Raw genomic sequence first — 121,729 nt, 5'->3', positions numbered from 1 at the left:
CTCAAGAGAAGGCACCAAATTATCCCCCTAAGGCTGATTCTCCTCTGCCATTTAGTCATTAGCTTTGCGCACCTGAATCGTAAAAGGAAACCTTCATGTTCCTAATAGAGCTGAGCAAAGTTTCACAAAACACTCCATGGATAACAAAAAAACTCTTGGATGTGAAACTGTCAACTCAAAACTGGCCCCAGGAAAGATAAAAAGACACTCTCTATAAGGTCAAAGAACAGAGGTGCTGCATTCCCTTAGACAGCAAGACCACTCTCTATTTATATATATTTTTATATACTTATATATACAAAATCATAGCATTGGCGTTTTCTAGGACTGGGCTCATTGTGCACGCTGCTGGTAGGATGGGACTGAGGAAAAATATCTTTCACCTTGAGCTCGCTGGGAAACTTGCAGGGTGAACAACATCTGGCCACGCTCAGTTCTTTCTGGGCAGCACAGCCAGAGATGAAAGAGCAGCTTTCAGATCTCTCATATTTTGCTTGGACTTCCATATCTAGGAAAGCAAACCCAGGTCCTCCAGACAAGCCTGTTCCCTCTCTGTCACCATTCAGTCACCTCACACAAGTCCAGACAAAACCGTGCAAGTCCAGTTCCCATTACCCAGTCACAGCTGCTCTCTGTGACAGTAGCTCTGTGATGGTTCCTGGTGCCAAATCCCCAGGGATAACTACAGACCAGAAAGCCTTCAGGAGACTAGAGAGCCTCAGTGGGGTGGTCAGAGGCATCCTGGTCTAGACAGTCCTATTCTACAAAAGACAAAGCTATAGGAAAACGTCGGCCCTGCCCTATTAGATTTAAAGCCCAGCCCAGCTGTGAGTTCCCAGGCAAACTCAGCAAATATTTCTTCTTCAGCACATCTGACTGATGCAAGCTCTAAGGTTGTCTCTGCTCCTGGCTTGTGGCTGAGAGACAGAGGCGCTTTTCAGAAGCCTTCAGCATGTGATCTACAAGAAGGGAAGAAATAAAAGACTTTGGTTTATTAGTTTGTTATTTTCCAATCCCAGCTATTACAGGACAGGCGCTATGTTTATGATGGATTCATTCAGAGAACATTTTCTCCCTGCCCACGTAACTGTGCTTCAGACTGAAGCCAAAGCTGTATGGGGGGTTATAAAAGCTGCAGACATTTTTCAGTACTGTATACAACTCAGTGCTTTAAAAGTGGTTACAAGGGGATGAGCCAGCAATGGGCAGCTGGCTTGACCTGTAGGAAACTACATCCATTTCCTCACTGTCCCACCATGTTCTCCTACTGCTTCAGCAAACCCCATATTGCAAGGTACAACCGTGAGAAGGGGACAGAAAATTCAGAAGCATTCACACAGTCTGCCATTTACTCTTCCAACAAGCAACTTCTGTGCTCTTGGAAGGGTTTATTTTAGCCTCAGCCTGAATAAAATGTGGCATTACACCCTGACCATGTCTGAGCAGCATCACTGACACATGCCAGGTTTCCATGGACCACTGTTGCCATTTCACCTGCAGTTCAAAGCGCGTCGGCCTCATGTCTAATACACATGTATAGTTCAAATCACTGTGCCCACAGGGACCAATTTATTTTTCCATCACCTGTAGCTTCCTTCAAGTTTCTGCAAGAAGAAGCTGGCAGCTTCTAACAAGGAGTGTTATGAATAGCATGGTAATGCCTTTCTTCGTCCCTCTTAAATTTCTCATTTCATCTTGTGAAGGCAAACCCTGGTTTCTGCAAAGTCCCTAAAACAACCTACATTGATTATAATGGGATCCACAGTTGGACTGCATGTATTTTATCTCCAGTTTTGCAGACTGATTGCCCACCACTGCTGTCTTCTTACATTTCGATATTCATCCGCCTGTCCTGGAGGTTGTTCTGGCAGCTGGAGGTTGTGACAGTCCTGACACAATACACAGGAGAGGTCCCTTCAGTACAAAAGTTTCCTTTTGTTCATGTTCTTACATGAGTTATGGCTTTTTCCTTGTCCCTATGTGTATTGTCATCCTCCCTCTCTCATTAGGAGCTGAGCATTCAGACAACTGCCAAATGGCAGGGGGAATGTCTGGTGCACAGAATAGGATCTGGTATCTTTGGGTGATTTGTCATTTGTATTCTGTGTTACAGAGGCTTGTAAAAACAGGCCAAAATATTAATTTATTACTTTGGTCAATTGGCATATAATTTGAAAGCACAGTAATTCTGAATTCACATCTGATTCTATATGTTGTTGGTGTGTAAGGAATAATACAACTCATTGAAAAATGGCGAGGCTTCACATCAACAATCAAAGCTGCAAATTCCACTAAGATGGATCAAGTCACATCTACCGAGGATCTCTTATGTATTCAGACACCTTTGTGAATGCTATGACAAACTTCGTCTGTTTTCTTCAACTAAAAACAAGAGCCAAGCGAGTTTCATTGGTATGGATAATTCTAACATTTCTGTTACTCAAATTTATAACAACCAATGTGTATTTCACACCAGGTTTTAGAAGGACTGATGCTGCTGCTCAGCTTTGCTGTCAAAGAGAAACTGAGGTCACCTTACAGATGAAACAAAGCCATTATGGACCAGGACACACTATATACATGTTGCTCCACCATGCTGTATCAAAAATCACAACTTTCTAGAGGAACACAGGTTTGTTCGCATGTATTTAATACTTCTTTGTCGCAAATGTATCACAACGGGTTTCTTATTGCTAACACAGCTCCTCACGGGATTTATCTAAGTGCACTGGGTACAAACCCTCTGATAAGTCTTGGAAGCAGCCAGCAGCACATCTAGTGCTATCAGCAACGCGTTATGAAAGGAATGTCATGGCAAAGCGCTGCCGAGTCACAAGACAAAAACCACCCTGGGGTTTACAGCAGGGTAGGAAATACCACATTAAAATAAAAGCATGACAAGGGAAGAGTGCACACTTTGGGGTGGAAAAAAAATCCGAACCACCTCTAAGCTCCCGGTTCCTTTGTCATCGAGTCAGTACATTACAGAGAAGATCTGTTCAGAGTGAAAGGCTTTTTGGGAAGCTTTATCTTGGCCTTTAGCAGACAGAACTGACAACCCTGAAGTGGCAAAAACCACTTGCCAAATGCCACGTTCAGCGAACAAAGGAACACAACACCATGCACGGAACAGCAAACTATCAGCTCCCAGGGGGAAGTGTCATTTTCACATCCAGTTTGCTACACCAGAGTGGGAGAGAAGCTCCAACTGTTCTGAATTCATGTGTCAAGTCAATCACAGGAACAGATAATATTGGAGTTATATAAAATTTCGGAAGGAACCCCCACCCACCACCTGTAACACTCACTCGCCACTGTCAGAACAGCTCTGTAACTGAAGACAGCACTCAAGAGAAGTCATCCTCACAGCTTTCTGCACAGCAGATGATGGGATCATTACAATTTCATTTTACATATGAGCTGAGGCAGAGAATAAGTGTTTATTTTTGTTCCTATCAGAACAGTATCTCAAAGTCTCCAATGGACTCTGACTGTGAGTGCTAGTTGCTTGGTTTAAGTTTAAAAAAATTGCATCTGATCTTAGAAACTTCAATTTTCAACAGACTCAGCAGGATCTGCATGGAAGGAAGGAAGTATTAGCAGTCTGCCCTACAGATTGCTTCAGCCTTCAGCAAAGCCTTGCTGTCCCCCCTAAGGAAATCACACCAGATCTGTTTCCTCCGAGCACCTGAACCCAGACCCTCCAAATGGAGTGATTTTTGTTCTTGTACACAGATAGTATCGGTGTCAGAGCTGGGAAGGGGACCGTCTCAGGCGTTCTGCTGGGTGCTACAATGCAACAAGCATATTCCTGCCTGCACCTAATCCAGCCGAACAACATTAACAAGATTTTGGGCGTGCACTGAGGAGCTGAGTCTCTCCAATTTAGGACCTTGCACTGGGGTAATTTCTGAGCCCAGGCAGCAAAACGTAACGCGGGTGGTGCCTAAGAGTGGTGACACCAGATTCCGACCTGTGGTCAGAGCAGAAACTCGGGGCTTCCTGATGCTGTAGCCTCACCCCTCGATCCTCCCCACAGCCTCCCGTCTTCCTTTTGTGCAATCAGCGCTAAAATCCACAGACTGGAGTTGTACGCTCTGCTGTGCCGCAGTACAGCACGGAGGAATCGCACCTGCCCTGATTTCCCCATCCACCATTACCCAAATTAAAGCGCCGCCAGCCCTGTCCTTTTTCACAACCACTGTGTGAGAGCAAAGGGAGAAAACCACAAGGGAACAGATGCTGCGGTTTGAAGAGAGAGAAAAAGATAGCATTGCTCTCTGAAAGCATCCAGAAATGTTTCTATTCAATTCATTCAGGCCTACGCGAGATCAGGGAGAGCACAGGACTACTGTGAGGAAAATCTAGGTCACATATGATCACAGCAGCACAGCTGCCATCATCTCAATGGCCATGTGAAACGAGGACTGCAGCAAGGACCTCGCTTTGCTGAAGAGGGCTTTTTTTTTTCTTTCAGTCCAGTTTTACAATTTCCCCTCATTAAGGTGTATTTTCCGGCAGGACTGTGAGTACATTGGGTCTTCAATTGGGGTGAAGGATTTAGCTATAAATCCCAAAGATGATTCAGTAAGTGGAATCTCTGTAGGATCGTTTAAATAGTTTATAGGCTGCCAAGCAGGATTTTAACCTTCTAGCAGTGACAGGAACAGTGTCACTTTCCCGTTCTTTTGAATGCCAACACATTTCTTAGTCCTCTTTGTTTCATACCTGTTATGGAAAGATATTTCCATTTTCATTAAGGAAACAGGAATCTTATGCTGTATTAATGCACCTGTGAAAACTTCTTGAAGTTCTCTTCCAGCGCTCTCTTTTCGTTAAATACACAGGTCAGACCCTGCAGTCCTTTCCCACCCTTCAAACAGAAAAGCTAAAATGAAAGAAAATAACTAGGGCAACGTAGCCCCAAACCATTACCTTGTTTTCTTCATATTTAAACAGACCCTCTGTCACCCTCCCTTCTCCCCTTTTCTACACCTGAATAAAACCAGGAAGGATCTAAAGCCCAAATACTGAACACTCCTGCAATTCAGGGGATTAGAGGGAAAGGACAAATGTTCGTGGGTGCCATGAAGTTCAGCCAAGCATCCTGGAGCGGCGTTCATTACGGAGCGCTGCCAAAACCCTGCGCAGGCAGCTGGAGCGGGAGCAGCTGCGCGGCTGGGGAGTGGGAGGATGCGAAACACAGCACAAGTCAGGAAAATAACGCACAGGGGGATCCTCTGGGTGGAAGCAAGGAGGTTATAGATAAAGCGCTAATAAGGATTTGTTCCCCAAAACAAGCAGCCCAGAGAGCAGAGCAACAGGAAATCAAATCACCGACCTGCAAAGCGACTGACTCACGCCTATTGTTAGACCTGGCTCTTTGTCCCCCCAGGTTTTCTGAGCCCCACGATGCTGCAGCCCCTTTCCGAGCCCTGGGACCAGCACAACTGCTGCCAAGCTCTGGGGAAAAGCAGTGACACTTGGGGCTTAGGGCAAGGACTCCTGTGAGTCATGGCAGTTAATTACATACCTTTGTGTGTGTTGAACAGGCAGTTCAGTTTAATGCACGGCAGTTACAAGAGCAAGGAGTTATCTCAGCACCTTAGGTAATATACCTATTGGCAGGGACTAGAAGTAGTAACGTCCCTGATGGAGTATTTAAAAAAATCTGATCTTGTGTGCCAGCTGACCCTGGCAGCACGGCCCCTCTGCCCATGTGGAAGTTCGGGGGGGTGCCAGTGACCCCTTGGAGGTGGCATTGCCCTCTCCGAGATTTGGGGGACTGGATGAAACAAACTATTACGCTGTTCCAGGGACTCTTATGCTCAGGTTTTGCAAGGAGCTGAGGAGCGCTGCACCGGTGCGTGAGCTGGTTTGAATTCAGAATTCTAATCAGATGAACTAAGTAACTTTCAATCTAATTAGGAGAACAGTAGGGTTTGTTCTTAATCCACAACCATTTAATCTTCCGACTCATTAGTTGTGCACAGGCTCTATGAATATGTATATCTGGAAGGAAAAAAAATGCTTTGACCTTGATGAGAATGATAACACATATATAAAGTAGGTGTGCACTCACCTTTCATCACACTCGCTTTATTATGTAGATTCAACAATTCCTATTGCTCTGAATCAGGCTATCCGGAGTTATTGGCAATCCCACAGCCAATTAGGCATCAGAGTCCTGATGAACCATGGAACCTGTAATGATTAGCACAGTATCTACAGGCAGGCTGCCTCCTACCAATTTGCATGCAAATAAAAATGTTTCTGTTTTAGAAAGCTGTACTAGGCAATATAACTAGCGCAGCAATGACTGGATTGAGGAAGAGGAGAAATGCGCTCGAAGAAAAAAGATCCAGATAGGATTTTGCTTAGGATCTTGAATATACTGTTTCAATACATCAGTGTTGCTCTTGCAGTCACTTATGAAAAACTATTCATACAATTTTTTGAATAATTTCATTTTATATACAAAAATATCAGCCACACTACTTCTAGTGTAGAATGAAGATCTCTAACATTAGGGAACATGAAATTGTTCCATACCCCTCAGAAAAATAAACTCATGGGCAAATTCTCTGATTTTCCTCTGATTTCCTGATTTATAGTTTATTTCTCCTTTTATTGAAATTAATGGGGGACCTTCCTTTGACTGCAACAGAAGGAGGATGCAGAAACTGTCTTCCTTAGGTCTGTTTTGCTCCTCTTGCATTCAGCTACAAAAAACTCCCAAAATTGCCCTTAACACCTGTCCACGTTCTGCAATGGTAGTTGCGTAACTCCTACTGAAGTCAAAGGGAATTAGGTCCAAGTACCTGAAGCATTTTGGGCACTACACCTGGAAAATATTTCAATACGAAACATTTGTGAAGAACAGACACTGGTTGATGCTAGAGACAACCCTAAAGATCAGGAGCTAGAAAAAAATATCTGACTCAGGTATTTAAGTAGGAGTTATGTCGCTGTTGCTGAAAATCTCCCTCTGAGAGCCCTAACAAAGCTGGGGAAGGAATCAGAAAAACTGTTTCCTGTTCTCTTGCTCACTTGGGTTTTCATCCTAGAGGAGACCAAACTGTCCCATGAGAGTGGTCCAGAGGCAGGATATGGCAAAAACTAAAGAACATGGGAAGGGAAGGGACCCTAAACCCCAGTCAGACAAGAAAGATCACAAGAGGGACCCCAAATCCCAAGAAGGACCAGGTCAGGGGACTGCAACCAACTGGTGCTCACAACAGCTGTGAGAACGAGAAGAAAAATGTGCATCTCTGCCACGTGAAGAACCAGACAAATCCAGATAAATGGGGAATGCAAGGCAAAGAAGTCAGGTGAGCCTTTAGACTGACAGGTAGAAGAAAAACTTGCATTTTCTTCTGCTGTTCAGCCGTTCTGCTTCTAGGCATTTTCTGCCTCCATTCTTGCTTAGTTAAAAAGCCTCCACGGACCAAATATTCAACACACGCCACCAGCTCATGACACGAGATGCTGCAGAAGTGACTTCTTCCCTCGGCACTGCAGCAAACGCCAGCAGAGCAGAGGGATCTCCCACTGCAGGGACAGCGTTGCCCTTATGTGAACCAGCATCTACACGTGCAAAGCCCTCACCCCAAGTGGGGGAGACCTTTTAACTTGACTCTGCCAGCATCAAGGGGATTAAGGGTACCATTTAACTCTGTCCAACTTCTCAGCTAACAGTATCCTTGCACGCACCTCCACTGCTCTTTTGCAGTGCTGGGCAAGTTCACTTGAGCCAGCTCTTAAGGCTTTTATCTTTAAAGCCAATGGAGATAAAAAGTTTAGCAGGTCATAGAGATGCAACCTAAAGCTGCCCCTCTATAGTAACAGCCTCCAGCTGCACAAGGGAACAGTAATAGCCAGGGCCCAATAAGGTCCAGTCCTTCCACTGCGGGATCACACCCAGTGCTGGCCTTGTTGAGCTCGACCTGCCACATCTCCAGCAGAGCAGGGTTTGTCCACCCAGCAGCACCCCAAAACCCCGGCTTCTGTAGAGAAATTGCTCACAATCATCTGTTTCCAAAGGATGGCCTGTGCTGGGGTGAAATGAAACAAGTCCAGTTGTTGCGTTTCTTTCTCCCTGTGGAACAGACTCAGGCCAAAGAAATTTAACCGCTACTCAGCTGTTTTCTGCTGACATCGCTTGCATTCCTCTCTCTTCTCAAATAGCATTTGGAACACCCTGCCAGATAATGCAATCCGATATATGCCCTGATGATAGAGGGTGGAGGGGACAAAAGTACATTGGCTAATATTTTTCCATTACAAATCTAAACGGCCCAATCTACTGTTTAATCTGCAATACGAACAGCAGTTTCTCAAGGCTGGGTTACTGACTTGGGGCCAACACTTGTACCTGAAACCTTTATATGAAGATTACTTTTAAGACATTGTAATAAAATTACTATCCATTTACTATCCATAGTTTTCCAAGCTATAGTTTTTGAAACCACCCAATGAATTCTAAGCCCCAGACTCTTGGATCTCAAGACCAGCTTTATTCTGCTTAAAGCCTTTCAGCTGGCAGCCAGTCACAGTACCAAGGTCCTTATTCAACCCCGACGAGATTTTCCTTCCCAGGTGCCTCTGAGATCCTTCAGTATTGAAACGGATGGTTTGCCTTTCATGAACCCAGGTCCCAGTGGCTGCCACCAACAGAGGAAAAAGCCGGCATTTACCACACAAGGGTTTTCCTATCCTAATGGCAGGAAATACCACAAATGCCAGGATGAAATAAAAATCCACAGCCCCTCCAAATGCCACATGAATTAGCAAGGTAAGGGCTCAGAATTTCTGGTATTTAGATGTCAATGCTCCTCTGTGTGTTTGGAAATTCAGGGGTTTATTACTGCCTCTCATCCACAAATATAAATTTGCTTATTTTTTGCCTCCTGAACATGGCAGCAGTGCTCTCAGAATTACTGTATTTCAAACATACACAACAGGGATGATCGCATCAGGAAAAGAAGAAAATACTGTTTTGGCTGTGGGCCTGCTCTGCAAAAGAGGGAGAAAAAAAAGTCCTTTTCTTTCTGCTGGGACGGAACCACAATGGGACACTCAGCTCCATTTACTTTACTTTACCCTGCGCTTCTCTCCCAGGGCTGGGAGAGCTGAAACACCATGAGAAATGTTACTCCACCGTCAGCTGGCCCGAGGACAAGGACGACAGATCTCTCTGAGGAAAGACGGGTCCCAAGGGGCTCACAACTACGAAGTATTTCAGCTGCCCTGCTGTAAAAGCTTTGCTCTCCCCACAACCACGGCTGTGGCTGCTGGAGCACAGCCCCGCGAGCTGCACAGACACAGGAGGGATGGAGGAAGGACGGGCTCCCGGACGGACAGACAGCCCCTTTCATTGCTCACAGCCAGGTATTATTGGCTATTTGTCCAGCTGTCTGTCCTAGGAGATGGAGGCTGATCCCTGGTGCAAGCACTGGGAGCATAAATGTCCTCAGGCTGAACAAAGCTGCGTTAATCTTAGACCACAGCAAGCGTCCACTTTTTATATTTCTTGAAGATTTATCACCTGATCTAAACTATACTATCACCAATGTAATTTATTCTGTGATCGCCTCTCACTCAGGGTGTGCAGGAGCCAAATATCACAGGAGTGTGACAGAATGTGCCAGCGATGAGTCCCTAGTCCACCCTGCCCCTTTACTGCTGAGCTAACCAGGCATTGCTTCATTCCAAGCGGTCACTAAAACATCTCTTTGTAAGGGATTTCCAGAATATATTTATCCTGAGGTGTTCTCCAGTCCTTCACCTCCGCAGGGACATTCTTCAGGATAGCAAATATTCAGTTCTCTCTATGCCTTACAGACAGGAGGCGAGTTAGTTGGCTTGGGTTTTCTATAAATAAATCAGCTTTTAGAGGAGATGAAAGAAAAACATGACAGAATTTGGTCCTTCTCATTCAAAGGACCTTATCTAGCAGCAGAGGGAGTGAGGAGGGCAGATTCACCTTCAACATGATAATCTCTTGCTAGCTCTCCTTACAGTATTCCCAGCTTCTGCCCTTCGCTGGATGCTGAGCATGAATGTGGGAATGAATCACTGCTGATCTTGGCAAAATACCAGTCTCCCTCCCTTTGCTCCAGCTTGGAATAATCCCAATTTTCCAAATGGCTTCAGTGAATCCAGGATTTAAGTTCAGCTATTAAAAAGTAGTGAGAACCCATAAATCACAGGCTTCAAATCAACGAGCTCTTTGATGCATTTAAAACAATTACCGGGAAATATATGATCTTCCTAAAAATAACTATTTACGTGAACACCAGGAGAGAAACTACTGTCAGAAGATAATACAGGGACAATCTCATCTCTACCCCTCGATTGCAAGGACAGGCATGAGGACTATCCTCTTTACTCTTCTTGCTGCTCACAGCTGTATTAGAATTGATAATATGCTGAAATGACACATGCTTATAATGATGTTGGATCAGTATAAAAATTATGCAGTAAATTAATGTATGCAGTAAATTAATGAATGCCTGCTTTCAAGTCCAAGAGGCTGGAGATCACCAGCCTATAGGAGGTAATTTTTTCACCCATCATATTGCTCACAAAATTGCTTTTATTACTGGTGACAATTCACTCCTGCCACTGGTATGGACATTGGAGTGCCAGGAAGAGACAGAGCTACTCTAGAAACAGGTCAAAAAAGAAAGCAGATCAGTTCACTTTGCAGTCCACACCTTGCTGGAATTTTTTACCAACACAACTCTTCCAGTTTGCAACAGAGAATGTTGCTCTGTCAAGGGAACATGCAGTTTTCAGCCTTTGCTGATGATGTTTTCAGGTTTCCACTATTGCTGTTGGTACGTCACTAGAGCATGATAGTTTGTGTAGAGCACGGATGCGGTTCTCGTAGCAGCATGAACGGGAGTTACCGTCTCTGCTGCACATGTGGTGACAAAATATGACTTGTACTAATTAAGTTTTAGAGGCAAGAACAAGCTTTAAACTGGTGTCTCACAAATGCCCTACTGAATAGGTTAGAGCACACCTACCCAAACTGTTCTCTGACTCTACCATCTGACCTGAGTGAGAAGAGATCAGGAAACCGCACACCAGAAGTACATTAGCTCCAGGCCGCAGGAAGCACCTGTGCTGCTGTGGCACCACATGCCTACTAATAAAACATCTGCAAAGGCAACAGAAACACATAACCTCTCTGCTGTCACCAGTTCTTTTGCAATGAGACAGGACCAACACACAGCTCCTGTCATTAAACTCAACAAACCTGCAACTCAGCCATGAATGCTCTAAAAACTAACCTGTTGGTGGGGATGTATGATGCAGCAGGGCTGGTCTGGGGAACCTGCAGAGCAAATCCATGCTGTCCTGTGGCTTCTCCAGTATGCAGATCCATGCAGAAAGAAATATACTGCTATGTGGATGCTGGGACCACTGAGACAGGCTCTTTCCTGCAATGGTTGGAACAGGCTGCACAGGAAGAGGGAGCTCTTCCACTGTCCCCTGCAGAAACACAACCACAAGGACATTCCTGAGCTTTGTCCTCTCCTTCCCAATCTCTTGTCTCTGCTCTGTCTTTGCTCTCTATCCCTTCACCTTCTTTTGTTGTTACTTGCATCAATCCTTCCCCAAGAAAGGGCATGTTGCTCATGAGTTCACAGTGCTGGAATCCAGCAATTTGCACTTCTGAGCCTCCCTTATCGCCCCTTCCCAAGGCTGTGCTTGCTCTATGGTCCGGCTGGCAAGAAGCTACCAGGGAAAACACAGATTTACCCTGGGGGATGGCATCCTGCTCCAAATAAACACAAAGCCGGGAAGTAGGATTTACTGGATGGAGCACTGAAAACATTTGGTTTTGGCTTCCTTAGGCATCTAACTTTTGACTGCACACTCTGTCTGCACAAGATTAGTGTTATTGGTACAACCCTCTTTGGAAATCTCTAAAAGAGATTCAGCCACTGCAGCATGATGAGGGAAGATGTCTTGATTTAAGAACACAGGCACTACTAGAAAGGGAAAAAAAATAAAAGGGTCCCTCACTGTTCTGACATATCAAAAGGAGACTAATGAACCACCAGTTCATAGAACGACCCTGCTCTTCATTTCAGAGCCAGGCTGGCCTTTTGTGTTAAGGACACTGAATAACAAGAGCAAGAACAAACAGAAAGAACCCTTTCCCCCAGCCCAAAGTAAATTTTGAAATGAAATAATTTAAAAACGACACCCTTCTGCCCTACTTTAAGGTCCACATAAGAACAGATGAAAAGTTTTGTTCCATTGGCAAAACTGAATCAAGGCTTTTGATCCTCAAAGATCTCTTAATCGCTTTGCACATCAGTTCTTTTCATTATTTCAAACATACTTGAAGACAGCTACTTTTTTTCCTCTCTTTTTTTTTTTCTTTTTTTAAAAAAACTTTTCTGTGTTTGGGCCATTTCACAGCCAACTGCGGCAGCATGGCAGATAGCCGTTGGTTCTTTATCCACTGTAAGCTTCAACATAGATACACGTTAATCTGCATTAGTAAAGACTAAAAAACCACGAACCTTGCCCCCAAATGTGCTAACCCACAATATCCACCTCTTCACCCTTCTGGTGCTTAAGGAGAGTTCCAAGGAAGATTATATGCTCCAGGTTAAAAAAGGAAAGTAGCTGTTGGTGGGATGATCGGTGTTTTTTTCTAAAAAACTTGATTCAGAATTGGAATCTCCATTGCATCAAACTGAACTTAAATCTTGTCTCTCCAATTCTAATAAGTCAAAACTAGCACCAAATCACCAATTCTTAAAAAAAAACAGGGATAGAATTTGCAATTAACATGACCACCTTAGCATCCCTGTAAGTGAGATGAGTGCTTAACTGGACTCAGTTTTCCAACAAATACATCCAGTGTCCTTCAGTTTTTTTATTGAAGTCTTGCTCCTGCTTTTTGGCTGACTGACCAACGAGAAGGGCAGAAACACTTTCAGAAATGAAGACCGTTCTTTGTCTGTGCAAGACTTCACAACGAGCAGGCTCCCAAAAATTAGAATACAAATTATAGACAGAAGAGATGAGAGGTGGAGTCAGAGTGAGCCGGCACACAAGCTATCAAGGCGGATGGATAACATCAAAACCAGGCTCCACCTGGAAAGCTGCATGTAGGCAGCAGAACAACAGTTTAATGTGTTCGGAGCCCGAGGCACTGTTTTGCAAGTGGGTGGATGCTTTTTGAGCCAGCTTCATCTACCCAAAGAGTGTCAAAGCCATTGTAAAGTGCCTTGTTAAATTCTGGTCACAGCAAAATCCCAAGCTGAGCAGAGCTCATTCAGCCCAGGCAACACAACAAGCCTGAGACCCATGGCAGTCTGAGAGGACACTGCCTCCGTGTGATCTGAGCTATCCGTCAGGCTCCTCCATGTTTCCTTGCTGTTAACAAGAGGAAAGACAGCCTTTCTGGTAGGTGTCAAAAGATCTGACTTGAACTCCTGCCTCTGCATGTAGCTGTCAAGCGGTCCAGCCTCTCTGAGCCTCCCCTGCCTTGCCTACTCTCTTTTTCCTGCATTTATCCCCTAAAGGCAGGAGAAGTCTCTGTCTGTAAATAGATAGCGTACCTAGCACCACACTGCACTGTTATTTGGGCTTTGAGATTCAGCCACAGTAAAACAACATTCAGACCCTGGTCATTTATTCCACTGTACCAGATGAGTCAGATGAAGCACAGCTGAGCCCACAGCAGCCATGGCTGCCCCGCAGACCGCTTCATCGGCGTCAAACAGAGATGAAAAAACCCAGAGCCCCGTCTGACAAGTGTCCTCCCTGCAGGCTTGTGGGGATCTCGCAGGCAAAGAGCGCTCCCCACACCGAGCTCACGCAGACCTCACAGCCTGTACACGTCCCCACAGCCACAGGAGAAAGCAGACCTGGGAAGATGAGCTTTCTCCTCATCAATTTGCAGGAGCAAAACACTGCCCAACACAACAAGCGTGCTTTCCAGCAGCACAGAGCTCGACAAGAGAGGACTAAAAGGAAACGAGGGTTTCTGGCCATCTCCTGACCAGCTTTCCATAACAGAAATGCCAGACATGGGCTGGCTGGGAGCATGTGGTCAGAGAGAACTGCTCCTCAGAGCCTCCCTGAAGATGCGGTGTCCTCACCTACATGGTCACAGGGGTTACTCGCTGTAGGTGGCTGCCGCTTTGCAACACCTTCCTGCAGCTCAATCCCGTATCTGCCACAAGCCAGAGCCGAGCTCTGCGCTTCACAAGGATTTCTATGTATTGTACCTACTAGTGTCTGCTGCTCGCAGAGTAATTACCAGCCCTGCCCTTCCCAGCGCACATTGTAACATTAAACCTTATTTTACTTGGCAGCCAGATCTCACTTCTCAAGCAGCTATGAGAAAAAGACCCCTCAACTGATGCAAATAAACATGGTTTTATTTTTAATTTGTAAATTAAAACAAACAACTTGTGTTCCAGGCTGTGCAGTCCACATTCATCTCAATAAAACCCCACACAGTGCAAAGGAGACCTTCTGGCCCATCTGGTGCTCTCTGAGATGCCTGGTTTTACCCTGAATATTGCACATTGATAAAGACAGAAAACTTCACAAGCATTTCTGACTCCTTTTTGCATTGCCACCAGGAAATCTGAGGCCAGCTGTGCAGACTACTGGTTCCACTAAAACAGAAGTCTAGCTGAAGGTGGGAATTAAACCTAGAGCATAGGTTTAGCCTACAGAGAGCTGAAACTATGGAAGAGATCTGACTAGATGTCACAGCTGGTCTTATCCCTCGCGGTGAGCGCAGGCTTGTAAAGGCCACGTCTGGGAGCCAACTCACAGACGCAGCAGTTCCCTGTTTCCCCAAGAACAGTGGGTCTGAATGCTCAGTGAATTTTTATCCTACTGCCGATGGCAGTGCTCTTATTCCTAACAAACTTAAACCATTGAAGCCCAGCACCAAAATGCATATTTGTGATGACCTCACCTAGCACAGGTAATTGGAAACACACAAGCAATGACAGACAGACTGATGCCACCGAGGTGCCACTTCACACACGGCTTCAGCAACGGGAGCAGGAGCAGCAGATGGAGGAGGATTGTTCAAATGGCAGAGCTGGTCCTTCCTTCGGAGACATATGGCTCTAACAACAGACGAAAACAACCAGTGAGGAGGTTTGAGGAAAGCAGTCCTGGAACACATGTGAGAAACAAATGCAAGGCTGAGCAGTGGCTCTGTGTCTTTTGTTGTTCCTGGCATGGCAGCATGTTGGATATACAGGTTCTTTTTCAAGTAGAACCAAGTTTAAATGAAACACCCAATGAGTGAACATTTCAAACTACATCCTCAAGATCGAGGAGATAGCCAAAAGCCTGGGTCCTGCAGTCTCTAGCATGTTAGAGGTCTCTGCCACAAAGCAAACCAAACCCCAAAAGGTGAAGATTCACCAAGTATGCACAAAGCTGCCAACCTAATGTGCCCACACATGCTGCTGTACTACAGCAAGATGCCAAGAGCAGAGCTTTTTGAGTTAGAAAGGCATGTAGGCAGGCAATGAAAGAACTTTAAATTTGTGCTAAGCTCCCTTAGCATATGAACTGTATCTACTATATATATATATATCTACACACACTATATTTTTTATATATAACACAGAATAGTGAAGGCATAAGGACTCAGGAGCGCTTGCCTCAGTTTATGGCCATCCTATGGGCTTTCTGTAAAGGTTTATGAAACTTTCTGCCCGTGTCTTGCTTTGGGTTGGGTTGTTACATTTGTAAAAGAAAAATGGTGATTCTTCACCTGTTTCTGGTTAGGATTCCCTTGCATCGGCGTCTGTATCACTGAAGCAGTTCAGACTACTAATTTGTCTGTAAGCTGAATATTGCTACTAGAGCCACTGGAAAATGGTGAGGGGTTGTCATTCTACAATTGCTCTTTGATATTGTATTGGATTACTGTGACTGGGGAAAATAAGAGAAAAATCACATTGCAAATTCACAAACTCAGGATATTCTTGTATTCTGAAGCCGATCGGTGCAACTGGATGGATTGGAAAGCTTTGCTGTGGAGTTTGGAGATATGATGCCAGAGTTTTCATTAGTCCCTCCTGCAGATGCTTTAACACAACAGAAGATTGTTTCCAGTACCTCTGCCCACCAGCTTTTCCCAATTCAGCCCATTGCTTGTGGGAGATTTGTGCAAGAAGCCAATCTGCTATTCTAATGCAACTCAAAGCCAGCTCCTTCAGCGGACAAAATATAGTCAGAGCAAATTTTATATCTGCTTTCCCAAGGTCCCTTCTCTCAAACAAATAAACAACAACAACAAAAGTTTATTTTTATAGAGCTTGGGTTAAAAAGCCAGTCTTGGAAATGTACTGAGTGGAGCAATCCTCCAGCACCACCCAAAACTAGCCAGCAAACGAAAGCTTGCCAAGGCTGTTAATTTGACGGCTGGGGGGGAAACGAAACCTATTGCTACCATCTGCACAAAGGAAACAGAGGCAAAGAAAAACCCTGCTGTGTGAGCAGAAAGGAAGGTTCAGCAGAGCAGAGACAACACAAACCATATGAGACACTTGTTAAACTCCCTGCCTGCTTTTTTCTCTGCCGCTAAATGCTGCAGGACAATGATCAATCTATTCAATAGAAGCTTAAAACAAGACCCTCAGGACCGTCAGTGGTGCAGGTTTCTCTTTTCTTACAGATTCTGGCGCATTAAGGCCCCACTCCCTGGTAAATCTTTAAGACAACAGGAATAGTTTGCATACTCTAAGCCCCACACATGGTTTGGATCTAAAAGACCTTGCGCAGACTGCAGCAGTCATGAAACCCATCCTCACAGCTAGAATTTGGGATGCATCACATTTTTACTGCTGTCTGTACTTCTGAGTTTGCGAACCAGAATAAACAAATGAGCTTTCAAAAAAGAAAGGCTGTTTGAAAAGAGCGTGATGTACTTTGAGTCCTTTACTCAGCTCATTTTACCCCAAAGGCAGCAGTGGCTATAGTGTGTGCTGTTTCAGAGGCAAAGACGACACCTCTTTCAGAAATCCTCCTGCTGTGGTGGGGGTTAACCCGCAATCAGCTCTATCTTCAGAGCTGGCCCCTCCAGCTGCACCAACATCTCGAGCTGGAAAGCTGGCAAAAATACCTTGGTAGTGCACCAGGAGGCTCTGGGAATTTCATTACATTTTCCACTCACCCAGCGTGTCTCCGGAAGGCCATCTACGGAAGAGAACAGAACTAGCGTGTTGCCGCCCAACCCTCTGGAGTTTCTCCTTTCACACCCGCTGCCAAAGCACAAACACCCTCACCCTAGACCAGATTCTGATCTGCTTTATACCAGCAAAAAAGCAAAATCCAGTTCTATCAGCTACAGACTCTTGCTGCGACATCCACCAACCAGCTAATTAAGAAGGGGCAAATCCTTCCTCCCACCTCCAGCAGTGCTGAGCACTGATTGTACCTTTCCTCAAACTGAAGTGCCAAGGACAGAAACATCCCAGTGCTGTCCATGGAGCAGTGTGGTTGTTGTCCCCCCTCCCAGACTGGGTAGTGACTCCAGTGCATGTCCAGGCTTGTCACAGCCTGTCCCTCAGCTGACACTTGCCATGGTGCTGTGGCAGTCCAGCGTCTGCGCTTTGAGCTTGAGCTCTGAAAGAAGCTGTAATTCACAGACCTTGGCAGGGGCGAGAAGTAAAGAATTTATCAGCTCTGCAGTTCATTTTAGAGAGGGCATACACAAAATGCAGCCCAGCTGGACTCATTCATCTCATCCGAGCAGATGTGAAGATATCCGGTGACCTTGTTTGAAAACAGACTCACCTGGAGAGATTCAGAGGTTTGTACCAAACCCAGCGTTCTTCCAAACAGCAGTTTTCACTTGGTGATTGCAACACTCTCCTTGCAAGCAAAAAATCCTTTTGCAAATAACAGACCACCACCAGCTCTCAAACACAAAGCAACATCTCTGTGACAAAAGGATACATAGAATTGCTGTAGGTGGCCCAAACAGGTAGAAAAGTTGTATGGCCCAGGAATCCTGACTCCAATGCCTGATAAAGGCCATTCCCTCATTACAGGAGGATACATGTCACCTTTTCAGTGTGGTCGCAAGACCTGTGGGAGCTGGGGGACAATCAATCAGGCAGACATCGTTCACCAGGCATCACAACACCACTTCGCAGGCTGACGCAGGGATTGGGATTTGGTACGATACTTTACACAACCCAAGTGAACCCCAGGGGTTGCCACTGTGTGAGGAGTCACAGCCGCATACCCTGAGATGACGGGCAGCTGTGGTGTAAGCAAACCTCTCTCTGCAGGACTGTCTAACTCCAACTTAAAATTGAGCTTCTGTTTCAAGTCAGATTTTCCCCTGATGTGCCTCATCCTGCCCAGAGACAAAAATAGAGAAAGTGAGAAAACAGACCTTTATTACCAACTGCAGTCCCCACTGCCCAGCAACCAGCTCTCCACTCCATGTTAGCCTTGCATAAAGAGAAAATAATAAAACCCAACAACACGCACTACCCGCAGAATAAAATACAGGCAGCACAAGCCTTTATGCAGCTTAGGCAGCAATCACCATGTGCCTGCAAGCTGAGCAGAGCTGCAGTCCTTGTCCTGGGCACTATCTAACCTCAGCTCCTGCTCTGAATATACATCAGCGGTGCCGCTGCAGGAGGTGAGCACAGTGCGGTCTGAATCAGGTCTTTAGGTGAGCTGGGGCTGCAGGGTCAGGTCTTCTCTCTGTCCTGCTGATTAGGATGATCCCTTCCCAGGATTCCTCATTTCTGATCTCCACATAGTGGACCATTTGTGTTTTGTTGGGTGGGTTTTGTTTTGTTTTCCCTGCTGGAAAAGAAAACAAAAGGTATTGGATATCGTTATAATGAAATAGTTACATGAGGGTTAAACTGCCAGCCTGTGTGCAGTTGTGGTATGGAACATGAAAAGGACTGCAGCCTGCTGTTGGCATTGCCTACTGTAATTACCCCTAACCAAATCATGGTTACACCCTGTTCCATACAAGGCTTTGGATTTCCATCAGATTCAAACGTGTCTCAGACAGATGTGGGGTCCATTTCTGTCCCTCCTGATGTCTATAGCAAGACTTCAAGGGTCCCAAGTCCACACAGGACTGCTTATGCAAACTTGGTTTTAACAAATGATTTGGATGAGCCAAGGTAAATAGGCAATGCAGACACCACGGAAAGCAAAGGAGCAGTTTTAACTGAAGGAGCACATTATGCCTTCACATTATTGTATGAAGAACACATGAGCCTTGAGGGAAAAGTGTGAGGAGACAAATCTTGAATCATTATAAAAAGGCCTGGGCTCTCTAAGGAGATATATTAATACCTCCCCAGTTCACAGGAGATACCCACCTTCTTCCCCCATCCACAGACTTCAATGAGAAAGAGCAAAAATGTCTTTACCTCCAGTCCCTTCATATCTTACTTCCCTCTGCCCTGCAGCAGCCCAGGGGCACTGTCCCCACTGCCAGGGCAGCACTGCAGCTCTGACTGCGCAGTTCCCTGGATGCAGCAAGTGAATAAATGTGACAGCAGCACTGTCCCCACCTCAGGACAGACCAACACCCACTGCTGGTCAGTTGCTGTGATGCTGGAGCCCAAGAGTCTGGGCTCCATGGAGCACGTTCAACCTCTGGCATATAACCCTGCAACACGATCTCCATCATTTCCACGTGGGACATCCCTTTCCATCTCCTGTGCTGCCTGGCATGGGCACGAGTTGCTGTGGGCTGTTAGTTGGTCAAGTGTGCTCCTCTACCATGGAATTTATGGGATGCTAAGAGGCCATCACGAGCCCGCCTGCGTGGGGTAGGCAGGATTTGTGGGAAGAAAGACTCCTGAAGCTGCTGCAATGACAGGCTGCAGCCTCCTCGAGCATTAACCCCCCACAGCCACTCCCAAACCCGGCAGTAACAATCCAGTTAGGAATTTGGAAGGCAGAGAGGATCTTCCCACAAACAGGCCAGCCCTTTGGCAGCTGGGGGCAGGAGGGCCAGGGCAGCACACAAACACGAGCTCTCATAGCGCCATAAAGAGCTTCTGTTTCCCGACATGGCAACAGAGGGAAGGCGGAGGCCGAGGGAAAAGCAGTCGTCTCGGGCCACGTGGCAGGTCAAACCACCGCCCAGTTTGTTGGCATCCTCTAAAGTTTAAATATTCTTTGAGCCAGCAGTGAATCATCCCTGGCAGGTAAGAATGATGTTAATTTATGACATGCCAAGTGCAAGCAGATCTTTTGGTGCCAGTCCAACAGTTTTAGTCTTATTAACACACGGCGATGGGCTCAGGTTGCAGCTGTGCACATTAAACTCTGGCAAGTGGCATTTTAAACAATGACAAACTTCAGAACAATCACTCCACACGTGGAGCCGGGCCAGGCAAAACTGAAGGGTGGCAGAATAAAGGTCAGGAGGGTAACCTGTTTGTCTGGGAGAGGAACAGGTGGCCCGCTGGGTTGCCACAGGGTCTTTAAACTGTCTGAAGGACACAGTCATGGATCATTTTAACCCATTAAGCTGCTTAAGCCTTCCCTTACACTGGTTTGAACTTCAAGAGTGTATTAAATCTTAAAGAGCTTAGTAATGCATCTTCAGGAAAGCTCTTCCCTGTGCTTACGCATTCATGCTGCACGATGGAAGTGCCCAACCTTTCTTTGACAGCAAGAACCCTCTGAGCCAGATCCACGCAGCTAAAAAGCAGTAAGCTTTAAATGAAACCACCGCAACAGAGCAGCAACTCACACTGGAAAACAGAAAACAAGGGGGAACACATTACTGTCCCCACCAGGCTGCTCTGCAGAACCAAGGACTGTGCTTTTCAGAATCAGAATCAGAGGATGGGTCAGAGAGAATATCCCCTCATTGGTTCCTCTCTCACCAGTCCCAAGGGACATGGAGGTGACAGCAGTTGCTGAGACCCTGCAGCAGCCTCAGGTTGTGTCAAGGGACCTCAAACCACCTCCAGCCAGGAGGGCTGTGTAAGAGTGAATTCTGAGCACAGCTTCTTACCTCGACACCCGGGCACAGCGAAGGCAGCCCAAAGCATTCCTGCCAGTCGTGGGTTTGCATCAGAAAATGTGATGGTGGAGACACAGAAGACATTTTCACCGCAAAAAAAACCTTAAACAATTCAAAGCCATGTTTGAAAGCTGTATTTCTCAATTTGAAATATTATATCAAAATAAACTGGTTTTGAAGTGTCAAAAGACAGATGTTTCTGAATAAATCAGTAGAATAAGATCTGACATATAACTGTTTTCCAATGCAGTGTTTCCAAACCAATTGTTTTCAGAATTTTTATACTCTCCCCCCTCCCCAATCTTATCCTTGGAAGCAGAATTTTTATTTTCCAACCACACACTTCCCAAAAGAAAGAATTTAAACAATAAATCAGGTCTTGTTAAATGAATACAAGGATTTAGCTATAATACATGTGAGATCTTATCCAGAAGAGAGCAGGGTGTAAATTCATAGAGAAATAGCTGTCTCTGATTTAAACACCAGGTGTGTGGATGTGCTTATTCCCAAATTCAATTAAAGGAATTAAATTCTTTCATAACAAGGCACTTTTATTCTGGAATAGGAGCATTCACATATGAAATTAATCAAGAATAGCTAAAGCCACAGCAAGGTCTCAGGCTACTGACTGTAAATGAATACAGTAAATTCATTCTCTCTCTTGCAGCTTCTTGCTACAAAACACACTAGATCCCTCTGGATAAATGTTCCTGTAAGTAAGGACTAGTCCAAGCATGTCTGTGAACACCTCACGATAATATTTCAATGAGACAGACTGGAATCAATATTTTTCATCTTTGCAGCTTGGGGCCAGAGAGCAGCGAGCGGGGCAGGGGTGTCAGACAGCGGGAGCTGGGAGGGAACGGGCTCAGCACTGACCTGGAAAGAACCGTCTGTCTGGTGGGGACCAGTTCTGCACCGTTTGAGCTTCCTTGAGGGAGGAGGGAAAAAAGAGATAATTAAAAAGAGGTTTTCAATTCAAACCTGCTTCCAAGTATCCTTATAGGAATCAGATAGAAGTTTGGCTACAGTTTAGATACAGCTACCGGAGAAATTCAAGCCCCCATGTTTCATAACATCCTGGCTTTAGAGCCAGGATTAGATACCACTAGATCTACAAATCTGATATGAAGTACTGATTTAATATAAAGGAATCCATTAATTTATTTATCTGCAGCCAGGAACAGAATGCATATTTGTGATCTGGATAATTTTACAGAAACATGACTAGGTGTTTTTGCCTGCTGAAGAACAAACCTGTGTCACTGTGCAGGTAACGCACAGGTGATGCTTTCACGTTAGTGACAGTGGGACCACAGCATGAGTTTGTGCACTGAGCAGAGAACACAGCAACATTTTCTAGCCAGGAGTGAGCACTGAGAAAGGAAAGAAGGGCTGTTATTTGCAACTATACAGGAGGAGAAACAAAAGAGGTATTAAACTGCAAAACTAATGAGCGTATCAATAGAAGTATAAAAATCAATCTTAATTCTACAAAGAGGTAAGATACAAACTAACTCCCCATCCTGGCAATTACTCAGTTTTTTACAGAAACAAAGATACAGAGCAGTAAGGTGTGACTATACAGACTAATGAATCCTGGTCCTTTCAGACATGGGGTTCTCTGCTGCCTGGACAACTCACTGCTTTTCATCCTACTCTGAAAGGAGCACTTACCTAGAATTCATTTGGAGAACTTGCCAGCCCTATTCCAAGATCGGCTTTCTGAAGAAAGTTAAAGCTGTTTTTCTTGGTAATTCTCCTCTTTCTATATAATCTACATTGATTTGGCTTTTTGTAAAATGAAATTAGAGAGCCAACAGAAACTGGGCAAAAGAAAAAGCAGCCAAATTCAAGTCTATGCTCAGGCTGTTTCAGAACTTCAGTGCCAGTGAAGCAATCAGAGTTATCACAAATTGACCCAAAAATATTAAGCTTGATTCTTCTAATTGCTTTAACAATAAAAATCAATGGTTAAAAGTCTAAAGTATAAAGGAAATATAATAATATTGACATAATAGCTACAAGTGCAGAATTCTGGGAGCCAGAAAGTGGATCAAAAAAAGCAGAACGGGGCATATTCAATGTCACCGTTAGTTAATACTTGCTCCTAGAAGGAACACTGATTTTCTTTTTAAACATATTTTTTGTAAGATCTAGGCAACGTCGCCAGTTATCTTCAGACCATATCTCTATTTTACCATAGATTACGTACCGGAGCGGTTTCTCATTCTTAAACAAAACACTAGTCTTCCAGTGGACCTTAGTTGCACCAAACTGGAATTTAACAATGCATTTTTTGCTTTCTTACCAGAATAGCTTGATTCGCTGTTACAGAAGTGCACTTAGAGCACATTCGTAGCACCAATCAATACACAAACTCAGCATCACATTTTACATTACACGAAAGCTTTCTCAATTGATCTGAAGAAAAAAAAAGTTAAGCCTTGTAACTTCATGAGGTTCACAGACAATGACAGCAGAACACCTTCAAGGCCCCGGTCCTTATACCACGGTTGTAGTTGTATTTAGCAACAGAACAGCCATCCATGACTGACAGCTTACTTGGACAGAAAGAGCCAGTCAATATTTACATTCCTCACGAACATACAGAAGAGCATCAGGGTACTTGAGAAATGAGCTCTTGATTGCCACTTGGAAGGCATCATCAGAAAGTCAAATCACTTCAGCACCTCCAACAACAGAACTGCTTTAGTTCTTGAGACTCAAGATTTCTCACAGATGTGTCAAGGTCTTTTGCCTGGGCGCAGGGGATGTCTGAACAGCATAATGGGTGCTGAAAAAATTATTTAAAATGTCAAAAGACAGAGAAAGCATTTGGTTATCTCTTGCTCTCTCTTCCTTGGTGAAGTAGCAGAGATCAGATCACTATAAATGGCCACTCACAGGCTCCTTGAGCCACCTAAGGGGAATACTGGTAAGATTCTTCAGTGTGGAATAGAGAGGGATCTATTGTAATACTAAGTGATCACTGAAGTTTGAAGATACAGATGCAGTAGTTCAATTTGGCTCTCAAGTTCCCAAAATGTCAGCACATAGAACAGCCCTAAATCTTGGCTTAGAAGTCACAAAACATCCAGTGCCTTTCCAAGCGAGATCTCAGCTCCTCTCATTTCCTGCACACAATAGCATTATTCAGTCCGTGAAGTTTCCACTTCGCTTGCATTTATGCCAAGTACTTTTAATTGCAAAGGAAAAGGATGTTAAGCTCTTCCCATTTGTTTCTTTCTAATTCATACGGGACACAGCAGCGGTTGGTAAAAGTTACAGGTGAAGGGTTGTTCTCCCCCTCCATCTCAGTTATTGAGGGACTCGCAACCTCCTCCTGCTGCTCGAAAACCGAGGTTACCGATGCTGCAAGGGTAGGAAAATTTATGTTATCATTTGTACAGCCCTAAAAAGGCGAGTCATTGTAAACTCACTAGCAAATAAGCACCAGGGAAGCCTGAACGATGTCTAAACCCTTCAAGGCACCCATTGTAACTGATGTTCAGAGTCACCTTGGCCAACGCAGATCTCATTTAAGAATGCTCATATTCACCCAAAACACATACAATAATTCAACTCAAAGAACTCATCAGAAGAGAGCAGCAGCTTTGACTGAAGCAAAATGCTGCACAGTAAGGAGTGAAATAACTGGAAAAACAGATGCTTAATTACTACTTATTTTTGGCAGCCTTGTTCCTATGGTATCTGTTAGATCAGGGGAAAAAGCTGCTGAATGCTGCTTAGTAAATAATACATGAACCACAGCCACATCTAGGGACTATCAGGGTGGCACATAAGACAGCCCTACTGAAAGCTGCTTTTCTTTTGATCAATCCATAGAAGGGTCTAAAGCAACGTTTCCATACGGGTTTGGTTCCTGTTGTGCAATCTCTGGTGAACTACACTGTCTGAGACAAAGGGATTAAGTAAACTGGGTTTGGCTTGGTGGTGTTTTAAGAAGTGTCTTCACCCCACCTCTTCAGCCTTGGGACAAGAGACATATTAATAGCTATTTGCTACGCAAATGAACTGAAATATAAATGAAACGCTACATTTTAACATAGCTTAATAGCCCCAGGAGTAAGAATTTAGTTAACTTTAATGAAGTGTAATTCTATCAAAAAATATAGTTTATTAACAAGCACATACAATAAATTGCACCACTAACTTTAAATAAAACATCTAGCAAGCTCACCTTCACACCAAGTGACATTTGGTTAATACAGAGCAAAAAAGCAATACACGTTTGCGTTCAACAGACATAGAACAAACTTAATTGTAATCAAAGTTCAAGTTGTAATCCAAAGAAGGGCACATAAAAGCAAAAGTAATGAAGACTTCACATGAACCTTGCTATTTCTTTCCACCAGACCTTTGGTCTCTTACAAAATAGGTCTGTAATACAAAAAGCAATAAAAACTCTGGATTCAATTTACTCAGCCTCTTCCACCTCAAGTTAACTACAACATTTTGCAACAACGTGAGTAGTATTAAGAGGGAGGTAAGAGGCAAAGATAGTTATATCTTGGAATTACGTAAATTCAGCTGCAGATAGAAAGGCTGCCTAGCAGCAGGCATGGACTTCAACATCATTGTTGCAGTTTTTGCAAGAAATACAAAAAAGGTAGAACACATTCTTCTCTCTCATCAGTTAAAACTTGATCCAACCTCCACTGACATCAAGCCAAAGTTCTTCTGTTATCAGTGGTGCTCTGATGGGGCTGCAGTGGCCTCCACAGAAAAGTCATCCTCTCTGGTGAAAGGTTTGTCATCCTCCAGTTGTCAGCTCGGCCAAGATGTCAGTAGAACCTGACACGCTGCCGCCACACGGATGTCACCACAGTCTCATCCTCCCTTCGTGCCAGAAAAAGGGATTCAGCAGAATTTGATATATAAGAATTGAGGCCAACTTGGCAATGAACAGCTCCGCTCTGCTCAGTGAAAGATCTTAACCTCACCACAACGAAGTAAACAGAAGGTTTGTCATGAACTTCAGTAAGAGCCCAAGAGAACGATCAGGCCAAACCAGAACAATATGAACTTCTTGATATTAGACCTTGTTCTTCACACAGGAAAGGACATTTGTATTTCTGATCCTCCCGGGGAGTCACAGGAAGGCTCCCAAGAAGTGTTCCAAACCTAACAGTGGCCGTGGTAAAACCTCTCACACAGGATTTTTAAACAAGGCCAGAGATTCCTCTGGTTCCTTTGTGGCAGAACAAAAAGCTATTTCTATAAGCAGCAGGGTCCCAATTTTATTAATATGGTGCTTGTTATCACAACATAAACAAAAGTTATGCTGTGCTCCCTAATTGCATCAGAAGTTAATATTTACTCGGAAAAAAAATGATAGCGACATCAATGGGTTGAAGACTTACTTTCCTTCATTTCTCTCCTGTACCTCTCTCTTTATACCACCTAGAAAAAGCAAAGAGTTAAGATCTCTTTTTACGATCAAAACCCCTTTTAAAATGGTAATTTTTTTCAACTGTTGGAACCAGACTCTTTTGCAGTACAAGGAAAATTTTAACTCAGGGTGAACTAACCTGATGAACAAGAGCAAGCAATCAAAAATCACCTAGAAATATATGCATTAAAGAGAAGTCCAAGTATCGCAACACCTCGTAGTGAAAAACAAGTGATGCACAGTTCAATCAGCAAGAAGGTCCCTCTCCCCTCTGCAGCCTGCAGAGCTGGCTCTCGTCATGTCAGCTACTTACGAAATACTCTTACAGTAGAACAACTTTAGAAAAATTTGGACAAGTGAGAATGGATTTATTTTAATCTATAATAGAACAATATCAACCAAAGATAAAGATGAATACAAACACTGTTTCTATTAAAAAAAAAAAATCAAAAATCAGAGAAACATGAATTTAAGCTGCATTTTCAGTCTATATATTGGCTTTCCTCTTCCTTGTTTTATAAAAATAGCGTATGACATTTCAGCTTCATTGCGTATTTAAGCCACTTATTCATTAAACATTCCATTCTTGAAATATCATCTATTAAAATGTTAGTTAAGATTCATCCTGCTTATAGAACAGACTAAATTTCTGAACTGCACTTGTAGACAATAATAAAGAGACTGGTATGAACTCAATAAAAAAATAATTCAATTATAGGATGAAAAAAGAAAATAAAACTTAAATAGTAGTAATTAAAAAGATCAAGCTCCATTCTTACCATCTGACTCCTAACAAAACAAATGTCAATGCCTTTTAGCTGATGAAGAGATTTAGCTCCAAAATAACCTTTATAGATTGAATTTAGAAATAATCTGTGCTTCGAAGTCTGTAAGTTGCTAAAAAAAAGGACAAAAACTTTCAACAAAACATCTCCTTTAAAGACAACAGAGGAAGCCACAGCAAAAATAATACTGAAAACTCCTGATCAGAGTATTGTATCAAAAAACACTATTTGTAACACTATCATAGTTGCCTTATCCATTAAAAAAACAGATTCTGTACTACACGTGTACATTTCTGAAACAGGTATAATTGTACATGGGCAATTTACATCTCAGCTGTGCAGTACCGAACAAAACGGAAAAAGCTGAAGATTCATTTTGGTGCTTCAGCGGTAAATCCCGCTGGGTGGGAAGGCCTGGTGGGGATATCGATATGGAAACCAATCCGTGGAATGACAGAGTCAGAAATCCAATAGTCCGAAGTCTGCTCGGACATGGCTCTTTCCCCTACTGCAAGGCGGATTTAATAAATGGGATTTATTTTAGAAGGTTTCACAATTCTTAAACAGTGGATGATACTTGCATTCCTGAACAATTAGTTTTACATTTCTTAATGCTAATTCAACTCTCTAAAACCAACCCAATAAAACCAGCAAAGCTTTTACAAGTGACATGCACAACCTAAAAATTCTGCTCTCAAAACCTGCCTTTTTGGACCTCTCTTAAGCTCTTAAGATACTCTATTTATTGAAGAGATGCCAGGAAGCCTGCAGCAAGGACAAATGCTTCTTTGGCAAAAGGAAAATGTTTTAGTGCCTCCTCCTTTCCAAGTATGTACACTTCACCACAACATATGCTAATGCACTACCAAATAAGTCTCTTTATCTTGCCATTTTTATAACAAACTCATTCATTCATTCCTATTTCAGCTTTTAAGTACCTACTGCACAGAGCAGCATACTGTGCCAAATCAACAAGTAGTTTATATCTAAGAAATAGAAAGTAAAAAAGAAAAGAATGGATTGTATTTTAAAAATGGTATATTCCAAAACAAGTCAAGAGGGGATAATTTTGTACAAATTGTTTCAGGGTAAAATTGAAATTTTAAGTGATGCAGACATTTTGGGCCCTTTTTTTCCCCACCCATTGTCCTTTATTTAAAATGAACAAGATCTAACAAAAAAGGACTCCTAAAAATACGATAGTGGAAATTTGCGCTACATCTGCCATTAATATATGAAAACAAATCTTACAGCCCTTTGTGAAGATAACAATATATGCATATTTACCTATGCACGGAGATGCACATACCTCCCCGCCCCGGATTTCCAGCCATCTCTGAGGTTAACACACTCCACTGACACACTATCACAAGTCAGCCAAATGCTGAATATAGAAAAAGGTGAAAACCAACTCTCTGCAGATCTACAGTCTGCAATTGTAAAAATATAATAAATATAGATAAATATTACAATCATATTCCTAGCTTTTTTTTTCCCCCAAGTGAAATTTGTCCTTAAATTCATTTTCTTCCTGAAGAACTGAAAGAAGCAAAAGGGGAAGTGTTTTTAAAAATAAAAAACTCAAGCAATGAAATAAAGATAGCACACTCCCAAACATGCTGGAGTGAGAGCACTCAGTGCAGACAGCAGTACCGGCCTCCCCTACCAAAACAGAATCCTTAGTCTCCAATCATAACTTAGTTACTCCAAATAAATCTGTGGTGCTTCTAATGACACCAGAAAGAAAGATCTGCTTTTAATATGTGGATTTAAAGCACAGTTAACTGTCAAAGACCTGGTATACAACTGGGATAACTCCACTGGGGAAAATACTCAGATGTGAGGGAGAAAATAAAGCTAAATTCTATGGGAAAGTCACTGGGATCCATCAAATGTTTCTGTAGGCTCAGATCTATACACCTGAACCCTGCTGTAGGGGTTATGAGGGGGAACAAATGAAAACCGGTTTGTCATAACTGGACTTTTTCCACCCCCCCCCCATTAAAAGAATGAAAACAGCCTCAAGTGATGCAATGGGTCAACGTGAAGACAGCCGCATTTGAAAAATACTGGAAATCCTGAAGTCAGAGCTTGTGAATTTGTTTGGTTTGTACGCTGTCTTGGAGGAGAGAGAAGTTAATACTTTTAAAGGCTCGGTATTTACACTTCCGAAAAGTTTCTCCAGTTCATCCAAACCTGATAGGGCAGGATTTAAGTGCCTCTTACTGTTCCCAACTGGGCACTTCTGCCTTGGCACACGCGCACACACAGAGTTCCAGTACCAATGGGATACGACGTCTAATGCAGCTTTAAACTGGCAGCACTCCTGAGTAGTTTTACATGTTTATCAACTCAGTAGGTCAAAAGTCTGCAGACACTGGGTGGAGCAGCAGTATGCCACAAAACTAACAGTTGTCCTCCTAGAAAAGAAAAAATAAAGGGGGGGGGGGGAAACAGTTGTCAGTAAAGATTAAAGCTCCTGGCCCCATTCCACAGCAGACAATGTGCTGATTTGTAAAATACAGGATTAGGCGATCTGGACACTTTAGAAAAAGCAGGTTCACTTGCTCTATAATCAGTGCCTGATACAAAGACAGGGAAACATTGCAGGGGTTCTCAAAAACCTTCCTGGTTTCTTATGTATTAGGTTTAAAGCAGCAGCATGTGGTTTTTCTTTCTGTGGAGGGTGTGGCTGGGTGTTATAGCCAGTAGGTTTAACAGCTAAAAGGAAAATAGCTGGGCAACTCTTTGCTCCAGCTTTGCTCATGTGTTTCTTAAATTACTGTTTGTACGCATGAAATGACTGAAGTCCAGTGACCTCCTTTGGCTCAGCTGAGTGAACGAGCTGGGCCCAGATCTTCAGAAGGGCCGATTGACCTGCAGGGCTGTCGCTTTGTGCCTGGTACTACAGCGGGGGGGGTAACTTGAAAGTGTGACACTGTCCTGGCTGCGCTCACATTGACCCTCCTCCTGCCCCCATCCCGGCAGGGACCTAGATACCTGCTTTAAAAATCCTAAGATCTGGTTTCTACTAACTGAGAAATCCCACTTTACCCAGGACTCATGTCATCTCCGCTTTTTCTGATACAGAAATCCAGTTCAACACTGAAATATCCTTTCCTATAAGAGGATACAGCACATGATAAGGAAATGCAGACAGAAGTAATTGGCGTGGATGTGGCATGTGCTAATCAGCGCTGTTCAAATGTTCAGGATCCCTACTCTGTGTGTTTTCATGGTCACTGTAAGCTCTTTAGAACAGAAACCCTGTCCTTCACATCTCTCTAAACCAGCTATCACACCTCTACAATTCCACATAATCTTACAACGTCAAGTGCACAAGCTACAGAGATAAGGATGATGGGCTACTCTGCTCAGATCTCATTTTCTCTGGATTTGCATCAAATGTCAGCTACTTAAGACTGTATTCATCATGGCATTTTGCAGAACATTTTGCAGTACATTCTTGTCGAAGCGAGGGAATGATAATCACTTTTTAAATAAGTGAAAACCATGCAGAAATAAATAGTTTCCATCAATATATTTTAGAACGTTAATATACTGTTCTTCCAAAATACCCTTCAGATATGCTTTTGTTGAGTCATAACTTTAATAATTCCCAAAGCTGTCTCCTGATGTGTCTGTCATCTCATAGCATTCTACAATGAGCAATGCTTAGCAATTAATTAGAAAGTAGAGGCCTCTAGTCCAAACTCTCCCATTGTTGGGTTATTTTGGATAATATAAGGATTTAGTGACCACCAAGTAGTTTTGCAACACTTGCTTAGAAAATGATACCATTCTAATGGAGCTAAAGGCTTGAATGAAATTCTTTCTACCATGATTATAACATCTTATGCTGCCCTGAATATAATGACTGTAATGTGAAAGTAATTTATTTCACTCAACATGAAATCCATTGAATTTCAACATATGACTGAAGTGTAACAGAATAGCAAGTTGAAGTATGCAATCACCACAACCAGATCTTTCTAAGAAAGATGTCTTTTCCAATATAACATTTATGCAGTGTTCTGGCTCCTGTCCTGATTTTACATACCTAAGTTGTTTTCATTTCATAAAGCTGAATTGCTTACAAATCAGATACCTCTTATGTCACAAACTCACAGCAAAATAACCTGTGATACAGCTGTGAAAATAGGAACCATCAACCTGAATCACCAATTAGTCTCTTTTTTTTTTTTTTAAGATCTATCTATTGAAACACAGTTTCTTATTCTTACAGAAGTTAGCTGTCAAATCGAGGGTTTCAGCAGGACAAGAACTAAGTAGCATCCTTGTGCATTATATATACCAACAAGTAATTTTTGAAACATTGCGTTTTAGAGCACTTTTCTGCTCCCCACCTTTAAGCAGATGCTTTGCAACTAATGGCTTGATATGAATTCTCTAAAAAGCACCTGAGCATTGGATTTACTTAACTGCAAATTACTTTTCCATAAACTTTCTCTGTTAGTTACAAACAGTACTGTACTTTTGTCCTAGTAGAACCAGCTGAAATTTCTCTGATTATATTCTTCCACTGCAGAAAGTGTATTTGTTGATGTTATAGCTCATGGCAGGCTACAGATTCATAGGGGTTAGGCAAAGAATCACTGAAAAATGATTAGTGCTCACCTTAAAGGTATTTTAAATCTTTATCTACATGAGGGCAATATTCCCTGAACCACCTCCCAGTTTTGAGTCCCTTCTATGACTGTAACGTGCTTGACTTGTGAATCCTGTGGACACACAACTGTTTAAAGAGATGTATTGCTATGAAACGTATGTTACAAGGTAGGAATGTTTCCAGAGCGTATCTCAAGTTAATTGGCATGGAAAGAAAAACAAGAGTATTTTACCACAGAACATTTTCATTAAGCTCTGGCTTTAGAGTTTTTTTTTTTCTGCCTTTAATCCTACAGCACTTCTATTTGGCGGTGGCATCCTCCTGAACTCGGGGTTGAGATCATCAGGGGAAATACTGGGTGTTAGGCAGTATTTCCTTCCCAAGGCACAGAAGTGCCGTGCATGTGTTGTGCCACCACAGCCAAGTCAAGCCCATCGTTTTGAAACCCTCCACTATCACACAGCGGTCTGAAAGAGGCAAGTGTGATAGCCTGTGTTAAACCGCCTAACAGCAGTATGCTGCTTGTCTTGTATTAATAAATACACATGTATGTAAAAGAAAAGATTTGTCAACTTTCATATGCAATCATATGACAGGGGCTTTAGATTTGAAAGGCTGCTAAGTTTAAAAAAAAAATCCTTAAGAATTATGCTTTGTTCCATAAGGTGTTTTTCTTCCTAAATGAAACCCCAGTGTAATTTCCTGTATAATTACCCTTGATGCAATCCTGCCATTGGAGTTTCCCTCAAGGGAAAGAGCTTTGGGTAGACAATGGTAAACATGGGCTGGCTGCAGCGGTGGCAGTGTCCCAAGGGACAGTGCAGCAATTCCAAGAGGCTTTTGGGTAGTGAGATTGGAGTCAGAAAGTTCAAATCTAGAGAAGAAAAGAAACAAAAAAGGTTCGTAACAAAACAACTGCATGATAAAGTCAAGCACAACAAGCACGATCCATGAACAATTCAGAAAATAAGCTGTCTCACATTCTTAAGATTTTGTCAAAAGAACAGCAACATAACACAAGTTACCACAATTAGAGTGAAGTACATGGTGCTTTCCATGTGTAAGTTCAAAAAGTTGAAGTTAAATGTACAATTTTAGCATCTGCAGGCATAAGATTAACTGGTCCCAAATATCCAGGTAAAAATATTATGGCTCAAGCAAATAATAAAAGCCATTAATAGATCATAAAGCATTGTCAGACACAAAGATGAACAAGACAGGTGTTTAGTAATTAATAACTGGTAGTTAAAATAATTAGTAATGATAATTAAAATTCTGAAAAGGATATCAGTATTATTTTACCAACATAATTCAGCAACCAACTCAGCAGGATAGCTAAACTCACTAAAAAGCCCAAACTCCACCATCAGCAAAAAGGGATCTGAAGTATTCTGAATTACTCGATGTACAATCCAGCCGAGCATAATTCTCACAGGTCCAACCAAAGAGACCACTCTAAAAAGATCAGTACATTCACCATCTCTTCAGTGTGCCCCCACAGTTTACAAAATGCCTTCATTTTCACCAAAAGGGGTCATTTCATGTAAAAGAGCAATCATTTGATCAGCCTTTGCCCCAGCCACATTCTGGTTTAGAAATTAAAACCAAGATGCTAATCTCCATCTAGAAACTGAGAGACAGCCAAGACAGGTGAATGAGTTTAGGTGCTGAGTAATCAAGACAAGACACAGTACCTGATAAATCAGTTTTGTGATATCACACCAGTTTCAGCATTCAAACACTGTACCGTTTAACCCTATACACAATGTACCGCAACAGCCTCAACTGAGACGACAAACGTGACTAATAGTACATTTGCGTCAGAAAGAAAAGGTCACATTCTGTACCCAAGCAAAGACTGAGGAAAAGTAGTCCCGTCACTTCTGTCATACTGACCTAGGAGGAGCTAAGTATTTAACAGCACCCTTGAAACTGCACATTTAGGCAGTGACAGATCGAATCTGCTACTTTAATCACCTGTGCCACCTGCTTCCCCAACACCCATTATCTAACACCTGCCTGAACTCTGCATTACTCCTCCCTCAGTGAAACGTGGGTGTCGCCAGTGGTGATGCACAGTCTTTAATAAGGTATATATGTGTGTTTGTATATAAATATCCAAAAAGACTACAAAATACAGTGTAGAAAACTGAAACGCAAAAGATCATTAAAAAAAAAGTTTCACTACCCTTTTAAGGTTCCACACCTTGGCTGCAAACAGATATCATCCTCAAGGCCTTGTATAAGCCATCTACAAACCATTTCTTACACTGATTTTGCAGTGTTAACTTGCTATTCCTAAACCAAACTTCAGCATCTTCAAGAACCACATTCACAGTCATATTCCAGAAATTATTGTGCAAATCACAATAGGGTGAGAAAAGCAGTTACTGATTTAGGAGATCTTGTACCTGATGTTCTCAAACTCCTTTTCAAAGACTAGAATTTGCAAAAGAAAATGAAACAGCAACTGTCATTGTACAGGTTTGGTGCAGCTGATATCCTCATAGCAAACAACTAAAAGCTTCTCCTCTCCTGATACACAGAAATACACAACTGCAAACTGGTCAATTAATACGTTGTCTACGAGAGGGAACATGTTCTCCACAAAGCAGCGCCATTTCCCATGAACACAGACTTGTTTGTTCACTCGCCCCTCAACATGAAGCTTCTTCCCTTCCGTGTATTTGCTGCAGACCTTCTCATACACTTTTTCTGGCAAAGCGATAGGTGAGCAGTTACGATTTCCTCCAGTGGCCATGGTACAAGTGACCCCTTACAACCCTCCGATCTTCCGCATTGTAACTCTGCCCTTCTGCTTTCTACCACACCTCCAAAGCTGACAAATTCCAAAGATGCTGTGAACAGGGCGGAGTCACCATACATTCAAATCTGACAAAAATCTGAATCTGCAGGTTATTATCAAATATTGCTAAGTCATGTGATCCCACGATGCACAACCAGATGAGCAAAGAGTCTGAACTGGGACAGAACTAAACCAGCTCAGCTGTCGCGTTGTACTGACATGGCCAAGGCTGCTCGCATTTCTTCTGCCTTATGTGTAACAAGTCTGCCAGCTTAGGAGTGTGCAGCCTGGCAAGAAGTTGCATTGGTGGCTGACGCATCTAATCTTGCCTCAGGAACTGTAATTCTCATCTATTTCCATTAAATAGTTTCTCCTGCAAAAAGCATCCTTCTTTATACAGTCCTCAAGAAAGAAACCATTTGTAAACACCACTCGACCTTAGAAATAGTTTTTGGATCTCTGTTCTTAGATACTGGACATTTTTGCTCTAATACAGCATTTAAAACCTAATTTGACTAAACAAATCTTTTAAAATATAAATCCTTGCCCAGCAATTTGAAATGTTCCTATCACTGCCAGAAAAGCACTTCCACGCTGTAATGTGAAGAATGCAGAAATGTCATACCTTTTAAAAACCTGCAGTAGGTGTTATAGAGGGTCCTCATGGCCAATTCTTGCAAAGGCAGCACGCGATCTGTTTCTGTCCCGATGGATTTCACCTCTGCTGGCAGGAACACAGTTAACTGGCCCGATGAAAAAGAGAGCAATTTCACCTCTGAAACTTGGATGGGAGAACCACAACTAGAAAGACACAAGATATTTAAAAATGTTTAGAAAACAAACAAACGAAAGTAATGTTATGGAGAAGCCCAGATGACCAACCCAAAGTATCCTTGATATCGTTCTTCAATGCAGCATCCTTCAAGGATTCCTTGCAGAACGCATTATCTGTTGACACACATTTTCTACAGACCCTCACCTTCTGTGACATGCTAGTCATGGGACATCTGGAGGTCTTTAGTTAGCAAACAACATTCAAAAGCTGGAGAAATTAGCACAGAATCCCAGGGAGGGGAACCAAGTGCACTACATGCCCCTTACCTTGCCAACACGCTCATCCCTCTTAGCCTCTAAATATTTTACATAGGGGAGCAGTTTCATACCTAACAGTTGTCTTCCTGTGTTTTGGATCAAACAGCTGAGAGTGGTAATGGATTTCTCAACTAGAATATGTCAGGCAAAGTACAAGCACCAAAAAATATCATTTAAGTGCCACCAGGTGATTCTGTACTGCACCCTCCCTCACCCACAGAGCTCCCTACGAGGGTGGGGGGTGGATGGGTGAACAAAAAATAAAACAATCAGCCTAAGCTGTAGTGGGAAGATACCTGGCAAGTCTACGAGCCTTGTCCTTCCCAAATTATATGAGGAAAAGGAAGGTTTTCTGGATCCAAGGACAGAAACTTAGCTTGTAGTAAAAATAAGAACTCTTTACGTGATCCCTGTTACAAGCTATCATACCACAGACACACGCATAGGAAAATTCTACTGAGAGGTTGGGGAAGTCAACAAGGGAATCGGAATTGTTTATGACAACTTAAATTTGAAGCCAAGAGGAACTTGTTAGGGCCAGTCCTAACAAATGGAACAGAAACGCAAATTTGTCAGCCTTCCCAGATATTGGACCTAAAACTGAGGTAACTGCATTTGACCTTATCGGATGTGAAAGAAATCTCATAGTACTTCTCTGATAACAAAGGATCTCATCTCCTCTGATTAAAGGAAAAACAGACCAGAGAAACAAGCAAAAAAGGGCAGCATCAAACAGCAAGTCAATAAGCCTCTTGTTAAATATTTAATACTTTCCCACAAACCATTAATGGGGTTAAAATATAATTGGGAATTCAGAGATCCAATATTCCAACAATCCATTTCCCAGCAATCCATACCCAATGCTATGACAAAAACACATCTAGGATGTTTTATTTCCAAGCTGATTAACCCCTTACCAACTTGGCTACAACACACACCCATAAGATCAGACTTTCTGCAGTTCAGAGCTGGCCTGTTTGGTTTACTCTACATAAAGGGTGAGGCTATTAATGCCTGACCACAACACTGAAAAACAAGGTAAACAAGCAAAACACAACAACAAGAGGAATAATCCAAGAGATATACACCCCTAAATCAGGATGGATTAGGGAATGAGTCTCAACCTATGAGTAACGCTGGGTGCCTGAACAAAGAATTAAAAAATGAACCCACATAAAATCCATGGAGGTTAAAAAGTAGAACAGAGGACATTCTATCTAGCTGGAAAAAATTAAACTGCAGAAGAACCCTGGTGAATAAATAACTGGGGGAAAAAGAAAAAGCTGTGACCACCTATTGGCTGCCTTCAACAATACTGACATACACCTAGCTGGAGACTATGAAATCCAATCTGCAAAAAATAAGACCAAAATTTATTTTAAGTGCTGAGATCATCACCTCTTACATAAAAAGATTTTTTTTTCAGTCAGCCTGACTGCAGGATTCCCAGACATTCATTACTTACACAATGCAATTTCTATTCTATTTTCAGAAATCGAGCTTTATGCTAGTAACAGTAGCATGTCAGATTTCATTCTCCAGTGGATGATCAGACAGAGCACTAAAGCCCGGATCTTCAACTCTGGCCTGGCCCATGAAAACACCACATTGGTTACTAATGCCTCCTTGGAAAGAACACAGAAATTCTTCACATGACCATTATTACATGATTTTAATGTCACTCAGCACATTATCAAATAAAACCTTTGGTTTCTTAATATTATACATAAGTATTCTTCCTGTATTGAAAATTTTCCTTGAAAATAATCTATGATATTTTGAGATGGTTTCACAACATAAAGACACATATCTGGTGGTACACAAATTCAAATATTATTTCCTGCATTGTCACTAGTGTTTTCAGTCACAATCAATACAGTTTATTACGTTTAGGGTCAATTTAATGTCTGTCTTAAAATTTACAATCAGTTCTGAAAGAACAAAGGCTAGAAATTATTTTTTCTGAAAAACAAGATTAGTAGAAGCTTGAGACTGCACACAGTTCAGCAGAATTATAATCCAACGGCAAGTATTTAAATACCACACAACCAGCTGACACGGGAATATTAGAAAAACCTTAAAATGCCAAGACTCAGCATCTCACATATTGCAGTAGAGTGCAGGCTGAAGAGAGGGAATTTATATTTAATGCAAGATTTGCTGAGAGTTAGCATACCAGATATTTATAATTAGATGGCAACGGGGACAATCCGCTTCTGATCAGTTTCACACCAGTAAGGCTCCATTCATCGGTGATGCTGATCCTAATTTTTGCCAGTGCCAGTGCAGAAAGAATTAAGCTTGTGTCCTAGACAGACCACTTCTTTCTCACATGCTAACCACAAACATGAGACAGCCGTGGATATTTTTAAAAATCCACATGTAAAAATATACCTGTCAATCCACAATTCCTAAAAAAAGTTACTTATTTTAGTTCGTAGGTACTGAGACCTACAAGAAGCTGATACTGGGATGTAAAATGAGTGAAGGAGCTGCACGTGACAGATACGGCCCATAACTTACAGAGTGGGGGAATTTATGAACCAGAGAGATGCTGCAACACATTGAAAAATATTTTGTTTATTCTTTATGTTATTTATTCTTTATTTATTCTCTATATTCTTATTCTAGAAAGCCTGTGAAGGCTACATTTTTGGCCAACCTTTAAATGCAGCTAGGCCTTCCATTACCATTATAAATTCCTTCAGAATAACTGCACTATTTGTTATAGCTTAATACTAAAATATTGAAAGTCAGCAATTAAGACAGAAGATTTATTATGAAAATATAACAGGCCCAGGGCCTGCAGTAATCCCCTCAAAGCAACATCAGTTCTGAATAACATACACACAAAATCAGTTGTATCACACAGGAAGATATTTATGAGAAATTTTACAAGTAACATGTATGCAAGACATGAATTAATTCATACCTACCCACTGCACCCAATGACTTTATTATACAGATAAGACGGGAGGCCTTTCAGATGAATATTGTTATCCACATAAACATATTGTAGCTCCCGAGAACGACCTAAATCTGGGATTAGAAAATAAAAGTCAGGGGGAGAAGGGATGACACAGTGACAATTATAAGCAAAGCAATGCTCTTGAATTATAAATAAGCCAATTAGACTCAATTTAAGCAAACATAAATTAGTACTTCTTAGTTGTAAAACTTCAGCCGATGGTTTTATTATGGATGAGCTGAAAAGCTGTTTAGAAAATAGCATTTAAAATTACTACAACAAAACCCCTTTCCAGTAGCCCTAAAAAATCACATTATAAATAATTCAATTTTAACATTGACAAACTCTAAAGTCAATTTGAAGAAACAAAGGGACAATTGATTTCAAATCTACAGTGCATACTTCAAGTTCATAAGGTCAAACCTGCTTTCATTAACTCACCTCATGTCACCGAAATCACAGCATCACTATCTTTAGTAAAGTGGTAAAGATCTAAACAATTATGTGGTCTGTCCCACTCTTTCTTTTCTCAAGAAGAAATATTTGGTTGATTACATCAGCCATAGGCAAGTACAATCAGTAATCATTCGGAAACAAGTCCATGTGACACAGTAAATTACAGAACACAAGAAAATATACAAGCATTAAACTGCAGAATAATATACAACAAAGGCTGGGGCTCCAAGTAATGGATCACTCCATCTGAAGGTGTGCTGCTTGCATGACTTCTGTGAAAATATTCATGGCTGGCAGTTAAAAGTACAGCAGGTTTAAGCAATATCTTCACAGATTATAAATATATTAACATACCTCCAGATAGCAGCATACAGGTATGGAATAGGTTTTTTTGTTTAGAAAATTTAAGTGAGAAAATGGAACAAAATTAAAATTTAGGCTTCTGTGAAGAATTCTCAGACGCAAGAATTTTGCTTATCAGCACGATCTAGTCAGTGGTAAATCTGCCTGCTATTAAAACAAGTGAAAAACATGCTAATGCGAGACATTAAAAAAGACAAACCCAACAGCGAACTAAAAAGAACAGTCTAAAAGAGTTTTGACGTGGCAGGAAAGCTGACGTGTAGGGTCATCTGGGCAGCCTGCTTCATCTACAGCTCCTGCGCCGCTCACCATACGGGCTTGGGAAAAGACACGTGTTTCATACAGAGCACAAAGCGAGTGAACAGTGTTTGAGAGCCCTGTGCCCGGGGGGGGAGAGCTGCAACCCAGACAAATTGTATTATGAAAAAATGAACAAAAATGTCCATATGCCATTCAACTTCTGAAACTTTTATGAGTATGTTATAGAAACTAAGCAAAATAAGCAAGTGTTTGCCTGAATCAGCCACATTGCAAGATGATACTAATATCGACTAATTCTGACTTCCTGTCTTTATCAACTGTCAGTTACATCAGTTTGCATAAAGATACAGGTAACCAGAGAAATCAGCCTTTTGTAATCGTGGTGAAGAACTGAATGGAAGTTTAAAAAAATTCCATTAGATTTCTGTTCAGAAATGCCATTTGGAATAATGATTTCTTATAATTTCCTACTATGACAATAGGTAATACAAGAGCAAGAGCTCTGGACACCACTTAGTGCAGATAAAGCAAATGATATTTTGAGTGATCTCCCCCCAAAAATGTTTGGCCATCTTAAAATATACTGAAAGTCGTCAGCTGTCATCCACTTGAATGGCAGCTGTACCAGAAACCTGAAAAGCTTCTGCTAAGAAGCTGTAGAAGGTGTCACACTTTTGCTATAAAGTGATGATATTAATGGAAAATTAATACATTGTTTCTCTGAAATAAAAATATTAACACAGAAAAACTGAGTGCTTTTGTCTTGTTTTTCTTTTAATGCAGGCCCTGTTCTGCAACAGTCTATAGAGGTTTCAGGGACCATAATCTGAGTTTTGCTCAATCCGGAGTCCCGTTCAACCATCACATGCCCCTTTGAGCCTGTCCCAAAGACATTCCAGTTCACAGACGTATCTGTTGCATCCATCAACTGTCCTGCCCCAAGCAGCCAGTACAAATATCTCTGCTGACTGATGGGCACCGCTGTGAGATGCTGCTGTGCGTCGTTATGCGCTAACACCTCAAAAAGATGATTTATTTTGGCTCAGTATTGCAGCTGAAAATAGTTGAGTGAAGCTCTGGGATATTTTTAGATAAAACAAAAACATTGTTATCCTACAATGAATAAAAATACTGCACTACTGAGGCACTATAACACCATGAAATACTGTAAGGCTGGAAAAGAATCACCCAATGAAACGTGAAGCAGGCAGCGTGTGCGCGGCACACCTACCGCTCAGAGAACATCGCCTGGTGGTGCAGAGCCAGTTCCACCATGAACAGAAAACCATGGGTTGCTGGGGAGCTTGAATGCGCTACTGTTATTAATTTAGAGAATGGAAAAAAAAAAATTAACAGAGGCTCATCTTGCTCATTTCTAGCCAGATGTATGCAAATTGACTGAAAAGCAGGCAAGTCAAAAAAAGCCCTAAAGCTGTTCTTTTCATATGCGTTGAGGGGGGAGTCGGGCTGCATCTCATCTCTTCCCTCTGTCTTTATCTTATGCTATGTTTAGATTCTGAGTTCTGAGTTGACTGTATTTCCTAGGTAATTAAAGCAAATTTTTGGATGTTAGACAAAATATCTCAGTAGGAAAAATTCAATTCCCAAAGCCAAATAGCCTGTAACTATAAATGTTTCTTTGATATAGTTTCTTTGCATTAAATAACCAAGCATCTTCTAGTCCCCAAAAGATTTTTTTTTCCCCGGTTTCAAACACTATCCATAAAGTTTAAATTTAAATAAATCATCACTTTAAAAAGCTCTTTGTATCCCATCCACATTAATTTTTATGTCTTATATCAGTCAACAAATATTGTTAAAAGTTCTCTAGAAAACACGCTTCTGAAGAACTCTGTAAAAGAAGGAAGCTGCCCATCTATGAAAAGGCTCAAGCTACAAAGAAGGTTTTCATGTGGCTTTTGCAAGCACTGTACTGTGTCTAAAACATTTCCACTTTCCTCCTTCCAGGCCCGCAGATCAAAGACCTTTCTCCAGAAATGACCCAATGCCATGAGTCCTGAACAAACCCCAATTCTATTTTTTTTTTTTTCTTTTTCCTCCCCCCTCTTTTTTTTTTTAACCTCAGGGCCCTGGCATATGCATTCCACATGGCTGAAGATGGAACAAAAGCTCTTGTGTGTCTGCACTGATGCTCTTTTAACCATACTGTGAGGGCACAGACACAAAAGCAGCATATACTGAGGTAGAATAAGACCTTTGTTTAGTGTGCACTGATAATTACTAGACCCATTTTCTAAACAAAAAGTACACATAAACTCTCAATAAAGTGATATAACACTGAATATTTGCTGTCATAACATACCCTGTACTGCCAGTACACTTGAGATTTTCTGGCCTATTTTAATTCTATTTGTACTTCATTACATAAATTATTTTATTTTTGCGATGTCATCAGATTCAAATTTCTGCTTGCAATGGAATTTGCTTTCAGGCATTGGAGCATTTGGTAATGGTAAAATTTTAAAGTTAAATTTCTATCAAAGGATAATTCATATTTCAAGTAGATTGATATAATATGATCGGTAGTTCCATCTGCCCTTCAAGAACAGAATTCCTACGACCATTTATTAGGGCAACAAGAAAGCTGACAATAACAGGGCTGTCTAGGACAGAGTTTCCACTTTTTCCCTCCCTCCACGCCAATAAATTTATTAGGAAGGCCCAAAGGCTCAGATCCACGCAGTCTTGTTTCTTTCAATGTAGACTGGAATATCCAAGAGCTGAAAAGTAATAATTAAAACAAAAATACTAGCATATCCAAGAATTAAGTGTATTCTGCAAAACAAATGATTAATTCATTATTGTTTACCAATCTGCTTGTTCACTCACCAGTTCTGAAAGTCAGAGGGTGGTATCAGGTATTTTAATTGTATTTTGTGAAATTGCTTCATAGTGTTACACTTTTTTTCTTAAGATGCACCTCCCTTAAAAGAATGTACAGGAGAAGAAAACTACATAGTACCTCTCCAGCAGTGCTGGAATGGATCTTACACTGATCAATCTAGGAACAGGAAAATGCAGATTTCCATTACACTCAACAAGAGGCTCCACTGGCAGCTAAGAGGAACATACTTAGATGAGGAAGAATGGATTCCTTGGCATAGTAGATGTCGACCGCCATATGAAATAAATAAAGTCACACTTTAAAAAGCATTAAGCAATATGTTCCAAACATATTTCTTCTAACATGGACATGTCTAATAAAAAAAGAGACAAAAATCCCATTCTGTCAGGAGATTAATAAAATGTCTGCTTTTCTACTCATCTTCCTAGTGGAAAAAAATCATTTGACAATTCTTGCTTGAATATCACTTGTAGATATTTCTGCAGTATCTTTCACTGTTATTTAACTTCCTTACTCACAGCCCTTAACTAGTAAAGTTGGATGCAATACACACAAACATTAGCCAACATGTGCAGCTAGCAGAAATAATGCTACGTTTATGCCTTAACTTCAGTAATTGTTGTGTAGAGCTGTATTCCAAGAAAAGTGTTTTCCTATACAACAGAATATAGATTTAATCTTTTTGCTTTTCAATGCATTAACTCTCTTCTACTTTATTTCATCACATCTTGACCACTCCGAAGCCTTCTGATTCTTCAGAGGAAGGATTAAACATTTACATTTCTACTGTGCTCCTTTTCCTCTGAACTCTAGGATTTATGGTTCAGTTTCATATCCACAGATAGCAAATTATCTCCAAATGTTCACCAGTGAGGCACTATTAAGAACTACTGAACAAGGTCAATTGATAGTCTTTGATGTTTCCCGTTATTTTAAAAGTTCCTTTTGAATGTTTTGAATTTGAGTCTAAAAATAAAGAAAAAAGAAGGTGTGTCATTATATTAGAGATTTATTTCCTCCTTTTGAACTTGAAACACTTCAGCAGATCTATGGCTCATCCAGGTCACAGCTCACTCACCGATAAGCTACTAGTGCAAAAGTTGCAAATCTTTTACCTTTTAATATTTCACATCTCATCTTACTGAACAGCATCTTCTTTTTGCAAAATTGAAAAGATTCATCTTTCCTGTCTCATGAAATGGAGTTAGAAATATTTGCCAAAATAGGTGAAGTTACTTTGCTTGTTTTAGTTAGTACTGTGGAATCTGGATGATGCATCTTGGCACTCATCTTCTCATTTATACAATGACATATGTTGGGACATAACCAAAACACTATGTTTGGAGACATTACTTGCACTTACTTTCCAGTAATATAAACTAAGGTGCTAAGAAAATCAGAAAGACATCAAACTTCTTTAAACATGAAATTGCTAAGGCTGAAAAATTAAGTTAAACCTATAAAAAGTAATTAATTTAGAAATTATTCTCTCATTCTTAGCCACCTCAATTTTCAGCTTCTTTTCAATGTGGTTATCATAACTTCATCTGCACCTAATTAACACCAAAATCTGACTATTATAACAACCATTACTGGCTATTCAAATGACAAGGCAGATCTGCATGTGTGACTGTATTGCAGCAGAGATTAGCCCATGGCAGGGCTAAAAAGTAACAAACTTGTGGAAGAGGACTTGGTTTTCACAAACAGAATAAACAGTCCACACTTAATGACAACACAACTACTTCCACAACAAACCACCATGCACTGACTGCATCTCCTGCTCGTGAAGACTTGTGTCCTCATTTTGGCTGGGATAGAGTTAATTTTCTTCCCAGTGGCTGGTATAGTGCTGTGTTTTGTGTTGATGGGAATAATGCTGATACCAGAGGGATGTTTCAGTTACTGCTGAGCAGGGTGTACACAGAGTCAAGGGCTTTTCTGCTCCTCACAGCACCCACAGCCTGGGCTGGGGGGACAGGAGCTGGGAGAGAACAGAGCCAGGACAGCTGATCCAGCTCACCCAAGGGACATTCCTGCCACATGGGGTCTGCTCAGCATAGAAGGCTGGGGGAAGAAGGAAGGAAGGAGGGGACACTTGGAATAATGACCTTTGTTTTCCCAGGTAACTGTTCCATGTGATGGATCTCGGCTTTCCTGGAGATGGCCAAACACCTGCCTGCCATGGGAGCGGTGAATGAATTCCCCGGTTTGCTTTGCTTGCATGCACAGCTTTTGCTTTACTTATGACACCATCTTTATCTCAACCCACAGGCTTTCTCACTTTTACCTTTCAGATTCTGTCCCACATCCCACTGAGGGGGAGTGAGTGAGCGGCTGTGTGGTCCTAGTTGCCAGCTGGGCTTAAACCACAACAACCTGTTTCGACATTTCCAAAGTGTTGAGAGAATGGCAGGTAAGCTCTGTGATACTGCCATGGAAGTTTTGATGGATGCCTCCACACAGCACAGACTAAACCCTTCGCTAGATTATGCAGCACTGACATTCCTAATGATGAAAAATAGTTTCCGTGGAGTTACTGAGATTCCATGGCAAGTTTTAAACCCTAGCTGAAGAATCTTAGTTAAATCATCAGATCCAGCAAATAGAAACAGATCATTATGCAAAGTGGTGGAGCTCAGGTTACATAGTACCACATTTAAACACAACATCATTTAAACTTTTTCTCCTCTCAGTTAGCTAAAAATAAAGTAAATTTGATAGATGGTCTACTGCTTTAAAACAGACATGAAACCTTAACTTGCGTATTTTTTCACTTATTAGCATATTTTCCAACAATATGATCACTGTGACAACTCTATAAACAGAGTTTGTATGGCTTAGCATCAAAGAAAATTACTTGTTGAATTTGTTTTTTTTCTTTTTGGGATGGAAACTTTGCTTTCCTCCTCCGAGCCACCCCCCAGCACAATGACGGTGGTGACTCACCGAGTGGCAAAAACGCGAGGCGGTTCCCAGCCATGGAGAGCTCGTTGAGGCTTGGTAGTTGGCAGAGGTGGCGGGGAACATACCACAGGTGGTTTCGGTCTGCAGTCAGGTACTGCAGCGAAAGGCACATGTGCAGCCTTTCAGGTAACGTTATCAAACGGTTGGTTGAAATGTCCAGCGTTTGCAGCTCCCTCAGGTCTCCAACCTCTGCAACCCAAACAGGGGGCATTGAGAATTAATAGAATTACTTTCACAAACAAGACCACAAGAAAATATCTCATATAAATCAAAAACAAAAGTCATCAGTGAGCTGTCCTGGTTTTCTCTTAATTCACTGATCTATTGATCCATGCTCAGAACTGATAATTATAATCTCCAGCATCTTCATATTTCAAATCTTTTTGATGAGGAACAACTATCAGTTAGGCAGTACGTTTAAATATGAGATCTCTCAAGATAGAGCATTCCTGAATTGTGACAATGACTACTGTCAGACATATCAAGTAGGTTCCTGGTCCTAAATCAGAACTAGGAAAAAACCCCAAAATCAAAAAAACTCACATTAAATAGCTTCTTGTTACTGAGGGTGTTTTGCATGAACTCAAACTCGTGCAAATTTCTTTTTTTTTTTTTAATTTAAGGATGCAAAGCTTATATGTACCTTACTTAAATTGTCTTGCAACAAGACTTACAAATAAATGCATAGCAGTTCTTGCTTAGTGGCAGTCTTTCACCAAGCACGTTTAGGAATAACAACTCTGTCTTCATAATACAATTCAAAAGACCTAGTTTAAATTGGAAAAGAAATTTCTTAATAAACTGCAAGTTACACTGTTATGTGATATTGTAGAGAAATACTACAGTAAGTTCTAACCTATATTTGCAATAATTCCAGCTTCTAGAGATTTTCTTTTTTAACATTCTAAGAATTTTTAAAGCATGTTTTTTATATAGTATCGCACTATTTTTTTGATATAGGTAACAAATGAAGTTCTTAAGAGCCTGTACGATGTGATCTTGCAACAGCGTGAGTTGCTTGTGTCTGTGGGACCAGGATGTATTTCTCTAAGGACTGGCTGACGAATTTATTAAGCATCTCCACAGGTTCTCTCATTCTTTATTTTGTTATTCTTTTACAGTTATTCCAAAAATTGGATAATTCTATACTTTATTTTCCCCAAGCATGCGGAAACTTTTGCTCTGTGTCTTAATACTTTACAGCAATGGAACCAACTCATGAGGTGCTTGGTGCCCCTAATTCTTACTGCAGTTCTCAGCATCTTGGAGAACCAAATGTGCTTTGCTCTCAGCTAAATGAAACCAGTTCTTCCATCTGATAGATGCTAAAACAAGATTCACTGGAATTTTCTACACTAAGAACACCAGACAATCTACACAATCCACAATCTGCACAATTTACAGCTCTATCACACAGATTTTTTATTTTTTTTTTTTTAATATATAAATATGGTAACACTGTTTAAGTTAAAGCTAAACAGAGCCTGTTGTGCCCTTAAGCTCTCTCTACAGCAGGAGCTACAAAATTTGCTATTCCCTGAGCTCAAGGTAGCACCTTGTATACAACCTCTAAAGAGGAAAACAAATTCAAGGTTCATTTCAAGCTGTCTTCTACACAATGGGGAAAAAAAAGGGCAAGTCTGAAGCTGACCTTCGGAAAAACTGCTATAAATGTTACTTTCAAAACCGAAAACACGAACAGGAAAAAAAGGGAAATTCATTATAATTCACTATTAGAGATTTTCAGAGAAGTACTAATTGAACAAAACGTGTGTGCACATTTAAAAGGAGTTTCTGCCCACTGCAAACAATCCCAGCATTAACTACAATACAGAATCAACAACGCAGTATATCCAGCCTTTTAGAAAATACTAGTAACAAAAGCAGCTGCTATACACAGATGACCACATTCTTCAAACCTCTTAGTTTTGATGCCAACAGGAATCACAAGCTTTATTTAAAAAGTTTCCTTTTTACTACAAGATTGAAAATGAATGGCAAAAGCAAAATAATCACTACTAAATAGCAAAAGACTACTGTTGCAAAAGAACTGCAGTAGAACTCATTTTTAAAGAGTTTTATATTCATCACAAACAAAGCCATATGCTTGAAAACAGTGACAGGAAAAGAGCCACCTACATTCAGCCAAACCACTGACCACATGCAGTCAATAACAGGCCCAGCTATTTTCATGCACTAACCTTTTTCTCTGCCACTAAAAACAGTTTTCTAATTCAGTTTAGGTCTAAAATCCCATAAATGTTACGGTTGGCAAAGCTGGCAGAGTTTCAAAGGCATTGCTAGAATGATATGTTTCAAATCTAAGAGGAAATAAAAGTATTCTCACTTTATCCTTCATCCAAAAAACACATACTTGCCCAAAACTTCATCCTCTCTACCTTAATCTTCCAATGCATACCAGATGTAAACATCCGCTTTCAACATATAGTGCCATATGTTACAGAAACACCCACCGACCCATGCAGAAGTTAAAACGTACTCCAAACAACTTAGAAGTGCCATCACATGAAATATACAACACGCAGCCTCACCACCAGAGTGTTGAACACTCATTTTGCAGAACATGCTCAGACATTTACTAATAACACTAAATTGGCTTCAGTCTCGTTAAAGGAAAATGATAAAGAGGAATAACACAAAATATAAACAGCCCATTAGTAAGTTTTTCAAGCTTTTAGTTACAAAATACTATTATCCATGCATTAAAAATCCTGCAACATAAATACTGAAGGATGCCTTGGCTAACAAACACAGGGAAGGACGTACAAATCTCTCTCGCTACCAGCTCAGCAAGCACTAAGGCACATGAAAGGTGGACTTCGGAAATTTCAGGAAGACCCAGAAAAGAAAATAGCTATTCCCAAATAAAAAGAACTGACAAAGATGGGCCTTTTATTCAGAGATTCCACCCCCCATCCCTAAGAAAGAGACAAGCATTAAACCTTGCCATTAAACTACATAGAGTTCCAATTACATTTAGACGAAATTCATAAATGTGTAATTCCAAATTTATATTAGCTGTAGGATTAACACTATCAAAATCAACATGGCAGAGCACTGAGACCCATTTTGATATCGGAATCCAGAAAACAAACAAACAAATCGTCAGTAGCTTTGCTAAACCTCTGACTCAGAAAAACCTGAGGCCAAAGGTGAAGTTCTTGCCCGATTCTTTGGACCCAAGTGTTTCAGCTGTATCCATCTGCATGAACTGCTGCCGTCACAGGCAGCTGGGCAATTCTATGGCTTGGCCATATGGTACAAACATGTTCGTGGTGTAGTACACGCAAAGCGGCTGACAGACTGTAAATTTACACACTACCCTACCTTTATACCCAGAGTCCTGCCTATAGCCTTCTGAAGGTGGTTCCAGTGACACAGATGTACACATAAACACTTCAGACCGTATTCTAAGACTGCCAGCACTTGAGCAATTTTCATCCTTGATAACACAAAGATTCAGAAGCGATTACTGTGGCTCCAAAAAGGAGCCTTTGCATTCTTGGTAACGGCTTTCCCAGCCACTTGGAGAAAGGCACAGGGAACCGTCATCATACACGTTTGGGTTTTCCAATGAAAAACTGCCAAACAAGTTTGTCTCTCAACACAACGAGAAAGGAAACACCAGCATACCTTTGTATTGTAAAAAAGAAAGTGAAACCTTGAAAGAATGTCAGGAAATTTCCAAAATTGACCTTCTAACAAAACTGACTGTATTTGTATAAACACACCTAGCATGAGGAAAGAAGAAAAATATTATTTCTGATTCAGGTGGTATAAATACCAGCTTTTAAAATTAATTTCCATGGTTTTACATAAAGGAAAAGATACCATCTGGAAGTAAGCAGCCTATACAACATATAATAATTGCCAAAGGCAATTTAAACTTCCTTAACCTTCTGCGGGTACAGGCCTCACCAACTGCATAACTCAAAAATAACTTACAGTTTTCTTTACATTTCAAGAGCAATCCCACCTTTCCCTGTTGGGCCATAACCCAAAATTTCATGCAAAGATATATGAAACACATCCACAATTGGATTTGAGCGTATGGAAGGCATGGATCTACTTTAAATCAAATGTTATCCGAGTCTTTCCATCCAAGTAAAAGAAAAAAGGGGACAGGAAAGGGCTACAGACCTACCTGCATGAGAATGCACCTCAAAGCAGTATTTAAAAGAAAGCAGAGAACCTATAGGGAATGGAAAAAGGGACTGATGAGCAAAGAGAACTGGCACTTGGAGGTCAGGCCACAGAAGTTCAATGAAAACCACCAGGAGGCCAGGAAAATGGGAGCTCGCAGACAAACAAAAGGTTTCTCAACAAGAAATAAGGAGAAAGAAATGAAAAACTCGTGTCAACAAGGGCTAGAAATTAGGAGGACAGACCAAATATTGAATTAGTTTTTTGCATCATTTTTTCCTGTAAGAATAATGCTGCGTATGAGGACAGAGACAGAATACCTCAGGGAACAAAGACAAAGCACTGAAAATTACCACATCCATTACTAAAATGAAATGAGGCTACTAAAAACTTTCCATCCCAGAACACCAAAAAAATGGTTTATATATCTAAATTGCAAACTCAGGCATGAGGATTCTCAATGAATAGGACATTTTCTGGGATAGCAGCCTAGGGCTGGGAGAAGAAATGCAGAACCTGTGTTCAAAAAAGCCCTGTTAAAGTGAACTCAGCACTCCTCAGTGCCTTGTAACACCTGTTCTAAGGGAAGAGCAACCAAGAGTAACCAATGACTAGAACATACATAGAAAGGAGAATGAAAATGCAACCCAGATCTTTCCGAATGTAAATTACATTACACTGGTTTATCTTTCTTTGATGCAATTTCTTGGTTAATGGTAACACACCAGTACCAACACCTCATGGCAAATTATTGGGATGGAGAAAACATTACTAGTGGGAGTGTTGCTCAAGGGTCTGGTTTGTTTTGAATTTCCATTTTGTACCTTGGTAAAAAAAAAAAAATTAGGTTTCGGTTTGCTATCGAAACAAGCGTTTAAAGTACTGGCAATGTGGTAGAGAACCAAATTATCATACAGGAAGAAGATCAAGAACTTTTAGAATTAACTGATTGAAATTAAATTAAAAGGAACAGGAAATAAGCAGAGTAAGAAGGTGCTGCAAGTCAGGCCTCTGAGACAATGAACAAAGAGAGGAACTCTGAACTGATTCACTAAGGCAGGGGTGTCAAACTCATTTTCACTGGGGGCCACATCAGCCTCGTCATTGCTTCCAAAGTGCCAAATGTAATTTTAGGACTGCAAAAATGTACCTACTCCTACGTTGAGATCTTGTAGACACCACTGCTCTGAGGATAATGAGCCCCCAGTGAAAATAAGGCAATCTGTGTATGTAGTCAGTATTTTATCAGGAGCAAGAAAACATGTTAACATACCTTTGTAGTGTAGGCAATGATGGTCTTGTTACTATCCTCCAAACATTTGCATCTAACATGCTGCTACCAAAGGGTTCTAGCACAGAGGTGAACCTCCCTCGTCCCACCATCCCCTCTGTAACCCCAGCAGCATGTTGATGTCCCAAGACTGCAGAACGCTGTACTAAAAATCTTTGCTATATACCATGGAGCAATGTCTGCCAGCCTGTGGTACCCACGGGGACACGTTCCTGTGAATTCTTCCAGAATCAAGCGCTGTGATGACCAGCTGTGATTGTGAAGCACTGGGCTTCACCCACCCAGTGATCTCTCTTGATCCTGGCGTCTAAAAAGAAAGTTGGTTGCTTCAGGAAAGGAATAGAGGGTGCTAGAAGTGGTTGCCATACTTCAACCTTGACATGCCGTTTTAATCGACTTCCACGAATCTGAGTACAGGACGAGCTGTAAAATCATGCAATGGTGAGCAAAAGGTGGTTTAAGCCTTTCAGACTTACAAGGCTTATTACTTCTCCCATTAGAAAAAGAATGTAAGTCTCTACACATGCCTGTGAATTTGAATTGTGATCCTATTATCAGTTTAAAACTGTATTGGACAGGAAATATAAGTTTAAATCACTATGAGCTTGAGGGAAAAGATCTCCTTTAGATCGGTTCTGGGATGTCTCAGGAGAACTTAAATAGATTTTAAGATGGTTAAAACAAATTAAATAGCCTATTATACATTACATTACATTTACAGTCCTACCACACAGCTCACATTTCATAGCCTATAAAAATTAAATTTTCTAGCACAAATTGGCACTTATGGTAGACCTGTGCCATCTTCAAACAAGGAGGCTTGACCGTAACTGAAAATTGGTATAATTAGATTTAAGGACAAAGAAAGGGGGAGGCAAACTGAATCACATTTACATTTGACACTGCTGTATGCAGATCTTTTACTGTGTTTCTTGAGAGAGCTTGAAAAATGTTCTGCTTCTCTTGCCAAACATACCTCAGGATGATTTTTTTCCTTGTATTTTTCCTATGTAGGCTAATATGTGCTCAATATTTTAAGGAAAAAGAAAAAAAAAAGAAGAGAAACTGCAAGAGATGTTGTGATAGTGCAGAAACTATTTTATGAATAACCCATTTTTTGATAAGGTGCTGAATGAGAGTTCAAACCCATAAATATTCTATGAAAAAAAAGCACAACTCTATCCCAGCTGATCAAACTGGAATCTATTACTTTTAAAGCAATCCTGATGGTTGCATTTCATACAAATAGCCTGGCTGGAAACAAAAGGAAAAAGATTTTTCTGGGGCAAGACTGTCTTTGTAAATGAATATAATCATGTAAGTAACACCTCAAAAGATGTTCCTGATTCTCAGTTTCACCTACTTCAGATATAAACTACACAGACTCTTCTCCAAGACACTTAAGGGGCAGACAAAACCCAAAATCAAGTGAAAAATACATACATCTACTGAACATAACCAAATAGAACATTTTTTTCTCAACCTTGCTAAATGCCATATGCAAATTTAGTACCAAACCTTATTTATTTTGTACCATCAATCACAAGGAAAGGTGAAAAAAGTGGCTAAGTCTAGTCTTGCTAAATGGTAATTCTAGTTCAGCTAAAAGCCGCTGAAAATGGACATCAGACATGAGGGTCTTGTTAAATCAAACTCCTCTAAAGGACACTGGTTCCCATCTTTTATCAGAGTTAAGCTTAAATTAACTAAACTGGCAGTGTTCTGTATTTCATGGATCCAGCACTCTGCTTGTTCCACAGCATCGGCACTGAAGCACCAGAGAGTGCAGAGCCAGAACGGTTATTAGGTTGTGTCCCTCAACGCAGGTTTGGAATTCCATTTTCTTCCCAAATCTGATGGTCTCAATGAGAACACTCAGAACAGATCAGATGGTAAAAATACCAGAAATTAACATGCATGAGAAAAGTGGAAAAGGTGGGTGAAAGGGCAAGAAGGGAAAAAAGGTTGTTTATGCACAAAGGTAACTCAAGGCCATGAAACAATCAGGTTTGCTGTTTGTTTGGTTTGAGGTTTTTTGTTTGTTTGTCTTAGGTGTTTGGGTTTTTTTAGAAGACAACCTACCCTTTCATTTTGTTCTAGTGTACTCTGCCTAGTACCTCACTGCCCCACAGCAAGGTACCATTGCTACAGAACTAGGTACTAGATGTGAAATTACTATATTAAAATGATATCCCAAATTTTGGATAGAGGAGCCAAAACAAAGTGTGAAAAGACAGAATGGTACTTTATCAAGTATATTGCACGAAAAACTCTGCTAGCACCTTAGGGAAAAGTCTCTTATTTAGGAAGTGATGTAGTTTTGCTGTTGTCTTTCCTTTGAGGAGCAGCTGTTTTCCTTTTTGTGTTCCTGGGTGGTACGGACATAAACAAATGTGACATGAATAAAGCATGAGACCTGTTATGTTCCCCTTGTTTTGTTTATGTCTTACCATCTTTGCTGCTGCGCATTGTCTACAATTCACTGTGCGCTAATATTAATACATGGAAGAGGAGAAAAAAGCCTTCCAGAAAAACTCCATGCATCAAGTGAAGAGCTAATGATTTGAATTGAAGATGCTGGCCAGACAGAGATGACTAGTTAAGTGCCCTGCTTTGATTAAGTACAACAAACCACTAGTAGCCTAAAACGAAGGCAAACAAAATGAGTGTCCTAAGGAGAGGTTAAGGATGGCTCAGGAAGCCAGACAGGGCCAGTCCTGGCTGTAAATTCTCATACCGCTTTTTCCTTTCTTCTTCTTGAGCGGAAAAACCTCAGATCGACACAACGGTCTGGCCTCTGACAAACTCAGATTAGTAGCTCCTAAGCTGTTACTACACTGGTGTCTAAATAATCCAAGCAAAGACCTATCTGTTGTGCCTGTTGCTATCAACCGTTTCCAACCAACTCAAAAGAGACACATCTTTCTTCCTTTTTCTTGAGGTTCATGGGGTTCTTTTTCTCCATTCCTTTCCAAGAACGAAATGCATAACAGAAGCAATAGTCCAGGTTAGATTTCCATCTTGCAGTGACAAAGTATTTGCTATATTAAGCCAAGTTGTGCTCACTTATCTTACTGCTGGGAGAGACCAAAGAACCCTGTTCCCTGAAGGTAAACTCTGCCTCCATAACAAAACAATGCAACTACAAATTTGAGTGGGATGAGGGAAAGGAAAAGAATCCAAGGAAGAGCTTTAGTTTGGAACCACACTTACAGCAGCAGAGTCACCATATTTGTTTTCCAAAGGAATGCTAATGGATGGGATGGTCTTAACTGGTCCTATGAAAATAAGAGTTCTTCCAGGCCACTGGAAGTTACTACAAATTGCAACAGTAATTACAGGGGAGGGACCGGCTAAACATTCACAGGAAATATCCCCGTTATAACAGAGGAGCATCTTTCTCAAGTGTGAGCTGAGGACTCAGATGTTCTTTTCTAGCAGTAACAGGAGCTTCTCTGGCTCCTCGTCTGTGCTGCGCAGTGTCCGTGCAGCCACCAGCAGACCGGCCAACTCACCACCTGAGAAAGGCAGGCAGGAGCTACTACCATAGTGAGAAAATGGTACAGACCAACTACTAGCAGTTTCTAACGAAGATTATCACCAAAAAAAGAAGACATCTGACTTCAAACCACACCAGCAATGTCCTGATTTCCAAAATGCTGAAAGCAACCGCAAGCCTTGTCTTAATCAGGGGAAGATTCCACTGTTTAGTGTTCCAAATCAGCACAAAGGAGACATGCAGGGTTTGCAATTAACACTCCAACCCCCCCAACTCAGCCATTCCAAACTGCATTCCTTTAGGTACACCAATAAGTAGTCTTAGACCATAAAGCTCTCAAACATTAAATAATTACCAACCAAAGTACACTTGCAGTTGCTCAGTATCAAAGCCTTCCATAAAGAATGAGAATTTAAGGCAGATTTGAACAACGCTATGTTAAACACAGGGCTTTATTTTAAATACCACTGCAATAAAATTAAGATAACTGAAATACAGGTATCAAACTGTGTGTGTGTGACATGAACCACAAGAAAGTTAATCTCACATAATACCTGCAGTTCTACACATTCTCTCTAAAGGCTTCTTCCATTTAGATTTAGTGTCAGTAAATGATGCATTTTATTTTGCCTATTTATTTAATAGACTAGCTCAGTAAAACAAGGATGTCAATAAGAAGCAGTATTTTAACTCTCTCACAATGGTATGTATAAAAGAAAATTATATTTGGCCAGCAAGGTCAAAATGGAAATCAATACATGGCAATATTCTTCTATTGCACAGCACTAACAATTTGTGTTTGTTCACTTTCCAAGACTGTATGACTTTGGTCTCCAAGCTTCCCTGAGCACTTAAGTCCTACTAGTAAATTGCATTTGCTTAATGCACAAGTAAAATCAACCACCCGTTAATATAGCTAATCACTGTACGTAACTTACAGGGAGCTTAGGGAAAGAACAAAAAATCAACAAGGGAACCAAAGAGACAAAAGTACATTCACATATAACTTTATAAGGACTTAAGAGTTTAAGGGGAAAAAAAGTTACCTTCTAACACCCAACCCTCAAAATTACAAAAACTAAGCTTCAAGAGCTGCCAGTCACAAATGTTAGTTTGGTGTAGCGAAAAAAGACTCGCAAAATTTTCAAATTAGTAAGAGGTTTCACATGAAAAATGAGCAGCAAATTATTTTAGTTTAGTTAACAGGTAATTTTCTTCTCAAAACTAAACAGCTGAAGTGGCTCTTGAACTAACGATTCTTGAATGTCATGAAGAAGTTTGCAGTCGCACCAGATACGTACCGTTCAACTTTTACCAACCCTGTTATAGTGGTGAAGGATACAATGAACTGCAGTTTTCGCCATTTATATATTTATTTTAAACAAAGTCGGTAAAGGCAGTAAGCATGGAGATAATCCTCCTGAAAAGCTTATTTGGCTTGTATGGATTCCTTCATCTTTGCTTACGGCCCTCCTGGAATAAGCCAGTGCAGCCAACCAAAGTTAGAGGCCTTTGGCACCAGAGCACACTGAAATCAGTATGGCACTTCTAAAGTAAACCTGGAATTTGCAAAGCAGTTACTACTGCCATTTCCTTTTTCACACATTTACAAAACGACGAAAAATTTGAGAGAAAAAAGACCCTCAGTTTAATATCAGCTGAGGTTCTTTGAAAGCCTGACTAAACACTATTGAACAGATTGTCTGTATTAAAGAAGTTTTCATACTACAGAAACACAAACACCATTTGTATATGAAACACATCTTTCTCAGCATACATCCAACTCCTCAGCACAGAGTTTTAGAGGTTTCGGCTCAGCCCCGTCAATTACACATCTGACTTCACCTATGTGAACAGCTATTGGCAAACGTTTATGAGAGAGGCCCTGAGCTTCTTAAAACTCCTTTATGTTCCGTTTTACTTTTCGGTAACAGTTCTAAAAGAAAGACTTTTACAAGTATTTTAAAGAGCATCTGTTCCAAAGTTTCAGAAGTGAACTTCATATATATCACATATATCTTGAGCCAGGCAATGAGTGAAGTCGGATCTTTACTATCAGAATCCTCAGCAGAAGAATTCAGTGCTGACAGATGAGTTACCAACCAACCTCTTCTGAAATTCCTTTACTTGGGAAGCTAGTCTGATATTAGGCACTATATGATCACTCAAGTTCAGGTTAATTTCTCAGAATATGTTAACTCTCAATAATAAATGACAATTTTTGTAAGCACAGACACTCAAAGGGAAGAAACGTATTAGAAGTGCCATATTCTTCTTCTCACAAAGTAAAGACAGGCTACTACCTGCATTGCGCAAGAAGGAGAATCCGCCTTGTGACAGCCCCAAGGTACGTTGCTCAGAACGTGACTGTTGCCAGCCATAACATGGAAAAACCCTTGTATCAAATTCCAAAGAAAAGGCTTTGCTGTGCTCCCAGCAGAGGATTAGCACGCTGAGCAAAGAAGTTCCAAAAGGAGAGGAATGATACCTTTAAAAAATGTTACGGTAGCTTACGTGAATTTTATTTTAGTGTAGTTTTTTGCTTGAGCAAGAATAAAGTTGGAAAACCCTAAAGATTCCTTTTGGGGTTAGATTTTTTTAAAGCGCAAAAGCAAACAAAAATCACTCCCCCCCACAACATCTTACCAGAGATCCAAGCATTCTATCGTAATAAACACAACAGTTTACATTCATTTCCAACAGTACTGGAGACAGTTGTACAGCAGATGAGCCAGACAAGCAATGAAGCATCATACCTTCCCCATTACCAAGATTATCAGAGATGCCACCACAAATTTGGGGGAGCAGGAGATGATTTGCCAGAGCTATGAATGGAGTAATGATCTATAGAGCTTTAGAGCCCATGCAGGTAATGCAGAAAATTAGAGCAACCAGGAATGTTAGCGTTTATAGTCTTTATGGCTTTTCAGATATTTATATAACTAATACCTTCAAACACTCAGAGCAAGACTAGAACACAGAATTGCACACCTACAAAATTAAATTCCTGTTAGTCTGCTTTTCTACATCTTTGATTCAACTCCACAGGAATAAGATTGACCAAAAGCAACCAAAGAGCCTCCACTTCTCCTTCCTCTCTTCTGCTATGCAGTCAATAAACTCACATAAAACAAACACCACAAATGGAATAATTACTGAATTTAAACTGTGGCCACTTCCCGAGTTATTTTTTTTCTGTGGTACATAACTGAGTCACAATGAGTCCCCTCCGTAAATCTCAAACCTACGTTTTCAAACAATCAAAACACAAAGCCAAATAATTCTATTTGACCTTCATTATTTAGGTCTGTATGCCAGGTCTAATCAGTTCTCACAAGCACATTCCACTTTTTAAAAACAGACTGTAGAAATACATTTTTCAAACTAGAAGGAACAGAATGCATTGTTTTGATGCTACAGCCTGAAGCCCTTTATCTGAGTTTTATCAAAGTATACTCCATCACTGATCAAAGCAGCAATGACAACTTAATGTTCTTTAAAGTTATATATTGCTGCATAAACTTCCCACTTTTGTCTTGTGGCCTCCGGCTCAGCGTGTCATTGGGAGTCTATTCAAAGGTCAAGAGACTCTGCAAGAGCCCTCTGTTCCCCAGTGGCAGCTCTAGCGATTGCAGGAGTGGAGATGAGAGTGGGGTGGATTCATTCCATCAGGGCTCTGTTCTCATATACCCTGGAAAATTCAGGTTGTCATGTCTTTTGTCAGATGTTTGAAAGACTACATTACTGTAGGAACTATTTGTATGTGGTAGCAGCATCTTCACACTGTCCTATTACTGATTTCCTTATCATCCGAAGACCTCTTCTCACTCTAGCATTGAAATCAATATTTCATATTCAATTCCTTTCCACTTAATATTTTACATACGCCACATGACTGGCTGACTTTTTAAAGGAAAGTTTCCAAGGTATTTGGACATGCAAGACAACTTTTTTTTAATCTGTATTTTAACAACACAGATTTGAGAAATCTCAAATTGAATTTACTAGAAAAATATTACACAATTTTATGTTTAATGAAATGTTGTTGAAATGAGTTGTACTTAAGACTGCTTATTTAATAAAAAGGCATAAAACCACGCAACATAACTTCCATGTTTCTACAGTTATATTTAAGATCTCCAACATCTCCACAAAGTTTTAAGTTGCAGATGAATGCTTGTCATGATTACTTAAAGCACTCTCAACATCTTCAAAATTCCTGTCCACCCCCCACAGACAAGAGGAAAACCCCTGGAGAAAAAAGGCTTACAGTGACTTGAGAAACCAAGGGCTGCCAAAGAGAAGCGTGAGCCAGGATTCAAGAGGCAGCACCAAATCTCTGAACAATAGAGAATCCGGTTAAATCCGCTCCCATACTCTCAGGAATGCTGCGAATCGTCCAAGTATCTCAACATGAGAAGCAGCACTCCAACTCCTTTATCTTGGCACAAGTCCTTTATCTCCTACCTAAAAGCCCTTGAGGAGGATGGCTACCAGGGGAAAGCCCATGGCCCAGAGCTCAGAAAACATACGTGTTCCTGCAAAGATTTTGATTTTCACAAGTGGAGCACTGCAAAGCCAGAAGCACAAAAGGCTTGAGAGCATCGCTGCTAATAATGAGGTTGGCTCTTCTCTCCTCCGTCCTGATTTCACCTACTCCTCACTAGGTTTCTCACTGACTCCTTTTCAGAGGAGGAAAAGAACAGGAGGGAGAAAAAGGTCTGAGGCTGGTGGGGCCAGATTCTGCAAGTTTGATGCACGACAACTTTCACAAGGATCTCACATGGAATAAATGGCAGCACCGGCCTATTCTCAGAAGCCAGTTTCAATGCACTAAAAACATAGGTATCTGGGATTTTGCTGCCTCAGAAAAAGAATCAAAATTGAAAATAAAATATTGGGCAACAGCAGGTCACAGGCAGCCTTGCACTGACATATTCTTACCCTCTAAAATCACGTTCCTTCTACCAGGAATACAGTATAATTAATGCTTAGAACTCACATGATGCCATTCTGAGAGATATCTCTTTCCAGCTGTGTGTTGTCACCATAACTTTCAGTAAGAACTGTCACATAGAAAGGGAACCTTTACAGGTCAATCTCTGCCCAAGCCACATGAAGAGATTTCTCAAATTGAAGCATCACCAAAACCAAAGAAAGGACCTAAGAAAAAGTGTGATTGATCCAAAATCATTATGATCTTGTTAAAATACATAAGAAAGTATAGAAAACCTGAAACCAGTAAATTTCAGAGACTTTCACGTATTATAATACTAATATTAGAAAACTCAAATGGTCATTAGGGTTTTGGTTCAGTAGAATTTTAGCCTTAATTTATTGCCATGAAATCTCAGTGCCAGTTTCAGTTCATCCCTGATGACTTTTCTAGATACGTAATGACCACAGAGGTTGTTTTTAAGTTATGTGTTTTATAAAGTTGCAGGTACTTCGAAATACGATGCACTGAGCCATATCATAATTTCTTTTTTTAACTAAAACCATGCTCATTAAAATAGCATAATTTCCAAATACTTTTTCCAGTGATTGAGCTAAATTAGAATAGCAAATTTTACAACAGAATTTTCTAGTCCAATAAGCCTAGTACACAAAGCAATATTTGAATATGTAATTTAAAAGTTACAATGAAAGACATTGATGGCTTCTTCCAAGTGTTTCCTATTAGTTTTCAGATTAATGAATTACAACACATACATACTTAGCACATGCATTTTTGAGAACCTGCTGTGCAACACCATGAGGAATCCCACAGGCCATTGTTGAAAGAGATAGTTTGGTTGGTTTTTTTCATTTCTTAACGTCATTTCTGCTACAGTTACGGGAAATATTTCAGTTCCAGTACGCCCAATGGAAGCCTATCTGGAAGAAGTGTTGGAATAAAAGCATATATTAGAACAACTTTCTAAGCTTAAAACATTCTCTAGAATTTCTCTGACTATATGTTTATACTACTGTTTTTGCTACCAGCATCCAGTGACATGACGAACCTTCCACTGTATACTAAAAAAGTTGTATGATGCTGACAAGGAGGCTTTTAAAAGCCCCTTAACAGGGGGGAACTGGAAAAAAATAACCATAAGAAGGGGCAACCAGACAAATAAAGAATATTGAGCAGCTCTGTATGTACAGATGACTCATTCCGATACACTATACAGGTGAGGGTATACAGGAAAATCTTCTGTTAATGAAAATTCCCCAGAATTTAATAGAAGTTTTTTTATTGTTTGTCTTCACTTCCTTCCCCATAAACTTGAAATACTGGTAGTTCTCCTGAGAATTTAACCCAAACCAAATGTTCGAGCAAGGCAGTGTCTTCTAGAATCTCACAGAATCAACATCCTTTAATTAAATAGGTCCTGCTCTGGACATGCATGGAAGCCAATCTGTCAGGAACAGCATGTGGACAATATATCATCCTATGCTTTGATCACCTCTATTTAGGTCACAAAGCCGAAGGACAGTCAGTAACCATCCATGTTGCTGTTTGGTTCCTAACTCTTCAGAGATGACTCTCTGCTATAATTTCCTAAGGGAAATTTTTCTTCTAAAATGTTTCAGTCCTCACAGGCTGTCAGGACAGGCCTCTATTGGAGTTTATACAAGATCAAAACATGAAAATCTTTTCCTCCTTGAAATCCAAAGAATGTCTTGAAGATAATATCAGGTATTTTTATTGTTCTTCTACTTTAACACAGCATAATTACTGAAGCCTTACTAATCCTGATTTGAAAAAAACAATACAGTAACAGGCAAGTGTGGGTAAGCTTTGCATTGATTTAGGTAAAAAAAACCCAATTCTTGTTGAACATAAGAGCTAATGTAAACCTCAGTATGCTGACTCTTGCTTTTATACAGTAAACTGCATCTAGAAATTCATTATTAAACAGAGCATATATTTTACAGATGTGTGCAAAGAAAAACTTATTTTTAATAATTAGGCTTCAACCTACTCAAAGGAAAACAACGTATTATGCTAATAATTAAAAGAGATTTTTATTTAGAAGTCCATGCTCCTTTAAATAGTCACATACTCACTGAGTGCAAAGCTCATGTAACCTAATCTGTGTTTTCCTCAAATCCCCACAAGTCCATTTACTTAAAAACACCACACTCCTGGATGGGTGCCTGGCGTACCAAACCTGTCCCGTAGTGCATATTTTTATACATGTTACTAAATTAGGAAAGCAGAGTGGACTAAGGTTATGCCAACTCTGAAAAAAAGGGCAGAGTCTGCATCAGTTTGTGCCTTTGCTTTTAAAGTCACAATCACTATTAACAAAAGTATTAAGTATCAAAGCAATCTACCCTAATCAGAGACAGTAATAAGAGTAGAAGGGAAATACAGGGCAGGGAGGAGGGGAAGAAGGCGCCAAATTCATTCCCTAACATTTTGAAGGCTGTAAATCAAAATATGAAAAAATAGTTTTAAAAAATGAATTAGGACTACATATTTTAATGCCAGGGTCTAGAATAAGAATAGAATTATTGGCATGCTGTACCCATAATCAGTGGAAATCTACTGTGCAAAGGAGGTAAGGAAGAAGATGTTTTTATATGCCTTTCATTAAGATTTACTGAAACACCTTATACTGAGCTCTATTCAGAATTACTAGGTTGGGTATTCAGGAAGTCTTTACCAGTGAAATACTGGTATGAATAGTAACTACAAATATTGTACTTTTTAGAAACTTTTTAAAAGTGAGAGAAATGAATATGCAGTTTTCATGTCTCAAAGTTTCTCTTGCCCCCGATTAACAAAGCATATTCCTAGGAAAAACAGACTTAGCAATAATTAATTAACATTCCGATGGTTACTTTATAAATTGACAAAGCATTAATGAAGAATTACAGTTTGATTTATAATTTTAATAATGACTGAAGCCTTCTTGTCATTGCCACTGAAGTTACCTATGCAAGAGAAAATTATCTTGTATTTATCTGTAAGTTACATTTTTCAAAATTCATCTTCATGAACTCCTGCAGCTTTCTGGAAGCGTAAGCTGTTTCAGTTACAAAAACTCACTGATCTTACTGCTGTTAATTTCCTATTAACTTAGAGGGTTATTAATTATGGAGAGATAATTATTAATTTCCTAATAACGGGTGGAAAGATCCAATCCTCCCCAATATTAAATATGAGCAACCTCAAAAAGGTGTGGTCTTAACAAATGGAATGGGAACACCCAAGTTCTATTTCTGGCTAACACTGACTCCTGCTGTGGCCTGGAGCAAATCACTTCTGTTAAAAACACCTTTTTCCATTCTGTAAAATGAGGATAACACTCCCTTATCAGCTTCACAGGATCTTTCTCAAATGCTTTGAAGATGAAGTTTTACAAGCCTACAAATGTATTTTAATGAGGCTTAAACTGACTATATTTCTAAAACAATTTACCTTTAAAAGGAAAAGGGTTTGAAGAAAAATGAAATGAAGAGTATATTTGCTATTAACCTCCCCATAATATTACTGCAGATTGCACTTCAAAAATTCTGAAGGCAGATTAATAAATTTTGCTTCAGATTCTACCAAAATGAGGCAAAATGGCAGCCAGTGGGTGCAATATGCATAGGCCTCCAGATAACACACAGAAATGATAATTTGAAATGGAAGCCACCCATTTCCTCATATAGGGAAGAAAGAGCATTTGCTAAACCTGCCTTTGACTGTTGCAGAGATCTGTACGCGCCTCAGCAGCTGCTGGTGCTCCCCACTCACCCCCACTTGCATTTTACAGAAATATCATCAGACACTTTACATCAAGTATGGTATTATTTTTTTTCCCCTGATCAATGCACTCAGCTCTTAGTTTTTCCAGTTCCTTCACAACAAACTCAAAGCAAAACTTGGGCTGGCCCATGTAAAGACAACTGTTGATATTTTTTTTTTCCCCTTCTTGAAGAGGACTTGGCCAAAAGATGGGCTGGGATCATAAACCATAACCTATTTTTTGTTTAATTACTTAAGCTTTTGCTCTTGACTTGGCAAAACATTAAGCTTTTCATTTTAGTAAATCTATAATTAACTCCACCGTGTGCTGAGTAAACATAACCTCATTTTTAATTAAATCTTAGAACAAGATGCTACAACTTGCCATTTCTGAGGAGAAGTATTTCTCTAGCAATGTGCAATAAAAAAATCTAATCCTGGTCAAATACGAAAACTTAAGTCCAACTTGGAGTATAACCCACCGTCTCTCAAGTCATGTGTTGTCCGCACATGCATTCACTAAGCACAAGACCAAAATGCAAACCTGAAGAGCCATCAATTCACAGCAAAAGTTTCCAAGGCTAAAGTAAAATCAAGTCTAATCTGTAACAGGGTAAAACAGAGAGAGAACCTTGGCTTTGGGACTCCTGAAGAATAATTTTTCCAGTGCACCTCACTGTTTGTTTGGGGTATTTCTGCAAATGATGCAATCATTCTTACATAAAAGTAGAAACTAAATAGAATTTCTCAAGAATGGAGTTGAAATATCATATGCATTATGAACGCGAGAAACAAAGGGGAACTTTCTAATTGGTCATTCATAAGTGAGAAGATTCAGAAAATTTACTGCTGACAGCACATTCATTCAGGACTAGCTTTACAATTCTACATTAAGGTGAGACAGCAATTCTCTGAATAAAGAGAAATATCTAAAAAAAAATATTACACTACTACGAAAATGTCAACTCTAAGTCAAGCTTATATATGAGCTAATGTAATACAAAATGATAACCATCTTCTGTTTGTGCTGCAACTCTAAGATTTTTGAAAAAAAAGATCTCTGGCATTACATATTTCCAAATGGCACTCAAGAATTTAGATTATTCAAGTGCTGCAGTTAAATAGTAGAAAACTTCACTAGAACTTTACTTCACATTCAATAATTAAACGTACCAGAGCCAAATAAACCAATAAATTGTTAAAGGCAGAAGTTACAAGATTCACAGTTTGCAGAACAACAACAACAAAAAAAGAGTACATTTCAATGAAAAAAAGTGCTCCAGAGGACCTTGTAATATTAAATCTCCTCTTCTTACTTATCTGCAACTCTTTTAATCAGCCCTCCCCTCAAAGACAGAGTCTCTCAGTTAGTGATTCTGATTACCACAGAATCTAGTTACTGAGGATTCTGCATTAGGCAGAAGCTGGTCCGCTTATTAACCTTATCCAAAATACACTCAAAACATAACTTTAAGAGAATTTAACAGAGCCTTTTCTTCCAGCCATTTTATATTCTATTTCATTTTCAACATGCTTATTCTGGACAACGTTTTCTCTTTGCTTCTCATCGAGTTTAGCCTAGTCATCTTTCAACAACTCTCACAATTTAATGATGCGTTGACAGACGTTCCATCGTTTCAGTGCTAGTGCACAATTAAACAAGGTGCCTCAAGGCCAAAACACATGATCTTATCCATGGGTGACACCAATTTGATAGCATTTGCTAAGCACAAAGGTAGGATTATCATTTACACTCCAAGAGTGGCACAGCACAGAAAGTGCTTTCTAATCCCCAAGGAACACGATTTCCATGCTTCACCTAATGCCCTTTTCCCCCTCATTGGTCCGGTATTGCCTGATTTCTTCAGGAAACTAAGGCTTATGTATTCATGCTGTCTGCGTGTATTTTCATCTTTCTTCCCCATCTCCTCCCTCAAACTTTTGAAAGCTAGTTGGACAATCATGACCAAAACGGAGAAGCGAGGTTTTCATTATTAAATTTTCACAAGTTTTATGTAAACAGGTACCTAGAGACTGAAATCTTGCCTACCACACTGAAGAGAAACTGCAGCAGAGCCTCAACCTTTAGTAGAATCTGAAGGATGTCTGCAATGAGACTGAAGGCATACATCTTTATGCACACTGACAGAATCACAGAATGTCAGGGATTGCAAGGGACCTTGAAAGATCATCCAGTCTAGTCCCCCTGCTGGAGCAGGAACACCCAGATGAGGTGACACAGGAAGGCGTCCAGGCGGGTTTTGAATGTCTCCAGAATAGGAGACTCCACAACCTCCCTGGGCAGCCTGTTCCAGTGTTCTGTTACACTCACTGAGAAGAAGGTTCTTCTCAAATTTATGTGGAACCTCTTATGTTCCAGTTTGAACCCATTACCCTCTGTCCTATCACTGGTTGTCACCGAGAAGAGTCTGGCTCCATCCTCGTTACACTCACCCTTTATATATCTGTAAACATTAATGAGGTCACCCCTCAGTCTCCTCTTCTCCAAGCTAAAGAGACCCAGCTCCCTCAGCCTTTCCTCATAAGGGAGATGCTCCACTCCCTTCAGCATCTTTGTTGCCCTGCGCTGGACTGTCTCCAGCAGTTCCCTGTCCTTCTGGAACTGAGGGGCCCAGAACTGGACACAATATTCCAGGTGTGGTCTCACCAGGGCAGAGAAGGGGGGCAGGAAAACCTCTCTCGACCTGCTAACCACCCTCCTTCTAATACACCCCAGGATGCCATGGGCCTTCCTGGCCACAAGGGCACAGTGCTGGCTCATGGTCATCCTGCTGTCCACCAGGACCCCCCAGGTCCCTTTCTCTTACACTGCCCTCTAACAGGTCATTCTCCAACTTAGACTGGAACTTGGGGTTGTTCCCACCCAGATGTAAGACTCTAAACTTGCCCTTCTTATTTCATTAAATTTTTCTCTGCCCAGCTCTCCAGCCTGTCCAAGTCTCGCTGTATGGCGGCACAGCCTTCTGGCGTGTCGGCCACTCCTCCCAGCTTCACTGTGTCAATTGTTTTAAAATTAGCATTAAGCTACATTTCTATAAGGCAAATCTTAAATACTAAAAAAGAACAGTAAAAGCACAACTGTGGAACAAAAACATTAAAACGGATAATGACTCAACACATGCTATTAATTGCATTGCTTCTTTCAGTTCTTAATCACAATTAAGGAAGACACAACAGAGAATCATTCTTAAAATACAAAATGCAATAGGAAAGTGTGGGTGTTCAGACACTTAACGGCAAACATTTACCGTACAACTGTTCCGCAGTTGTAAAGAACAGACATTTCAGCAATTGATTGAGGATATTACTAAGAGTATCCTCCTAGATATCCATGTAGTTTCAACAAAACCTGAGGGTATTTATAACACCAGACCCTGGGAAGGGAGAGACAAGAGGAATGACAGGGGAACAAGTCCAAAGTAGCTTTTGATGTGATGACATCACGATGCTGCAAGTTGGCCTCTCTGGTTACACAACGAACACTCGTCAGCGTTTCTTAACGGGACCCTCTGCTGCGATCAAGAGTTCACAGCCATTCATGTGATACCTGCAGGACTAAGTCTGGGAGAAAACGATGGTCCCAAGTTTTGAAAAGCTACTTCCATAAATGACCATCACCTATACCTGAAAGCTATTTTTTACTGCAGAGCTTTACATTCTGCACAAGCTCCACTAGTAGAACCTAAATTATATCTTAAATGGCTACTTATTATAAATTAAGAGCTGTCTTTCCCTAACCACGCATTGCAATGCAGTATCTGCTGTGAAGAAAGCAGTTAACACACAGTGAAATGATGTACTGCGGTGAAATCACATCACATTTATTAACTTGGCTAGCTTTCCTGATAGAATACTATTTAACACTATCATGACGATTCATACTACCAATATAACTAAAGATAAAACAATTCATCAAAACTTACTATTTTGCTCTGCTTTTTCAATTGTTGAACATAGACATTATTTTCAAACTCAAAGATTTTGCTATAAAGTCATCTTTGAAAGCATCACAACTTTAGGAAAAAACTACAAAAATAAGCTTGGAAGGCCTCTTTCGGAAGCGTTCCGTTTAGTAAACACGTAACGAGATAGATTAATTCTCCAGTGTAAGTGAAGGATTAATCTCACTTGGACTGATAACACTCAAGCTGTATGATATCCAGTTATGTTGATAGTGACAGCATCTGAACAGACAGGATTAGTTCTGATCACAGAAATGCCGTGTGTATAAACTGATGGGACACTACCAGCAAAACCAGAAAGACCAGGCATCACAGGCTTCTCCGATATAAAAGTTGGCAACAATAGTATTATTCTAAGCATGCAAAATTTTCATGCACACAAAACTAAACACACTTTGGGGCAATGCTCAGTACCAGATCTTGTAAACTTCAGGAGAAATTAAATGCAGCGTACCCATGCAGCTGAGACCAGTTCCTAATCAAATGTGGTAGACTTGAAATCAACCCTTCAGTAATGTAAATTATCCTTTTGAAAGTCTTTTTTGGAATCTTTTTAAGTTAATGTGTGAAGTTTTGCAGAAAATGTGTCACTTTTTCTTTGAACAAGTCTTTCTTTCATGGTACAGCACCATAAGGTAAATTATCTTTGAGGAACATAAAGCACACTCAAGTTGCTCCTTTCTTTTGAATGTAGGACATCTGAAAATTGATGGAAATTTTATCGGCCTTGGGTCATAACGTTTAACAGGTTTATCAAATTTCATTCCAGAGCATTTACATAGTCACATAATTTTTTTTTTCTTTTTAATCATAATCATCCTTTCACTCATTCTTATTAAGCTTATTATGCCTAGAAAAGTACCAAGGTAAGAACAGCTAGACTTCTGTACCCAAAACCTGAAGAAGCAATTGCAATGTACTTCTTGAGCATAAGCAATGTCACCTTCCAGCACATGAAGGTCACATTGAGAAGTTAGTTAAAATTAGAGCCAAAAGCTAATCCTGTTAGATTAAGTTAGACCAGTTTTTTGAAGTGCTTGCCTTAGATCTCTGCAGATCAGAGGATGCAAATATGCCATAGAAAGATTAAAAAATAAAAACAAAAAAAAATTAAAATTCACCATCATCTTATCTGGAAAGATATAAGGCAAATGAGAGAAGAATAATCAGTTATGTCTGCTTATCAAAGTACTTAGAAGGAAACAAAAAATCAAAATCTGCCTATGGCCAACTTTTTCTTTCTGTCACATTTACTTTGAATACATTTTGCTTCTTTATTATAAACTAGCAAGACAAACATTTGTTATTTACTGTCATAGTGAGGTAGAACTGCCATAGGCAAACCTACTAGACGTGTCTTTTTTGAAAATACAAGAACGGGGCTGCTGGGCAAAAAGAAAGGAAGGACGGGAATCCTTTATATTCTGGAAAATTGGAAGAAGCATCATTTTATCATAATGGCAGTTGTCATTGGCATTTTGTGTCTTCTCAAGGAAGTTCAATATTTTCTTGAGACAATGGCCAAGACTGCTGAATAGATGCCTTTTTTTCCTCCACTTTGGAAGCATTTTTCAGGACTTTTCTTTACCTTAAGTACATAGAATGTGGCTTTTTTCTAACTACAGAGTATATTTAGTACAACACATACAATGACAATGCCTGCCTAGCCTTTAAACACAAGTTGTACCATGCTTCAGCCCTAAGATACGAATAAACCTAGAGCAGATCACTATGCAAATCAAGTTCGAACAGAATTTGTCATTGCTGTAATCCCTCCCGCATTTGTACTTACCCGCAGGTAAATATTTCAGCTGGTTGTTAGCCAAACGAAGATGACGTAAAGATCTCAGGCGGCCAATCTCTGGACACACAATTTCGAGGGCATTATCGCTTAGGTCCAGAAACTGCAGTTTAACGAGGGAGCCAATGGCTTGTGAGAGAACAGATTAAAACATGAATGTGACCCAACGGTAATGTTAAAATCTTAGTAAGACTATGAGAGGATAAAAAAACCAAAGCACCTAACACCTATGTCTGAGCAGATTTTGATGTATTAAAGCCAGTCTCACAACTGAATGACGGTTTGTGGAAACACTTATCTAACAAAGAGTATGGCTGGCAGTGAGACAGGGAGGAAAAAAAAAATGATGTACAGAATACTCCCAATTCTAGATTCTCCTCAGATGATTCTGCTCTGAAATCACTTTTTCCATTCCTTTGCTTTGAGTCTATCCAATTTATATACTCAAAAAGAGTTTAAAATACTTTCCTGAAGTTGGGCACATAGCTCTACAATTAAGGCAAGGAAAGGAAACTAGTACAAGTTCCTGACACTTCAGGTTTCAAATGTGTCACGATCCAAAGCAGCAGAGCATTCTGTGTGCTAACTGGCTGAAAGTAGAAGACACTCTGGACATTTGTTTCTGTAGATTAGTGCCGTTTAGCCTTTTGACTTGCTGCAATTAGAACTGAAGCAAACAGCATTTAGGTGCATTTGAGAATTCATTAAAATAATTTAACATAGCATAAACAAGGATATTATTGACTAAGAACTACACTGGTATATTTTGCATGAAAATCTTTAATGTTTTATGAGAAAATAAAGAAAAATAGGCCTCTTCAAAGAAGAAAGATAAATATTTCATGATTCCTGCCACTTATTGTGAGCTGGTAGATTACTTACCTTCAGGTACAACAACTATGTTATTTGAATGAAGGTACCTGGGGGGAGGAGAAAAAAAAAAGGAGAGGACACCACCTGTTACCCTCAAGGACTTTTGCTACATAATCAGTTTGCAAAATATCCAGTTTCAGACTGAAAGAGCACCCTCAAAGCCACTCCTCTCTATAACCACAAAAGCTGTGGAAACTGTATAAACTGGCAATGAATAGGTACTTAAGTTTCACTTAGATTATTAAATGATTAGCATAAAAATAAAAGAGAATGACATACAATTATTTAAAACAAAACATACACAATTACAATAATGATGGGCTTCAGTTTTGAGAGTCATAAGAGAAAAACAAGAAGGAATATGAATAAAGCGGATTGAATAACCAGAATGAACCATATTTGATTTATCAGGTTATTCCACACTAAATGCTGGGCAAGGAAAAAAAAAAAAAGCCTAAACCCACACAAGTTATACGATTACCAACATTTTCCCCTGCATATAAACTCTTACATCTTTATTGACTGAAGAAACAAGCACATGATCTACCCACTGCAAGTGGATTTTTCAAGCCTAGGGTACATTTTTCAAAAGAAAAACCCAGTCTTGCACATGGTCATTTAGGTTCGTATGGAGGGTGGCCAGATCTCTCACTAAGAATATTCAGCACCCTCTGCTGGAGCACTTCCAGTTCTACAAGTAACTTTAAAACTATTCTTAGATTTCACACAATTTAGTTTTCAAGCAACATTGCTTAAATTCATAAACCGGTCTTGTAGAAAGTAAGAATAACAAAATTTTTAAATATTGATATCTAATTGTAAAGGTAAACTGCGTACCCAATGTCCAATTGCTTAGGCACATCTGGAAATTATTTGCACAGCATATTTTTTGCCATTCTATTCAAACAGCATTTCCAAAAGTAGGAGCCTGTCTTTTTGGTGAGATAGAGGCAGAACAAAAAAGACGCATGAACATTTCAACTGCATGAAGCATCTGAGCCTTCTCGTTCTCTCTCAACAAATTACAAACATTTAAAGTTTATTAAAAATGTAACAAAAGTAAGAATAGCAGATAGTTTGTAGAAATCCTTATATATACACCTCAGGTTGAAAATTATCCTACTTATTCCAGCCACAGCTCCTGAAAATACTTGTGAACTATTTCACTCAAGCTAAAAAAAAAAAAAAGGTATAAAGAACTACACCTAATATCCCAGTATGAGGGGCACAATATACAAAGAAACACAGACAATAGTGAAGTTTTAAAAAATATATAGTGAAATTGCTAAGGATGTAACTTTCAGGAAACAGAAAATCAGTTAAGTTTGTCTTTCAAAATTTAAAGCTACTGTAACTAATCATTCTTTAAATAAATCTTGATTTTGTGGTCTCTTCTCAGCCAACAAAACATCTCTTATTGTCTAATCAGGAACTGACTTGTATTATTAGAGCTACAGAAACCACAGGCCCACTGCAGTTCTCTCTAGACCACCAGAATGTGTGCGATAATGGTGGTTCAACTAAGCTTACTGAACCTCAAATAATTAGGTTTGACTCCTACAATTCAGTGTTTGTGAGAGATTATTTTAAGCTGAAACTTATACAGGTTTTCCTGAAGGCACCATCAGATAACAGGGAGATTTCCTGATGCCCCATGGCAAATTATTAAATACTAGGTATATCAAATACAAAAATATTTATTTTACTGCTTCAGAGCATAAACATACTCTCAAGACTTGGGCATGATGAGACAAAACTGCCTCTTAAGCAAGCCAGCGACTGCAGTGACCTACTAACCGGTTCAATTATACTGTGGTCGCGTGTACTAGAAGGGTGTGGTTTCAAGGGCCAAATTAAGATGACAAGATCAGAAAGTTGAATGCATTAGACTGCTCAGATATACACCTCCTCCTCTTTGGAGCTTTCAATTAAATAAACAGAATCCATGGTTCATCACTTACTCGACTGAAAGGGAGGTTGTCCCTTTTAGCCCTCCCACTGCCAGTACTGCCATACAAGGAAACAGTTAACTTACAAGGAGAAAAAAAGGAGGGAAGAAGACATTGACTCAGGGGCTTACACCTTAATCCCCAAAATGTTACAGTTCATGTGACATCCATTCTTTGGACAAGACTGGAGAAACTACTCTGCCTACAGCAATCATGATTAAATAGGTACTACCCTTACTTGCTCATTCGTGCTCCTACTTGACAATTTGTGACTTGAGTTGAAAAAATAAAACCTTTTTACTACAACCAGTAAGGCTGAGATCACAATATCCCTAGCAGCTGGAGTGGAAATGTGCAACTAGAAAGGGGCTTGAGGCAGCAACCTGTTACTCTGGCTCTGCCACAACCATCAGACCATTGCATTTGCAGGTTCTGGTACTCATCAGGCTGACAACAGTCCACACAGGAGTTGGGGAGCAAGTATTTTTTTCCTTTAGCAGTGTAGACATTTGTATAACAGTTCTTGTTATGCAATAAACAAGAAATTACCAAAAAAAAATTAATATGGGACTAAATACATCTGAATATACCTCCTTAAAAAAACCCACAACCCTTTCTTGACCTCTAAAGTAAACCCTTCACACTTAAAGAGGTAGGTTATGTACAAGCAATACATTCTAGAATTATTTTAAGATGTATCAGCATAATAAAAATATATTAGAAGTCCTACACAAACTCACAATTCCACGAGGTTTGGAAGCTTCTGTGCAAGGTTTTCTGGCTGAAAAAGAGTTAGAGATTTTTTAGGTTTCAAACCAAAAAACAGACACACACATATTGTGTACCCAAGTAATTTTAATAACCACACTAAAACATGCCAGCAGCTAGTCACAGAAAAAAATGGCAACAAAGAGCTTGTATACAACACCCTATTTCCATGTCCCCCCACGTTCTCCGTCAGTGCAATCTGGGATATATCAAAGGTGAGCAATTCACTACCGAAACAGAACTACAGCCTAGACGTGACATTAACGTGTCCTCAAACAAACAGTAGTCAGACTTCCGAGGCTGAAAAGACAGATCATCAAAACCTTAGTTTTGAAAATATTTAATTGTTAGTTGAAGCTAAGAGACTGCTAAGAGGCTGCAGTCTTTACAGACTTAAAGCAGAACAAGAACTATAGAACTATAGAACAAGATGTCTAACTATGATATATTTTATTTCATAATGATGCTAAGTTGGGAACTGACGTACAAACTTTGTGTAGCTTAATCAATTACCACCAAGCCAGAAGTGCTGAATCCATCAAACTAGTTTTCCATATTGACACATTAACATGCATAGCATTTTCTAACTGCTAACTGATCCCTACCTGCAATTGTTTCTTGATGGCATTTATGACCATGAACATATATCATAAAATCAGCTTCACAAGTTTCAGATTATATGTTGGTAACCACACCCAAAGTTATTCAAGGTTAAGATGGTTTTATTGCTTAAGAAACCTACTTTTAACATAGATATGTTTTATTGAAAAAAGTTTTTACAATACACATGTATGCAGAGACAAATGAATTTTAAAAGCAGTTTGGTCACTTGGTCAATTTCCTGGTTAAAAAAAAACAGCAATTCTCACTGTAATGCAAGTTTAGGGTATATTATAATCTAAAATACTTAACTTTGTACTTATAAGCTTATTATGAAGGCATATGCTAACCTGAAAAAGTGAAGGCATAATATTCTTATGTAGCAAACACGCTACATCATAGATCCAAGTGCAAAAATCAGTTTTAACTACGGAGCAGCAAATGATGGCTCAGTAAATGAATCCCTTGACGTCAAGACCCAAGAACTAGGCTATAACTAATCCACTGTTGCCACCTACTGGAAGGTTTGCTGCAGTACATTTATCTCCTCTGCACAGAATTTTATTTGGTCAGTGATAAAAGCTTAAGTTGGGAAATATGCAAAGGCTGCAATATACAAAATTCAAGCTTTAATTTAAAAAACAGAGAGGGTATGTGAAAAAACAAATTCACTGTCATCCTAAACACTTTATTAGAACAGGAATACTAATTCAAATCATAAACTATTTTCACACTATACATGAAGGTTATGCTCTTGTTCTTGCTTTAACCACTGCATATTCTAAGATAGCTAAACGCAGGAGAGAGACAGTTTTACAGTTTAGCAAGTCTATTATAGAAATACTGCTTATCCTCTTGAGTACCACAAAACCAATGGATCTGATCCGAAGTTGCTCAACAGAACATCCTACAATGAAATTAAGATTAAAAAACCCCAAACCATACATGATCCATCTATTGAGAGGTAAGACTAATTCTGGTCTCTACTGGTGACATGACAACAATGATGATAAATGAATCACCAGTTCTGTCACCAGTTTAATGAACCTTGCCTCACCCTCACATCCACTGGACAGTTTTCAAAAAGTGAGCCTGCTGTGTCTGAACAGGACAGTATTGCATATTGTGAGTTAGTAAATGAAGAACAATTGTTCTTTGATATGACTAGATCATGCTTGTGACAGTGCAAACTCCCATTTCCTTTTAATACACAGGAAGACAGGACTACTACAAGGCTAACGTTCTATTAGTCAAACATTAATGAGGAGTAGTTGGAAAACTTGATGCTGGGATTCAGATGCCCTATACAGCTTCTTGATCAATTCATTATGCCTTAGCCTTCTATCAATTTCATCTTACCAAGGAAGACAAAACCAAAATTATTCTTAGGCAAGGTATATGTAAATTGTGTCAGAATAACTATTCCAGACATTTTCATAGGAGCCATCTGTCGAGGACTAGAGTCATTTTAGAAGAGCAAAGAACAAAAGCTGATTTAGTCAACATTTTTCAGAACTCTGAAGGAATGAAATGGTGGGAGGAAAGCACCACTTAACTTTAAAGAAATATGGTGCGGATGTAGTTTTGATGACTGTTAATAATCCATATACACTTTAAAGTATTTATTGACGAGCTAATGCTCATAATCTTGCATAGAAGCAAAGAAGCACAAGGCTGAAAGAGACATTAAAATTATTTTTCTCACACAGGACCACCCCTCAAAGAAATTGGTACATTTTCTCTTTCAAAAAGTCTCAGTGGATGGAATACACCTTCCTTCAATAACTTGTTTTCAACTATTCTCAGATGATTCACCCACCTCCTGCCACAACGTAACTTACTTTATATTTCTTTACTGAGAGTGTAACTTGTCCTACCAGCAGTGGAAATTAAAAAAATTACTATTAAAATACTGCTTTGCAAAAATCGTGATGATTTCCGCTCTCCTCCATTCCTCCTATTTTAATTTTTCCTCTTCATCTTCTCTTTTTGCAAGAGGAATTCACCTAAATCCCTCCACGTTCTCTCATAGGGCTTGTTCTCTAAAAATCCCTTGTTGCTGCTTTCTAGGTTCTTTTCCAATTTTCACAGGTTGTTATTAAATATGAAACCTCAAACTCAATCTTTGCTTATGCTTTAACTCAATCTGGCTTATGCTTTAACAATATCCATGGTTTTTAGTTATTTTTTCCTCTCAGTAACTAGTTTCTCAGGTAACAGTTGATTTCTATTTTATAATTGCTTTGAGAAAAACCAAGCTAGGTTCTAACATCTACTTGCAGAAAAGTGATATGCAAAACTTTCATTATTGTTTCATCTTTTGAGCAGTGCAAACTTTGTGAACCTTACACCACTCAATAATCACTGAATTTCACAAAGTGTCAAAGCAGAGCTGCTTACAGTCTTTGGTTATTTTTGCAAGTAGTTTTAATTTGTAACCATGAATCCTACCCTGCTATTAAATCAATAAGCAAAGGACTTGCCCAAAACAAAAAAAAAAGGCCAAAATAATTCTCTACAGTACGTGCAAACTTCAGTGACTCATTCAAGATGAATAAAAGGCATAAAATCATCAGAATCCTTTCAGCTTTTGGCCCATGAAGTAAAACCCTTATTGAGGAATTCTAATGTATCATTGTCAAAGCTTTAAAAACAATCCATTGAGCTGGAGTACTAGACTTTTCCTAGGAAGCACTGAAAAAAGAAAAAAAAAGGTGAATTTTAAGTAGTCAGGCCCTCCAGCTCCTCTGCACTATTATTTTACTTAACGTATCATGGAAGAGCCCAAGGAAAAAAAAACACAACCCATCACACAAACCTGAATTAGTTGGAGCCTACTGAGCCTACTGGCAGTGGCAAGTTTTGACTCTCTTTTTATAAGAGTCTTACCAGCTCAGAATGTCTCATGCAGTTATTTAACTACCCTACACCGAATTCTGTGGTCGCAACATTAATTCAGGGTGAGAATTTGCGTCGCTCAGAGAAAAACAACAAAACAAAAAAACACAACAGAAAACCCCACAAGCCTGAAACTAACTGTTCTCCTGTCAAAGCAGCTCACAGATACAAGTTTTCACTTGCACCTTAACAGTAAGCTTCCAATTATACCCTGCGATTGACAAGGTCTTTAGAATAAGCAACACATCAAGGTACAAGTTGTTTAGCTTAATGAAGGAATATAGACTAGACTGCATTTTATCACCTAACAGTAGAAAGTCCTGACCATTGACATGAGCAAAATTTATAGCAGTTAAAAACAAACAGGAAACCTCACAATAAAACACCCAGCAGATATTCAAAGAGCTTCAAATGGGTAACATAAAATTTCATAAACTTTCATTTATTATACTCTACATTAGCTATGCAAGTTCAAATATAATACAACCAAATACTCATATTTCACAATGGATGGCATGATTCAGGATCAGATTTGCTATAAGATTATTATTTTTAAAAATTATGGGTGTTTTCTGTTCCAAAAATCAAAACATACAGACAGTAAACTTTACAATAAAGAGGATGTCGTACCAATGTGGTCAGGGAATTTCTTTTCATATAAAGTCTCTCCAAGTACTGCAGCCCCTCATCTTTCAGTAACTCCAAAGGAAAGTGATGGAGATTTCGGTAATTTAAGAACAAGTTCTTGTGCCTTTCCAGCTTTGCTTCAGAGATTGTTTTACATAGTTCTGATGCCATGACTAATCTTGTTCCAAGCACAGCATCTAGTGCATTGCATCTTCTGAAAGCATAGCCATTTCTAGGAGACAAAAAGAGATTAAAAAAACCCCACAATGTTATCAAGGTATATGCCATGCATTCTTTTGCAGAAAGTTAGTTATTACATACTATGTGATAATTTATCTGAACACACTTGTTCCAGTCAATATATAAAGTAGCCAGAACATCCACAGCATGTTATACGCAAGTCTTTGACTATTTTTTGCGTGAAGTTTTAGCATGTTGTCTGACTGACAAGATCTTACGGTACTCATAATGATTTCTTTCAAATATATTTTCCATGGGTCTTTCAGATACTTTGTCAAAGTTGCCACAAAGAAAAAACAAAACAAACAAATAACCTCTAACTAACCATTAATGATGTCCTACATTTATTCTGTGAAGTGTGCTAAAAGAAGAATCCACAGATAAGAAAAATGCACTATTAGAAGAATTCTTATCTTCAGATGACTGAAACGTTTTCATGTAGCTTTTAAGCCAGAATGACAAAATGCAATGAAAGTTTGCTAGGCTTTCCCATGGAAAACTACTGGAAGAATTCATCCGTTGGAAGAGATATTGGGCATGTACAGCCAGTGAGGCCTTTAAAAAATAATAAATATATGAGAAATCTGAAACATACAGCAAGGAAATTTATAAAGAGCTAGATGTGACAGATCTTCAGCTCTTTCTGGTTTTATTTTTAGTAACAAGAATTAAATGTCAGACTTTAACTGACAGTTTCAAAACCAGCCAACAAAAGTATGTAGACAAATTAAAAATTAACTCGTATCTGAAATCAGACTTTAGCTTTTATCCATGTATAACCAAAATTCTACTTATTATTATGTTGTCTAGATTTAGATACCAACAACAATGCTCCATATTTTCAATTGTCTCAGAAGTCAGGAGAACATAATAAATGCAGACTACTTACTAACTTAAAGTTACCAGTTTGCTACAGACTCATGCGTAAATTAATTTCCATTAACAAAAGGTAAAGAACTGTAACTGCTTTCTACCAATAGCATTTCCTATTTTAATTAATTCCTTTACTGAAGGAGAGATTCCTAATCACAACAGATATTGGAAGAGAATATACTGAGTTACAAACAGGAATCCTATTTGATTACACGGTAGTCATTGTAAACAAAACTCCTTACCAAGTTGAAAATTCACAACTGGACCGTACCTGTAAAAAAAACTACTTTATCAGTTTCAGTAATTCTCTTGATTTGCAGATAAGCAGCTTTCACCAGTGATCTATGTCCTTCTGTGAGAATACAGCACTTATTTTCTTAGAGTCCTATAAGCACGACTAATCACAACTTAGATGTAATATTCTGCACACCTTTTCTAGTTTAGAGGTATCCCAAATTCAAGCTATGCTAATATCAGTTTTGTAATCAAATTATTACCCTGTTGAGAATCCTACATAAGATTAGGAAGTATCAGTGCGACTTTGGTTATACAGTATTTATATGAGAAAACCATTGCTATAACAACTGCTTTTATTAGCTATTGTAAGAAGACGGATACACACACTGCTGTTCCTGGGCACTAGCAACACTAAAGCTCCCTCAGTTCAACACATAAATGAAATTAAGCCACAACTCCAGACTCCAGATATGTGATCAGCATTAAAATAACTCAAGGAAAAGCATCAGAATTTTTAATGCGCATAGTCCAAGAGTACTTGAAAACTAACTGCTGCAATACAAGAAATAGTAAAGTTGATCTTTCCCCTTGAATATTTTTTAATGAAAAGCTGTGAAGTCACAAAAAACACATAAACATTTAATTGCCTTCCAATTTGTTCGGAGACCCTTTTCAGGTGTTCTGCACGTGTGGACTTCTCTTCAGAGCTGTGACTCCACATGCCACCTGGACCAGACTCAGCCATGGCACACATGAATACACAAATGTGCAAGTCCATAAATGCAAAGTCCAGTCATACCCGACTCTATTTTGGCTCTTACTTCAAAGGAAAACCCTCCCACTCCCTTCCACCACCAGCCAAACTTTTTCTCTCCAAATAATCTGGTTTGCCAGAGACAAGACATAGTACTAGCAGAGGGAGCCAATCCCAGTCTGCAAGGAAAGGGCAAAGGGAGGATGGTGACAGATACACCCAGCGATGATGGCCCTGTGAGGAGTCGGGTCATTCAGGGGGGAAACCCACCGTTCCGCAGCGCGGGGAGAAGGCAGGAATGAGCCCACACTGAGCAGAGGCTCTGTGAGGTAGGCAAAGGGCTGGCACCGGGAGGCTCAGAACCCCCAGACCCCCGGCCGAGAGGGGTTGCTGGGGGGATGAGAACTTGGAGGAGCCGCGGGGCACAAGAGAACGAGTCTGTGAGGCGCGGCAGCCCCGCTCGGTGCTCCCTGTGAGAGGCCGGTAGGTCACGGGGGAACCGGTCTGTGTGTGTGCGACCTGTGAGGGCTGAGGAGGCGGCGGGAGGCCGCCCCCGCGCCTCAAGTGCGGGCCGGAGAGCAGCGGGGAGCACAGGGCCTCAGTGCGGGGGGCTGCCGCAGACTCACAGCCCCTCACGGAGAAGGAGCCGTGGCCGCGCGGTCCAGCGGGCAGAGAACAGGGGACAGTGCAGGGGAGGCAACGCCACATAGCCCCAGCCCCCGACCCGCCCGGGGACGAGTCACTCACCAGCGCCGCCGGAGCGCGGAGCTGCGATCGCCTTCGCTCGGCGGCGCCGCCGGCCCAAGCGCCCGGGGGCGGGGCGGCCGCAGCCGCGCGAGACCCGCGGCCGCCACGGGATTCTCGCGAGACGCCGCCCAACCTCGCGCCCCGCCACTACACCGCCCACTCACAACCTACATCCCGCCTCTCATCCAATCACAAAGCAGTTGGACGCCCACCATCCAATCACAAGTTAACTTCCCTCCCAGACGTGCGTCCCCTCCGCTGTCAGCCAATGAGAGGGCGCCCCACCTCAGCGCCTCGCTCGCCGCCTGCCGTGGGTCTGAGTGGGAGCTGTACGGCGGCTGGTGTGTCAGGGGCCGTCCGTGGGGAGGTCTGCGGGCTCACCGTGCCTTCCCAGGCCTTTACACAGGTCCGGTGCTAACAGCAGTTATCTCAACAGAACATCACTTGCAGCTAAAAATTGTGGTGGTCAGAGATCAGCTTCCTAGTTAAATTTTGGTGCAACTAAGATGGCCTTTTATTTATTTGTTAACAGCTACTGGAGACACTCAGGCAATCCTGCCTATGCCCCAACCTGTCCATCATGACCATTTTTACCCATGATAGTTGGCTATCGAAACAATATTGAAGCATATTTACTTATGTGCCGTTCACCTGGTTTTCACTTTAAATGTACATTTATTCACAGCTATTGAGATGACCCAATACATAAATCCTATCCTGGGGAAGGTCTTGTTTGTGTTATGTCAGTACTCTAATGACAGAAACCTCCCTCATATTCAGAATATTTAACATTAAAGGGAACGAAAAGTTCTTTGCTGAATATTAGCTCTTCTAGGTGCTTAAAAAAAGGAATCCCAGCTGGAGAAATCCTCTTTCTAGTTCCCACACACTAACATAAACTTGTCTTAACAACATTCATAAAGCAGGTCTGCAGGGGAACCAAGAAGCTGAATGTAGAAGCTCAATACCTTGCAGAAGCCATTGTTTCTAATTAATGTGATTTGAATGTTCACACATCACTTTCTCTTACATCTTTCCTCCTGAAGCAGTCACTCAGCATTCTCTTTATTGTCTCACATAGCCTGCAATCATCACACTCATTCATTCCCAGTCTGATTTTTTTTTCCTTAACCAATGCCATCACGATCTCTCAGGCTTGCGTCATACAAATTCTGTGTAGTGTTTCTAAAAAGCGCCGCTCCCTCTCAGATCTGAAAGCTGATCTCTGAAGCTCCAATCTTGCACAGGTGTGCAGTCTTGCCTGTGTAGTCACAAGGCTAAAAATGATAAGCAGAGCAGAGAGCATCGGAATCTGATCTTCTGTGAAGGAGAGCGCTTGCCTCACGGTTGCGACGTCATTACCACTGAACAAGTGAGACCCTTTGCTAATCAGGTTTTTAGTGTTTTTTCCCCAGTTTAGTTCTTAATTTTGTGCTTTTGAGAGCAAGTAATGGAGGGGCTTGAAATTTACAGCTTACTCAAAAGGACGGCTGATCTCATCTGTGCCTGTATAGAGAAACTAATAAAACTTGTTCTGAAGTGCAACTTGAAGAAGCAGATCTAGTTAAGAGGTTTGCAGTTGCCAGTGTCTTGAAGACCCACCCACCTTCATCAGTTCACTGGAACAAATCCAGTAACTGGAGCTAATGGGCACAGCTCTACCCGTGATCTGTTGTTTGTGCCAAACCTATACAAGCTGGGTGTATGTAGCGTGAATAAAAAGAGATTATGATACATTATCAGATTTATTGCACAAGGTAACTATTTGGGACTAACAACTGTGGGAAAATGCAACTGGAAATACCTTTGGATAGTAAAGCTTTATGCAACCATTTTCTTTTGTTTTCCGAGTGAAACATGAAGAAATTATTGAGGTTTCTGTGAAAAGCTTCTTAGCTCTCAGTTTCACAGAAATCCAGTGTCTTACTGAGCTTCTGAATTTGAGTTTTGAACACTCTGGGATTCAGCCTCGCTAATAATCCTGGGTGAGTCTTTTCCACCCAGTACTGTGGATACCACTTATATTGAATCATGTGCGTTAAATTAGACTTTGTAAATTTGGATTATGATAAAAGTATTCACTGAGCAATTAAAGGTCAGATTTTAGCAGCAGGAAATTTTAGTGTGACTGATGCATGACAGGGAAAGAGTGTTTCTCCTTTAAGGTTGGATACTTAGTAAATATTTTTAACCTTTGCTCTTTAGTGTGTTAACTAGCAGTGCAAGATGGGCCTTCTTGGACATGACTGGATTCTGAGAATTATAGTGAAGCAAAAATACATCACTAAACACTATACTCATGCAGTTATACCTGGTACAGAGAGGTCCACAGGGTTGGAGGAGCCTTCTAGGCACAAGGAATCAACAGATCAATCCAATGACCAACAGATGCAGTTTCAGCTTTCTTCAGGTTCTGCTTGTTGAAGGGCTGGTGTGTACTAGAGTGCTAGCATACAACATGCACCAGCGTGGAAAGTGGTAGTAACCCAGTGTGGACTGTCTGATACCTGCCGGGTCTCACAGCCACTGAACCTCTTTTCCATGGTCAGACAGGAGAAAAATCTGTTTAACACTTGCCTGGGATGTTTGAAATGGTTGAGGAAAACGGCAGAGCTCTCCCTGACATGGCAGGATTCCAGTATGGGGGCTCAGTGGCTTGTGCTATCCTTTTGTCTTCAGCATATCCCTGTAAAATGTACATTGCTGGGAATTTTGAAAGTTTGCATGCAGATAAGGACACAATTTCATTTTTCTGCTCTTGCAGATGCTGAGGGTGGCTTTTCCCCCTCATCTATGAAAAACTTGCGTTTTTCTTCTAACGAGAGCCTTGTGTCATCACCAGATTCTACAAGCTGAGACTTTAAGAAGCATACTTGCCTACTCTACTGGAGAGACAATACATGCTATGGTCTGACTGTCACTACTAAGAAATTTTTCAGTTTGCATTCTTTCTTCTAGAATTTCAATGCTATTAATTCTGCTTACCCTTGTTTTCACTTTACAACATATTACATAGTGCTTTTTCAGTATATACAGCTTTCATATACAGAATGATAGAAGTTCTCAATCAGTATAAATTTCGAGAATTTAAGATCTGTTCTTTCCTTATGAGGGTTTTTGCCTTAAACACACATTCATTGATTTGTCTCTCATGTCAGGAAGAAACTAAGTCTCAAAAAAGTTCTGATTTTACTGATGGATAAAGAATCCATTCTCCAGAAAGTCCTGGTTCTTCTTAGGAGGTCTTCCCTAAACTCCAGTTAGTAATTCTGGTGTAGTGACAAAACTGTCTTGAGTGAAATAAAGTTACAGTGACTCATCACAGTACAGCAAACTTAGATTCTGTAAACCTTTTACTTAAAACTCTGGCTTCTGCAGCAGTACCGAAAACTGGAAGGCAGATGGAGCTCCTGCATGCCAAGTGCCAACACGCCAGTATTTAACGTTTTGACTTAATCCATCCTTGGCTTGAGTATTTTCATTTTCAGTTGATTTGTTACTGTATTTGTTAAAGTTTAACTGGCTCCTTTTTCAATGGCATAGTAATGCTAATGAAAAAGCTAATTTGAAAGAAAGTGACTTGGACTGCCTGGTATGGTTCAAATCAGCATTGCTCAAAGTAGAAGCTTTTGAAACAGTCTCTCACTAACTTGTGCTGAGCTCATTTTTTGAGGGAAATTTCCAGGTAATCACAAAGATTATGTTGTGGAATAGATTTCATAAGAAGTAATGGAAAGTACTAGTAATTTAGACAAACTGCAATTTGAATGGAACAACCCTAACATAGAATAAGTGAGCAGTGGATTTTGGCCCTGATCATGGAGTCTCTGCTCATTCTAAATTTCCACTGATTTAATTAATCTCAATTGGAAAAAGATAGTGCCTCACTGGCTGCACCAGAAACCAAATTCCTCTGTTTAATGTGCTAAGCAAATAGAACAATAGGCAGCATCAGTGTTTCAGCCTCTGCTCCATGGGAAATCTCAATATGGGATCATCACAAAGGTAACAAATTAGCCAGCTCTCCGTGGTTTATTCAGTTGTTAGTCCTGCTTTAACGACTGCTAATGGTGCACATAGCTGATACGGAGATATTTTGTGTTGCCTCTTATTGACAAGATAATCAAGGCTTTCAAATTTCCAACCAAGTATAATTTTTCAACTTATCAACATTGCTGTATGGCACAAATGCGTTATTGAATAAAATTGTATTTGTCTTTTGGAATTCACAGTATGAAACTCCTTAAAATTGACTGATTCAGTTAAATTAAACCCACTTAGAATATTATCTACAGTTTTGCTTAACTTTAAACCAGAAAAGTAGTAAAACTTAAATAACAAATTTAGGCAGCATATTGATGTTTATTAGTTTCAGACTGCAAATGGCATGAAATGTTCTTTGGTCTATTTTTATATGACCTCAATAATATTCTTTTTTACTGCCGCCCTCTGCTGTCATTGAGGCTGTATGGTGGTTATTTCTCTGTCTTTCTGCCTGGCCCAAGATCTGCTTTCTTTTCCTCTTCACTGCACTTATCTGGAGTTCACCCCACAGATTTGCTGAATTTGCAATCATTGTCTGAAGATTCCTGAGCATTTCTAAGGATTCATTGAATCTAGCCAGAGCAAAGAATTGTATTCATTCATCTGAAAGCAGTGGTTTTAACCTTGTTCTGAAGCTGTTCCTGCTTCCAGATACCAAGCTTACTCAGTTCTTTAATCTGATATGACTATTGCTGCCTAGTGTTATTTTCTTTCTCCTCCCTTAGCTGTTTATTTTTCTGCAGGAAAAGTCCCATGGTCTTCTGTGTGTCAGAACAGTCATGTTTGTCGAGAGACTCCAAATAGTCAGTAAGGCTCTGTGGTTCCTATAAATTTAATTTAAAACTTTGATTCCATATTAAATCTTTATACTCTTATCCACACAGTTCCATAATTTTAGCACATGTAAGCTTGAAATGGAAGTGTGCTACATTTGGTTTTTAGTTACATATAATACACCTACTTGAAAGAACATATTTCCATATATTTATGAGATATTTGTATTTCTTATGGAAAAGTACCAACTAAGGTGCCTAGTGTCTTGGTTGTGTAAGAGTGACCGTTTATGTAACTTTATTCTGCCATTCATATCAGAAAGGTGTTAACCCTGTGGCCTGTTACATTGTGATAGAAACGAGGCAGGTGGTGAGCTATTTTTCATTCCAACTGAATATAAATAGTGAAGCGGGAAGCATGGTGTATACACAGCCCTTTGATTTATGCAAGCATATTGTGGAACCTGTTATAGTGAAGTCAGATATAGAAATCTTCTGTTCCTGAGACAGGTGGGAGATTTGCTTTTAGAGAGCTTGCAGGGTTTCTCCTTTTCTCGTAGACTATCACTCTGGTTACAACTGAAGTCTGACCTTTTGTTTTCTTGAACACACTAGGAATAGCTTAAATAAATGCCTGGATGTCCTGTGTGTTGGGAGACACTCAATAGACCACTTCCTAAATGCAGAATTTTTAGTTTTGGAGAGCAAACCAGAAGAGTCAAATATATTTGTTTTCTTGTTAAGCACTGTGTGTCCTCTCAAAAAATTTTCATGTGAATTCCTGAGCATTTTGTTACTGAGAAGTCTAACGGTCAAAATCTGAGCTAAAACTTAACAAAAGTCAAGACATAATTGGGCTTGAGGAGGTTCTTACGTAGTGGTTGATTAACAGTCTTACAGTAGTGACTGCTCAGCAGTACTTTGTTAGAGTCCTTACCTCCTTGCTGGTTTTGTCACATTTGCAATACAACATTGGTAAAGACCTTTCCAGGTTATAAAATCTTAACATAATTCTAGCTCCTAACTCCCATTGAATTTTTTGGACAATATGGCATTGTGTCTGGCACTAGCTCTGCTCCTAGGGAACCATTCCAGACCATATGTCTGTAAGAGGTTAATATGTTCTGTCTGGCAAAAGGAGCCGATTCAGCCTCCATTCGAAATCAGAAATGGAGAGTTGGTAACTTCAACTGACTACAACTAGACCCTCACACTGAAACTATTTTTCTTTTTTTACCAATAGTATAGGAAAAAGAGTTGTGCACCTTTTACTCTCTTTCAGAGATTAGTACCCCATAATTCTGGGACAGTGAAGTAATTAGGTCTATTAAACTGTTTTAGTGACCAGGTGCTTTTAGTACTGAAGTCATGCTCGGTGAGTTCAAGTCTCTTAAATACACATCAATGTGCTTAGAACAGCTATTGTCTAATGAGTGATTGCTTCTTTATAACAGTAATCCATAGATACATGCATACAAATTAGAGCTAGCCCTACCAATACAGATTACCAAAGAAGCACAGCTGCAACTTTATTGTAATTCTTAAATTAATATTTTTTTCTTTCCTAAAATAGAAGCATGACAGGCGTTTTAACATGTACATCTTTAACAAAGTACAGGAAAATACAGGAAGGGGTGGAAGAGCTAGCAAATGAAGAATAACAGCATAGTCTCCTACTGAATGTAAGTGAAACTGGATAGAGTGAAAGTACTGCTTTCCCCAATGTCATAATTTTCGCCTGAATAACTGCTACTGCCATTCTTGTGCACCATGAGTCTGTTGAGGTGTTACAGTCACTAAGGCAATACTTGTAGCCATTCCACACACTAAAAATAGCGACTTGGGTAGTATATTGGTGATACCTGGTTTAGGATCAGCTCAGAGAGACAGTGCTGCCTGTTTCATGTAGGCAATGTATTTGCTTCATCTTTTCCTGTGTAGACAATTCAGTTTGAGAGAACACAACTCTAGGTGACCTCCTGCCTCCCTCTCTAGAATTGTGCTACCACCAGCAATTTAAAGTGACTGCTTTTGGCTGGAGGAGACTTCTTAATAAAGCTCAGTACATTTTTGAAACCAGATTGGTAATGGCACTGCTTACACTAACAGAAGTGCAAAGAAGGCAGATAGCTTAGATGAAACCTGTTTTGGTTTGGATTTTGTTGTTGTCTTATCCTATATCCATTGTATCCAAACAGCTATGATTTTTTTTTTCATTTGAAATAATTTCCTTACTCTAGCTTGAGGTATCCAGTGCGATGAAAAATAGACCAGTATGGATTTGGAAAGCAAGTGGATAAATGCACAATGGTGGTTTGGCCTCTGTGTTTCAAAAAGAAAAAAAAAAAAAAAAAAGAAGAAAAAAAAAATCAGTCTAAATAGTCTTATATATACCCTTATATATACCCTAAATAGTCTTAATATACCCTTCAATAAGTGGAGAAAGAGAAAAAATTGATAACATGTTGTGATATGATGAAATGGAGAAGCACACTTCCATGGAAGATTTATGTGGTACAGTATGCCAGCATTTACCAGCATATGTCAAGTTTGTACGGGTTGATGACAGGGTAAGTTCTATTTTGCTGAAGAGGGGGCTCAGCTCTCAATGACTTGGCCATCTCTGATGCAGAGAAAACTGTGTCAGTGAAGGAAATAATTTTTTCCTACTTCTATTTGCAGTTGTTCACTCCCTGACCTCTTCACCACACAAACATGATTTTCAAAGCAATACAGGGTGAATAGCAAATCCTTTGTGTTTGAAAAATCTCCCATCCTTTTCCTTCAGTTCCTTAGGGGAAGGACTGCACAGAAACAACTACTAAAGGTACTTTTCCTTGTTGAAAGACAGAGTCAAGGATCAATGCACAACAACAAGATCGAAAGATAAGAGCAAAAATGGAAAGGAGCAAAGTTAAGGACATGAAAGCATCACAACATCAGTGCTCAGATGAGTCTCAGTGTTCTGACCTATGCTGCTGCCATAGTGTTTGAGTTTGTTCAGTACCTGATAGGAAGAGTCCAAAAACCACAGAGGGTGTAGGAGGCAAAGAAGAATTTCCTTGTTCAGTAAGGGTGGAAGTTATGCCATGATAGACAGCACTCTTCAGACAGAAGCACCATTTTTTTGAGAACTAGCAATAAGCATGTCTTGTAAGGCTGTTTAATTTAGCATTGTGGCTTTATGTTAAAATATATAGGTACATTCTTTCCTCTTCTTCAAGGAGATAGTTTTATTTATCCTCAGTATTTCATTGATTTATAAAAAGTGCTGCTAGTGAAGTAGTTTCATGTATATTTTAACAGGCTATGTCAAGTGAACTGAGACAGGAAGGCCATGAAAGATTTATGGATGGCAAGTTTATAAAAGGAAAATAAATGGAAAGGAAACAAAACCGCTTTCCAGCAGTATTTGACTTTCCCAGCCTCTGTGATGGACATAAGCAAACTTCGAGCAATTTGTTCATGACACTGAAGTCATGTTCCCTGCTGTTTTCAGATCCCTCGGACTTTCCTTCTCTCCTGTCCCTCAAAGAAGAGATAACTTATCTTTAAAAGGCTTAGATAGTAAGTCCAGTGAAGCTACAGAAGTAGAAATATGCACTAATCAGAAAAGCAAACTTTCTATCATATCTAAGTTTGCATGAATCCTACCAGTGTTTTAGCCAACCAACTACTTGATTTCCCTTGTGCTTTTCTGTGTATTTGCTGTCTTATTTTCACTTAGCAGTTAGATTATTAGGAGTTTTGCTTTCCTGCTTCCAGATCTTAGGCAGAAGCCATGGCAATGTCTTTTAAGCAAAAAATCTTCAGCTTTTGCTGAGAAAAGAACTTTGATTATATCAGGATGCTATAGGCATGATTCAGCCCCAAGCTCATGGTGAATGGAACAGCAATGTCTTTGTCCTCGTTTTTCATACCTAATCTTCTACTGCAGACTAGAGCTTTCCTGTAGGTGTTTTTTAAATCAGGGCTCTCTCCCTCTCACCCCTTCAGTTTCTGTTCCAGTCCAGCAAACATGCAGCTCTGGGCAGATCTACCATTGGTTCTGCCTGCATCATATTCAGAAGAGGGCTCTTGCTGGCAGGATCTTGCTGTTGGCATCTCACAACCCTTGGGTTCAAGGCTTGGGTACAAGTCCTTCTCCATATCTGACCCTCCCTGGAGAGCCAGGAAGGAACCCATATGTAGCCAGTACGGTGAACAAAATTTGGGCTCTACGCAAACATCAATATAGCAAAACCCTGGGTTAGGACTGTGTCATCCCTAGGACTCCACAGCTGCACTGAACCTCCAGTGAAGGGACAGTGATAAACATTTTAAAATGACATATTATCCAAAATCAGATTCACCAGTGCAGCTGATAAGGTGAGCAATATTTAATGACTGCAATACCATATAAATTCTGGCTACAGATTAACAGTCAGCTCTTTGCCCAGCAAACTGCAACTGTACATGTAAATTGTCCACTTGAGATTTTTTTAAGTGCTTTAATTTCCTGGAGCTACTTACAAATCCTAGAGACCACAGAGACAGCTTCCTTAAAAGGCTAAGAAAAAGCCACTGCTCTTACTGCAGCCAGAAGAGCTTCTACAGCCAGATCATCCTTCTATTGTTAGGTTGATTGAACAAAGAAGATAAAAAAATATAAAAGTTTTGAACTATGTCTTGAAGCACAGAAGCCCCATGAACAATCATTCCCAGAGGTGAGAACTTTCTGCAAATAATTTTATTGTCGGTTCCAAAAGACAGACAGCTGTAGATGACTTGAAAAGGAATGTCCTGACTTTCTTAGTTGCCATTGCTGATGAGAAAGGATCACACAGGTAAACCACCTCTCAGAATATTCAGGGCTTATGAAATTCTAACTGAATAGCACCAAAAGCAAATTGACAGTGTACATTTAGGTAGAATATGTTGGTAACTTCACCTATGTTACATTTCAGTTCATTTCAAAATAAGTTTAAATGCTTACATATGCTGGTAGTGGCTGCCTGGTCTGTATGCAAGGAGGGCATAGATATCCATTCTGAGATCACTTATCAGGGTTCTCATGTAATCACTAAGACTATTTGACTTCCTAATACTTCAAAGATATACAGACCACAAGTAATGATCTTCCCTAAGCCTTTCGAACATAACTACATTTTTTCCCAGTTCCAAGTTTTACAGGCTGTATTTGGTAACTGCTCATACTGGTTTAGATGACTGCAGAAACAACTATATCAGACCAATTTTGGTCTTTTTTTCACTCCAGCACTTGTGGATGCACAATCAGTTTGGAGAGGGGAAGTCAGCAGATAATCTTGTAGTTATTTTCTACCATGCTGGCCTGTAAACTGATGATAACCTGAGGCAGACCAGCCTTACCAGGGTGGTCAGTGTCAGCTGGCGTCAGACTTTCACAATAACACTTCTCCCCAGCACCGAAAAGCATTCGAGACATTTGCCTTTTGTTTATGCCCCTTTCCATAAATGATATTAATCTGAAGTAGCGTGTGAGACAAAGAGTACTTCAGTGTAAACCTTCAAAGGGCGACACCAGAAACAGAGCTGCACACAGGCAGCCTTGTTTGGAATTGTTTCCCTCTTTGCTTTTCAATGCTTGAGCCTCTTCCAGACTGTGTTCTTTAAAGAGCATTTGAATACAGTCTGTACAACACAGCAGGCACCAGGCAGAGAGACATTTCTTTAATTCCCCTGTTTTTCCCCAGGTTGCAGTTCTCATAGTTCAGTATGAGGCTAATTGCATTGAATTTTAATTGTAGATTTGAGCCATGTTCACACTTACTTTGGAATCAGTTCTGTTTGCTGCAAACTTTCCCAATTTATATTTCATGCTTATCTATGTCATCCCTTATGCCATGCAAAACACACTAGTACTTTTCCTTACTTTTCTTTATGGCACCTTTGATATGACAATCTAAAAACGTTTCATAAAGACTACTATGCCTCATTAAGCCTGTTGTTTTTTTTAAACTCATTTGAAAGTTGGTTAAACTGGGATTCAGAATATTTATGTTATTTTTCTAGAAGTGTTCATAATAAGTAAGTAAAGATTTGGGAATAGAACCCAAATTCTTGACCACACTTGTGTCTAGAAATATCACCGTATAATAGTCTGAGGCAATGATGAGATCATTGAACATGGATCATGTTCAATGCCATTGGTTTTCAATATTTAATCTCTACCAACAAAAGGCAAGCACGGAAAATATAAAATCATCTTCACTAGAAAACCAGCTATAACGAATCACTTGCTGGTCACTCAATAAAACACATATGTTTAAATCAACAAGAGTATATTGTTTTCATAGGAAGTGCTTGTATCTCCAAATCAAACAACTTGGTTGTTTTGACAGTACAACAGCTTCACTTTAAGCGTACATATCTTGTATTCACTTAATAAAATACTACCCCTGTCTTCAAGACTATATTTGCATTCACAATTCAATTATATAGCTGTTTTGTTGAAAAAAATAGATGTAGATGTATTTTTTTTTCATTACTGAAGAGCTAATAACATCATTTTAGCACAGACCCACTATCACTAAGATTGTAGGTCAGAGATGTTCAATGCCCGAAACAGTCAAACTGAATTTAATTTAGACATCTAACTCCCTCAGGCCTAGTTGGAAAATGTCAGCCTAAAATAGCATGTGCTTGAGTACAACGAATTAGAAAGGCATTTGTGATGTATGTATTTGTATGTACAAACAAATGTCACAAACAGAGTATAATGGAATAGCAACTGCCTCCTTCATGGAGCTGAATTGCCATTCACAGAATTAAGATAATGATAAGGAGTTGCAGCAGTAATACTTCCTTCCACTTGCATAGCACCTGAAGAAAAGAGCTCCTTAACTTCACCAGGTAGTGACTAACGATCATAGGAAAGATTAAAATAGCTGCCACTGAGGTACCAATTACAGACTGGCCCAAATGCCAAGGGTTTAGAAAGTGAGCTAATGCTCTAAACAAGATTATATATATTAGGTAACTTATGAGTCAAGAACAGAATTTAATGCTACTCAGTGAGAGGAAAACGGAGAGCAGTAACAATTCAATTATTTGGTTTTCAACAGGACAAACTTAAATTTTTCTTAGCTTCCTTTTCAGTTAGAAAACTAGGATATCTGATGTACATATACAAATAATTCAGTTTTGTTTGTAATTCAGCAAATAAAGTGCAGAAGTTACACATACCTCTTTCCAAATGTGCAAGATGAGACATTACATACCAGCTGCCCTAAAACTTCCCCGGAAGCAAATGAAAAGCCTGTGTGAAGTGTGCTGAAAGGTAAATAAGGCATTTAACATACCAGAGAAAACATCTGCAATTTTGACAACTATACATTTGCTTTGTTAGCCACAGTTTGCTTCTTTTACTGATAGAGACCTTACTTGCATTTTTCCATATTTTGGATTTTGCAAATATTAGCACAGTAAATCAACAGGCTTTACAGATGAAAAAATCTGACAAATACATTTGGATTATATTTAAGAATAATTACAGTACCAAACTAAAATGCACAGAAGACAATGGCAGGATCTCTATTCAGAACCCTTTGGATGAGGCAGTTGCAAAAGCAAGTTGGCAGAAACACAGGAAACTATTACCTATCTTAGTTAAATTCCAGAAAGTAAACTTTTGGTTGTTATTTTAATGGCTCCTCTGTATTAAGATAAAGAAATTTATGTGGCAACTCTTGATATTATCTTGCACATATGGTTTAGGTACTTATATCCTGTCTTAACTAAGATCATTTTAAGATTGGGCCACATACAGAGAAGATCTGGATTTTGTAATAAGTAGGATTTGTTTTCATGTTCTTTCATAACAAAAATTGAAGTTAATTAGCTCATTTAAGAGTTTATATTTCTTCCTCTCTTTTCTGGCCATCAATTCTTAAATATTTTAGTCACTCTTCCTCTCAGAAAAAGCAACTGTGCTGCTGAAAGAAGGGCCAGGAATCAGAATGGCTACCTATGGATCTTAGTCCAGAAGTAACCAAGATAGAAGGGCGCCTGGAAGCAACAGAACGGGTGGAAGGACACACAAGTACAGCACACGCGAAACCTAAGCAGGTATACCCATTAGCTTAAGAGTTGGCAATGTTATAAAGATGCTTTTTAGATAGGTGATTTATACCCTGGCAGATCTTATTCTGGCTGACTTTGTAACGAACCATGGTTCTTCATCTCAGCTACAGGAACTTGGCTCATCCAAATCATCCCCAGAAGCAGAGAAGCATGAAAGCCAGCAGTGACGAGAAGTCCCATATTTATAGTTGCGGCTGACTGATTCTGCTGGAGAATCTGACAACTCGCATCTGAACTCCATAACTTATGGAAAAAGTTATGCTTTTCAGCTCTACAATGTAATGTTAATCTGTATCTAACTTAACTTTTATTCTGTCAGCACTTCTGAAAGCTTTGCTGTGGTAGGAGGCAGGTACTCTTCTCTGTAAGACACTGGACTTAATCATCAAAATCTGCCAACTTTCCTGCTTTCCCCTGCTGTGAATTGTGGCATTGTGCAGCAAGAGGCATCGGTTAAACATCAGTGTACGGGACTACTAGACACCAGGTTCCTGCCGGAGCAGCACAGAAGGCTGTTCATCTGCTCAGATCCAGAGCTCAGAGCCAGCTATGTGGTTTAAATAGAAATTTAACCATTACCTATTTTAGTCAAAGCTGACACTCATGTCTGTGAACTGTAGAACTTGTACATGTCCCCTTCTGTTGTCCTTGATCCAATGCTGAACTAATTGCTGGCAGATAACTGGGGGCAATAATCTCCTCAAGTGACAGAGCCCATCTGCCACAGCCTCCTACACTCTTGGGAATCTGGCTGGTGGTTCACAGGCACTAATAATGGGAAGTTCCTCCCCTCTGCTCTTCCCAGCAGGAAGTGTTTTATTTATGATATCATGAAATATTTGCTTCAACACAAAGGAAGAGGGATTTTCACTGCTTGCATTCCAAAAATAATATTTTCAATCTTATTCCTCTGAAAACAAGTCCTAAAAGAGAGTTGCCAGGTTACATTGCTATGGCTTTGATCATCTGTTGCATGAAGTTAATGTCCAGCTTACTATTTACTTTAATGGTGTGGGATCAGAGCCCAACCATTCCTTGCAAATCATATCATATTCAAGTAAGTGCTAAGAAACTTGCTTTTTCTTCTCCCTCCAGTTGCTGGTGTTTGTGCCAGGATAAGAGAGGGATCAGTAAGCCAGCAACAAATTGAATGGCCTGCCAGCAACTGGTTTATATAAAACAATTTTACTTTAAAATCACTCCACTGAATTGCTAAATTAACAATGAACATGTCTGTTATAATCTTCCAGGAAAGGGGAAAGTAATACATTTATTACAGAACACTACGTTTTACCTTATGTTCTTACACAGAATTATATATATTTAGGAATGCTAGCAAAATGAGTTTTACTTACCTTTTCATTTTTTCCCTAGTGTTAATGTACAGTTAAAGTGCATTCCCGTGCTTCAAATGAAGTTAATCTATTTTCAGCTACAAGTAAATAAACCATATTCAGTGTCACATAAAATAAACAGCAGATCTCCAATTCAGATTTTATAACACCAGTTCAACTCATGGTTATTTACTCTTAATTGAACGATGACGCAAAGTAAGATGTAAAGTTAGTTATTAAAGAATAATTGTGCTGTTTACATTTCCCCTTAGGGAACTACTATAATTATTTTTTCTTCATTAAAAGAAAGCAAAAAACTAGTCTGCTAGTCCTCCCCTCTTTGGTAAATTCAGTATTTAAAGTAACAATTACTTGTTATAAACATTTCCTAAAAAAATGAAATCAGCATGTTTGATTTTTATGAAAGTGCAGTCTTTGACTTTATTTCAAAAGTATCTATAGCAATCTATGGCTCGCTGCACTTTTAAAGAACACAGAACACTGTATTTTTTCACACTGCATCGCTCAGAAGCCGATCTTTTCCTTCTGCAGGAAAATTCTATTCTACACAATAATGTGCTGTTACTGGTCTAATTGGAAGAAATGTATTCAACTTGACCAATTTTTGAAGAAAGATTTTTTTCCATGAGAATTGTGCAAACTGTTCCTTTGTAATAACTAATCTGGTGCTGACTATCAACATGCAACAGAAAGACAAAACTTGGAAAACTGAATCTAAGCCACAAAAGTTGCCTGATGGAGGACTGAAAAAGCACAGCCAGTCGTCTCATAGCACAGGCTGGTTTTGTGGACTATTTTAACTGTCCATTCTGCATTATAACAGAAGCTGCAGGGGTAGTTTCCAGCACAGCTTTTTGGAAAGCATTTCAAATAGAAGTTTTGTCCAGATGTAGGCTTGAGTGTGCCAAATGGTCTGGCTCTTCAGTAGAAAAAGCAAATTGGACGTTGGGACTATGGTTCTTTAGCAGTAAGCAGCTCTAACCAATGCTCATCTTAAAGAATCTGCCTGCCCTGAAAAACTGTAATGGTTCCACAGGGTATAGTTTGGAGAGTGATACAAAAATGCGTCAAAGCCTTCTTCCCCACCTCCTCCCCAGTTTTTCTTTTTCCTCCCAGTAATACAAATTGTCTAATTCAATATATTTTATACCCATAATACATTAAATACCCACTAATGTTACTACACAACAAGATGGGATCTTATGGAATAAATAAATTCTGCAAAGGTACAATTTACCTATCAGAAAAGCATCTTTATAACATTGCTAGTTCTTAGGTTATAGGAGTTCTAAACTTGAACTCTTTTTCCATTGAAAGAAACACTAATGTGTAGCAGAGACCAATGTGAATGCATTACATTAGAATTCTCTGAAGTTTCATAGTGTACAGTCTACCATTGTAGATTATTCTATTACTGTGTGTCACTGTGAAGTACCTGGGCTTTGTTTCGTGTACCACTTCCTACTGCAGTAGCTTAAAATACCAAATTTTAAAACTTATATCTTCTCAATTTGCTCACCTAATCTAGGATTCAAATTATGTTATTAGAGGAGGATTCACAGGGAGGGAAACAGACAGATGATGAAAAACATTTTTCAGATGTAGAGCCAGTTATCACATATCAATGTCCATCTCTCAGTTACTGCCACTCGACATTTGTGGAGGTGCTTGCAAATAATTTATTTTAAATATACTGAGTGTTGAAATTAAATCTTGGCATTTAGAGCCAGTGGGCTCAAAACACAGATTTACTCCCACTACAGGAACAAGGAACATCTACCTTCATATGAAATATCACTGGCATCTGAAAGACACCTCTGAAAACTCATCTGATAACAGTAAAATTAGAAGTTAATACTTTATAGTATTGTTTTTGAAATCAGTCACAAAGCTAGTAAATAAAAATCCATTTCTTGTGCAATTTGCTTAAATTTGGATGAAGCAGGCTTTAGATAAATAGTTCCACATTATCTTTGTCTATGTGTACATGCTGCATGCAACAGGACGGTATCACATAAGTGAGAATAAATAACCTGATTATCTGTCTCCCAAGAACTAGAAAGAACCGTGTACCTGAAAGCATTTGTTTTCTAACTCCAAGAGTTGTTCTGGAAATGTATTTTTTTTTCCTACAATCTTTATTTTCCTATTTAGTAAATACCATCTTAAAACACTGAACCTCAAAATCCTTTCTCACCCCTCAACTCCCTAAGGACTAATACTGTGACCTCAAATTATTCATTCCTTCTAAACGTTCTTTGGCTTGCATAAAATTGCCATGATGAATGAGGGAGAAGAAAAACATCCACTTGTAGGTTCAAAGGACCCCCCCCACCATGTGGTAGTACGTAATATTGTAACTTAATCATTTTCAGGGTGTTCTTTCCTGGCTTTGGTTGGTGACCTAAGGATTTTTGAGTAATTTAAGAAATCCTTATGCAAATTTCTAGAGCTCTGCTGTAAGAGCAATTCCCTTTGTCTGGAACAAAATATATAAACCGTCGGTCAAGGTCTCACCGAAAGCCCTTGCTGAACAGAACCTGCTTTGCATTTTCAGCGATAGCCGAGTAAAAAACAGTATTTATACAAGGGTTTACCACTGTATAGTCAAAGCCATCCACAATAAATATCATTTACTTCCCAGTAATGTGATGGGAAATAAAGTTATCTTTATAACACTCCCACCTCAATGCACAGCTCCAGAGACGATGTTTTCATGGAAGCTGAGAGGTTAAATTGAATTACCCGTATCCTTATTTAGTCTGATGGTCAAAGGGCTAATTGTATTACTTGGACTAACAGTATTTTTAAATACATCTGTATATACTAATGGCAAATAGATGTATTTGAGTTTTTTTTATAAGTTTACACCAGTGAGATTCAAACAAATGTATATTGTTGAACTATATGTTGTACTACCTTCACTTGGCACCCACAATAAAAAAAGGATTGATAGCAATTCAAGAAACTGCTGACATATTCAGAGCAAGTTTTGAATTCGATCTTTTCTTGGCTGAGCATCTTTTTGCATCTTGTTAGAAGCGATGTTCGTTTGCACTTCTCAGAGATATTTAGGCACAAGAGTCACACAAGTGTCTGATGGAAAAGACAGATGAGTCAAACTGTTGGAAAGCTCCCAGGGCAGCAGTTCAAATCACTAACTCTTCAGACTTTTTCCTCCGCTAAATGTCAGATGTGTCACCGATTTAACAGCCACTGCCTGAAGAGATTTGATTGTGTGCCACCATCGCCCCTCCTGATTAATCAAAGCAACAAGCGATAAGTAAGAAGAGAATATACGTTCAGCTTCAATTTTATTCCTAACTCACCAGAAGAAAATCAGTAATTCTCTTGGTTAACTCCTCTGCTTAAGTGATAATAGCAAATAATGACAGAGGTGGTTTTCACAGTATGATGCAATGACATTAAGTGAAAATGAGGCCAAAATGATGAGAAATATCAACCAGCCAAAGCAGCAGTTTCCAATTACAAACAGAATTTGCCCTTTTACAGAGTTTTATGAAATAACTGGATGTCTTCCAGATATACAGTCTCTGCAACACAAAATTAAAATGGCAAACAACACTAACCTGATAATAAACTGTTATCTGTATCTCCCTACCTGTTTTTCAGGGCCACAAAAAAGCTGACAAAGCAAAGATCAAACAAGATAAACCAACACACTGAAACATCAACACAGCCCAAGTCTCCTCCTGTTGTCCCACACCACAACATTACTATCAGGAAAACAAGATCAGTGGACAGGCTTCTCATTCTTAACAATTTGTTCTATTTCTCTTATCTACCAGGAAGACCCGGTGTCCCTTCTTTGCATAAAATACTGAAAAAAATTCCTTGAAGATAGATTAGTTACATGGGTAAGTACAGGAATAAAATTAATACAGGTGAGCATATTTCTTACACTGTCTTTCCAGAATATTAGTCACTGCCTTTATTTCCTTTAGTAAAGTTAACTTCCGTAACACTTTCTCACCTGAAAAAAGGGTCTGTAGTTTAACAAAGTATAATAGACTTGATTCCAGCTATAAATTCCTGCCACACCAATTTCATACCGTGATTTGGAAGTTAAAACCAAACCCAAAACTAGGGGTTTGTGATAAGCCGATAGCTGGAGATAGCATCTTCGAAAAAACAGTTTTTCCTAGCTGAAGAAAAACTTTTCTGTGTTTGTTGAGCGTGTTACTTGTTATTTTGCTCACATTTGGTTGCAGGGATACATCAGGAACAAACACTCTTACCTTTGAAACTACTCAAATTTGGAGTACTGAATACCCTTTTTTTTTGAATAAATACCCTTTTTTCCTCACTTTCTAGACTTTCACAGGGAGACCCTCATATTTTCATTGCATCTTTAATTAGCTATCACAACTGACAAGCGTGTCAGAATCGGGAAACCGTAACCTTAAACAGTGTGTTATTAAACACCAACCCACTGCGCGTCCCATTCCTTACTATTCAGAGACACGCTTCAACTTTCAGGGAAATCAGATCTTCACCATTGACAGTTTAAACAGCAACACTATTAACTTAGCAGATGAAGGCTGAAAATATGTTTTCCTGACAGAGGCCAGTTTCAGTGGAAAATATTTCGCTGATCATTTAACCATCTTCAGAATAGGCTGTGATTTGTCAGTAGCTTTGGATACTGGTTTTCCCTGTGTTGCAAGAAATTGAGAACTAATTTTCTTTCCTCAGTGTAAAAGTGATCTCCCTCTTTCACACAAAAAAACCTCATTAGGACCCATTTCTTTAATCAACAGAAAACTGGGTTAAATTTTTCTTCATTACAAATAAAGTATGTGGTTGAAGAGAAAAATAAACTCCACAGCACAGAAAGACACAGTTTAAACCCCAACCAACAAAACAAACAAACCAACCAAGCCCACCAAAACAGAAAGAACCTATTTCCATTAAAGGTCTGCGTGTGCATAAAATGTTTTCCTTGCTAGAAAAAGGTAAAAGTTAAGACTTACATTGGTCAGATCCCAGGATCCAAGGAAGATTATGATGCTGGCAACTCCAAGGGTTTCACCTTCTGATGTTTTACACTCCGCTCTCCCACTACCTGCTGTTGAACTCAAGAACTGCAGCTCGTCCGCCCAAGTTGTGTGCACTCGCAATACAGAATATGTATGTTCTGCCATTATTTCTCTTACCAGTGTGAAAGACGTGTGCCTTTGCTGTAATTAAAAATTATGTTCATTCTTTAACTTGAAATTAATTCAGTCTGAGAGGCCTTAGAGCGAGATATTTATAGACATTAAGTCCTTTGACAAAGCAGCCTTAAAAATATCAGACAGGAAGAAAGAGAAACATCTGCATTGATTTTGATTGTTTAATACTCAAGAGTGAAAAAGTGTAAAATCACAAAGCTTATACCACCACAAAAATGCAGTTTCATTGCAAATGACCAAAACACAAGCTGCCTGCAAAGTTTCACACAGCTGACATCAACAAACCCAGTTTCAACATTCTTACCGTCTTTTTAAACACCTGCTATTCACAAACATCAGTCAATACAGAGTTCTAGGTCTCACACATCTTTCTTTAAATTCTATGTTTTATTTGCTTTATAGACCAGTGGTTTTACACTTTTGGAAAACAGTGCCCCACTTCTGATCTATATCAGCATATAAATACATAGTTTTTACCCTCCAAATTACTAATGATATTTTTAAAGCATTTTGTTTAAACCAAGCTCAGCAGTAAAGTTCTTACTTGGATTTAATGAAAAGCACAGCTTATATGAGTAAGCTTCAAAAGTGCATGCTGACTGAGGTGATCTCACCAATCCTTTCAGCCACAGGTTATAGTATTTATGCAGAAAGTGACCATATAGGGTGAGTTAGTACAGACAGTACGTTACATTTGCTCTCACTAGTCGTGCGTGTCCCTATGGCCCCGATGCTGCAAACACAACCATAAGCCTGCAGGACAGGATCGTCCACCTAACTACATTTTGTTGCCTGAAGGTTGCATTATCCAAAAGCTCTCATTATGTGAAAACGTCTCAGGTTAATAAGAACTAAATGGAAAATGGCTGCTTATACACTTTTTAAAAACTTAAACCCTTTTTACATGAGATACCCTTGTTTCCACAGCCTTAAAGTATTCACACAAAGGAGCTGGACATATCTTTAAATGTTATGCTAATGTACATTTCCAGCTCCCTACAATAAACTAATTTTTCAATAGTTGATTAAAATCTCGATCTTAAATAGAACTGAAGTACACAGAACATTTTTTTCCCTCCAGACAACCAAAATAGAAACATATCTTGGTATAACCTACATCTGTCAGTGATGTGCAAAGGAATTTTTAAAGAATTGTTGTTGCCTTAGTGGAAACAATAGTAATTTTTAATTCTCCTTCAGTGCTAAGGCCACCTACATTTTATGATTCACTCACTCCTTACTGGTTTATCCCTTCATCTGACATTATAATCCTATAAGCAGGTGAAAATAAACATAGAGTGTTGGTATAGTTGTTCCTAAGGAGCATGTATGTCAAAGATTCCACACAGTATCAATAAATGGGTTTGACCTTGCAAATAGCTTTGTAAGTTTCAGCTTAGAATAAAACTTTAAGGAAATTAAAACTGATTATTTTTTAAACTGTGGCTTAATACAGACCTGACTTCTTCCTTTATGCAGTTATTTAATACCTGAAGTACAGAGCCTGCTTGCTTGCAGTTAGGCATCTAGCTGGAAAATTCTGGCTTATACACAATTATTAAAATAAACACAGAGATGTTACCGTCTTTAAAATCGTAGGGTCATCTAAGGAAACAAATGTATAGGATAATATTCAAAGTATTACAATTAATAACACCCTATTTATAAATGGAAGCACAGGATCTTTTTTGAGCACATATGAATAATTTTGAAAAATACTGTTATCCATTACACAGTGAAAAGTATAAATAAGCTTAGCATACATGCCTGTAGTGCTTCCACACAACTCTGTTTCCTATTCATTTTCCAGCTGGTGGTCACACTTCCAATTTCAACAAATTACTTCATAGCACATGACTGGAAAATACCCAATCCTGATCTACACTGGTACACACACAAAATGAGGAAAATACAGAAAATTTTGCATTGCAGGCAAACCTCATGAGTTAATCTTTGGAACATCAAGAGCTTTGTACAGTTTCAAACTTAGTTACTAAGGCACACAACAATTGAACTGTCCCGTATCTGAAACAGCACGATATGTCAGTCAGCATGGAGCTTCTCAGCTTTGCATTTACATTCATATTATGAAGTAGCCGTCAGTTTTGAAAAATCTAGCTTCTGTTAATATTAAGGAATCTGAAAAGTGCCTAGCCATGCCAGACTAAGAGAGTTTAACTGGATTAGCACACACGAAACTACGCTTGCATAACCACAGGGGAAAAAATCTGCGTCAGAGGCCACCGGACTGGCCCAACAAAGCCACCCGGACAGAGAAGGTGCGAGAGAGGGAGTGAACATGTGCGCCTGTGTTTGTGCATGGAAAAATAGCAGCTTCTCATTTGTGTATCTTATTTCTCATCTGTGTCCAGTATGGGATCTTCTTACCCCAGTGACAAAAATATTTTTTGCTATTTTTTGCTTCTGCTAGCACTGCACGGTTCAGTACAGTGACCGGTACTGGTTTCTGATCTGGACTTTGAAGTCATGAGTTGTAATGGTAAAGTTATGTCCTTCATTTAACCAGTGTGCAATCCAAGAGAAATCAGCTTATCTTCAGATGATTTAAGTAGAAACCAACTTTGGCCTGAGGCAAATATTTCGGCCAGAAACAAACAAACAAACAAAAATTAAAAAAGGAAAATTCAAATCTCAGGTTGGATCTGTAGAGCCAGTAACTGAAAAAGGCATCTTCTCATTTGTAAACAAAGGATTATCTGGCAATGATGGCACACAATGATCATGTATCATCAATGCCATTTTTACAAGTTTTCTTCAGAACAGAGCACTAATCTCACTGTGCTAAGAAATTAGGCATGTTCGACACTTCACACTTCCCTTTAGCAATACCTAGTATCAAGGGAACCCACATATCACTAAATAAGTTCATGTTATTAATTTACATCACCAGTGAATCTGTAAAGACTGACTTCACTGGAAATCCTATCCAGCCTATTTTAAAATTTATGTTTAAAGATATTAAATGTATTACTGTCTAACCACAAAAATCAGTATTACTCATTATGAATACTGTGAGAAATTATTGCTTTGATGTTACCTTTTTTCACTGCATTCTAGCTATACTAAGTTTGGAATTGTATTTACTTTTTATAGCTGTAATAACTGTATCTTAAAATGTTTTCATTAGGTATTGCATATAAGTACACAGAACGGAACTGAAAATCAGCTACTGCCACTCTCATTAGTCTTGTGTTATATTTGTGGTTAGTAGCTTGAGATTTAAACAGAATTGCTGAATATTTTAGTAACCAGCTACAATACAGTATTTAAAAAACAATAATGGAAAAGTCCTATTCAAGCACACACTTATTGACCTGCTATAAAACAAACAAAAAATACAATCCTTTGAATTCCCCAGCAGCAAATTCCTGTCTCTATGGGTGGAAAAATCTCAAATTATTGGACACGGGTCTCTGAGGAAAAACATGTTAATAGCAGGATTTCTCCCCAAAATAAAATTTCCAATAAATTAAAAAGTGTGCTGAATAGGTAGAGGCCTAGATTCAATACTTTTCAGTCCACTGCTAATAATCTAAACAGCTTGAGTGTCTCCCCATCCCTTTTTCCTCCTTTTTTTAAATATGCATATTTAGTATGCATCTTTTTTTTTAAAAAAAAGGATAATCAAAAATGTGTATAAACACATTATTAAGTAGACGTCATTAAAGAGTCCTTTCAGAACCACTGTCCATCATTATCTTCTTCATCTTCCTCCTCATGGTCCAGATAGAGAAGAGCGACTTTCTTTTCATCGGAAATAACTGACCTTTGGTCTACCATTCTTTGCAACTGTACAGTTTTATCAAAAAATGATTTTTCCACTACCTTTTCACCATGATCTTGAGAAAAACTGGAGAGAACGTAACCTCTCGTATTTTCGTTTTCTACAAGCCGGTTGCTTTCAACTACAATCTGTGACTGACTAGCAGAAGGGTCTTGCTTGTTGGATACGAGCATCGTTGCTTGCTGTTCTCCACTTTTTACTGTCGATGCACCACCCATATTAGAAACATCCATTTGAAAAGTAAAAGATGTTTCCTTGGATCCTACTTTAATATGCTTTACAGACCTGCTGCTCTCAGATGACTCTTCTGTTTGTGAAAGATCTTCCAGCTTTTCAGAAATAGGTCTTGTAAAGATTCTTTGCTCAGCATGAGTTTCTACAGGACTTATTTTAATGTGCCTGAAAGATCCATCGTTATCCGAGCTTCCTTTATTCTCTGAAAGATGTCCCTGATATATGATTTGTTCAGTGGTTTTAACTCCCACTTGACCGACTCTAACATGCTTTATTGAGCTTTCTGAAAGGGTCTGGTCTTCCAGTTCACGGATTTCTGTGTGCTCAGAGACAGGCCCCTGGTAGATTATTTTTTCAGCTGTCATAAACTCTTGGGGACTCAACTGAATGTGTCTGACGGAACTTTCTGTCTGTGAGAAGTCTCTAGCATCGCTGACCTCCACTTTACCAGAGATAGGTCCTTCAAAGATAACTTGCTCAGTGTGCATCTCTTTTGGACTTAATCTGAAGTGCCGTACAGATCTGCTGACATCCGCAGACCCTTCTGTCTGAGAGAGGTTACTGTTGAGCTCCAGAGAGTCCGAAGCAGACCCTTCAAAAGAGACTTCTTCAGTCACTTGCCTTGATCCTACCGTGACACGTCTTGTGGATCTGTTGAAGTCTGTTGAAAACCTCTGGGAAAGATTTCCAGAATCAGCCTCTTCTACAGTTGTAGTAATAGGGCCCGTATAAATTATTTCTTCTAATGTTTGGATTTCTTTAGGACCCTGTTTAAAATGCTTCACAGATCGGCTAAACTCTGATGATCCTTCTGTCCGAACAAGATCTTCTGTAGCACTGAGTTCCACCGTTTCAGAACCAGGCCCTTCATATACGACCTGCTCAAATCTCTGGACTTCTGCTGGACCAACCTTGATTCGCCTTACGGATGTACCCTCATCAGTTGACTGTGATGAGTGAGCTACATCAAATTCATCAGTATTAAGAGTCTGTGACAGATTGACTTCAGCAACAATTGTCACCGAGCCATCCTCCTCTGTTTTATCAACTTTTTTGATATCAAATTCTACAGTACTAGAGTCAGCTTGACTTTCTTTTGTTAATGCAGACAGCTCCTCTTTCACACTTTCTGGGAGACTGCCCTCCAACTGCGCCAGTGCTTCCTTCAATTGATGTTTAGGGTCCTTCGTTTCCTTTGATAAAAGCCCTTTTATGGAAGTCTGAAATTCAGGGGGAATTTTAATTTCTTTTTCGATAACAACAGATTCAACATGGGACGTTTCAGCTTTAGGATGCTCTTTTAAAATATGGGCACTTGCTTCCTCCCCTACCACTTGATATGTTTCTTCTGGAGAGCTTACACCTTCACCTCTCTTACTTTGAGTGCCTTGCAGAAATTCATCTTGCCAAGAATATTTAATAGTTGATTCTTCTTCTATATGAATTTGCCCATACACTGAGTCATCGTCTTTTTTATTGGTAGCAGGATGATCATCGGGAACAGATACAAAATATTTTTGTTCAATAGGTGAGTCATCTTCCTCAGTTACTTCTTCCACATGAGTGAAACTCTCATGGCGTTGTTTCTTCTTTTTAACATCTTCATACGTGAAGGTTACATGTTCTTCCTCTTCGTCACCATAACGCCGCTCTCTCTCAGGGAATGTATCTTCCACTTCCTCCACTTCAAAAGGTGTTGAAAAATCAGTCCTTTCATCAGCAGCATAATCTAGTGGCTCCTCTACAATCTCAACATTTACAGACATGTTCTTCCTGCCCTCATTTCGTTTCAGGCCATGATGGACTATATCTTCTATCTCCTCTTTGGAAGGAGTTCCCTCAATACCCTCTCGAACCCTTTTTCTGACGTCCTGGTTTGATAGATCTCCTGAGCCAGCGCCATGAGAAATATCTATGTTTTCTTGAACTTGAGATTGCACTGTGATCTCAGTCTTCATTTTCCCATCATCTGGTTGTTCTTTCTTACTAAAATAGGTCACTTTTGTGTCTGTTGATATTTCTGAGCCAGAAGACTGCGTAAAACTTTTAAGAATGTCAGCAACAATATTCTCTGCCATATTTTCAGTTGACATTTTATGACTTCTGTCACTGATTCTCTCTTCATCTTTCAGGTTGGATTCTGCTTCTGAAACGCTCACTTTGTGAACTTCAGCAGGCTTAGTTACGTGGTCATGTGTTTCTGTTCCTAAGGAAGTTTTAGAAGCTTGTAACCGTATTTCTTTATTACTCTGAGATCCCTTGTCAGGAGCAGGCATTTCAAGACTGATGGGTATCTCAATGGCTTCTTTGCTTTTTGATTCCAAGGTCACATTTGTATCTTTTTTGGTTGATTCGCTTTTCCAGTTTCTTGCATTAGAAATATCGCTCTGGTGAATAACTTCTTCACGGATATATTTTTTCTGCTCACTCCTCCTTCCAAAATCAACACTTCGTTCTTCTAGAAAAGATTTCTCATCTGTTTTCTTGTTCTCCTCTTTTGTTTGTTTCTCTAGCTTATCTTTCTCTTTCAGCAGAGACTTTTTCTCTTCAGTTGGTTTGCTGCCTCTTTCTTTTAGTGTGGTCTGAGTTTCAGTTATAGTTTCTTCATACTTGGATGGTTTTGAATTGATATTCAGCTCGTAAGTCGGAAATTTAGTGAAGCTTGGTTTTGTTCTTATATTTTCAGAAATCCCTGGCTTCGTGTCAGCCTTGTGGTCCTTGTCTGAACTTTCCACACGTGCCGATTCTTTTGAAAATGATATTGTGGATGAAGTTGTAACTTCTGTTTTCTTTCTTTCTGGAATTGTCTTTTGCTGCATTTCAGTGCTTTTCCAGCCACTGTAAGCTGGAGTAAATGTTCTTAATTCTTTGTGGTCTGTCACAATCCTTTCATTCTTTGTAACAGTTGAAGGGCGAGATACAGAACCAAGCACATCTCTTCCAAAAGCTCTTCCACTGGCTGTTGTCTGTGATCCAGCCTGTGTTGATTGAGCTGAATAATGTGCAGAACTGTGCGTATTTGTCACTGGTAATCTATGTCTTGTGTCAGTGATCCTGAGAGCTGGCAAAGCTTTATTTCTATTTCTTTCTTCATAAGTAGAGTAAATATCAGTGTAGTTATAGGAAGTGTTTATAATATCTGCAAAAAGAGCATAGGTCACCAAGCATTAAACTAATGGCTTGTATCTAAAATAATATAGAAGGCATGAACTAAAATTTTATACTAAATTTTTGAAAGAAATAATGCCTTCCTTTTGAAGGCAGCTTTGTAAAGGCATCTCTGTATATTTTGCATGATAGTCTGTGCATAAATTATATTAAAACAGAAAGCAAAGCTTTTTAATAACTTGCAAGTTCTTGTTAATTTTACCTGTTGTGAGCTACTGGGTATTATGGCATTTACTCAAGAATTACACCTTTGGTATTTATATTAATGTTCATTTACATTAACAAATTCTTATTAAATAACATATGCTAATATCCTAGGCTTGTTTTTTTTGCTTCATTAGCCAAAGTGGCCTGAGGTTTCTCAGTTCCTGTTGAGAATTAATGGCATACCTGGTATCACATACTGGAAACTGAAAACACATACGCAACTCTTCATAGCCATAAGGTACAAGGGAGAGAAATAAAGAACCTCTTAGGCTATATCCATACAATTTAATAAAATGGGCTAGGAGTCACTGTCTGGCTCTAAGGCCAACCAGCACTGCACAACTCTCATCTCTTACTCCTAAAAAGCTGGTCACAGCTCTGACTTCTGGTGGTGCTTTCTGGGCTGTGGTAACCACTGAATATGCCTGAGCATCATCTGCAGAAGTGCTGGCTAGTCTAGATTAAAACTGTGCTGGGGATAGCGCTGACAATTTAACACCACCAGCAATTCTGTGTGAGCCTTTCAGCCTCAGCCTAGTCTGTTCCACCTACTGCTACAGGCCCAGCCTTCCCATCTCCACTGGGACTAGTGTCTGTGTTAGTCTGAAGATTTTCAGACCACACATTGTTAAACTCAGGAGTATTATCGAGACTAATTCATAACAATGGCCATAGCAGTCAAATCGAAGGCCCATCTTGTCTAATACCCTGTTTATGGTAATCAACAGTAGATACATAGGGAAGAGTATAAGAACAGGGCAAGTAAATAATGATACTTCCCTGGTATACTCTCACAGCCTCCAGAGATTTGCAGCTCCTAAGATAGAAATGGTATCTTTATGTTTAGTAAGCCTTTGATTTTTCTTTCATTACTCTGCTAAAATTTATCTTTAAACCCACATAAACTTTTTAACACTCACAAAGCCGTGTGATGATGAATTCCATGGTTTTAACAACATATTTTGTTAAATACCTCTTGCGTCATACTTCAAAACGCTTAAAAGAGCTATGGGCATCCAACAGTTTCTGCACTATTAGATCTATGAAACACTGCTCCCTGTTTACCTTCTCCACTTAAATCACAATTTTATAAATTATCTCATATAGAACATCACAGTGTTGATTTAAAATACTAACACTCAAAACCAATTCAATATTCACTTCGCAATACACTCATAAAAAGTACACTTGAGGAATACTATAACACAATAATTTCCAGTTATATTTAATTTGTCATTTTTTAATATTAATTTTTTACCTTGAGGCAATTTCCCCATATACTGATCTCTCCATGTAATAATCCACTGGTTGCTCTCCCCTTCTAATAAAGCTCTGCAAAACACATTAAAAGGCATTCCATTGAAATGTTTGGAATAACAATAATATTTAACATTTACAAGTCTTAAACTGAAACAATTATCCTGCAGTTGGGTCAGATCCCGAGTGCTTTTCACACCCCATATTTTTACTACTGAGAATGAGAAATCCTTTGCATTTTCCAGACTCTTAGTTTGCAACATCCAGTTCTTGAGAACAATGCAATAATCTTACAGCAGATGACAGCAGCAGACACGGTTTTAGATCAAATCTTCCACATTACTCAATATGCTGCTTCCTGACATGGACAAGACGCACCGATTCCCACTCAGGAATCACACAAGCTAGCAGATCTTATAACAGAGTTAGGAGAAAACAAAGCCAAACAAAACTTAACAGATATTCAGTAAAGCTTTCTCAGAGAATAACATGGAGATGTTTTATAAAGAAAAGGCAAAAAAGAAAACAATATTTGCAAGCAAATAGCAGCTTTCCTGCTGGTAACACAGTACTAGAGATGTGGTTGCAGTGTGATATATGAGGGAACTATTACAGCCAGGATTTGTAAGTTCTATCCTTTTCAAACAAAAAAAATCAAAGGAAAGTATCACTTGCACTGTCAAACACTGGCTAGTGCTGGAGGAAACAAGAGTATTAAAGTAACTACTCTTAGTTCTCATTCAATCCAAAATCAACACTTTTACAACAAAGGACTAGGAAAAAATCCTTATCACAGAAACTGCTTGGTTTCTTTTAATGACATCTTTCTTTGTCCCCTGTTCCTCAGCCTTCCATTCACCCCTTTTTGCAGTGACTCTAATACTTCCCCTAGTTCCAGGAACCCAGAACTTCCACGGGATTACTGAGGTCAAGGCTTTCCTCTTGTTGACCAACCAAGACCTCATGTTAGCTCAGCAGCAATCCATCCGAAATGGACAGGACACCAACTTTCTTACCTTTACTTTATGGAAATTATATCACTAGAATGTTCCCTCAAGACCCATCTGATGGCAGCCACAGGTTTGTTCTGTTCCTGCATGAGGTTACTGCCCTACACTTTCTCCTTTCTACACTGGTGGAAAATACTGTGGAAGTACCTTTTCCACGGGGATTAGCACAACTGAAGGGCAAAACATTTTCAGGAGTAATTGCTTTGCATTAAGAATATTCAAATGGGCAGACAGCATACTTTTGTTCTCTGAGAGGGGAAAAAAGACTAAGTGCATTCTCTAGAATTACCAGACTGCTCTAGGAAAAAAAAAGTTGGCTTCTTTCATATACCAAATAGAAAAAGCAGATATTAGGGGGATGTTATTCAATCCTGTAAGTTTTAGAGATGTTTATCCAGTAAGACTAGATCTCACACTTCCTGATAAGTTCTCTGTGTGCTTTCCTTCTTTCTGTCCTGCTGTTTATGTGCTTGTACTGTCTGACATAATATATGTTCAGCCTTTTTAAAAAAGGCTTTTTTCCACCTTTGCAGGGCCACAAGCTATGTTAATCCCCCAAAAAAGTGCTAAACTGCAGCATTCTGGTGCAACAGCTTAGAAATTCTACGGCAGGTTCTTTCAATATGTGACGGAATGCTATAATCAGTACGGTAACTTCGGTGGGTTTATAGCCGGCTCCACCAGTGCGATAACTGTTTCATCATTTCCGGTTTGGGAAACGCCAGATGTTTTGCACTGATAGCGCACAGCTGCAACGTGAAAGCCGTCAGGAGCCCAGCTGCAGGATTCTGATAGCCAAGGCTTCCAGCTCCCTGGTGGGAGAGCTGAATGCAATTTAGGATTGTGGCATAAAAATGTTTGCTGGGCATTTCTGTCAAAATGAACAATGCAGGCGTTTTAAATGTCACCCACAGATTCCACATGACCGAACTCTTTGGACATTTCATGCTTCTTTTGGTTTCTGGCTGCCTCTAGATTCAGTAGGACAATGCTACATCAGCAAAATATCATTAGTAAGGTTTTCTTTGCAACCATGGATTTGCCCAGATTCAAAAGAAGAGCCACGTTAGAATTACTTAACATATTTACAGGTCACTTTGCCCCTTAAAACAGGCTCAGTTGGACACACTTACTTCTATTTGGTTAGTCAAATTCAATCCTAGCATAACCTTTACTGGGTAAAGCCAAAGAAAGCGCTATTTACCTTCCTCTGTGTTAAGAGAAGCTTAATAGGAATTAGCGAATCTTCCCAAGACCAAACATTGGATCTGACAAAGCTAATGAGCCTCAGACAAATCGCTCTGACAGACACACACTGGAGAAGCTGGTGGTGGTATTGCAGAAACATCAAGGCACTGGCAGTGAAAGTGTTAACCATGACGAAGGAAACGAGGAACGCGGGTAGCCTGACTAAGGATTTCTGGCTGCTGTTAAAACAACAGTTGTTCAGTTGCTGCAGCAACGCATGAAGTCACTAAAAATAAGTTCCAAAAGGTAACTGTATATGGCAAAGGGCAACAGCACACAGGAAAGCTGGATCTGAAATATTACTACTGAAAATATGCTGTATTTGAAAATGAACGGCAAAGCCTCACGAAGCCTCTATAAAACTGGGCAGTGAATCAGTGTTTTACTGTACATAGGCAAACAAGAAAATGTTAAGCTGACTTTGGTTTAATAAACGAGCATGAGAAAGCACAGTGCAATGTACTGAGCACTGGCTTGGAAACTAGCGAACCCAGGTTATGCTCCTTGGCTTGACCATAGCTTCTGTTCCTTTGCATCCTTTCCTAATACTAATCATTTCAACTATGGCCTTTGTGGTAAGGACTGCTTTAAAACTTAAACTGCCTGAAGAATAGGGTTTTAATCTCAACTGCATGCACTCTTAAGTATTCACAATAATAACATAAAGCATTCCTTCAGGTAGCTCTCTTCTAAAAAATAACTTTGTCAGCTACTTCCTGGAAATCAGATACTAAATCACATATACACACATTGTGTTAATAGTTCAAGTGTTGCCGGGAAATATTCCAGCTGCACCTTTAACTCATCTCATCATTAATGTCATTTAGCTAAAGTTAGCAGGGACACGCCAGTCAGCACGAAGCCCTGCGGTGTGCTGGGTGACAACAGAAATAACTAGTCCGTGAAAGCAGGTGGGGGAGATAAACTGGTTGGGGTGGGGAAGAGAGAAGTTACAAAAACCAAAAGGATGCCTTGTGAATGTTGTCGTGGTCATTCACAGCAGCAAGGACTTTGTTTCAAATACAGAAACCCACAATCTCAGACAGGGGCAGTTAGCCAGCAAGCCGTAAAGATTCATCCTCTTTATCCAGAGCATTTGGTAAGGAGTTCTTAAAAAAACCTCTCCAGAAAGCAGAATGAAGGAAGCATTTTTAAGAGTAAAGGCCACTCGAGGTCTGTTTTCCATCATGGGATGTGAGGACAAGGTCTGTGTGAAGAACAGCAGGTTAAACTCCCTGGGTGCACAAAACTCAGAACATTCTCATAATAAAACATATACAGGAATAGGACATAATGGATGGCCCAAGTTGTAAACAGGAAATAATAAAAGTGACTGACAAAGCTGTGGTGAGTAGCTGAGGAGGCCGTAACGCTGGTGCTGATTTCTTGAGGAAGGCATGGAAAGGGTCAGAAGATGTGTTGACAGAGGAAACCAGCCGAAGGAGGATTAGAAAGTATCCCCGACAAGTGTGTTAAGAGATCCTCTGCTGCTCCAAAACGCAGGACGCTAACCTAGAACAGAATATTTGCATGGCACTTTTACCCTTCAACAGCGACATTTAGAGAGGGCAAAAAACCTACCTAACCTATGGCAGAGGCTCTGAGCAGCCTCTATTGCAAGAGAAGCAGCTTCTGATAGCTGAGAAAGGATTGATGGTAATTCTGATCCTGGGCAGATTCTCTATCTTCTTTGAAAATTAAGTCTTACACAGTATAGAATTCACCACTGGAATGGTGGATCTGGAAATAAAATCTAAGCATGGTCTAAGTAGTTGTGCTTTTACAGGGTTCCAAGAACACTGAACAAAACTGGAACACACTTGCTGAGTATTTATTTCAACACTTGTGAAAAAGGATTTGGACTGAAGATTCCCATGAGGTATAACTTCATAAAGCCATGTAAGACACATATTTCAGTTCCTGAGCAGGAAGGGGGAGCTGAATCAGTGAGGAAAGTGACTCGGTCCTTGAGGAAGGGTGTTCCTGGCAACAATGGTCCTTCGTGCCAGTCCAGGAGCAATGGTGACTAACGGAAAGAACTGGCTTTAAAACAGGACTCGTAGGAGTCATAAAACAAAGAGAATACAGAGGATGGGAAGTACAAAGAAAGCTCCAAGAAGTAGATCAGATACTAGACCCTTAACCTCTAATGCCAGGAGGTGAGGAGGTGGCAATTCCCTCATGGAAACCTCTCAATGGAAAGTCGAGGATGTTGAACCAAGTGTGAAAGGTGCCTCTTGTTTCCAATCTGCATAAGCAAGGGTATCTGCCAGCATCCTTCCTGAAAACAAACAAGCTGGCTTCACATGCCCTGCTTATCCCAGATGAAAAGACCTGGGAGAGGAACAGGATTTGAAAAAAGTACAGAATTATCTCACTAAACAGCTTATTAACTGGATTTATACTGATTCTCTCCTACAGCAGTGCTGATAAAGGCATCGTCTTCTTAAGTGAAGGGAGCAACAGGTAAAACTGCATAAACATAAAAACACAAATCAAAAAAATAACTTTTCAGCTTCTGATATTTTAAAATAATTCTGTTTGCAGGCATTAGATAGTCTGCTCTCTGATCTGTAGCAAGCTCTGTTTCCATCTGTATGTCTTCTTCAGCAGGTAGATGCTCATTTGTCCACACAAATCTGCCTTGCCAAGGCAATCAGTGATACAAGTTGCATTCACTACAATCAGATGAAGAAACCCCACAGGTTAAGGAACATCTTAACTGGGCAACAAACACACGCTGCAGGTGATGCTGAATTGTTCTCTTTGCATTAAGAAGGGCAGGGAATCCTTAGGCAAACCAATAATGCCCAGATAAGAAGCGAGATGACCGCTGGAGGACTTCCAGAATTTAATTGGCTTGCAGAGTTTTACAGAGCAGAAGCAGTGATGGTTCACTTATTAACTAAGAGCATGTCCAAACAACCAAATATCTGGGCATTATCATTCCTGCTTCTGGATGAATACTAATCATTGAAGCAATTCCGAAATGTCTGTTACTGTGCAAGTGCTAATCCCATTTTGCAGATGAATAAACCGAGCGAGAAAGTTTAAGTGACAACAGTAAAAGTCAACATCAGAGCTAGGATTAAATTCAGAAGAATCGTGTATTTTAGCAAAGTAAACAGAATTAACACAGATAAGGATCACAACTGGCTACTGTTCCCACAGTTTCTCTTCCACTAGTGATGCTCCAGACACTACTGGGTTTCCAAGGGTCTCAGGGATCCATTTCATCCAGAAGCCAGCCTGGGTCCGCACCTCAGAGCACACAATACTCTTGAACAGACCATTTTTACTCTTTGATGAGCTACACACATCCTTTGCTCACCAGTCCTTTATCAGGCTACTTGGAAGTTGATCTTTCATGCTTCTCATATTTTCATATTGTATATAACAGCTAATGCCATGTCTGATTATGCAGGTTGAATATGAATAATGCACATAGTATAGACAAGGTAACCATTGAGGTAACACTCCTTAAAAATGATATGAAAGTAGGCTGGCATTACATTTTTGCAAATTTCGACTTTGCTCAGTAAGAATTAGGCTTCTCTGTATTTGAGAATCAATATCTCAATGAAGTATATTGAAAATATCATCCTAGTTGTAGAAAAAAAAACACCAAACAAACAAACATGAAACCACTATCTTTACAATAAAATAGTATCTACCTCAAATTCATACATGTTTTTGATTTTTCCTTCTAAATAACTTTCATGCCATGTGCCAAATGATACATTGTGATTCTCCAGACAAGAGAATTACTCTGGTTTTCCAACCACACAGCTATTAAGAAGCTAGAGAGATATGCCGTACTGGAGATTCATAAGCAGAGATGATACTTGATCCCAACATGTTTCCATAAAAAAACAAGGATGGAGAAAGCCAGGATTTAATCAGAATTTTCCGTTATCTTCCCACTATTCTACAACTGAAACAAGAATATGGAACTCGCTACTTATATCAATGTGGACACTAATTGATTAGTGGACACTAATCAACACAGATGGCACATTTCATCATTTAAATATGCTGAGAGATGGCAACTACACTGCCCATGTTTTATTGATTGCAATTTAAGCATATTGGCCCCTCAGCTTGTAATCCAATTTTGCACCAACAATTCACATCAATTTGATATCAACCTGACCGGGACTAAGAAGGTTTCTTACATATCAATATATTTGTACAAAGTAATAAGATTCCTATGGATTATATTGGCTTCTCTAACATGTTTCTCTAGAGACAGAAGAAGAGGATGAATTATGACCAGAGATAGTTTTGCTTCAGTGATCAAATTCCAGTCACCCCTGCCCCTGGTAATGCTTATCAGTGTTACTAATAACTGTATTTTACTATTCTTACAGTTTTCCCAGAGAACTCAGCCAATCCACACGTATTCGCAGCCTTCTGAAGGGGCGTTATCTTCCTTCCACAGACAGCACCGCCAAGCACAGAACGGCGTGGGGCCCATGTCACAGAACAAGCCAACAGCAAGTTAAAAACTGATACTAAGGGTCCATTCGCTCCATTTAGCAAACCACAATACCTACAAGGAGTCTTGATCTCAGACTCTAAAAGCACCTGCCTGTATTTTAAACGCTGGAAAGAAGATGAACAGGGCTTCTGTATCTATAAAGAGAGATTTAAATTATCCTCTGATTAGACAATTTAGTGTGACCGCAATTCTTACCTGTAGGTTTCAATTTCAAGGATGAGCCCGGCTTTCACCTGCAGTAGTTCTTGGTAGTCCTTCAGGTAATCTGTGATTGACATCGTCAGGAACTGCTTTTCTTCTTCTAGGGTGTCAATTATCCTCTAAACAGAAATATTCATTATTAGTTTTGAACTAACATGAAAATCCGTACACTTGAATGCCTAATAGCTTAAAACTTTTAATAAAAAAGTCCCCCCCCGACTTCCCAACAAACTAACGACACAAAAACGAAACAACAAAAACCCAATACACCAAAACCACAGAGAACAATAAGTCAGTATGTTCCACCACTTCAAAAAACAGGACAAATCAGCTCTAGGACCACTCATATAGAGTCTGAAACACTTTGTTACTGAAGCAGAGTTTCATGCTAGGATTTCATTTTATGCCTTATTAAGCTAGTTTAGTAAGTAAAACCCATTCGGATGCCCTGTAAGAAGTTATTTAGTACACATAGCAAGAAAAATACACTCCTTTATAGATGTGATGCATTTTGCCATTTTAAGAGTGTAGATTTACATGTTTAAATCACACCTGAGACTGGGAATTTTGGCAATTGCTTTGCCATGGCAACCTGGCCTTTTTCCCTTCATCAGTATTTTTGGTTCCACAGACATGTGGGTCCAAACAAATATTTGGATTCTAGCATGTGGGGGTATTTGTGGTACCAAGAAGGTGAAGGATGAACCTCCAGCAGTTCCTTTGAGCTAAGTTTTCTACAATATTTGGCCACCTGCTCCATAGTCTGTCCAGCTTTGTCCTAACTGCTGCTCAGAAGATATGACGGATTCCTTATTTTCATGCTGATAATATAAGTTCATATCTGTATAGGGGTATGCATTGTATGTATGGGAGGAGTGCAGTTTGGACAACACCCACAAATTACTGGAAAGCAGCAGCACTGATAAGGTAGTACCTGCCCACCTTTCTTCAACAAGTTTTCCAAATGCTGAAAGGGACTGATGAGCAGAAAAACACCAAAATGATCTAAATTTGACCATACTCTGAAATACTAAATGGAAGATTAAATACTGAGTAAGTGTACACAAGACAAAAAGCAATGAAGACATGCAACAGAACATCAAGATTTGATTTAGACCAAGACAATTGACTCTCATGCTCTTGAAAAGAATGCTGTAGAAAGCAAGTGCTTTAATCACTAGTGCCACCTCTCATATGAATGGCAAATCAGAAAAGACCCGATTCTATTTTGTTCACATCACCCTGCACTACACAAGGACACTGAATTGTCATTTACAGAGCAAAATCTCATACACATGTACAACACTGAACGGGAATTCCTGAGAGTGTATTTTATATTGCGTCCTAACAAATACTTTGCGATACAAACTGGAAAATCAAGACACTGATATTCTAGTTTTAAAAAATTGAAAATACATCATTTACATGCAGCAAGTGTTCAAGTGTCACAGCATGAGCAAGAGCATAAAAAGGAAGATACGGCAGGGTGCTCCCCAGGTTGGTTAATGCCAGTATGATGCACTAGGCAGAAGTAAAGTTTAAGAATGAATAACATAAAATGCTGGCATTTCAAACATTAGTAGCATTTTTTCATTTTAAGTAAAAAGAAAACGCTATGAAGGAAGCCGGCTGTATCTTCATATACATGTGGATATATCTAGAGAACAAAAATGTTAATCTAATTCTTCATTTGCAGTTATTATTAAACAATTACACTGATGTTTTCTTTGACGTGACAAACTTTGCCTGCAGTCATCAGTGTACCCTAAAACTCCCTTTTTATGGCAGAAGACAAATCATATCTGCATATCTGAAACAGCACTATCAACCACCCAACAGCCCCATCCCGGCAGCAGCGGAGGGAACATCCTGGCAGGCAGAGCCGCTGACCTTTAGCGGCTCCCAGGCAACAATCCCGTTCAAGAACTAACACAATGGAAAATCCCAAGACGAGAAGGGAAGAAAAGTGCCAGGCGCTGCTTTTAAAAGGAAAAGGCTTTCCAGCAAGAATGGACGGGGTGTTGACAGAGCCAGAGGAGCCAGCAAAAGGAGACAAAGACAAGAGTGGATCTCTGTGGGACCAACCCCTAAAGGTGGTAAGAGCTCCAATACAAAGCATGAAATGATTCGGGTGTTTGTCGCCTCCCCGATTAAACAGAGACTGCCATTTACGTGTAGATGCGTACGGTAAAAAAGCTTCACAATGCACAGGTCTTGCTCCGGTCCCAGAAGAATCTGTACACTGGACTAGAGGGTGTGGGGGGCTCTGAAAGTCTGGGGATATTCACATCTATCCTAAGACTGAGCAACTCAGTCCCTCAACCCCACGTTCTCCAGCCTGTGCTTGAAAAGCCACCTACAATCCAGCCATCTCCACCGCTGGGTTTGGAGAGCGCTCGGGATCCAGAAGTCTGAGTTCAATGCAGTGTCTTAATGATTACCATAAGGGGCTACAGAACTCAGCCAGCTGTGTCAGAGTTCCGAAGAAATTCCTTCCAACAGGAGCAGGCACTGCATGGGCGGGCTGGCAGGCAGCTCGGAGGATTGCAGACTGACAAACTTCCATTTTGCAAAAGGTAACCTGCGTTTGCTTCAGGACTTCATTGGAAAAATCTGTTTCTCAATAACATCGAACACATGACCCCCCCCAAAAGTCAGTGGTGTCCTGCTAGAACTGAGTGACTAAATAGAGGTGATTTTCTCACCCTTCAGATGTTCCCTTCTAGGCACCAGTGGGAAATTTTATAAGTGAGTTAGGGGGAAAAGAATTTACTTGGGTTGTCCAAGCTGCACCTACTCAGAGAATAAAGAGAGGACTCCAGGCTCTATCCCTGTACTGTTCACCGATCCAGCAGCTCCGCAGGAGAGGAGCTGACACACTGCACTTAGCGGGCTAGAAACTGGTACACAAAAAAAAATGCATAGCATTGATATTATATATTCATTTGACAAGATGTTTTCACCTCTGGAGCTCACAACACTGACGCAGGAACCGATCCTAAGCCCACCACGCTAGTGGAAAAGATCTGCCTCGTTTCAAAGCAGCAGGGTGAGCCATGGCCAGTTTTTACACCCCAAAAATACAGCGCTTTCTCAAATCACTGGGAGTTTTTGCGTGAGTATTGTCACAGCAGGCAGCTCAAATTATGCAAGTAAGAGACGTACTGAGTTCATCCCTTTAGCACCCATGGCCAGTGAACATTTTCCGAACTATGTATGATTTACAGTTTGCCTGGTTCAGCTAAATTATAACTCCAAATACACATTTCTATTTAGCATTGCTGAAAGCTTTAGTGAGGATAAGGACAGTGCAGGAGGCAAAGATGGACATATAAGGCGACTGGATGACATATGGAAAATATGAATAAATCTAATTGCCATTGCAGCTGCAATGCACAATAATCACTTGGCTTAAATCTGTACATACATATCATTTCTCTGTGACACTTTACAATAAATAATCATGGAATGGATGCTCTTTAACAAGCAGTTTAAAATCCATGCTGAACATACTTTCACCAATAAAAGAAACAATGAGGGAGAACACAAGCTTTGCTCATAAGAAGGAAACCTAAACCAGCTGCTTCTACACATCATAGAATTTTTCTTCCTGCATGTGAACAAGAGATATTTTATTCCTCTTGTACAGTAGACTGGCCACTGGAAAAGGGAGAAACCAAACATTTTAAATACGAAACCATTCGGAAGTTACAAACCTTATGATATCATTTTAACCAGAGTTTATATATTATCCAGCTATATATTCAAAGATAAGAGAGCCCACATGTTTTCAGGCTGGCTATCAAAGCACTTCTTTTCTTGTATTACTAAGATTTGACACTATTGTTCCTGTAAAATCCAACTCATGCCAAATGCTCGTGAGGGTAACCCAAAAGTTTGTTATCTTGGTATCAAAATTACAATCCATTTTTGAGGACTGAATCAGGACAATTAGGGTGTGCATTGATTTTGATTATCTGACATCTACAAAGGGTCACTGTCTCTACTTGCTCTTCTGAATAAACTTCTTGAAAAACAGAACCAGATGCAAAGACAACACACTGGTATAAAAACACCTTGCTGAGTGGAAAGAAAGAGTTTGGTGTCTGAACACACCCATTCTAACTGGCTTTAGAATAAAAACTTGTAGCACAGATAGTGAGCTGTACAAAATGCCCTTATTAAAATAACACTGCACTCAAAGGTTATCAATTTGAGCACTGATGACTGAAGATCTATGAAGTTTTCATTATAGATCCCTAATAACAAATATAGGCAACATGGAGGTCACATTTTGGAAATCAAAGTAACTTTAAATATTAGCAGGCTTATGTACGTTTCCATAAACTTACACTGCTTTAAAAAAAAAAAAAAAGAAAAAAGAGGGTTTTTTTCCTTCTTTGCATTTTCACCTGGCGTTGACTGATGGAGAGATTTAATTAATGAGGGATTTACATGTAACATCATCTTCTAAAGCTTTGGAAACACTTACATACGTGATCGAAATAATTAATTGTCCTGTCAAAAATATTTAAGAGCTGAAAGCCTTTCTGATTACTTCTTACATACCTAATCTGCCTCAGTTCACAGCATCTGCAAACTATGCAACTTGCAAACAATCATGCAGTGTACGAAAACCAGACACACAGCAACCAGTCCCAGCCCTTTCCCAGTTGCCAGCATCTCCATAATCTACCAGGGCCGCTGGACACAATGTGATGGGCAGCACACGGGGTTCAGACAAACACTCAGCTCCAGCAGAGTGTTAATAAAAGGTCTAACAATGAACAAAAGAAATGTTGCCCTCAGGAAATCGATTGATGCTCTGGATGATCTAATACGTGCTCTCCACTCTAAACTGGATGAACTGAGCTTTTGCTGTTCCGGCATTTGCTGATCTGCTCACACGCACAGGGTGATTATACATCGTTATGCCAAATGTTATTCTGACAGCGAGCAAATTCTCAGCTACGGATGCTATAACCCTGTTTAAAAACACCAAACATACACCTTGAACACATACGGGTCACCTACATCGTTAAAGTTTTCTTTCAAATTATTCCCACTTTGCTCACCACCTGCAGCACAGTAACGAGTCTTTCTGCCTTTAAATAACTAAAAGTTGTCTTAACTATGCTGGAGCCCACAAGCTTTTCTCTAGGCTCAGGGTGCCGGAAGAGAATCTGGATAATGTCTCCGAATGGGAGAGGACAACCTCAAGTTTCAGACTAGAAGGAAGCACGCTTTGTGTCCCACCGCATGGGGACTCGGTTCATCTGCTCCATGTCCCCTGTGCTCATCGCTGGCAAACCTGCGCGCCAGCTCTTGGGTACTTGCCGAGGGCAGCTTGGGAGGGAGCACCTGTCACCAGGAACATGTCCTCAGGGTCACCACTTCCCTTTTGATCCCCACCTTTCCCAGCCAGCTCTCCCCAAGCAGAGCAGTGGGTCTCCAAGAGATCAGAGAAGGGCTCAGCAGGAACAAGCTTTTGCTGGGCCACCTATTCCAGCCTGGGGAAAATCCTCCTGGAGGGAGGCGGAGTGGGGTGAGGAGGCCCTGGCAATGCGGGACCCTTCAGAGGGGTTTGGGCACTTCCCGCAGAGGGAGTGGGCGGGATGGAAGTTGGTCTAAGGGAGCAGGATGCCAGGGCCGTGAGAAATCATCAATCCCACGACGGGCCAGAACTGAAGGGAAAAAGCGGGTGGGAGGAAACTCAGAGAACCAGAATGAACACAGGAGGGTGGGAAGGAAGGGGCACAGCCAGAGGGTCCCGGCGAAGAGGACGGCCAGGGAGGTGGGGGGACACCGACCGGGGCGGGGGGACAGTGTCACACACCTGGTACTCCTCCACCTCGGCGCCGTGGCGGTCCTCCAAGGCGAGCAGCTCCTGCTCCAGCCGCTCCCGGAGCCCGCACAGCTCCCGGCCCTGCCGCTGCAGGTCCTCCAGGTGCTGCCGGCACTGCCGGCTCTCCTCCCGCAGCAGCTCCAGGTTCTCCCGGCTCCGCTGCGCCTCCTGCTCCTGCAGCATCTGGATCTGCTCCTGGTAGCGCAGGAGGGTCTCCCGGCAGCTCTGGCTCAGCAGCATCTCGTAGGTCTCCTCCAGCTGCTCCAGGCTCAGCCCGGCCAAGGGGGGCGGCAAGGCGGCCAGGTCCATCCGCAGCTCCCGTATCTCCACCGCCTCCCGGCGCTGCCGCTCCGCCAGGTGCCCGTGCTCGGCCTGCAGCTGCAGCAGCAGCTCCTCCAGCGCGAAGCAGTCGCCCCGCAGCCGCTCCAGCAGCTGCCGCTGCCCAGCCAGCTCGGGCTCCAGCCGGCGCCGCATCGCCAGCACCTCGGCCCCCAGCAGCTGCAGCTGCTCCAGCTCCCGCCGCAGCCCGTCCCGCTCCAGCTCCGCTTCCAGCTTCGCCCGGCTCAGCTCCTCCAGCTGCATCCGCAGCCAGGCCAGCTCCTGCTCGGGAACCCGGAGCCCGATCAGCTCCTGCTCCCGCAGCTCCGCCAGCTCCCGCGCCAGAAAGCGGTTCTCCTCCTCCAGCTCCCGCACGCGGGACACGAACACCCGCAGCCGGGAGTTGAGCTCCTGCAGCTCCCTTTTCTCGTCCCATCCCGCTTCCCAGCGCCGCCACATCTTGCCCGGGATGCCGGGTCGGGGCCGGGACGGCCCCTGAACTACTGCTGCCGCCTCCGCCGCGTCCTCGCGGGGCTCTGCGGGCTGCCGGCCCCGGGCCAACACTGCCGCCCACACGGGCCCCGCCCACACGGGCCCCGTCCCACACGGGCCCCGCCCACATCGGCCACGCCCACATCGGCCACGCCCACATCGGCCACGCCCACATCGGGCCCGCCCATATCGGCCCCGCCCACATCGGCCCCGCACCGCTACCCTGCGGCGCCCCCTGCCGGGCCTTTGGCGCCTTCTGCCAAGTTAGGCGAGCGAGATGCCAAAGCCCCGCCC

General features: G+C 40.2%; 2 protein-coding genes across 11 annotated transcripts; both read right to left on the bottom strand.

Annotated features, from left to right (window-relative positions):
• Positions 1-18,697: 18,697 nt before the first annotated feature.
• Positions 18,698-93,302, bottom strand: LRRC28 (leucine rich repeat containing 28). Of its 6 annotated transcripts, XR_013922583.1 has the most exons (14): positions 79,680-79,778; positions 76,832-77,060; positions 72,676-72,716; positions 69,996-70,033; positions 69,105-69,242; positions 45,633-45,839; positions 38,706-38,808; positions 35,303-35,478; positions 32,586-32,745; positions 29,438-29,661; positions 22,298-22,416; positions 21,920-21,971; positions 21,032-21,142; positions 18,698-18,843 (listed from the first exon to the last, which is right to left on the bottom strand). XR_013922583.1 is itself a non-coding variant. In XM_080350913.1 (11 exons), exons 3-11 carry the CDS (start codon positions 76,997-76,999, stop codon positions 29,589-29,591), a joined length of 1,104 nt encoding a protein of 367 aa, XP_080207039.1. In that variant the 5' UTR covers positions 77,000-77,060; positions 78,184-78,212; positions 91,703-93,302; the 3' UTR covers positions 25,212-29,588. The 6 variants fall into 6 exon arrangements, 5 of the variants coding, with proteins under 5 accessions (XP_080207039.1, XP_080207038.1, XP_080207037.1 ...); XM_080350913.1 differs by lacking the exons at positions 18,698-18,843; positions 21,032-21,142; positions 21,920-21,971; positions 22,298-22,416; positions 79,680-79,778 and adding exons at positions 78,184-78,212; positions 91,703-93,302 and having other exon boundaries at positions 25,212-29,661; XM_080350912.1 differs by lacking the exons at positions 18,698-18,843; positions 21,032-21,142; positions 21,920-21,971; positions 22,298-22,416 and adding an exon at positions 78,184-78,212 and having other exon boundaries at positions 25,212-29,661; positions 79,680-79,783.
• SYNM (synemin) lies at positions 91,773-121,479 on the bottom strand. 5 transcript variants are annotated; one of them, XR_013922580.1, is made up of 6 exons: positions 120,617-121,479; positions 114,775-114,899; positions 107,822-107,895; positions 98,949-106,327; positions 96,874-97,210; positions 93,347-94,031 (listed from the first exon to the last, which is right to left on the bottom strand). XR_013922580.1 is itself a non-coding variant. In XM_080350909.1 (4 exons), the coding sequence occupies exons 1-4, from the start codon at positions 121,400-121,402 to the stop codon at positions 102,846-102,848; spliced, it is 4,467 nt and encodes a 1,488-aa protein (XP_080207035.1). In that variant the 5' UTR covers positions 121,403-121,479; the 3' UTR covers positions 97,279-102,845. The 5 variants fall into 5 exon arrangements, 1 of the variants encoding a protein (XP_080207035.1); XR_013922579.1 differs by lacking the exons at positions 93,347-94,031; positions 96,874-97,210 and adding an exon at positions 91,773-91,789; XR_013922581.1 differs by lacking the exon at positions 96,874-97,210 and having other exon boundaries at positions 93,349-94,031.
• Positions 121,480-121,729: the final 250 nt, after the last annotated feature.

The sequence above is a fragment of the Nesoenas mayeri genome, assembly GCF_963082525.1.
Source record: "Nesoenas mayeri genome assembly, chromosome: 11".
NCBI lineage: Eukaryota > Metazoa > Chordata > Aves > Columbiformes > Columbidae > Nesoenas > Nesoenas mayeri.
Note: the sequence above shows the minus strand (reverse complement) of the source record. Positions and strands in the feature narration are given on the sequence as shown.

Bases quoted from the DNA above. Each gene is read 5' to 3' on its own strand.
- LRRC28 (XM_080350913.1), bottom strand. From the start codon at position 76,999: ATGGCATCAGAACTATGTAAAACAATCTCTGAAGCAAAGCTGGAAAGG. The intron at 45,840-69,104 runs GTAAGTACAAAT...TTTGGGTTGCAG, and splicing joins GCTGAAATATTTACCTGCGG to AGGTTGGAGACCTGAGGGAG. The intron at 35,479-38,705 runs GTAGGTATGAAT...GTGTCTTTCTAG, and splicing joins AAAGTCATTGGGTGCAGTGG to TTGTGGTTCTCCCATCCAAG.
- SYNM (XM_080350909.1), bottom strand. From the start codon at position 121,402: ATGTGGCGGCGCTGGGAAGCGGGATGGGACGAGAAAAGGGAGCTGCAG. The intron at 107,896-114,774 runs GTAAGAATTGCG...TGTGTTTTGCAG, and splicing joins CTTGAAATTGAAACCTACAG to AGCTTTATTAGAAGGGGAGA. The intron at 106,328-107,821 runs GTAAAAAATTAA...CTCTTTTTGCAG, and splicing joins TATGGGGAAATTGCCTCAAG to ATATTATAAACACTTCCTAT.